Source organism: Perca flavescens, chromosome 24 (genome assembly GCF_004354835.1).
Source record: "Perca flavescens isolate YP-PL-M2 chromosome 24, PFLA_1.0, whole genome shotgun sequence".
Lineage (NCBI taxonomy): Eukaryota > Metazoa > Chordata > Actinopteri > Perciformes > Percidae > Perca > Perca flavescens.
The window spans coordinates 11,562,505-11,697,059 of record NC_041354.1 but is presented as its reverse complement, the minus strand read 5'-3'; the positions used below and the strand labels follow the sequence as shown (position 1 = coordinate 11,697,059).

The 134,555-nt window shown below is 41.9% G+C and overlaps 1 protein-coding gene across 6 annotated transcripts; it reads left to right on the top strand.

The window, feature by feature from the left end:
- The first annotated feature begins 17,703 nt into the window (after positions 1 to 17,703).
- Positions 17,704 to 126,909, top strand: tns1a (tensin 1a). 6 transcript variants are annotated; one of them, XM_028571722.1, is made up of 34 exons: positions 17,704 to 17,780; positions 46,608 to 46,722; positions 51,833 to 51,870; positions 69,147 to 69,185; positions 71,506 to 71,547; positions 76,407 to 76,456; positions 78,030 to 78,201; positions 78,346 to 78,396; positions 78,806 to 78,928; positions 80,729 to 80,793; positions 81,619 to 81,702; positions 85,405 to 85,517; positions 85,614 to 85,674; positions 85,784 to 85,859; positions 85,944 to 86,088; positions 86,746 to 86,811; positions 86,979 to 87,104; positions 107,428 to 109,113; positions 110,095 to 110,175; positions 110,776 to 110,939; positions 111,189 to 111,321; positions 114,769 to 114,843; positions 116,421 to 116,502; positions 116,822 to 117,372; positions 117,463 to 117,549; positions 117,855 to 117,983; positions 118,744 to 118,839; positions 118,943 to 119,020; positions 119,683 to 119,754; positions 120,662 to 120,688; positions 121,314 to 121,482; positions 123,234 to 123,302; positions 123,399 to 123,428; positions 123,539 to 126,909. In XM_028571722.1, the coding sequence occupies exons 7-34, from the start codon at positions 78,052 to 78,054 to the stop codon at positions 123,666 to 123,668; spliced, it is 4,719 nt and encodes a 1,572-aa protein (XP_028427523.1). In that variant the 5' UTR covers positions 17,704 to 17,780; positions 46,608 to 46,722; positions 51,833 to 51,870; positions 69,147 to 69,185; positions 71,506 to 71,547; positions 76,407 to 76,456; positions 78,030 to 78,051; the 3' UTR covers positions 123,669 to 126,909. The 6 variants fall into 6 exon arrangements, with proteins under 6 accessions (XP_028427523.1, XP_028427520.1, XP_028427521.1 ...); XM_028571719.1 differs by lacking the exons at positions 17,704 to 17,780; positions 46,608 to 46,722; positions 51,833 to 51,870 and adding an exon at positions 60,147 to 60,586 and having other exon boundaries at positions 85,944 to 86,073; XM_028571720.1 differs by lacking the exons at positions 17,704 to 17,780; positions 46,608 to 46,722; positions 51,833 to 51,870 and adding an exon at positions 60,147 to 60,586 and having other exon boundaries at positions 111,189 to 111,258.
- Positions 126,910 to 134,555: the final 7,646 nt, after the last annotated feature.

The window sequence follows — 134,555 nt, the reverse complement described above, 5'->3', positions numbered from 1 at the left end:
TAATCTGGTAAACTCATAGTACGGTACAAACACAAGTCCCTGAAATCACGGAGATCAAGATGACACTATTAGTTGTTTTTGGCTATTGGTTCGTATATCAGCATGGACACCAATTCGTATGATATCCTACCAAAATGACGGCGACCGTTCACATGACATCTCATTTAAAAAGTAAAAATAAAGATGTGTTTTCTGCATGTCCCTGATTGGGTCTCTGATCCAAGCTCCTACCGTCTCATGGCACGGCTTCCATCTAAACTTCAACGCCGCACTCTTGCTACTGCCGAGCTGGCACAAAAATGGTGGCTTACTGCTGCTGGTTCTCTCCCCTAATGAGCTTGCTGTAACATTTAAACCTTGTTTTGCGCCCCTGGTTCCTGGCATCGGGAAAGAAATACCAGGACAGCCAGTCTGTCAGTGTAAAATCAGACATTAGGCAGATGCCAGCAGCCAACTTGGTCCGCGGAGGACCATGGACCTCTACGATTAAAGATGTCATACATGACTAAGCTGCTGTGCTGCGCTGGCTGGTTAAAGTCAACGGTCCTTTTCACAATAGCTCTCATCAAAAACACAAAACTGCTTATCCATATACATGTTTTCATTTGCACAGCAAATGAGAAAATGTTGGTCGTGCTGAACCAGGGAGATTTTTTTTTTCTTCCTGCAAGCTGAGGGCATTCTGATGCGATTTATCCTGAGTTTAGCTTTTTATGGCGCAGAGCGTTCAATATGCAGTCATGCAGTGTTCTTCAGCCAGTAGCATGTGTAATAGCAGTATACTCTGCACTGATAGTGTTTTAGTTTTGAAACCACAAGGAGGTAAAAGCAATGGCCCTGTTCATCTATGATATGTGTGCCAATTGATCTAAATCTAAATGCCTTTAGGATTTTTGCTTCTTTCTTGTTCCAGCATCACAGTATCTTGTTCCAGTATCACATAAAGTCCAGCAGGACAGGAGGTGTAAACAGGGAGTTACGAACGGAAGGAGGTTTGTGATGAGGCTGAGGCCCTGTGTTCCCCTGGCGACCGGCGGAGCCTGTGTTTTAATGTTCCTCTGTGCGCTGTGATCAGCAGATGCATCAGAGCGATGATGACGCGCTGAGTAGAACAAAATGTTGTGTTTATTGGGCTACCGGCCCGGCTGCTGTGCAGTGCTGGCAGAGAGCAGTAACGGGAGCTGGGGGAGGGAGGTGAGGTGTGTGTGTGTGTATGTTTGCGTGTTTGAGAGAGGTTAAAAGGGGCAGTCCTCAGAGTTGAACTATTAAGATCATTATTCTGTATTTGTGGGGGAACTTTCTATAGAAAGAAATAAACCCATTGTGATGTTATCAGGGCTTGGACACATTTTTAGCTGGTAGGGAGGCTCTAACAAAAGATTTTAGTTGCAGTATTGGAAGTGTAGGATCTGGCAATGTTGTAGTACTCGAGATCTGTGTTGGTCTTAAGACCGGTCTCAGGACCACTTTTTGAAGATTCTTCTCAGAATCAACAGCATTTTTACTTGGTCTCGGATAAAGAGGAGTCTGGATTTTATCACTAAATTGCCTCTGCATTGTCTAATTTTATATGTTAACATCATTACTGTGATTGGATGTAGAACTTCCTGCTTCAAATGCAACCAACAACTAATTTCTAATTTGAAATTTGTTACGGTTAACCCCTCTCCCCACCCCTTAAACAAGCACTCCCAAGAAAGTGAATGCGGGAGACAGGAGAAGCTCTGGCTGTCTGGCTGTGGTCTTGGTCTTGACTCGGTCTCGCCCTGCCTTGGTCTTGGTCTTGTTTCAGTCTCAACCCCACAAAGTCATGGTCTTGACTTGGTCTTGATACACTCTGGTCTTGGTGATGACTTGGTCTTGGTTTTGGTGGTCTACAACACTGGGATCTGGCGTTTTTAAAGCTTTCCCCTCATGATTTTGGCCATTCTGTTTTCATCTGTTTCCCCTAATGGATTAACAACACAAAACTGCTGTAATACCCTTTTAATATCTTCTATAATTAAAAAAGTAAAAATTTAATTGGTGAGACATATATGCTTTTTAGTTTGTTCCGTAAAAAAATCATGGCTGCCATCAGCCAATCAAACTAGTCTGTGTGCTGTTACTATGCACTGTATTATCATGCAGATTTGGAAGCAGATGTATAACATGCTTGTTGCTCTGTGAAGCTGTACGTAGGCAAAGCAGCGTTTTGAGCTAAATGCTAACGTCAGCATGCAGACTTGCATGCAATGACAATGCTAGCGTGCTGGTGTCGAGCAGGTCTAATGTTTACCATGTTCACCACCTTAGGGTAGCGTGTTAGCATGCAGACATTTATTAATTAACAGATGAAGCTAATTAGAATGCCTTTAGTTTGGTGCTGGTGGTCCATCCATCCATCCATCCATCTTCGTCCGCTTATCCGGTGTCGGGTCGCGGGGGGAGCAGCTCCAGCAGGGGACCCCAAACTTCCCTTTCCCGAGCAACATTAACCAGCTCCGACTGGGGGATCCCGAGGCGTCCCAGGCCAGGTTGGAGATATAATCCCTCCACCTAGTCCTGGGTCTTCCCCGAGGCCTCCTCCCAGCTGGACGTGCCTGGAACACCTCCCTAGGGAGGCGCCCAGGGGGCATCCTTACCAGATGCCCGAACCACCTCAACTGGCTCCTTTCGACGCAAAGGAGCAGCGGCTCTACTCCGAGCTCCTCACGGATGACTGAGCTTCTCACCCTATCTCTAAGGGAGACGCCAGCCACCCTCCTGAGGAAACCCATTTCGCCGCTTGTACCCTGGATCTCGTTCTTTCGGTCATGACCCAGCCTTCATGACCATAGGTGAGGGTAGGAACGAAAACTGACCGGTAGATCGAGAGCTTTGCCTTCTGGCTCAGCTCTCTTTTCGTCACAACGGTGCGATAGATTGAATGCAATACCGCACCCGCTGCGCCTATTCTCCGACCAATCTCCCGCTCCATTGTCCCCTCACTCGCGAACAAAACCCCAAGGTACTTGAACTCCTTCACTTGGGGTAAGGACTCATTCCCTACCTGGAGAAGGCATTCCATCGGTTTCCTGCTGAGAACCATGGCCTCCGATTTAGAGGTGCTGATCCTCATCCCAACCGCTTGACACTCGGTTGCGAACCGATCCAGTGAGTGCTGAAGGTCGCAGGCCGATGATGCCATCAGGACCACATCATCTGCAAAGAGCAGCGATGAGATCCCCAGCCCACCAAACTGCAACCCCTCCCCACCCCGACTACGCCTCGATATCCTGTCCATAAATATTACAAACAGGATTGGTGACAAAGCGCAGCCCTGGCGGAGGCCAACCCTCACCTGAAACGAGTCCGACTTACTACCGAGAACCCGGACACAGCTCTCACTTTGGTCATACAGAGATTGGATGGCCCTGAGTAGAAACCCCCCATACTCCCGCAGCACCTCCCACAGTATCTCCCGGGGGACCCGGTCATACGCCTTCTCCAAATCCACAAAACACATGTAGACCGGGTTGGGCATACTCCCAGGCTCCCTCCAGGATCCTTGCGAGAGTGAAGAGCTGGTCCGTTGTTCCACGACCAGGACGGAATCCGCATTGTTCCTCCTCAACCCGAGGTTCGACTATCGGCCGAACCCTCCTTTCCAGCACCTTGGAGTAGACTTTACCAGGGAGGCTGAGAAGTGTGATACCCCTATAATTGGCACACACCCTCTGGTCCCCCCTTTTAAAAAGAGGAACCACCACCCCAGTCTGCCACTCCTTTGGCACCGTCCCAGACTTCCACGCAATGTTGAAGAGGCGTGTCAACCAGGACAACCCCTCCACACCCAGAGCCTTGAGCATTTCTGGACGGATCTCATCAATCCCCGGGGCTTTGCCACTGTGTAGTTGTTTGACTACATCAGTGACTTCCGCCTGGGAAATCGCCGACAATCCCCCGTTATCCTCCAGCTCTGCCTCTAACATAGAGGGCGTATTAGTCGGATTCAGGAGTTCCTCAAAGTGCTCCCTCCACCGCCCTATTACCTCCTCAGTGGAGGTCAACAGTGTCCCATCCTTACTGTACACAGCTTGGATGGTTCCCCTTCCCCTCCTGAGGTGGCGAACAGTTTTCCAGAAACACTTTGGTGCCGACCGAAAGTCCTTCTCCATGTCTTCTCCAAACTTCTCCCACACCCGCTGCTTTGCCTCTTTCACGGCAGAGGCTGCAGCCCTTGGGCCCTTCGGGTTGCAACTGCCTCCGGAGTCCTCCGAGATAACATATCCCGGAAGGACTCCTTCTTCAATCGGACGGCTTCCCTGACCACTGGTGTCCACCACGGTGTTCGTGGGTTACCGCCCCTTGAGGCACCTAAGATCCTAAGACCACAGCTCCTCGCCGCAGCTTCAGCAATGGAAACTTTGAACATTGTCCACTCGGGTTCAATGCCCCCAGCCTCCACAGGGATGCACGAAAAGCTCCGCCCGGAGGTGTGAGTTGAAAGTCTGTCGGACAGGGGCCTCCTCCAGACGCTCCCAATTTACCCCGCACTTCACGCTTGGGCTTACCAGGTCTGTCCAGAGTCTTCCCCACCCCCTGACCCAACTCACCACCAGATGGTGATCGGTTGACAGCTCTGCCCCTCTCTTCACCCGAGTGTCCAAAACATACGGCCTCAGATCAGATGAAACAATTATGAAATCGATCATTGACCTTCGGCCTAGGGTGCTCTGGTACCAGGTACACTTATGAGCATCCCTATGTTCGAACATGGTGTTCATTATAGACAATCCATGACTAGCACAGAAGTCCAACAACAAACAACCACTCTGGTTTAGATCAGGGAGGCCGTTCCTCCCAATCACGCCTCTCAGGTGTCTCCATCATTGCCCACGTGTGCGTTGAAGTCCCCCAGCATAACAATGGAGTCCCCACTGGAGCCCCATGCAGGACTCCAGTCAAGGTCTCAAAGAAGGCCGAATACTCCGAACTCCTGTTTGGTGCATATGCACAAACAACAGTCAGAGTTTTCCCCCACAACCCGCAGGCGTGGGGAGGCGACCCTCTCGTCCCACCGGGTAAACTCCAACACAGCGCGCCAGCCGGGGCTTGTGAGTATCCCCACACCCGCCCGGCGCCTCACACCCTGGGCAACTCCGGAGAAGAAAAGAGTCCAACCCCTATCCAGGAGTATGGTTCCAGAACCGAGACTGTGCGTGAGGTAAGCCCCACCAGATCTAACCGGTAGCGCTCCACCTCCCGCACCAGTTCCGCCCTTCCCCCACAGAGGTGACGTTCCACGCCCCCAGAGCCAGCGCCTGCCGCCCGGGTCTGGTCCGTCCGAGGCCCCTGACCTTCACTGCCACCCATGTGGCATCGCACCCGACCCCAACGGTTCCTCCCACAGGTGGTGGGCCCATGGGCTGGAGAGATGGGAGCCACGTAGCTTGTTCGGGCTGTGCCCGGCCGGGCTCCGTGGCAAACCCGCCACCAGGCGCTGGCCGACGAGCCCCCGCCGTCTGGGCCTGGCTCCAGACGGGGCCCCGGCTTCCTCCGGGCAGGGTCACTCCATCTCTACCTTGCTTCTTCATTGGGGTTTTTGAACCATTCTTTGTCTGGCCCCTCACCTGAGACCACTTTGCCTTGGGAGACCCTACCAGGAGCACAAAGCTCCAGACAACACAGCCCTCAGGTTCACAGAGACACACAAACCTCTCCACCACGATAAGGTGATGGTTCACGGAGAAGGGTGCTGGTGGTGTTCAATGAAAATTCAGGGAATAGCCAAAGTCAGTAGGCTTCCTCCTTTTTTATGGAAATATATCCGATATTTGTTGAGGTATTTCAGCCTGGACCAGAGTAGTTTAATGACCGACTGAAATTGTCATCCCAAAAGCCATGCTGCTGGAGTGATAAAATCTACCTCAGTCTGAATGGATTACAGTGGATTCTTTTTGCGGTGAAAAGTTTTTATTCCTATTTTACAACATATAGTTATTGAACTAGATAAAACTAAAAGCTCATCCTTACTGTGGTCCCTTGGGGCCACCAATGGCTATGGGAAAATTCTAAAGCTCACTGCAGAACAGTATCAAAGCCACTATGGATCTTTTGTTGACCTTCATGATCAAGTAACTTTACAATAGCCTGATTCCTCAGCCAAGAGACTGTAATAAAGCTAATGGAGCAACAGAGAGTGAATAGAAGGGGGGAGGAGACCAGCGATGCACAGTTTCCCTCTCCAATCTTCTTTGTGAGCCTTATAGACTACATGTATGCAACTTCTCATCATCTACGTCTGCCTTTACATGAGCTCTCCCATTTCTCTGTTGCTTTCCCACTCTCTTCTTTCATGTCTGCATAATCTTTTTTATGACTCATTCGTACTCTGCTTTTTAATCGGGATAATTAGGCTTAGACTTCTCCCTTGTTATTCCTTTCCTACAGGTTGGATACCTAAATACTGCAATTATTATTGAAGGGTAATCATCAAAATCATCAAACAATATTTAAAGGTTGTTTTTTTATGACAGTGGTGAAGGTTGAAGATAGGACAGTGAGGTTGGGGTTTATGTTCCATAATGCTTTAGATTGTCCTGAAACAAAGTCAATTGTAGCGACACCTCCAGTAGACAATGAGATGAGAATGCTGCATCATAGGGTCCTGCTCAGCTTTGCATAAGTTCTAACCTGGGTCTTCTCATTGTTTCTAGGTCAATAGTTTGAGAAATGTCCAGAAGGTCTGTCTTTTCAAATGTGCAGACACTTTTTTTTGCAAAAATTTAATTGAGGACAATGGGGGATGTTTTCAAGAAGACACTATCAGCGTATAGATAAGAGCTGAAGTTCACACTGCAACGTAATGTTTCCCAATTTCCATTTCTTTTCATAAGACAATGATCAATAATTTTTAACAGAAACAGAAAAAAATGGCTGACAGATTGGATTTTTTTGAATGATCTTCACCAAAACCGAGACTTAAACATGCAACCAACATCTAGGTTGATTCTTGGACACTCAAATTAAGGTTTATGACTGGATTTATTTAATATAGCTTTAGCATAGCAAATGTTTTTATCAGAAAATATTCCAAAACTGTAAATATGTAGGCATCACTTTCTCTCCTGCCCCTTTCCCCTATGTTCTCTTCTCCCCAGTCAAAGCCTAAAATTATCCTATTTCCCTTTTTCAATTGTTTAAAAAACAGAACTCAGCACTCAATGAAAGGACTTAAGATAGACATGTTTGGCAGTGCAGCAATGCTGAACACTTATGCTGCTCAGCATCCGCAGTAACAGTTAACAGGATTAGGCATGGCTTACATAAACATCTCCCATGGCAACAGTGTACCGGCGCAAGGCAAAGGCAGGGAGAGGAGCCGTCACCGGAAAACATCATCATCGTCATCTGGCTTTGATGTATGATGTTTAAAGTCATGTGTTTCCTGTGCATGCAAAATGTTTCCATCTCAGCATCCTTTAGTCAGATATTGAGCATTAATTCCTACCACCATCAATTCCGGTCACTAAAAAAGTACAAATTAACTCATTTATATTTGATACATTTTGGATATTTTATACAACTTTGTCAAATTTGTATTGTCCCTTTAATGTTTCAAGCCAAAAGACTGCAGCTCAAATGCTCTTTGTGTAGCGTCTGTACAGTCTGTGTGTGTCTTTGTTTGTGTGCGTCAGTGTTTTGCGGCCTGCCAGTGTTGTGACACTTTGCCAGCGATGCCTGAAGTTGTGTCCCGTTGGATATACTAGGCCTTTGGAACGGTTCATTTCCCATAATTCCCTCAGGAGAGACATATTGCTCACTGCCTCTCATGGCTCTGGCTTTGAAGGCGAGTAGAGGTCTCTGCGACTCTTGCTGTTCCTCGAAATGTCTTCACTAATATCTGGTAGGCATTTTCTGTCCACGAAAGAGGTCATATTTACCAGAGCTTTTAAGGGGACAGGGGAGAAATTTGCATTTTGACTTCTTATCTGGCCTGCATTGTTCTGTGCTCAATGTACAACCGATGTAAAAATATAACTGCTGTATGATGGTTGTTCTGACGTTATAATTTGAATTTTAAACATTGATAACTGTCCTCATATAGTTTGTGTGAATCCTTTTAAATCAGTAAAAGGGATCCTGCTATTCAAACTTACATTTACAAAGAGAAAAGTGAGTTCATACTGACACACACTAAGATACATGCACACATGTATACCCTTGTATCCACACAAATGCACATCATTACAGTTTCAGGCTTAAAGGTCCCATGGCATGAAAATTTCACTTTATGAGTTTTTTAACATTAATATGCGTTCCCCCAGCCTGCCTATGGTCCCCCAGTGGCTAGAAATGGCGATACGTGTAAACCGAGACCTGGGTATCCTGCTCTGCCTTTGAGAAAATGAAAGCTCAGATGGGCCGATCTGGAATCTTCTCCTTATGAGGTCATAAGGAGCAAGGTTACCTCCCCTTTCTCTGCTTTGCCCGCCCAGAGAATTTGGCCCACCCATGAGAGAGAGAGACATCATGGCTTTCAAACGAGCAAAGTGGCAGTTGGTCAAGGCCACACCCCCACCCTCTCCCTTGCCCCCCTTCTCTCCTCCTCAATAGCTACAGACACAGAAATGGCACATACTAAGGAAAGCTCATTGTGGGACTGGCTCTAGTGGCTGTAATTCTGTACCAAGGCTGAATTTCGGGAAAGAGACTTCAGATACAGTATTAGGGGACCACTAAGGTCTATATAAAAGAGACTTCAGATACAGTATTAGGGGACCACTAAGGTCTATATAAAAGAGACTTCAGATACAGTATTAGGGGACAACTAAGGTCTATATAAAAGAGACTTCAGATACAGTATTAGGGGACCACTAAGGTCTATATAAAAGAGACTTCAGATACAGTATTAGGGGACCACTAAGGTCTATATAAAAGAGACTTCAGATACAGTATTAGGGGACAACTAAGGTCTATATAAAAGAGACTTCTGATACAGTATTAGGGGACCACTAAGGTCTATATAAAAGAGACTTCAGATACAGTATTAGGGGACAACTAAGGTCTATATAAAAGAGACTTCAGATACAGTATTAGGGGACCACTAAGGTCTATATAAAAGAGACTTCAGATACAGTATTAGGGGACCACTAAGGTCTATATAAAAGAGACTTCAGATACAGTATTAGGGGACAACTAAGGTCTATATAAAAGAGACTTCTGATACAGTATTAGGGGACCACTAAGGTCTATATAAAAGAGACTTCAGATACAGTATAAGGGGACCACTAAGGCCTATATAAAAGCATCCAAAGAGTACCATGTCATGAGACCTTTAAGGGAAGGTTGATCGGCCATCCCAAACCAGTAAAAAAATAAAAAATGTCTCCCACTAATGATGCAAATCGAAGCTTAAAAAATAAGCAAATTTGAATTGTTGACATACAGCAGTTTTGGCACATATTGGAACAGTACCCAGGGACAATAACAAGGAAACAACATGGACCTTTAAGATCTTTTCTCCTTAACTGTTAACCTTTCAACCTCCCTCTTTCCTTGTAATTGTCTCACTTCATCCACATTCAGTCTCTGCTGTTACTTTCACCCGCTCCCTCCTCTCTCCTCTCCATGTGTTGCTGTCTGTCTGCTTTGCTCTCTGTCCTTTCCCATTTGTCCCTCTCCCCCTTCTCTCTGCCTCTCAGCTGAGATAAGGAGATTTAGAAGGAAGGGAACGGCTCCAATGCCTGACAAGTGGGAAGCGTTCTGCCTTTGCTCATTTTTTTTCTGTCCATTCTCCCGAATGTTCGTATTTGCTTGAGAAGCGGGCCTACTTCGGTGTTTGTTTGTTTGTTTGTTTTATTTGGATCCCCATTAGCTTCAGCATCAGCTAAAAAGCTATTCTCCTGGGGTCCTACAATCTATCATGTGACAATACAATTTACAACATCACATTACACACCGTACACACAAGACATTACTTCACATTTCACAACATTTGAAAATACAAATCATATTTTACAGTTAACACAGTAATCACACAAACAAAAATAAATAAAGAAATTAAATGAAAATTACACTACTCCGAATAGATCCATTTCAAAAATAATATGTAACGGAAAAGCCCTATATATCTATATATATATATATCTTTTTTAAATTGATATTAAATATTGAATTCTCTTTGAAGGTAATATATCTTAAGTGATTTTTTTTAAAACCATACTGAGTGTTTTGTTGTTTGATAATATTTGGGAGAGAGTTCCATTTACACATTTCTCTATATCTAACTGAACGTTGAATTGATTTGGTTTTCACTTTAGGTAAAATAAAACTACCTCCTACTGCATGCTTTGTTGGATAATAATGTGCATCAATACTAAAAGATAATTTTGTATATAAAATAAAAGGTGTTTTATTTGTTGTAACATTATATAAAAAAAACATTTGTGAATACACCAATCTATTTTTAACTTTAAACCATGAGAGGTTTTCATGCATTTTATCAACATTATATTTAAACCCACATGAGAGAGCCACACGTGCCGCTTTATTCTGAATCACTTGTAGTTTCTTTATATTATTTGCTGAAGTGCTGGACCAAACCACAGAACAGTAATCAAGGTGTGAAAAAAATAAAGTATAAAGTACTTGTTTAACGGTCTGTGGTGTAAAATGTTTTTTTATCAGACAAAGTGTTGCCCATTTTAGTTACCAGTTTCTGAACATGTCTATCCCAACACAATCTGTTATCAATCATCACTCCCAAAAGTTCTCTTTGCTCCACAAAATGTTGCTCTATACGGAGTTCAAGTTTCGGTTTGGAACGTAAAGAAAAATGAGTTCCAACCACTAAACACATAGTTTTAGATACATTAAGAATTCATTTGTTACTCCTTATCCAGTCCACAACTGACTGTAGCTCTCTCTGTAGTTTTATATTTAAATCACCAATATCAGATCCTGCTAAATATATAGTGGAATCATCAGCAAACATTGAAATGCTTGCTTTATCTAAAACAGATGGAAGATCATTGGTAAAGATTGTGTAGAGGAGTGGCCCAAGACAACTTCCTTGAGGCACGCCATGTTCTACCACCCTTACCTTCGAAAAACTTCCATTAAAATAAACTAGTTGTTTTCTGTCTGTCAAGTAACTTTCCATCCATAGTAATGCAGTTTGTAAAAAAACGTAATATTCCAATTTTTTTAACATTAAGTTGTGGTCAATTATATCAAATGCTGCAGTAAAATCAAGCATTACAACACCTATTATTTTCCTCTCCTCCATATCCTTGAACCAGTCATTAACCATCTGAGTCAGGGCAGTGGCTGTTGAATGTTTTCCTCTATATGCATGCTGAAAATGTGTAATTAAATCATTATTTAAAAAATAAGACTGAATCTGTTCATAAACAATTCTTTCCATTATTTTACCAATAATAGGTAATAAACTTATTGGTCTACTGTTTGATCCAGAAAAAGACATTTTCTTATTTTTGGGTATTGGCACAACTTTACATATTTTCCATGCTTGCAAACATATATTATCCATAAAAGACATATTAATTATATGAGCAACAATAGGAGCAATGATTGAAACTATTGGCTTAAGCAACTTATATTCAAGATACTCAATACCAGGTGGTTTGTTTTTACAATTCATCAGAAGTAATTCCACTCTAGAACTACTAACATTCTTGAATATAAAGCTACATGTTTTACCTTCCATTATATTATTTATAAATGTATTTGTTAAATCTGTTTTGTGTATCTGTGTAGTATTTTTAAGATTAATTATTTTATTTATGAAATAATCGTTAAGATGATTCGCTATATCACTAGGTTTAGTAAGAAATTCACCTTCATTTTCTAAATAAACTGGAATTGATTTATTATTTCCTTTTAATATATTATTCAATGTATTCCATAATTGTTTACTATCATGTTTTATTTCTCTAATTTTCTTAATATAATACAATTTCTTTTTCTTCTTATTTAGCTTAGTTACAAAATTTCTAAATTTACAATATATTTGCCAGTCCGATTTGAGCTTAGATATGATTGCTGCTTGTTTAGCTAGATCTCTCTCTCTTTCATAAGATCTTTTAAATCTTGATCTAACCAGGGGGTGTTGACATTTCGAACAGTAAACCTTTTTATTGGTGCATGATTTTCTACCAATGTCATTAAGGTTTGATCAAAAAGCTGAAATGCTTTCTCTGGATCCTTTTGTAAAAATACCTCTGACCAATCTGCATTTCTGACATCTTCTTCATATTGTAATAGATTAAATCTTCTAAATGACCTTTTCATTATTACTTTTGGACCTGATTTAGGAACTTTTGTTTTCCTTACAATTGCAATAAGATTATGGTCAGTACAACCAATTGGCACAGATAAGCAATTTGTGCAAAGTTCTGGTCTATTTATAAACATGTGATCAATACAGGAAGCGGATTGAGTACCATCCCTTTTTATACATATTCTAGTTGGTTTATTAATTACCTGTAATAGTCCACATGCCGTTACTGTGCTCATTAATTAGATTTTCCTAGGACAGTCAGAATAATTCCAATCTATATTGAAGTCACCCATTAAGTAGGTTTCAAGATTCATACTACTGGCATGATCTAGCATATCGCATATTTTATCCAAGTACTCACTATTAGCATTTGGAGGTCTATAACAGCATCCTATAAGTATTGGCTTAAGATGTTTCAGACTAACTTTTAACCAAAGTACTTCAATACTAGAATACATTAATTCTGTTATCACTTTGACAGGTATATGATGTTGAATATAGATAGCAACTCCTCCTCCATATGCATTCCTATCATTTCTAAAAATGTTATATCCATCTATCATTAAAGTTGCATCATCAAATGTAGAGTCTAAATGAGTTTCAGACACTGCCAATATATGCAAGTTATTTAGCTGCAGTATATCTGTTAAATCAATCAATTTATTCCTGAGACTGCATATATTAATATGGGCAATTTTAAGACCTTTCTTTGGTAGTTTATGTAACATACCAAAGATCAATATCTTTCTTTGGACTCATACTTTTAGATTCTATGTCGGAGCAAAACAATTTACAAAAAATAACTAAATTAAACCACATATATACATTCATACACATAAATTCAAACATACAAATTTATATTGCCACTCTAATTGTCAAGGTTGCAATAATAAGTGAGCTGAGCTCCTCTTGAATTCCATTTCCTTAAGTTCCTGCAAAATATCTTATCTGACATTTTTATAATGCTAACAACTTAGGCAAAAATCAACAGCCCTTAGTGAAACGACACAGCTGCATTTTAGATTTCCACTGTAATCATATTTAATCAACATAAATTGTTTTCCTCGAGTTCCTGAATTTTATTTAGCCATTCAATAATAGATAGATCAACATAATATATAGGCTATAGAATTAATTATACAATATATTATGTCCTCAAGTTTATGTCCATATTCTAATTCCAAACTCCTCGAGATGTATGTCAGGCAATTTTCAGGCATTTTGTCACTATGTAAATGTAATGTCATTGTGTTTAGTTTAGTATTCGCCATATCCATTATGTCCTCATCTCTGGTGTCTATATATTGCTCTTTCTCATTCAAGGCCACAGTGTACTTGCTGTCGAAACAAATTCTAGGTCTGTAGATATGTCCAGACAAAGGATATGTTTGAGGAAAACATGAAACAACACCATGGCTTTCACATTATAGTTGTATAGTGCACAAGGTTGAATCCTTGTATGGTGTCACTAGCATTCATTATCAGACTTCGGCGTTGGTATTGGTATTTCTCACAATATTGGGCCTCTGAAACAAATTATCTGTTCTTGTTAATGTTTACTTCATAGCAACTAAGTATTAGCAAGAACCTATTGCCAAGGATTGTTCATTTTCATCTCTATAGCCCAATAATTCGGCTCCGTATTGGTCCGGACAGATCTTGGCATCTTCCCGCTGCACAGTAATTGCAGGGATTAAAGCATTTTCTTTTGAACGGCTTTAAGCATGTGAAGAAATGTGCTGTTCTGCTCTGCCTGGTCTTATACAATCTGAAATATTCTGTGGTTATACAGAACGCATTCAGTCTCTCCTCTACATTCTCTCCCTTTGGTTTCATGGTTATTTTCTCTCATCTTTGTGCTCGGCACTGCAAATTGCTCCTATCCTGATATCACATTGCCGAGTCTTGCTTTACAGATAAACTGGATTGCAGTTGAACTGTCGCTTTGCCTTACAGTACAACAGAGTCAGTATTTAAATCCATGGCTGTGATTGGTGATAAATGTGTATAATTAGACTAAGTAAGGGCCCGTAGTCTTCCAATCGATTTCTTGGCTCATTTAGGGAATTAAGGGGTCTGCAAATTCCTCAGCACAGCAGACAGGACCAGGGGATTAAATGGAGAATGTCCCGTCTTTCAGGGAGCAAAACTCGCTTTCCTACATGTGCTTACAGTTATTTGTAGAAATCACTGCAAATGAGATGCACACAGGGTGTAAGACCAGCTGCCATAAGTGATCACATTTAGGCAAATTTACTATATATAAATTATCTCTTATCACATGTTTTTTCCTAAGACCATTTGTCATGGTTCAAGATCGTCTTTGTCCTGTGCCACTCAGAATAAATCAATCACAGCTGTAAATATGTCTCTCTGACATTGTTGTTCCCGTACTATTTATTGTTGCCGCCACCTCTGAAGGGAAGAATGTGTGATCTGAACACTGTGTTCACCTTGAGATGTCTTCCCTGGCACTGGTGTGTTTGTTGACCACAAGGGGGTCTTTAACCTACATAGGTAGCTACATTAGTGGGGCTAAAAGCATGCCACAAACCCTACTGGAAAACAGCCAAGTCAGCAGCGGGATGTGAGCAATGAGCTGGGTGTTCGGACATGGATGGGGAGGGGGGGGGGGGGGGGGGGGGGTAGCTTCCCTCAGGGTCTTTCCGAGCTTGTTCCAAATGAAAATAGCCACAATCCTGCTGTTGTGTTCCAGGCACACATCCTGTGATGGCCAGAAGGAGGACAATAGATTTTTATAAATGTCGTTTTTTTAATTTCACACATCAGAAACATTCCAGTGACAAAACGACATTGAAAATGACATTGATAGATTTTTGTTTCCCATTGTTTGCTTTATTGCACATTTATGTCCACTGGGGGGGGGGCAGTGAGGTAACCACGGGCACAGCTTTGTTGCTAACCAAGAGGGGTAATCTCCTTCATAGGCAGCATGGTTTAAAGCGGTTGAAGTGGAATCAAAATAGTATAAATAAGTAGGTCTAGTTGTGAAGAAGCTAGACAAATGTGTCCCATTTGGGTTGGGTTGTATTACAATTTAAAAAGCTTGCGACAGGCTTCTTTTCAGCTTTCTATATTTGTGTGAAAATCTGGCATCACTGATAACTGCATTTCTTCTGATGACCATTATCATCCTACTGTGCTGTCTGTATATTTCAGTTTTTGTCAGGCCCAAAAAGCCAAGCAACATTTCCCACTGCTTACGGCTCGAGAAGGTGAAAGCTGCACGGCGCGGATGATTTAAAGGAACAGAGTGGAGAGTCAGGGGTCGATTCTAATTTGGCCTCGGACTGATTGCGACGATAACGGTGCTGTTGAGTTGCAATACGCTGCTGTCGTCTAGCTGAGACCTGACTACAGCTTATCAGGGGCATTTACATCACTGATTACCTTGCTGCGACTGAACCTAGATCAGCTGTCCTTATCCAGACCTTGGGACAGTAACCACAAGAAACACTTGATAATAACAATAATGTATAAGCACGAAATGTCATCGATAGGGATTTGCGAAGAAAAGTGTCAGTGAGAATGAAAATACAAACAATTTAATAGAATAAAACCAAACAATGATAAAGATTTGTTCCTGTGAACATGTCAAAAAATGTAAGAGAAGTGGAAGCTAATATTGTGATGCCCAATGCTCTTATTACTGAAAAACTGCCGTTTCTACCTGTGGCTCTTGACCAATGAGCAATTTTGCCATTCAAACAATGACATTTGCATAATAAGTGCAATTAAAGGATAACACGGGTTTATTACAACTACTGTCTTAGATATGTAGATTTGTTTCTATTGTTTTTGGTGAGATTGCACTTACTTAATCACTAAAAAGGAAAAGAAACACGAGCAATCAGATGATCAGGCAGAACACTGATTAGCCATGCTTATTTGGAAAAGAAAATCAATGCAAACTAAAATGATTAACCACACTGTCAGTTTTAAACTTCCATCAGTTTACAGACCAAAAGCTTAGTTCATTACACTCACTTTCAGTTCAGCCTCCAAATAAAGAGATTGATAATCTGTTTATTTCCAACCTGACTCCTTTTTAGCATGCTGCATCTTCCCACATCCCAGCAGTGACTTAACTCTCGAAACCACTAAAAACAACTAATTGTATAAATCTGGAACTGTCCTTTAACTACAAAAAAAGAAAAGAAAAATCCAAGTGAGTAGAAATTAATCACGTCGTTGCTCAGGTCCTGAGAGAGTGTAGATCCACTTCCCTGTCAATAATCATCATCACCCCTTCCCTCTTGTCTTTCCTTCTCCCTTGGGGTCGGAGGAAAGGTTGAAAGTCGCTGTGTGTGTATGTGTGTGTTGGGGGGAGGGGAGTAGACATCACTGGATAACTGAGTTTCCCTTGGCAGCAGGCCTCGGTAGTGTCACCGCTCATAGACCTGCACTCTAAGCGCATCCAAGTGCTTCCCTGTCCCTGCGCATGATTTGCTCCTGCTAAAGATGAACCTGTCACCTGGAGCTTTTCCCAAGCAGAGATGGACTCCATACGAGTGTCGTACAAAAGGATGCTTATCTTACCTTTTCCTTAGCGCCATTTATTTGAAGAAATATTAATGATTATGACAATAATTAAGATAATATGTAGCTTCAGATTTAAAAAAAACTGAATTAGTCGGAGATCACCGAAGTACAAGGATCCAGTGCTTCATTGGGAATTACTGATCAAAGCACCTTCACTTAATAGACTGAATCATTGATCACAGGCCATAAGGGTCACCTCTGTCTCTGCAGTGCTTTCTCTTGGATTATATGTGATGAAGAGGGACATTTCTGAAACAACGAGGGGTTTTCATGATTATGTATTATTATGTATTATGTATGGCAACCCCGCGCCCAGGAGTCAGGACTGGCATGCCTGCAGTGTAAGGGCATGTGAGGTTGTACTCTGTGTGCTTATGTACAGCATGTGTTTCAGAGTTTTTGAGATGTGCACTTTCACTGCAGAATATTCAAAATAACTATTTGTCCAGTTTTAAAGTCATTGATGCCAAATTATTGGTTTTGGATCGGTATGTGTCTCAAATGTGTTGGTGTGTGTCTTTTGCATGGGCAATGGAACAAAGGAAGAACACAGAGGTTGTTCTTTTGTAGTAAAGGAAGAGGCTAATGCTAAGAGAAAGAGAAAAGGGCACCAAGGGAGAGACATGTAACAAAAGAGTTCAAATGGATGAGAGGAGAAAGTGAAAAAGGGAATATAAGGGAGAGAAGTGGAAGGCAGATGAGTCTGCATGTTAGTGAATGATGAGGTGTGTGATGGGACCTAATCTGCTGTCTGCTCAGTACAGTGCGCACACTGTGTTCTGAATGCGAATGGGATGCTGGTGCAGAAAACTAAACTCCGCACCTCCTTCTGTTTCTCGTTTCTCTTGCAGCTTGAGCACCAGGCTGTCCAGCTGTCAATCCCAGCCACGACCAGGCGGTCTCCATCGGAGGCTCGTATGACATCAGTGCAAGCCTGCAAACTGTGGCGGTGAGCTACTTTCACTAACTATTTTGATAATGGACTTTTCACACCTTGAATGTCACATTTTTAGTCCGTCTTGTGTCTGTCAATTCGTTCTGAATAATTATCTGCATGCATGAAATGTAATGTAATGTAAAGCTGCATCTGTTTTGCTTGGACTTTGCTAGCAACATCCTAGGGCTGTTACATTATGGACAAAAAAAAATCATAATTAAAATAATTTTGGCCATAATTTTAAATCATGATTATTTAACACGAATACTTATTGACTTTTGGAAAGATGTTGCAATTATTGGACTTACAAAACAGTGAAAAAGTTAAACAAATCAACAGTGAAAACAGTTAGAACTGTGAAATGTCCCTTAATCCATTTCCCAGTTGAACATTTGTTTATCATTCAGAACACAAGACAAAATAAGAGTTTAACTTGCGAAACCTGCTCAAGAACATCTTAAAGGAAACGTTTGACATTTTGGGAAATACACATATTCACTTTCTTGCCTATGGTTAAATGGGAAGATTGATATCACCCTCATGGTTGTATGCTAAGTATGAAGCTAGAGCTAGCAGCCAGCTAACTTAGTTTAGCATAAAGCCTGGAAACAGCAGGAAACAACTAGCCTGGCCAGGGGCGTCGGACAAGGGGGGAAAAAGGGGACTGAGTATCCAGGGCCCTCATGTGAGGAGGGCCCAAAAAGATGCTAGAATGAATAGCTGTGGATGTGGGGAGGGGCCCATAGAAAATGCCTTTCTACAGGGCCCAAAATTTGGTGCTACGCCCCTGAGCCTGGCTCTGTCAGAGGTAACAAAATCCACCTACCAGCGTCTCTAATATATCTGTGTCAGGGCCAGTTGCCAGACATCCAGCAGAGACTCCAGGAAGTTGCTGGTCCCGGCCAAGAAATAGTCTGCTCCATAACCCCCGTAAAATGGTAAATTGACGTTTTTACACTTGTGTTTGTACTGATGAAACAAACAAGATACGTGTTAATTAGTGAGACTTTGAGGTGCTGGTTAGCTGATTTTCTGACCTTTGTACAGAGCCAAGCTAACCGATTCCCTCTTTTCCCAGTCTTTATGCTAAGCTAAGTAAACCAGCTGCCAATGGTATCGATCTTCTCATCTCACTCTTGGCAAGAAAGCGAATGAGCGTATTTCCAAAAATGAAAAACTATTCCTTTAAATACAGTGGGGACATCATTAGCGCTTTCCCTTTTTTTCCCCACTCGTTGTAAAAGTGCCGTACTAAATAGTAGTAGTACCCATTTATTACTGCCGGAATGAAAATGACTTTATAGAACCCATGAACACAAAAAAAGGAAGAATATGTTTATAGTGAAGTCAAACAAAAATCCCTCAACATTTGTGTGTATTTTCATCAAACTGGGAACTAATTTGTCCATCCCTCCCTTTGAATCAACAAGGCGTTTAATAGTATGTATAAAACACTCATAACAATCTTTGTTGTGAGACGCATTAACTCAAATTAAATGTACTCACATTTTGTTTGCATGTGATACACCATTTACATAACCTTGCTCTGGGCAAATGAAAACACTGGAGAAGCGAGCGGGCAGGTGAGGCTTTCCACCCAGAGGAAGGGTCATTACGAGTTTTCGTCGAAACGGAATTGCAACATTAAACATTAAGGGACAGGATTTAATGTCTGACTACGATAGTGAATATTTCAAAGAGAGCATATATTTGGATAGCAGGGAAAATAGCTAACACTTGCTAAATATTGATACTCGTACTGTAGGAAAGTCCCTGTTTTTGTGCACTCGGTGAAAAATGATAGATTCTAAACCTGCTGCAGATGACAGGGGAAAGTCATTGAGGGAGAAGTTTTTTTTTTGGCAGCCTGCACTTTTTCACGGGGTTTCCAGTCAAACGGATAGGCAGTGTGACAGGCCAGTCCATAGAAGTCAGCAGTGATTATGCAAGTTGCTTATGCCTAATGAGAAAGGTCAGCGCATTGCCAAGAGAGTGGGACACAAGCCCAGTCTCACACTGAGATGTACAGCACACACTGCTGTAGAAAACTGTGCAGTACAAAAACATATTCCTCTTTCGCCTGCGTGAAGTAAAATGTCCTCTTTAAAGAGAAATATTACTGATACGAACGAAATACCTTCCCATCTCATGTCATTTTATTTTTCTACAAACTCGTGTAAAATGCCACCTGTTGCATATCTAAAATGTTTTTCAAATGCTATTTATATATATATATATATATATATATATATATTTATATATATATATATATGTGTGTGTGTGTGTGTGTGTTGCACCCCTTGAAAAGTAAAGCAGGGAACCATTTCACTGTAAAAGGAGCAGGTCCACAGGACGTCGTCAATAATGTTGACATAAAGGAAAAAATACACCGTCTGCTTTGCATTTCTGAGCCAATTTGCTTTTTGCTGGCACATTTTTCTTCGTCCTGCAGACAAGTAGCCAAGAATAGACGTGTGATGTTCCATAGATTTTGTTTCTATAGCTGCCAGATCTGGAACGTCAAGGATGTATGTCAGGTTTTGGTGTCGGTCCGTGAGACTCAGACGCTGAGGCATTCTTTCTATGGAGCTGCCATTTTGCATCAACATCATACTGACATCATACGTCAACCATTATAGTACTGGAAGACATTTCTTGTCTTCCTCTAACGATAGCCTTAGTTAACCAGAATTCAACGTGTTGTGCTTTGCATAAAGGATTGTTGATAATAAACTAGATGGCTTGACATATGCCCCATATACTCACTTTGGATTGAAAGCAACAAGATCAAACCCATGTTTGAGGACATTGAAAGGCCTTCTGGTAAATGTAGGAATTTCTCTAAATTAGTGCTGTCAATTTAACACGTTATTAACGGCGTTAGCACAAACCCATTTTAACGGCGTCAATTTTTTTAGCGCGATTAACGTTCTTTTTGCCTAGCAAACTTTGTAGTTTTTTTCACATGCTGTTGCAACAACTAGTAACGTTAGAAAAACTACAACACCACACCGGATCTAGCTAGACCGGAAACACGACAACAGGCACGCCGCACACACTTGTTTGGGCTCGCGAGCCGGCCAAAGAGTAGCAGGCTAACGTTACGCTTTGAGGGGAAGACGAGCGTGAGACGCCGAAATGAATGCCAATAAGATTCTGAATGGTAAGTTTACTTTTAAAAAGTTGCGAAATGGTTCCATTGACAAGACCAAAGTGATCTGTGTGTTTTGTAGTTGTGAACGGAGCTATCATGGCAGCATGTCCAGTCTGAAATACCACTTGATGATGGCCAAGCACACAGCTGATGGGAATTCTCCGCCCCCTCGTCAAAGCCAGGCGACAAAAGCACAAAGCATGCTGATCCACTTTTCCATGTTGATAAGAGCATTAAAATGAGATAATGGGACAAAAAGAAATCAAGGGACATTTAGAATAGATAAAAATGTGCGATTAATTGCGAGTTAACTATGGCATTAATGCGATTAATCGCGATTAAATATTTTAATCGTTTGACAGCACTACTCTAAATGTATTAAATCCAAGGTATGCATACGTTGTCATCCTGATCGGGATTTAAATGTTGGTATATTCTGTACACACAGCATCTATTGCATAAATGTCCTTCCTGGGAGAGGGATTCCTCTTGTTGATCTTCTGGTGGTTTCTCCCATCTTTCCTTGTTAAAGCTTTTGCTATGTGTGTGTGTGTGTGTGTGTGTGTGTGTGTTTGTGTGTGTGGTGGTGGTGGGGGGGGCAGTCCTTATCCAAATCGAGGGTCTAAGAATGCATGCTGTTCCGATTGTAAAGCCCCTTGAGGCAAATTTATGATATTTCGTGGTGGGCTATAGAGAAAATTGACTTGACCAGCTAATCCTGGAGCTTTCAAGCGTATCCCATAGCCTTCCTCCTTAAATGAAAGTTGCTCCGGTGTCACCATCAGACCTCGTTACATGTGATAACAGGTGGTCGTAAATCTTTTCCCGTCTCTGTTCAAAGAGGGTCCATGGTGTCGAATGTAAGCGTCTTCCTTGATCTTTCCCCAGACGTGCTGTCACCAGTCCATGTTTGACAGATGATGTCTGCTTCTGGGCCTCTGGCAGTCTTTTCCCCACGGGCCCTTTCCGTTTGACCAGTTCAGCGTTCATCACAGTTGTTGCAAGCGATGTTGTAATACCAACCCCGGTGGGGTGTTCTGCCTTTTGGGGGTTGTACCAGCAGAGATCTTCAGGTGTTGAATGCTTCTGGTAGGTTCAATACCTACCAGAAGGGCTATTCCATGACCAAAGCCCTCTACTTTTATATTTAGAATTTTAACCAGAGTTATGTGTCCCAAAGGTCCACAGTCCTGAAATGACTGAAATGTCCAAGATCACAGTTGGAAGGGCTGCAATGTTAATGCTTCATTATATAATAGTTGTAACGTTCTTTTATTACTCAAGTGCTTCTGTGTCATTAGCAGCTAGGGGAGGCTCCCTTGCTCAGAATCATCCCAGTACTTTTTTTTTTTTTTTTTTACCTAAATGTCAACTGCTTTTTATATATTTGATGACAATGGATTTTCATTTGTTCATTCGTTCATTCAATAGTTGTTGAGCATGAGCAATGCACAACATCGATTCAATGAATTACATTAATACGCATGTATTCTGAATATCTGCAAAATGCATAAGATGCTTTGTTCTCAAGAAACATTTACTCAGCGAGCCATCGACGCGAGACTCCGTCTCAAACAGGAGCATACGTGAATAGATGATGTACTGTGTGTACATCCTGACATGTGCACTGCATGCAGATTTCATTACATATGATAAGATGAAGAGGAGCTCTGATGGGAGCAGTTCTCTGTCAATAGAAAGATTTGTTGTTGTTGTATTTTTTTTTATTCTAAACACGTTTCCATATAGCCCCCCACCCCACCCACTTCCCCCACCCACCCCTCAGGCTGAGCTAGCGCTGGTTGACAGAACAGCATCCTCTCTACACTTTATCTCCCTCGCTCATTGCTTTGATGTGTTGTGATTGCGTTGGTGTGGCGGTGGTGTGCTGGGTGGGAGGGGTTGGTGGTGGTGGTGGTGGTGGTGGGGTGGAGGGGGGAAGGGGGGGGTTATAGCAGAGAAAAGCGTTCTGCAGTGAAAATGTGCTCCCACTGAAGCGTAGAGAGACTGCAGCACAGTGAACGAGCCTGTGCACCACCTGCAGTCGTGTATGTGTGTGTATGAGAGAGAGAGAGAGAGAGAGAGAGAGAGAGAGAGAGAGAGAGAGAGAGAGAGAGAGAGAGAGAGTGTGGGGGGAAAATAATCACCCAAGACACAATGATTCAACACCCCGCTCCTCTCCTCTTCTGCCATCCTCCATCCTTTCTTTATCTCCTCCCTCCTTCTCTCCCTTCGACCCAATTCTCCACACACACTACAATCATCTCACCCTGTGCCTGCCTTGCATTCGCCTTGCACCGTGACGGCTGCTTGCGTGTCTGTTCGTGTGCGTACATTGCGCATGTTGGTGGTGGTGTGTGTGTGTGTGTGTGTGTGTGTGTGTGTTCGCCAGTATTCTCTGTTCAATATTCTTAAACACTTTCTGCCTCTCCTTCTGCGACTTCTGCTGCCTTCCTTTTTGCCATTCTTGACAACATCTTGACTCCTCCATTCACTCTTTCAGCCCGTTCTGTTGCTCCTCCACCTCTCCCAGCGATCACTACTTGATGCGCACTTTCCTTCATGCGCACATCGCCGCCTTCTCTTCTTCGGCGACACTGGCTTCAACTCTGAAATATAAACACTGAATGAATGCACTCAATGTCACTGTCGTTCTCAGCAGAAACCTACTCTGTTTTCCATCATTCCCCCCCTCTCTTCCAACCGTTATGTTCCCAGTCATTTCTCCTTTTCTCCCCCCCCCTCACTCTTTTGCTCCCCTCCTCCCGCACTGCCTGAGTAAGTGCTGCAGCATCAGTGCATGTGTGTATGTGTGAGAGAGCAGCACAGAACGAGAGAGAGAGAGAGAGAGAGAGAGATGAGTGTGTGTGAGCGGAGTGTGTGAGCGCGAAGCACCGGGGATCCTGAGCCTGGAGGGGAGCAGTGTGACGAGAGGGGGGCTTTTCTGCCTGTGGATGTATGCGCCAGGACAGCGGGTTTTGTTTTGCAGGGGAAGCGTGGATGTGTGTGTGTGTGTGTGTGTGTGTGTGTGAGAGAGAGAGACGGGGAGTGTGGGCATGCCAGCGTGCGTGTGTGTGTATGGGTAACAGTGTCGTCGATCAGCAACGGGCTCTTCGCATTATGCAGCCGACGGTGCTCATCACACTTTGAGGACTGACTCATCTAGACCGGGGGGCTGTGGAGACCAGAAGAGGACGGAAGAGAAAAGAAAGACAGATGGATGCGAGGACAGAAAGACAGTTTTAGGCTCTTGATGCTTTGGGTCCCTCCAGAACGTCCAAAAGGTCTAGTCCGTTTGTGGGACGCCAGTAGCTTCACACCAGCCCCCCCTCTTTGTCCCTCTCAAATTGGAATTGCAGACACATTGCAGACAGGTAGCCAAAATTGCCCCAAAAAAAAAAAAAAAAAACCCAAAAGGAAAATAAATTGACAGTCGTCATCTGACCTGAAGGAAGGTTTTCATTTCATTTCTGCTCCACGGAGTAGGACAAGAGGGTCTTCTGTCTCTGCGCAGTCTTTTATTTTTTTTATTTTTTTACGCTTGACATCGTTTTTTTTTTTTTTTTTTTTTTACGGGGCTGGGGGGGTTACAGAATCCTATCCCAGCGCCGAGGGTGGAGATAAGAGGCTGGCAGACGAGACGGGACAGACGCACGCATGGCTCGCCTCAACTGGTGCCTGGCTGCCGTCATCAGCTGGGGCAAGTTCCTCTTTGCCTGCTTCTTCCCTCTGCGGGGGTCCAAGCGAGACAAGGTAAGCCTTCGCAGAGGGGTGGGGGTGGGGGTGGGGGTGCTTGGGGGGCTGGGGCGGGGGGGAGGGTTTGCTGGGAATGGGGGACTAAGCTGGGATTCAATGGACGAGTTCTGCACATGTCGTCTTTCATGGTCTCACTTCAACCCACGCAGGGGACTTTCTTCTACAATAAATGCCAAACCACATATCTGGAACTCTCATCCTGCATGAAATATACATCGGGATGGGCCCTCAATCATCCCACTCATCCATTACATGCATACTGCCGGTTTTCACCTAAACTACCAATATGACGTAGCTGTGAAAAGGAGCCTGGCGACTGGTCATGGACCATGGTTGTTTTTTTTTTTTGGAAGACAAGTTGGTGTCCCTCTAAGTGCTGATTCAAGGTCAGTGTTCCATCTCCAAGTGGTCTCCAGGCAGCTGCTCCAGATAAAGATGGTGGGGGAACCATGGGGATCAGATTTTGGATATGCTACTTAGAGCCAGGTACCTGCAGCAGCCACCTGGAACAAGTTGCTCCTGGTACATAGGGTCACCTTGCTTTTCGGGAACTGCGGAGATGTAATGCACCATTATTGGGGGTTTTGCGTATTCCCATGAAAGATTCTCCCCATTCATCTCCTGCCATTGCACGTCATGCTGCATTTGTTCGTTTTCGATGAGGCTTGCAAGTCTTTCATCTCTGCGCCATATTCTGACGGTCGTTACGGCACATGTGTATGAGCAACAAAAGGCCAAACGGAGTTCATAGAATGCTTATCAGCTGAACGCACGCTCTGTTTCTTTGTCCGTCCCCCCCCCCCCCAACAATATTTGCCTTTTTTTTTGGCTCTTCTCTTGCAGATAATCACTCATGTGTAACAACTAAACGTTACTATTTCCTCTGACACACACGTACACAACAAAAGTGAGGACACCAGAGGTGATCCTCTGATGAATAGTGATGAGTGGAATCATTTCTGGAGGTGTTTCCCCCCCCCACCCTGCCTTTTTATTATTTATAATGCCATGAGCCTCTCTAATGCAAATTTTTTTTTTTATTATAGCAGTTGTCCTACGGCAGGAAACACTGACCAAATCAGCCTAATGCACTGCACCCTCAGCAGTTTAAAAAAAGAAAAGAATCTGTCCCCTTGTGAGAATATTATTATAAAGTAAAGACCTTTTGGGACTTACATGTTGCCCTCGTATCTTTCGTTTTTTAATCCTCATTGTTGACAAATTTTTTTGAAAACCATGAAAAGCTCCGATCCTGAACGTAGATATATCAGTCAGGGAAACTTGAGTGTTGCAGTGCTGTAACTGCTGAGCTCTCTGCTGTTGCGTATGAGAGCCGTTTGGGCAGCAGTGGTGTTACAAAGTCGGGTGATGATGGGATTTTTTGCCTGTGGTGACGTGCGGTGCTGCAGCCGCCCGTCTCTTCAAGCCCCAACACCCTCCCAGCAGCACCCACACTAGCAGCAAATCCCCCCCTCCTGCCCCCCCACCCCAATGCCGCAGCTCCTTATCTCTACACCCGCGCTCAATCCCGCCAGACTCCCCCTTGTCGCACTCTCTCGTATGTGTGTGTAAATGTGTGTGGAGCTTGTTAGTGCCTTTGCAGACACACACACACACACACACACACACACACACACACACACACACACACACACACACACACACACACACACACACACACTCATTATATATCTCCTCGACCCTATGCAATGAATCCCCTAACCCATTATGTTCATTCAATCGCAGCTTTTGCTCAGCCTGGCCCTCTCAGCGTTGGCATTTTGTTTCTTCTCTTCAATCTAAAAAGAGGAATTTCCTTTTTGTTTGAATTTCTCTCACTAAATGAATGTTTTTGCACCATTTTTCATTCTTGTTGTTATAGAGAGAAGGAAGCTCATACCTGTATCGCATATCTTCAAGTCTTGTACCTACACTGTAAAATGGGACTTGTCACCAGGGATGTAATGTACCCTTGTTAAGGTACGGATTCTGTACACTTAGGCACGGTATACATTTGTACCCTTGTTCCTTATACCTTGGAAGGGACATTTATGTAGCCCCTATAACAATAAAAATGTCATTTGATCACTGCAAAGATCTCATTTTTGTCCTGGTATTCTTATTTTATAAGATCCTTTCAACTTGCTTTCAGCGAACTTGTTTTAAGGTGTTTTCTAAAATCAAGTTTCTTGATTCCAGTGTAGCAACCTGCCTTAATCTGTCTTGTTTCGCAATATAGACACTAATTTCTAGAAAACTCTCAAATATGTTCCTTTTCCTACCAACAATACATTTTTACTTCGACAAAAATGTAAAGAAATCAAGATGCACAGCATATGCCTTCTCCCAGTGCTATGTAGTATGCCAATATATGCTACATGTAGTCTGTTCCACATGTAAGATCATTATCAAAACGTAGGAAATTTCTTTCCCACTCTATGATGAATTGGGGGGTATTTTTTTAATTCTTTTTTTTTTTTATCACAGACGATTGCAACATAAGATTTTGCTGTTTAAGTTCTCACCACTTGTTTACCCAATTAATGCCACAGTTGGCTGATCACCAATGTAGTTTAGTGGCCAGCAGGGCTGCCTTTTAACCACTATAGCGAGTGTTAACGCATTGGACAAATTAATAAATGAGGATTTTTAGGAGACTTTTTGCCGTGTACATGACAACCATTCAGTCTGTTGCTGCTCTGTCGCTCCAGCTGCAGCACTAGAGCCGGTCACGTGACCGACTGGGAGGTGAAAGTGGAGAGGTAAGGCTCTGTGTGTCTTCCCTCCAAGGACTGCTGTGAGGTGTTCAGTTTCCATGGCAACGCCGCTCACACAGTCCCCACATGATAAGGCCGGGTTACAACGGGAGATGGGCTCGGAATATTGTTGGCATGCGTGTGTTTGACTGTGAATGTGTGCTGGTTTTGTAAGAAGGAGATGGGGAGGCAGTGAGTGAGGTGGAGGGCTGATGTGTAAAGGTTTTCTCCATGGTGTGTTACTATGGTGACACTACGGAAGGATAACCCTCTTCTCTCCTCTACTGAATTCCCTCTCATTCTCACATCCTCTCTTCTCTTTTCAATTCATTTCCTTTCTGCTTCTTTCATTGAATCGTCTCTCCTTTCCTCGTGCCTCCTGTCCTCATCTCTTTTCCCCTCCTCTTCTACGTTTTGTTCTGTATCTTTCATTACATTGAATTTTCTCTTGTGTCCTTTCATCTTCTGCCCTCTTCTCTTTCCTTTGTTTTTTTTCCTAATGTAGTTTCCTCTGTTCTTGACTCTTTACTTCTCCTCTCATCTTCTCCTTGTGTCTACTGCCCTTTCCTCCTTTTTCTTTTACTTTCTGTTTCTTTCCTTTATTTCACCGAATTTCCTCTGTCCTCTCATCTCCTTGTTGCTTTTCCTCTCTTTTCCATCGGTTACTTTTCTTACATTTTCTCCTCTGTTCTCCACTCCTCTGTGTTGCTTTCTGTTTCTTTCCTTCATTTTGTCTCTTCTTTCCTCCCGTCTCCTCTTCTATGCTCTCTTCTCCTGTGTATTTTGTAAACCTTGCCTCCCTATTCATTTAACTAATGTCCCCCAGGGTAGTATATCCACATCAGGCAGTACTGCAGACAGGCTAAAAGAGCAGAGGGTGATGGGAAACCTGTCCACTGAATGGCTCCTTATTCTCTCCCTCTAGAATGCCTCTCCAGCATATGCATGAAAACCTCATTCATTGCTTGTTGCATTTATCAAATGCTCCCAACTTACCTTCCACGCTGAGTGATGCCGTCCGACTGTGGCACGTACCGCGCCCAGAGAATTGCAGATTTGTGCCCTAAATGGCTCGCTGTATTCTGGCCCCAGCGTTCAGCATGATGGATGCCTTGTTATTTTAGCATTAAAGCTTTAATGTGATGGATTCTGCAGCGACAGAAGAGGGAGACTGCAGAGTCAATGTGGAATACTTCTCTTTTTTTTTTTTTTCCTTCTCTTCCATCTCAGTTTTTTGTTAAGCAGTAGATCTAGTACAACCAAAATGTTTCAACATCTCAGGTGGGTTTGTGTTGGTGGAGCTGGTGATCAAATAGTACTTTCTTCTGTGCATTTGGCAACGTATAGTATCAAAGTTCCTCCAACCTTTAAATAAGTGCAGGGCTGCTAACGTCATTAGTCTGGGATTACAACTCTATGGGAAAGTGTGTGTGTGTGTGTGTGTGTGTGTGTGTGTGTGTGTGTGCGTGCGTGTGCGCGCGCTTGTGCCTGCCTGCCTGTGTGTTTTCAGTGAGTTCTGGCATGTTGCATTGGGAATAAGGGAATAAGAACCTGACCTCACTGTGCAAAAATGTTGTACTGAGAAAATACACCACTCCCAATAGCAGACCCAAAATCAATGTTTTTTGCAGGTAGTAAATTATCCCTTAAATGGCTATTCTGGCTGCATCCAGACAGAAAAACAACAACTTGAGATGCATGCATGAGCTGTATATGTATATTTATATTGTTACCCATCTGCAGAGACTGTGTCTGAGGGTTGGTTGGAGGCCACTAGAGGCTGCTAGCAACCCAGTTTAGACCAGTTGGCTGCAGGGAGAACGTGGTTGCCATGTCTTAAACACTGTCACCAAATCCATTTTAAAAACTAGATCAGGAGTTAACACGACTTCTACAGCACAACCAGCAGCATTCGCCCCCCCCCCCAATGCATCCACACTGTGCTCCATGCTTATGTTATGTTAATAGACTACGCATAGAGGGAGACACACACAGACACACACACAAACACACACAGATTATGTGTCAGGTTAGCCTATGGATTGAGGTAACTGTTACAGTGGAAGTGATGGAGTGCAGCAGGGATCAATAGAGGGTGTTTTCTGAAAATGAATTGGCTCTTAGCCCTTTATGGATCTGACTGAGGAGTGATGTAATGTGCCCGCACCGCTGATATAATGTTGATTCAGTGCTGTACTGATATAGATGTACATGCACATGCACAGAGCAATCTCTAACACGTGTGTCTGGCTATGTTTGTGGACATGCATGTGAAGTATCTTTTGCATATGCACACATATAGGATTCAAAACACACATATCGTGAGTTTAGAATTATAAGGTTCTATCTCCACTTTTGGTCGAAATTGAGTTTTTGACATAATCTGATCCATTCGGTGTTTAGTAATGCCTGTGTGGTGTTATATTTGTAAAAAAAATATTTTGTTTGTTAGTAATTAATAGTAGATCATACTTACATAACAGTTTCGCCAGCTGGGATGTAAAAACTTTGATGCTCAATATCTCAGAACTACCCGAAACGGAGATAGAACCTTATAATTCTAAACTCACGATATAGGGATATACATGTATGCACGGGAGATTATAAAATGCGTTGTCATCAATTTGACACATACTTTGGTGTAATCTTTATAATGCCATACAGTACAATTAAAGGAGCACTTCACCACATTTTACATTATGTTCAGTTCACTCATCATGAGTGTCTTCTGTGGCTCTGTGGCAAGCTTTATGATGCCTGAGAAAGTAACCCTGATGATGTCATCACGGTTATGTCGTCTTATGGACCATGGAGTTTGAAAGATGTGGGCTTTAGCAGACAAAGAGGTCTTACGAATAAAGCTATTGCGTTGCATTATAGGATGTGTAGGATCCAGTGTTTGAGGAGCTTTACTCATACTACTGACTAAAGGTCAAGATATCTCTGACAGTTTTGGCCTTTCTTTTTGTTATATGTCTCTTGCAAGTGTTCAAACTTTATGGAAGTGTAATTCTGAATTGCTGAAGTACCCCGTTAAGTGTTTCTTACGGACTTTCAGAAGAAGAAGTCAGTTTTCTCGCAAAACATATGGAACAAGGATGTCACCGCTTTTGCTGCAACACGAGTAATGCGCGTGTTGCCATATGGTCATTACTGTGCGCATATGTGCACATGGCCTTTCTTTGAGAGTGTATGAGACTGCATGTGCATCTGTGTAGACATTATCGGTACACCACAGTGATGAGCTCAGCTCTATTTTCTAACTGTTCCCACCAGCTTCTGCAGCATGAGTACCTAGTTAGTTTTTTCATTGTTTGGTCCGGCCACTCAGCTGCGTCACAGCAGCTGTTGAGTCCTGCAGATATTTTGAAGTAAAGAGTGGAGATCTGGAAACAGGACGGGGTTGCCGATGAAAAATTGAAGTGACATTAGCGCAGACATGAGCGAGCACGCTTGCAGGGGGAGAGGTGGAGTGGAAGAGAGGTGAAGTATGCGACGCAAGACGGTGGACGGTGGTCAATAAATAGTGTGTGTGCATGTGCGTGTGTGTGTGTGTGAGGGGTGAAGAGAGAGAAGAGGGAAAGGAGGGGCTAACTAGGATCATTTGAGGAGAGGGGAGTTTTGGGAGGAAGAAAAATAAAGGCCAAGACTCACCTCCCTCCCCCTTTCCTCCATGGAATAAAGTTACCACACTTCAAGAAGGAGAGAAAGGAGGGTGAACAAGAGAAATAGAGAGAGAGAGAGAGAGAGAGAGAGAGAGAGAGAGAGAGGACCTGGAGTGGAAGAGATAGCAAGAGAGGGCGGGCGCTCAGATGCAGGAGACTGACTAAGGCCATCAGAGAGAGAAAAGGAGAGCAGCATTGCCTTCCCCACCCTCTGTGCACCTCGCACGTCTGGCATGGATCTGTGTAGCCCGAGCCTGCGTGGAACCGCCCGCGATTTCTGGGAATACCGTGGATTTTTGCCGTGAGCCTGGAGAGCCCTTCTTTCAGGATGCCCTCCGTCTCTCTGTCTCTGCCCTCCGCTTTGGCAGGGAGGGCTAGGACCTGGGTTTGCCTCTCTTGCATGTTTTGGGTAAGGAATCACAGACAGAGATTTACAAGTAGTGCAGGTGCAAGTGATCAGCAAAAGGTCATCATAGGAAAAGTATGTCGATTTTTTTTTTAAAAGGCAACAGAAAGTGCTGTGTTTTGGATGCAGTCTAAGCGAGCAGACTGTATGGCATGAGAAGCATGAGACTAGGTATAGGTGTAACCAAACCTACTTTGGTTTCATTCATGAATGACCCAATGGTTTCTTTTTTCTGCTCAAATGTGCTAAATGAGCTTCCATGGTGTGTGTCAAGTGGGCGGTTATGTTTATCTGTGAAGTGTAAAGAGGTGAGCAGTTCACGGTCAATGGTGCCTTTTGAAATAACAACACAAGCACCACAACTCTTGTATGTGTTCTATTGTTTGAAATTGGATCATTTCTTTTTTTTTTTTTTAAGGAAGTCTGGTTAAAAGTTTACAGAGTTTACTTCCGGTCGAATGCCTTTTTAACCAAAGTACAAACATCCTTTCATCCTTTGGTCACTAGAGGTCAAGTTGGGATTTGTCGTAGGTGAGAGCACGGCCCGGCCAATCTACAATCATATTTCGACTCCCGTTCCCTTGATCCTTACAGGACTAATCTAGTTGACTGCTCTGTTGCGGCGTGACGTGTGTTCGCATCGGCGCGTTCTTGCGTCGAGCCCACGCGGCCTCGGCACTAGAGCTATTTCTGGTTTCTCCTGTATAATTTAATCCGCTGCCGCTCGCTTCTCCTGCTATCTGGGACTGACTGAGTGTGTCAGAAACAGGGGGCTTTTCCACGCAGCATCTTAGTTACAAAGAAAAAGTCTAGCACGCCAACATGGACATGTGGTTGCGGATGTGTGTGGACTTAGAAGCATGTGAATATGGACACAAGAACAGGTCTTTTTTTTTTTTTCTTGCAGGGGAATGTCAATTTAGTGTTTAAACCTGCAATATATTTTGTTGTAGAGAAACCCTAGACATGTGAAAAAGCTAAATGTGCCTTTTAAGATGCTCTCCAGCCACACAATCATATATTAGTGTGAAAAACTGTGGGCTTTCTTATGTTAACATATTGCAGCTGAACACATTGCCTACCTTTTAATGCTCCTAGCTGCAGTGTAACACCATCTTTATTGGAGAATTAGGTGGATTTATTGCATTTTTGTTGTTGTTGTTGTTGTATAATGTATACACAGTGTGTAATGATCGCACCCAAGTGTTAAATGAGGCATCTGTCCTACTTTTCTGTAGCTTGCAGTGGGGGAGAGGGATCCATTTAGATGCAAGGGGGGAAAGAGGGCAGGGTGGAGGAGAATCTCCCACGCAGTTTACATGCAGAGTGAGACATGGAGTTGTCCAGATGCAAGGCTTCCAATCCTACACAATCACCCTTCAAATGGACGACAATAGGAGATGAGCACTGAAGGAGGGAAAGAGGGGGAAGGACATGAGCGTTGTGAGGTGTGACATCAGCAGAGAGAGGAAGAAGAGTTAACGAGGAGAGGCTGAGTGACGTGCAAGAAGCGGGTTCGAAGAAAGCTCCTCAAATGCATGCTATTAATAATGTATCAGCCCACACGCAGGGAGAGAATATTAGATTTGACAACACTGACAGAAACAGTCGCAAATGCATGCTAGTTCCTACAGCACTGGTCAAATACTCATGTTAGCTCATTACCGCTCTACACTATGCTAAGCAGCTCTGCTCTGAATAACAACAAGCGTTATTTGACACAGCACCGGCAATATGATTTTTGAACATATTCACTGAAGAATTTCCTGCCGGTGTTTACCCAAGTGCAGTCAGGGCGCTCCGTTAAGACCTAGGATTATGTTCATGGTGTTTTGCAGTCTCACAAGTTTGACTACAGACCTCAGATGGTTTCTTATGCCAACTACTCTAGATTTCATATTTGCTGTTAAACAGGGAGGCCAGCATGAAGTAATGCAAGTAACTGGCTTCGTGCAATCATTTTGAACAGTTAAATCATGCAGTTTAGGGCTGCAACTAACGATTATTTTCATAGTCGATTAATCTGTTGATTATTTTCTCGATTATTCGATTAGTTGTTTGGTCTATAAAATGTCAGAAAATGGTGAAAAAATGGGGACTAATGTTTCCCAAAAAGCCCAAGATGACATCCTCTAATTTCTTGTTTTGTCCACAACTCAAAGATATTCAGTTTACTGTCACAGAGGAGAGAAGAAACTAGAACATATTCACATTTAACAAGCTGGAATCAAAGAATTTTTACTTTTGTTTATTACTCAAACCGACTAATCGATTATCAAAATAGTTGGCGATTAATTGAAGAGTTGACAACTAATCAATTAATCTTACATGCAGCAAAAGGGCCAAGAGTCAAACTAGAAACCCAGGCCACTGCGGTAAGGACTGAGCCTTGGTACATGGGGCGCACGCTCAACCAGGTGAGCTACCAGGGTGCCCCCGTCTTGTTTGGATTTTGATCAGGGTTTGGGCCAAACTGCACTAAAAACCCTCAGTAACATACAGTAACCCATATTACTGTATGTTAAAGGTGCACTCCACTGATTTTTAGACATGAACATCAGTTTACTTGCCTTAAGGATTCACAGTGAGTGACAGATGACGTTGTATCATCTGTGGCTCTTGAGGAAGTTAAAGAAAAGGAAGTCTGTGAAAATATCATGAATGTGTTAAAAGAACGGGATACAGTGTTCGAGGCGGAGCCCCGTTCATCCCTGTGAGAGTTGCTCAGTGGCGCATGAAGCCACCACGGAGCAAAAAAAATGACCCGGATGGTCGGCACTACTTCCGCATTGTGCGGCCCATAGAGCAGAGTCACTAGAGACAACCGCCGGCCAAGCCAGCTACTTCCTGTTTAGCGCTCAACTAACTTGAATGAGGATTAAATGATTTCATTATGCGGCTCTTTTTAGACTTTCCAAATGTTATTGGACCTGATGGATCAAATTCCAATGGTGAAACATTTTTGGGGTGTTGTGACGCTCAGAAAAATGTATCCACTGATTTACAGACATGTCTTTCGCTATGTCAATCTATGAGAAAAAGTCTCTTTGGGCCGGAGGGCATCACATGACCCAGGAGTTGCAATTCCAACTCCCACTTTCCAGGCCCCCACTTCCTGGGGGCCTGCAAAATATCCCCTATGATGTCATCAGGGTTATCTTGATTTGGGCTTAGAAATGTTAGCCGAGAGTCTGTATTACTAATTTGGGTTGTGGAGTTGGAAAGACGTGGGCATTTATAAGGCTGGGAGGGTATAATGAAAGATGCTATTAAATTGCATTATGGGACATAGGGGGAGAGGGGAAGATATGCAGGAAACACACACAGGTCAGACTTGAACCCTGGACCTTCTGCGTCGAAGAGTAAACCTCTTTATAAGTGCGCCTGCTCTACCAACTGAGCTAACCCGGCCACTGCCTTGTGAGTTCTTAGCTTTCTTGTAATTTATGTGACACGATAGGACTGCTCACGCACAAAATAATAATAATAAAATGAATAAAGAATACTTTCATGACTCTACAATGATTTTTTTTTAGGCTGCTCAAAAACAACTTCCATTTCATTCTTTGCTGTAGTCCAGTGCTAGGCAGCTGAAAAGCCCTTGACACTTAAGATGTATAGTAGATCCATCATGTCTTCAGTTGTCTAACAGAGTCCCTTATTGACTGAACAGAATTCCCCCGGAGACCTCTTAAAATCAATCAGACTTTGATTGGACCGTTACAGCCTGCCACGCCTCTGTGTGCGTCACCCCTGTACGACTGGGTCTGTATGTGTGTGGCCTGGCGTGTATTAGGAATGTCATTTCTCTCTGCTAATAAGAGCATATATTCTAGGCCTGCCTGGTGATTAGTTCGTGTTGAGTGACGAGATTCTCGAGTAATGAATCAGTCTCGGCATCTCTGTGTGCAGGCCGGGGAGGGCTGATTCCACACAGCATCATAGCAACAGCATCATCTTTATCGGTCTACTTTGAAAGGACAAGGACTACATCTTTAAGAGGAAATTATATTTGAACATGAGGTCATTTTGGATAGTTTGAGTCTGAAATTTAATTTCACAGTAAAATAGATTTTCAATCAGTGGAGTGTTTTTTTGTTGTTGTTTGTGCTGGCATTCTTTTCGTTAAATGATTTACTCAAAAAGAAGCAGCAAGGTATTTGTTTGTCCTAAAACGTACCCACTTTTCTTCTTTTACGAGCAGCGATGCAAATTTCGACTGCAGTAAAAGTGATAGATCTAAAAAGCATTAGAGAACCTCCTTTTGCTTAAGAATAAATCCCAATTATTGAGCTATTGTAGTATTTAAGTAGTGGCCAATACTGTGTAAAGGGTCAAGTAATCTAATGTGGCTTCGTCGTTTTTGGAGGTTGTGACCAACTGCGGTTAGCGCTGTCCAAACTCTATTGCACTATTTTTTAAAGTTATCCATTTGGTTTGGGGAAAACAAAAGACAAAAAAGTTCATTTTTGTCCAGCATGTAATAATAACGGCGATATTTTTTGGTTATGATCATAATGCCCACCTCCAAATGACATGAAACTGCACTCAGTTCTACTTCTGGTCAACGGCCTCCGCAGGGGCCTCATGTGCTGTTCATCTGCCACACGGGCTGACTGTTTGCAGCCAGAGATCCCTCCAACTCTCACTGGAGCTTTCTCCATGCTCTCGTTTTCCAACCAGTGCACGAGTGTATATGCCTGCATGGCGTGCGGTACTGTATCTTCGAGACTCAGACTGTCCTCCGAGAGTGTAGCCTGTCACTCTGGCTAAACAATGCTCTGTGTATCTGTGACCAGGTGATTTATATGCGATGTGACCAGGCGCCTCCCTCCAGGCGCCCAGGCCACCATCAGCCAGCCCCGCGAACCAGCTTCAGCGCTCTTCCCCCCCGGGCGCTGTGCACTACGCTGCCCTCCCACATCTCATACCCGAGTCTGTATCTCAGCCAGTTCAGAAGATCAGTCTGTAGACAAAGTTGTACTCTAGATGGCCATTAAATGTAGAAGCAGTGGAAATAATTGCTGTATCGCAACTAAGGAAATGTCCACACAACCACGCACACCTGCACACATATAGGGAGCACAGGAATGCTTACCTTTCAAAGCTACGTCTCTGTTGTGTTCTTGTTCTTTGTGTTTGTGTGTTTTTTCTCCCTGGGATGGACTCAAGGAGAGAGAGAGAGAAAGAGAGAGAGAGAGAGAGAGAGAGAGAGAGAGAGAGACAGCTCATTAGCAAACATGGCATCCCAAGTTCATTAGCAGCTGGCTAATGATCATAAGCAGCCTAGACTTCATGATCACAACTCATTGATCTTTGTGTCTCCCTGTCTGTACCTGATATTGATCATAACGCGCACTCGCGTAAACAGTCTAACAGCTGCACCCTCACATACACACACACAAACACACATACACACACACACACACACACACACACACACACACACACACACACACACACACACACACACACACACACACAAATGTATGCATCCATAGAACATCACACCCACACATATGCGTGGAGGTAGCCATACTGTACATCAGGGGTTCCTAACCTTTTTTCCTTTTGTATACATTATATATTCTAGTGTATTATCATAATTTGTTTAACATTTATTTTTACCTCAACCTCAAACCAGAAAAAGACTTGCGCACCCCGTGTGATCTTTGCCGCCCCCCTAAAGGGTGCCCGGACTCCAGGTTGGGAACCACTGCTGTAGATTCACAGAGATCTTGCACACACACACACACACACACACACACACACACACAGTTCATCTACTACAATCTGGCAACCGGCCCACAGTGTCAGTCCACTGGGATCGGCTGTATTCAGCGCCATAAATAAAACATCCCGAGCTCATATCTATGTTCTTGTACACTGATCCATACTCCGATGAAGTATGGACGTAGACACTGGAAGACGTGTTGTATCAGTGCCTTAAAATTGTAAATATTCGGATTGATGTGATACAAATTTTTTAGATTCTTTGGATTTGTCCGTGTTTGTGTTTCTAAAGGGGATCCCCTTGCCTCTCCAGGAATGTGTACATTCCAACAATAAAACATACCCTTACCGTATTCTTGTACATTTCAAAGACGGTAACAGCCTGCTCGACATGCTTTATGATTATGGGTGCTTCTGTGCTGCCGATCGCTGATGTACCCACACACCTTCACAGTGAAGAAGGCCCCTGCGGGGTTATAACCAGAATAATGACTATCCCGATATGAGATTTTAATGTCCCAACAGTTATTTTCCCATCTACTGTAAAAATGTTCATAAATGGAGGTGCACGGGAAAACACCTCAATCAACGTGCATTGTTTTATATTTTTCATTCAAGGCTCCTTGACATGACGAATTTTTGGAATCTGTTTCTTCTGCTGGTGAGAGAGAAATGATTCGGCAGTGTAGTTTCGTCTGTACCGTCTTGCAGCCTGATCTTAACCGCCCTGCTAATTCGAGCCGTTTGATATGCCATCTGTGTGTTGAGGTCACAGATTCAACAGACAGTTTAAGAGCAGAGGTTGCCAATGAGAGCAGAGTTTATAGTGAGGTGACGCAGAGTCTCACAAAGTTTCCTTAAAACGTCTGATGAATTCTGTCATTAAAAGGGGCACTCCGCCAATTTTACACATAAAGATCAGTTTACTATTTGGATTACTGCTTCGGTGGTGCCAAAAGTTGTAAAATTGTTTGATTAAATAACCCCAATAATGTCATAGTGATGTCATCAAGGTAGCATCACTAAACATTTGTATTTGAAAGGCCGCCTTACAAACTGGGCTGTGGCGTTTGAAAGATGTGATTGTTGTTGTACCATGCGGGGAGGGAATGAAAAGATGCTATTGAGTTGCATTATGGGAAATGTAGGATCCAGTTTGACTTATACTGTGGACTAAAATTCAGCTGCTTCGATTTTGACAGTTCCTTTTAAAATCGGCCTCCTGAGGGTCCCTCAACTTGGAAGTGCAGTACAAAATCAGTCAGTGTAACGCTTATTTTTCATTTTTTTCCGCCTTGACAAATAAAAAAAATGGATCTTTAAACTGTTTTTTCTGTTTTTATTCAGAGAATCAGAAATTTAGACAATTGCAAAATTGCGTCTGGGCTCCAATTATTCAATACTGCAATGGTATTCTCTCCCTTGTTCCGCCTAGCTACGCCCAGCCTCCCACTCAAAACCATCTATCAGTTTTTAATTTTGGTTCATATGCAGTTAATGACCTGCATATTTCACAAAGTAGAGGAAGAGAATACCATTGCAGTATTGAATAATTGGAGCCCAGACGCAATTTTGTAATTTTCTCAATTTCTGATCCTCTGAATAAAAAAATTGTAAAAACAGGTTAAAGATCCAAGGTGGAAAAAACTGAAAAATTGGATATTTGAACCCATTTTTCTGTTTTTCCAAATGTCCTTATGTGAAAATTGAACTGATAAGCGTTACACTGACCCAAATCGCTGGAGTAATCTTTAAAAAACACAACTTTTTGTGTGTGTGCATTAAATCAAGTATGACACCCCGTAGCATTCTAATCGCATATCATACCATCTAAGTGTCTTCACTCTTGAAACAGCTGGACGTCCACCATAGTCTTTGTGTCTTTATGAAAACTGCTTTCTAGACTAGGAAACATGTAAAATGCTGACACACTCCTACAAGTATTACAAATATCACTCTGGTTCTCATTTTCCTTCTTGTTGTGTTTCTCATTTCTTGTTTTTTCTCGCTCTCCGTCTCACAAAGGCGCCCATTGTGCCTGACAGAATCTCAATTTGGTGGAAATTGAAAGCAGGTGTGGCTCTGCTTTTTCATCTCGGGGGGGTGTGCAGGACTTCTCTTTTCCCTCGGCCTGTTAGTTTCTGTGGGGCCTGTTCCTCACGCTTGACTTCAGTGAGTCATGTCGTCCAACGTTTTAGCTGGTTTTGGCGCTCTTTGTCCTTTTTTTTTTCTTTTTTTTGGTCTGGGTGACTCATTCGCTCCGTCTGTTTACCTCGTCCATCAGCCAGGTAGTCACTCGTTCTAAAAACAAACACCTCACTCACTCAATTTCTTTCTCACATACTATATATCTTACAGTGGACAGCGTTAAGAGGAAAGAGAATAATTACTGCAGCCTCTAAGACCCCTGTGCTGTCAATTTCATCTCAAAAAAGTATTTTCAATAGGAATAAGAGAGGAGCAAAGAGTTCCGATCTTAACCTGATCAACAAGAATTTTCACGTTTTTTTTTTTAAAAGAAGCCCACATTTTTTTGGGCCTCAGAGAAGAACATGTAATTCTTCTGCTAAATATACAAAAAAAAACACTAAATTAACCTTCTGGATTTAATGTCTAAAGGGCAGTAGTTATTTCACTATTGTTCCTTATAGACGGTTGTTGCACATTAGGGGACACTCTCATTGAGCAATTATTGGACTACAGGGTTTGCGTCAAATTACATCATTATGCAAAATTATACTTTACATTTTTATTCCAACATGCCCCTCTTTGTGTTTTTTTCAGTTCAAGAAAAAAGGTAGTGTACTTTTACCTAAAAATTGTCTCACCAATTTAGTCTCTAATGGGTTTTTTAGGTAGGAAGTCAATATTATTCCTGTCAAAGTGGCCACCATAGGAATATAAACTATTTCCCATGAATATTGTCCATCCTAATCTCTTCTGTCTTCTATATTCATAGATGACACATTTATGGGTTTATACGCTTGACTGTCTAAACAAATAACTAAAGTTCATGTACAGGTCTTTAGGTGTACATGCGTGACTGAAGACATGTATGTTTGGTTATAGGTTATACTGTATGTGCCAGGACTAATTTGTGTCCATGCAGAAAGAAAGAGCAGTGCCTGTGAGAGGGTCGTCCCATCTCTCTCTCTTCTCTTCCTTTCACTTCCCTCCTGCTCCCACATCTTGGCTCTAAGTGGGGTCGTGGTCGAGGTAGCGTAGTGATGCTTTTCATTAGCTAAGTGCAACTGGGGGAGAGGAGCACAGGGCCTTGATTTACTGGGCCAACTGTCTATAAGCCTAGACACACACACACACAGACACACACACACACACAGACACACACACACACACACACACAGACTACACACTCACAAAAACACCTACTCTCCTCCTCCTCCATCCCTTGCTCTTAAACCGCTTACTCTATCCCTTTATCCCCCCTTTCTCTCCATCTACATCCATTTCCCTTCCCCTCTCTTTCTCTTTTTCTTGCCATCTCTCTACATAACTCTCCTTTCAATTTTCTCTTCCTGGCCTGCCCCTGGGAGTCTCCTCCTAACACGACACAGATGACAGGGCTTGGGATTTTTCACTTTTCTGTGTTGGCTTGTCTTTTGGATAAATGCTACGTTTTTTTTAGGAGTCAAAAACACAGCTTCCATTAAATAGATCCACGATCCTCAAATGTGACTAATAATCGTGTCTATAATTGTCATTGTCTGAATTTGGCAGCTGAAACGATGGTATTATTTCTGAAAAAAATATCAGGTTGGCTGAGCATTTATGAAGATTTCAGCATGACAGTTGTTTGGTTTTTCGTCATGATGGTCCAGGAGTCTCTTGGTTTTCTTCATTTTGGCGAGACCCTTGGTGATAAATGCCAACCCAGTCTCACGGCAGTTCGTGAAATGGTCACGTTATTTAATCTATTGATTGCGGGTTCACGGGGACGTTTTTGTCAGGGGTTTTTTCCGCGGTGGCCAGCACGAAAATGTAAACTAATGTATTTAAATGGAAAGCATATGTCGTGGTCACAGCACGACTACGGTAGCGAGTAGAATGAAATGCCGAAAATACACGTAAGGGGGTTGGTTGAGGGTGGTGGATGGGTCAAACAATTCAGGACTTTCACCCTGGAAGCCGGGGATCGCGTCCCGCGTGGACACAAATCAATAGATTAAAATAACGTGACCATTTCATGAACTGCTGTGAGACTGTGTTGTAAATGCCCGTTACTTTGGTGTTTGAACTATATGGGCTCTCTGGCTCACCGTATTGTATTTATAAAGATGCTCAACACAGGTCGCATCTTTACATTTTTCTTCTACATGCTTGTATTTATTTAAGAACAATCTTACGTTGGCAGTAGATTTAATCGGAAAGAGTAAGTAGGTTTTCAGAGCATGCAGAAAATGTAAAGGCTTTCACAAACTCTTGAATGAATTCAAACATTTGCGGGGGAAAAAACGTCACAGATGACTTTATCCTGAAGTTCTTTTCTTGGCAGAACGTTTTCTTGATATGAACATCGGGAGGCAACTTGTTTCGTAGCGGATAATAAAATCTGTCATGGATGGTTAAGAAACTGATGGCATTCATTAGTGAACTGGCTTTCTGATTACATGCCTAATTGTGAGCTTTACTAACATCTTTACTCCCTGAAAAAAATAAATAAAATGAGTTTGTGTGTGAGCCGTTATTACAAAAACTAAGTATGATCCCTGTTTTTCTCTTTGTTGATTACTTGCCATTTAAGTTGCCGAGGCTCTTTTCCCTCTCTCTCTGAAAAAAAAAGTTGAATCCCAGATGCTACATGGCAGCCATCCAAGAACCATTTGTTGTGGTGTTACTCACCGTGGGCCTGTATGCCAGGGTGTGCATGCACGTGCATATGTGTGTCCGGTGTGTGTGTGTGTGTGTTTGCAAACTTGTGGTTGTATGTTTTTTTTTTTTTCTTCTGTCTTTTGTTTTTAATCCTATCTCATCCATCATTGTTTGACAGGACACGTTGACCCCAGTTGCCGTGGCAGCCAGGTAACCATGGCTCCTGCCTGTGACACAGCTGGCTGCATCTGATTGGTTTAGCCGGCGGCTTTCTGCCAGGTCATCTTTAACATCAGGGCTAGAGTGGCACCAAGGTGCTTCTACTGCTATTTATAAACCCAGGCAGGCACTGCCAAAGATGTCCATCTTAGCCAGTTAGTTATATGTTAAGTCTGGAAATCTTTTTCTTTTCACTAGGATTAATCCCATATACAGACAGACATAACTTCACTTTGTTGACTTTTACATGTGTGATTTCATGGAGTTTTATATGTATTATAAAATCTAAAATGTATAATGTAGGTTACTTGTATAGAAGAGTCATCAGAAACATTTTTTAACAGTTTCAATAAGGAAATTAAAATATATATATACAGTACATACATATCATTTTCCATTTTATACTCCTCTTTTGTTTTCCTTCTGCACCGTCTCGCATTTGTTCATCTCAGCAGTCGTCCAATAACCATGATGGATATCGGTCAGCTCAGATTCCATCACTTCACTTTAATGAAACTGTGTGTGGGAGAAATGTCTGCGGCCTGTCTATGTTTAAACCTGAGCTGCTGCTCAATATCAACTCATGAAAGAAAGAAAAAATGTCTTCAATGAGATGGACACCAGCCTGGTTGTAAATGATGACTTTTTTTTTTTTTTTTTTTTTTTTTTTTTTTTTTTTTACAGGAATTATCAGTGTAGCATATTGTTTGTATGACGCTACCTGTTGTGACATGCTGTGTTTGTGCTGTGCAGCCAAGGCCAGCTATGATTCCTCCGTGGAGCTTATAGCGAGCGTGTCGCAGTGTGACAAAAGCCATTAAGATTTAGGGAGATAGGGGAGGGAAAACGCTGAGAAGTACACTTTTGTGAACGCTTTGAGCCAAATTGACTGTGGCACACGGAGAGAGAGAGAGAGAGAGAGAGAGAGAGAGAGAGAGAGAGAGAGAGAGAGAAAGAAAGAGAGAAAAAAAGCCAGGGAGCTTCAAAAAGAAAGCAGAAATGAGCTCAAAGACAATGAAGCAATGGATTACACAACTTGGTCTCGTGTTCACCAGTGAGCCACATCCTATATACCTTTGTAGTTGGAGTAGTTCTGGTAGTAGTGTTTTCAATTAGTTGTGGTAGTAGAGGAACTAGTGGTAGTAATAGTAGTACAGCTGGAGTTGTTGCGAGGAGATACACGTGAACGTTCCTGCCATTCTACGCTGAAGAGAAGGGAGTTATGGGTCTTGCAGGCCTACAGAGGGGCTGGCGTGCACAAAATCTCAGCTCGTCCCGCAGCTCGATAGGTCGACCAAACTGATTGGTTGAATCAACTTTCAGCGCGGAATTTTGACGGCGCTGGAAGTAAATTGGCTCCTAGACATTGGGGTTTGATTTATTTCACTTCAGCTTGTGAAAGAGGATCTTACTGAGATTATTTTATTTGGGAAGCGATGCAGCATTTACAAGAATCCCCTCCATTTTTAGCTGGGGATAATACAGAACTGGAATCCCTCTCAGATGATTAATGGGATTGGTCGCATTTGTTTTAATTAATCCTGAAGGGACTCATTCATTCCTCCTTTTTCGAGGCGATAGTTGGAACAAGTTGTCTTTAAAACGCCGTTTTTCAATAAAAAAAACAAAGCACTAAGGTTTACAGGCCAGCAGAGCCCAGCCCAGACTGGCCCAGCTGCACAAATACACAAAGGAAATGACATCATCATTATATTATAACCAAAGGGGGTTGTTCAGACTTGGGTAAAGATTTGGGAAAAGAGAGCTCAGGAGAGGTATATTGCTTATCCAGTAGGGTGTTAGAAGGTGAACAACAAGAAAGAAACTGTCAGAAGAAAAGAGCAGATCTTGAAAGAGCTTCATTTTCTTGTTGGTGTGTATTTTATTTTAGGAATTTGACCTTCAAAATGAAAAAGAATAGTACTAAATTAGCAAACAAATACAATAAAATCGCATTAAAAGCATTTAATCTGCAATGCATCACTCATCCCTAGGGTTGGGTAATGAAGTCAATACTTTCTAATTTCAAATTTGAATTGAATTGATACTTTTTAGGCACCGACCGAATTGCCTCCTTAGTATCGAGTATCGAAAAATGCCTCGCCATTCAATACCAAATTTCCGTACCTAGGTAGCAAATCTCATCAGCGTCGGTGAGCCAATAAGCATGCAGCATGCTTAACGTTGCATGTCTTAACCTTCCACGTTGTAGAGACACGCAGGGAAATCTCTACGTTACGCACAGAGACGGGGCTCACGTAGCAGGAGCTGAAATATAAATAATTGTGCCGTAATTTGTAATTTCTTTTTGATACGTTACGGGGCAATATTAGCATTTATTTGGAGTCGTGTTTGTGTCCACTTTAATGTAAGTCTAATATTCACGTTACTTTTATCTCTGTTTTTGGTCTCCACCAACCCCTGAGAAACATCTGCTATGCAGCATGCTTCTACCAAGATCTAATAACGGTGATTGGCTGTCTTAACGTTCCATGTTGTAGAGACACGCAGGGAAATCTCTATGTTACGTAGTAGGAGCTGAAAAATCAATGATTGTGCCGTAATGTGTAATTTCTTTTTGTTAAAATGGATTTGATAAAAATTGGTATGGAAAAAAGTGTCGTTCAGGAACCAGTATCGAAGTCACGGTACTGGTATCGGTACCAGTATCGAAAATTGTTGAAGAATACCCGGCCCTATTCAGACCTCAAACGAAAAAGATGACCAAAACTATAAGTCTTTTTGCGGGTTTTTTGCCATTTGATGACGCTCTCAAGCATTCAGTGTCAGGTTGAGCTGCTTAAAGGTTAAGGCACCTTCAAAGGGAATTCTAGTGACCCAGTTACAGTATTCTTGGCTGCATTTCGTATGCTCCTGGTTAAACTAATCAAATCAACGCTGAGTAATGTGCAGCTGTTTGGAAGGAAAATTAGATTTCAACATAGCGATGCTTTGAGAGTGTTGGAGATGTCGCTACGCGTCAGGAATAAATCAGTGTAACTCATGGAAGGTCTTTGGGGTTCACCTTTGTTGTTATTCTGCCAGCGAGCAACATGCAATAACCCCACCTTCATCATCGTCGTCAACATCATCATCATTATCATCATCATCATCATCATCATCATCATCATCATCATCATCATCATCATCTGTGTTTCAATAGCTTTGCTTTTAGGGGGACCTTTTATTCCTCGCTGCTCTGCTCAGGTTTTGGTGCAGTTTCTGGAGCTGCTGTGTCCTCAGGCGGCTCTGAGAAATGTTCCAGGAGCCCGAACACACACACACACACACACACACACACACACACACACACCCATCCATACAGTACAGTATGAACACACACACACACACACACACACATATAGACACACATACACACACAGGCGTACATCATTCCTCGAGTTTTTGAGGTTGTTGGCCGCTGTGAGGCTTTTTTTTTTTTCCTCTCTCATCTTCATCATGAATTAGTCATTTAATTAGAAAACTTCAAAGTGAAAACATCCTCTGCTGGTGGGTGGACTATGTCAGTGTGTGTCAGTGTGAGTGCATGCAGATGCAACATTGTGACACAAAATAATTTAGGTTATGAACATGTCTTTTTGGTCTTCGATTATATAAACAAAACCTATTTTATCAAAGAGAAACTGGATTATATAGTAATGTGATGTTTATTATTTTTGCTTTTTGGGGGCTTTTTATCTATGAACTTAGCTCAGAAACAATGCTGCAATTAATGATCATCAATGTATTAAACTGTAAATATGTGTCAGTTTATAATTTTGTCTATAAAATGGCAGAAAATAGTGAAAAGTGGATTATTAAAGTCTATCAGAGCCCGAATTGCATCATTAAATTGCCTGTTTTGTCCAACCAACAATCCATAATTCAAAGATATTCAATTTACAAAGATATAAAACAGAGAAAAGCAAAGAATTCTCCCATTTGTAACGAAGGAGCCAGTGAATATTTGGCATGTTGCTCAATAAATGACTTCAATTATCAGTATTTACCATCATCGTTTTTTAACCAAAAAAAAAAAGTACTTTCACAGTACGAAAGAGAACTATTTTCTTGCATATGAAGAAAGAAATCATCTAAGCCAAAGTAAAAAAAAAAAAATTTAAATTTAAAAAAAGACGAAACACACAAGTGAACCGGTCAACTGAAACCATCAAAGACTGAGATCAAACCCCTCATTGTGCAGCCACAGACGAATATATCAATGCTGAATACCAAATGTGTTTCTATTGGCTGTGGACCTGCTGGCATCAATTCAACCGACTCCCTCCTCATCCCTCTTCCTTCCTCTTCTTCCCACAGCCCGACGAGCTGGAGGGCGTCCACACACACACCTTCAAGCTGAAGCCATTCAAGAAGGCCAAGAGCTGTGATATATGCAAACAGGCCATCACCAAGGAGGGCCTCATCTGCAAAGGTGAGTGTCAGGGGGATGTTCGCTTCAGCTGCGGGTTCCACTTTGAATCTGAGCAGGCGTGGAGATCAGAATGAGGGATTTGTGAGCAGACAGTGGAACGGGATGAGAGAGCGATTCTTTCAGGAAAGATGTTCTCCTGATTCGTGTTCAGGGTGGCTGGCGGTAGCCTCGTGATACCGTCCTGATCTCGCCAGCTCCAGTTTTCCACTCGCAGATCAGTCTGGCATCTTGAGATAGAGAAAATTTGGAGCCGTTCGCCAAACGGCCCTGACCAATCGGTGTTGGTTTTGTGTGGTTTAGGTGTGACGCAACGAGAAGCGACTGTTCAGTCAAAACACGGATGAGATGAGCGTAGCTATCGCGCAAGTTTTATCCGAATTAGAAAGTATTCCTTCATTTTAAGAAAAGCAAAAAAAAACGGCACTGGAGGCTTTTCTCGGAGGAAAAGATGTTTTTGCTCTTCTCCCGACTGGTTTCGGGCAAGAGTTTGATCTGATTGGTTGATTTGGCCCGTCTATCACCAACATAGGTGGTGATAGAGAGATGGTTTATCCAATCAGCTAACCAGTATTTTCGCAAATGGGAAGCAATCCATCTGGCGTAGTCAAGTTAGGTTGGCGGGGCTATCGACTGATTCCAACATACTCTTCTATAAAATGTAAGAAAATAGCAAACATGGGTGCCCGCATAGCTCAGTTGGTAGAGTGGGCGCCCATATGTATAGAGGTTTACTCCTCGATGCAGCAGGCCCGGGTTCGGTTCCGACCTGCAGCCCTTTGCTGCATGTCATCCCCCCCCTCTCTCTCTCTCTCCCCTTTCATGTCTTCATCTGTCCTGTCAAATAAAGGCCTAAATATGCCCCAAAAATAATCTTAAAGAAAAGAAAATAGCAAACGTGTGCATCACATTTCTTAAAACACAAGGTGAAGTCTCAGAAGCTGATTTGTTTTGTCCAGCCAACGACCTAAACTCTGAATACATTCAGTTAACAATGAAATAAAAGGTGGCTAACACTTTACTTGAAGGTATCTACCTACAGTCATGTGAAAAAATTAAAAGATTATTAAAAAATCTTTTGGAAATTGATCTTAATGCCTTAATTAAAAAAATGAGGAAAAATCCGACCTTTAAGGACACCAATTTTATTTGTGAATGAATAATGTATCGTAAATAAATAAAATGTTCTTCCTTAAAATACAGGAGGCATAAGTAAGTACACCCCTATGTTAAATTCCCATAGAGGCAGGCAGATTGTTATTTTTAAAGGCCAGTTATTTCATGGATCCAGGATACTATGCATCCTGATAAAGTTCCCATTGCCTTTGGAATTAAAATAGCCCCACATCATCACATAGCCTTCACCATACCTAGAGATTGGCATGGTTTTATTTCAGTTAGCCTAATAGCTGGTTTGATTTGCATTGAGAGATGATTTTATGGAAAGTACCCCGTGCCATTAACACATGACACAGTCATAACACATGAACCCTAACCATAACTCTAACCCTAACCATAACTTGTCATGACAAAAACCGAATGACACTTACTGAAAGAAGTGTTATGCCATAAACGTTTATGACACATTCATGACAGTGTCATGTCACTCTTATGTAGATACCTTCAAGTAAGGTGTAACTCAATGGTGTCTGGCTGTTGCTGTGTTCTACATCTGCCTGGCTCTGCATCCATCGCCATTGTTTTGCCTGAGTATGTGTTGTTCGAACTCAACTGTGCATATGTACGTATGTACAGCATGCATCCATGTGTCTAATGTTGCAGCTTTGGTTTCTCTCCCTCTCTTCTTCTCTCCCTTTAAGCCCCGGTCTGCCCATCTTCCTCCTCACATGTTTTCCATTCTAATTTTAGAAGAACTGAAGGTTTTTACTGTCACTCCAAGAAAAAGTCCAGGGGAAATTAACGTTGGAGGACTCCCAGGCAGCCTCGCATTTTTCTCTGTTTTTCTCTCTCACACCCTTTCACTCGCTCTCCTTTTTGAACTACAAACACTGCGTCTTTAGCAGAAGCCGAGTTGACACTCAGAAGCCCGGCGGTAGCAGAGCGGGCCCGTACAGGGCTTTGGCTGAGGATTTGCTGTTAAAATTAGCATGGCTGCTGCTGCTGCTGCTGCTGCATTAGCCTAGATAAGAGGGGGGAAAAAAGGAAAGAGGGGTGAGGGGTGGGGGTGTAGAGCGAGGCAGGATAATAAGTGAGAGAAATTGGGGTATAGGGGGATTGGGAGATAGACATGGAAAACAAAGGAAAGAGAGTGCAGAGGGGAGCACAGGAGAATTACTTTCCCTTTCATCCCTCTTTTGTTCATTCATCCTCTATGTTAAAATACAGTAGACTGCAATGAGCTTTCCTTGCCAAATGGTAAAGCTTAAAGTCCTCCAGCTAAAAGCCCAAAACTGCCTCCTGTAGCAGCAACTTTATGTGTGCAAACTTGGTTTAATCAGCAAAACATATATGTATATATATATATATATATATATATATGTTGCAATCCTTTTACTGCACTGTATGTGCACAAGCAAAACACCTGGACACATGTTCATCTGAGCATCCTATCTGCCCTTTACATTTACCAGGAAGTGTTGCTAGGCGCCCCAGTAACACGGCCACATTGCTAGAGGGCTTGTAGCCAGGAGATAAGATGTGACAATAAGACGACGTGCTGTGCACTTTGCCAGATGTTGAGAATGTACATGCTCTAACTGGCTGTGATCGTATTGTTACCTGCACAGTCTTCTGATTTACTGTTTGTGCCCTTAACACCGTAAAAAAAATTGTTTAAGGGGAGATATATATATATATATATATATATATATATATATATATATATATATATACGTTGGCCGGGATAATAGGAAACTCCCATCCAAGCACCAAATTGTTGTTTTTAAACTACTGCTTTTGTACGGATTAAACAATTAATTAGTGAGCATTTAAGGTGCTGATAAGCAGAGCCGTGCTGGCTCTTTTCCCGTTTCAAGTCTTTCTGCTAAGCTAAGCTAACCGGCTGCTGGCTGTGTGCACCTCATATTCAACCGGCATATGTCAGTCCCTCCAGAGAAATGCGATTATGCAATCGCATAATTCAATGCATAATCAGCCAAAGTCCGCACATATGCGGAGGGGGGCGCATTTTTTCAAATACGCCACTCATTTGCCGCATAAATTGCTGATGCGGGGCTTGCAAAAAAGTCACATATATCTTAGCAGAAAGTTGAAAAATGTTCCGTTTACTTCACACAAGAGCAGCCACGTGAACATCATCGAAAGGGTGTTGGGGGAATCACTTTTTTTCCTCTTTTTCATCAAACGGCAGTTTTTGCAAGTTCCCGCAATTTCATTGCATGAAATTGCAAATTTTGAGTACAAAAAAAACTCTTTCTGGAAGGACTGATATGTGAAAGTGGTTATCGACATTCTCATCTACATATCTGCCAGAAAGTGAGAGAGCGTAGTTCCCAAAATGTGAAACCATTCCTTTGAACCTTTCCTTAAATTGATGCGTCCACTTGAACTTTGATCGCCACAGTGTGTGTCAGTCCAATCTGCTGTTTGCTTCACTCCAATACACAATCACCTGCAAAGGGACCAAACATGTCGCATCTATTCACGAGCGCGTCATGTCTGTAACGTATTTACTTGGTCTTTGCATGTGTTCCTTTGCTCTTTTCTGAGATGAAGCACTCGACTTGTACCTCCTGTGGATAAGTGGTACTCATTAGCAGTGTATAAAACCACATGATGATAATGATTGCCCCTGGTGCCTGCATGGAAATTTGTAAGCCAACTTATAATGAAACATCAGCAGTTATTTGCACAAACAGATAAGAAGCGAAGAATTCCGCTGTGATCAAGTACACTTTTAAGAATTTAAAAATGCACTTTTATTCTGGAAACCTGGGATTCATCTAGCATGCGCACCGATGTTTATCAGTGGTTTCTTTCTTTCTGCTTAACTTTATAATGTCATAATTTAAATTCATTTATACAGTATGCGGCATTTCTAAAACATGATTTGGATCACATCTAGGCTAGGCTTTTCATTTACATGACAGGCGATGACAGCTGGTTATTCCTAGAAGATGAGGCAATGAAATAATAATAGGAGAGAGCTGCCCGTCTAATTGGATGGACAAATATTCACTTTCACTCTTACCGTCTCCAAATAATTACCAATCAGTGCTCCACACACAAAATGACCAAGTAATCCATTTATCACCAATACACAGGTTTACCTTAATTGACCAAAATGTGTTTTTCTAACAGTCCGCTTCTCCGGGAGACCACCCAGAACATTTGTGCACGGCGTTGTCGCTTGTGCTCACACATCAGAAACACTCACACCACCTGGGGACCACCTAGGTTGACAGCAAGGCCCACAGGTGTGTGTGTGTGTGTAGAGGGGGGGGTCAAGGGGTTGTACCTTCCCAGACATCAAAACATGGCCGTTTGCATGCCTGGACTTTGACATAATCTCACTCCGTCTCTGTTTCTGACAATGAGATCAACATTTAACTCATCCAATTCACACTTAAACGCATTTTAGGAAGCATCCAGTAGTTTTGGCGTCTTTACCTGCTTCATATAGCTTATTATATTACCATTTTAACACCTCCATCTAAAGGACTTATGTCAAGGCGTGAATCAAAAAGAGGAATAGGCTACTGAAATACAAAGAAATGACTGGATGGATGTTTTCTTTATGTGGCCACTTGGGGGCAGCACCGCAGCATGTTAGCGTCAGGATGAGAGCTGACCTTGTTTCCTCTCCAGTACATTCAGCAGTAAACGCAGATGCTCTTCAGCAAAAGGCCGAAAGCACGGCATTTACAGTTCCGCTGAAGAGCACCATACCTGCTGCTTTTATTCTTTGATCTATTTAGAAAGAAACATCACTTTCCATCGAAAGTGACTGTGTGTTCTTTTCTTTCTAAAATGGGTGTTTACTCCTACTTGTGCATTGATCCGATGTGGAGATTGTGTGTATCCTTACTGTTTAGTGACATCGTTTTTTTTTTTCTTCACCTACGCCTGCTCTTGTCTGTTAAAATTACAAAACCTAACTTTGTCTTTTTTCTTTTCTTTTCTTTTTTTGCAGCGTGCCGGTTGTCCTGCCACAGAAAATGTGAAGTGAAGGTAAGACACTAAACATCTCTTACACCTTATTATTACTGAGTTATTACTTGATATCCATACTCATGTACACACACACGCAAACGTGTGCCCATCAACACTTTTATGCATGCAATACATATTTAAACATCACACTTATATTCATGCAAACACATGTTTTCTACACATTCAGACTGACACGCACACATTTAAACATGCTGTAGATAAAACCTGACTTAGAATTGTTTTATTGTTATTGAAATTATATAACAAAAGCAACATAAATAGTTGGAATTTAAAGCAACTCTGTTATAGTTCACAAGAGTTCATATTCTTAGTATTGCCTAGAAACATATACGATCACACAAGCAGTTTCAGACTTGTAATAAACGCTGCACTCTCATGCAGTTTAATGAGGCCACTGCACTGGCACAACGGGGTTGCAGACGCAGAAGGATCGGACCAAGGAAACGCAGATTCCTTCAGCAATGACGTTGAAATTGGATCGACTTTTGCCACAACTGAATCTGATATTATCCAGCAACGCACTGCATTGGTCAATTAAATACAGTACTTGCAAGCGCACATTCCTGCTAGATTACTATGCGACTTGTGGCCAGGTTGGCTCAGTTGGTAGAGCAGGCGCACATGTGGAGGTTTCCTCCTCGACGCAGCGGCCGCGGGTTCAGCTTCCGACCTGCGGCCCTTTGCTGCATGTCATTCCCCCTATCTCTCTCTCCATTTTCATGTCTTCATCCGTCCTGTGGAAATAAAATGCCCCAAAACTTAAACTCCGTAAGATTCGGTCACATTAAATTTCCATCCAACCCATTCACTTCTATTGAAAGCCGCACCAGCAGATGACTTCAAGCAGCCGCTTACTTTTTTGTTGCATCCTGCAGATGGTTACGGTGGACTTGCAGGTCAAAGTTTGTTGCAAAATAATTGTCCTTTTGAATTCCAAAGCTGTAAAATTCTTTCTTATAGTAGGATAAACCCCCTGAGCAGTGGTTTGGCATCTAACAAGCCTTCAAACTCATGGTTTTATTACTAAGAAACCATCGTTTCTGAATCATATGCCCTTTATTATATGTCTTGTTTTGGCCCATTTAGTCCTCCCCATACGTTTGCATCACCTAATACATTTTATAATTCACATTCACACATTTTCTTTGTGAATAAAAAAAGCACAGGAGAATTACGCGTCCTGAACGAAATGTTGTTTGAGATGAAAATCCTAAAAACAGAAGAATAAGTAAAACCGCTGTGCATCGGTGCTTCCTTGCGTCGAATCACTTATTCTACAGTTCTACCTCTTTGAGTCACCCTCCCCATATTTGATCCCAATCTGCAATGGAAAAGGGAAGAATGCATGGGGAGAGTAAATCAGAAAGGAAGGAAGGGAGGAATGAATGACAGAGAGAAGGGAGGAAAAAAGGGCGGACGGGAGGAGCGTAACAAGGCTATTCTTAGTGGTTTGAGTTGTGACTGGTGGAGAGAAATGTTGAAATGTTCTCTTCTCTTTTCCCTCCAGTCTGCCCCGATTCTTACCTCCTCTCTCATTTCCCCAAAAACATCCCCTAAACCATTGCTCAACCCAAATATTACTGTAGGAACAAAAGCTGTGTGTTCCCAAAACATCTGAGGAAAAATCTCCCAAATACCTCTACAACTAGGCAAAGTCATTTGTGGTGGCAATCGGGGGAATAATCAGAATAGCCAGAGTCATGAGTCATTCATTTTGGTGGTGACAGACATTGGACAGGAAATGGTTTGAAGGAGGAGAAGAAGAGCTCTGTGTGTGTGTGTGTGTGTGTGTGTGTGTGTGTGTGTGTGTGTGTGTGTGTGTGTGTGTGTGTGTGTGTGTGTGTGTTTTCTTGTTTAACTATATTCGTGGGGTCCAACAACTGGGAGTCCAGTATACTTGTGGGGTCCCGACAGCTTTGTGGGGCCAAAATGCTGGACCACACAACTTTAAAGGGCTGTTTGAGGGTTAATACTTGGTTTTAGGATTAGGGTTAGAATTAGGTTATGGTTAGGGTTAGGGTTAGGCATTTAGATGTGATGGTTAAGGTTAGGGTAAGGGGCTAGGGAATGCATTATGTCAATGACGGGTCCCCACAAAGATAGTGCCACAAACCTGTGTGTGTGTGTGTGTGTATATGTGTGTATTTATGTGTGTGTGTGTGTGTGTGTGTGTGTGTGTGTGTCTGAGAAGAGAACATGCCATAAAGAACTAATAGTGCTGTGGAAGGAAATGTTTTGAATTTGGTAATTTGGTTAAAAATTAGTGCTTTGGCACGATTTCACTAATCCGTATTTGCTAATGTGCTAATCCCTAAATGGGTTTACTTGGGACCAAACATTTGTTTTGGCTTTATTCAGTGGAATGACCCTCGAATAAAAATGAACAGGACACAGTTTGGCAGTTGCGGTCATTGTTTCAGGCCGGAAAAGTACGGAAAAGTAAAGTCACTGTGCAAATACAAGTGTGGTTTAGGCAGACGGCAAAGCTTTCTTCAGCTGACTCCACGCTGACCTTGGATAGTAAATTTGTCATGAAGCACAATGAGGTTGTCGCCAGCGGTTTGCAGTTCACCAGAAGTGAAGATAACTGCTGCGCAGCATTTACTTCAGCTTATGTGTTTATTATTTCAAGCTGCCACAACTTCCCTTTTTATGCTGTATAGTAACCGCAACATTGAAATACCGTTGTTTGAATGCTTTAATGGTAGTGTTGTTACATTTTATGCAGCATCTCTGTGTTTTTATGGCATTTTAATGAGGCCGTTCTAATTTTAATGAGTGTGTTATAAAGGCAAGTGTTCTTAACATATGATGTGAGACAGTATATGTTTAATTTATTAAGTGTCCGATCTATACCCACAATAACTTAATGAATATGTATTCAATTATATATACGTTTTGTTTAAAAAAAAAGTTTGGTTTAAAATAGTTTTCAATAATTATGCATGGGCATGTACTGTTTGTTAGAGTATTGTAGTTTTAACAACCTCGACATAGAGTTAACATTCTTCAATAACACATAAATGACACGTGCATTTGATTCTACTCATTTTAAAATGTCATAATCTATTTTGTTTGCATGTGGAATGTTTCTTAAGAGCACTAAGTGGCAATTACTGACCTCTGTTGGTGACCAAAGAAATTGCAACAACATGTAAAAGTCTCTGGCATTTCAAGGTGGCTGCACTGTAATTGACATCGAGACATATCTAGTATGGGACTAGTATGTCACCCTACTAAATATTGTAATAACACAGCTACTTTTTTCATTTGCTCAATTATTTTGAGGACATAAATGTCCAAAAGGAACACGTGGAAAGTGAGTTTCTAAAGCGGATAAACAGTGTGATTTTCATTTCACTTGGGCATTAAAATAATCAAGACTTATTACACCTTTAAAGTCCATAAACATTTCGCCAAAGTCCCTGTAATCTGGATGCCAGTGGAACGACTAGTGATGAGTTTCTCAATCGCTGAAAATCTGTAACTACATGCGGTTCGATCATTAACTTTTAAAGCTTATGAAAATGTCTTTGCAGAACATCCAAAAGACAGATGTCCACTAATGTGCCTTGATAAAGAATGGCTAACCGTCTCTGGCTACCATTCTCTGTTTTTCTTTCTGTCCAACCACAACCGTCTCCGTGTGGACGTCTGTTATTGGAGCTTGGCATTCCTCGGCGACAGATGCGTTCTCGTCCCGCGGCGTATACAAGGAGGCAGACATGTTGACCTCAATGTAGACGTTATGGTTGTCGATGGTGAGGTGGAGGCTTGTCGGGACAGGGGTGCTGTGGCTGGGATGCGGCCCAAACTCTGGCTGGACACCCAAGTTGTGGGCTGGAGACATATGCTCTCTGTCAGACGGTGTGGTGTGTTGGGTCCTCATACCTGACTCAAGCTGTGGATTCTGTGTTCTAAGTCATGCTGGGGAACTTTGGTGAAATAAATCAGATCAACAAGACTTGAATTGAAACTTCACAAAGGCAGAAACCAGTTGTTGTGGACGGCATGTATGCCTATATTTCATAAATGTTTCCTACTGTTTTCACGGGATAACTCCTTCAGGGCCACAAGTAGATCAATGCACTCCACTGTCACGATTCAGGGATCAATTTTGGCACCATTGCCACAAAAATAGGCAAACAGATCCACCAAATATTTCAGGGGAATGTGCGTGTGCAAGTATATGTGTGTGTTTTCTTGTGTAGACAGGATAGCGCAGCGTCTGTAAGCTTCCTGCTCTCTCTCACCCTCCATGGAAACAAGCCCTCATTATTCCGTATGATTTATCCCTGCCATGTCTTGGAGGAGTCTCATGGAATGCTGCTGCAGTGGTTTTTTGGTGTTCGATGGGCTGGTGGGTTGGAAGTCACAGGCGAGGTTTTGGCAGGGAAAGATAGGGCCGGAGAGGAACGATGGGAAGGGGTTGGACAAGGAGTGTGAATATTCCACATGTAAACAACAGTGCTGGAGGGTGCTTTTGTCATTCCTTGGCTGCATTTTATAAAATGCTGTTTACATGTTTGTGTTTTTTTATAAGAGAGCAATGTGGTCCTGTCTGACGTGCCATATGTGTCTCTGCTGCAATTCCACCTCAGCCGCAAGACACATTTGTTTGGAAAACTCTGGAGTACTTCTGTCATGCAAGATAGATTCAAGTGAGGGGAAATTTGACATTGCAGTTTAGATATTTCTGTTTCATTTAGCCTTGAAGGTTCAAGTTTCAAGATTAAAGCATTGAAAAATGGGGGTCAGCCCTATGTTCCCACAGCCCAATGGTCCCACAGCCCTATGTTCCCACGGCCCAATGGTCCCACAGCCCTATGTTCCCACGGCCCAATGGTCCCACAGCCCTATGTTCCAACATTTCTATTCTTTTTCTTAAAATTAGGCCCAATGGTCCCACAGCCCAATGGTCCCACAGCCCTATGTTCCCACATCACGATAGTCCCACAGCCCTATGTTCCCACAGCCCAATGGTCCCACAGCCCTATGTTCCCACATCACGATAGTCCCACAGCCCTATGTTCCCACATCCCAATGGTCCCACAGCCCTATGTTCCAACAGTTCTAAGTTTTTTCTTAAAATTAGGCCCTATGTTCCCACATTTCTAGGACATTAGGGTTAGCATGGGTTAGGCGAACATAAGGCCTAATTTTGGAAAAGATTCTTCGAAATGTGGGAACTGTGGGAACATAGGGCCTAATTTTTTTTTTAAATCTTAGAAATGTGGGAACGTAGGGCTGTGGGAACATATGACCTAATTTTCAGTGAAAAAAAAAAATCTTAGAAATGTGGGAACATATTGAGCCTAGTTAGGTTGGGCACCGCACACCAACAAACTGAAGGGAGAGTTCGGTTGATGTCATGGCTTGCTTGCTAATCAAAACTACCAAACTACTACAGAAAGGTGTGAAAAGTAGGTGTGGAATTAAAAAAATAAAGCAAATAAAGAATTCATACTATACACTCGAGACCAGTTTTATTCTGTCAAGGTCAACGGGCACAGTCTGGACCAGGCAGCGAATTGTTGACATTTAACCCAGATTCTTCTCAGGGTTTAGAGACCAGGTATATCTGCTGCCAGCCTGTCACAGCACTCAGTGTTTTCAACACGTTTTTTTTGTTCAGCGAGTTCATTTAAAAAAATCTCAAGACTTGTTTACTTATCGCTGTTGTCAGCTGGAGCCAAACAAAGTGCTCTCGTAATCAGGCTTTTCCATTTCCTGTAGTGGTAGATGTTCACAGATCTTGGAGCAGCACCAGGGGTGAAACAGTAGGACGAGGAAGTGAGTCACGGTCGCAGTCCAAGAATAAAATAACAGAGGGTGTGAGACACATTCAAATCCAATCCTGTTGACACGTTTATACTTCAATCTGAGTCAGGTAGCAAGCAGTTACTTGTTTGTGCATACTATTCTTCCACCTCAATTCAATTCAATTGTATTTATAGTATCAATTCATAACAAGAGTTATCGCAAGACACTTCACAGATAGAGTAGGTCTAGACCACACTATAATTTACAAAGACCCAACAATTCCAGTAATTCCCTCTAATGCATTCATAGTAATCTTTCCATTCCTTACTGTCAACCGGTGGGAGGTCAAGGCAGTTGGTTATTTTAACTTATTTTTTTTTATCTTAAAAATTAAAGGAAAACCCATGCCTTAATCAATGGTGATTTTTTTTTTTTTATCACTAACTAATAACAGTTTACAATTACAAAAATTGTAGAAATAAAATGACTCTGTTAATACCTCAATTGACAGGTTTTCTCCAAACCTCATTCTAAGAAAGTTACATTCTTGTCTTAAAGCTGTGAAGCAGATTTGGCAACCCAGTCACACGCTGAATGTCTATTTTTAGCAGATTCAATAGTTCCTTTGTCATGCAAAATAAAAAAATCCAGGGTATATTATTGCCGCAAGGAGACTCAGATGGTCCTGTTTTATCTTTAGTAGCCCAAAATCCCTTTCTGTCAAGCTGAGCTCACACGCAGCTTACATAACACGAGCAGTGATGTGAAGGAAACAGCTAAGCATTTTAGAAGAAGGAAGAATGCTCTGTCAGACTTCAGGCTGATACAAAAATCAGACGTTTACTGCTACATTTGTTTGTCTCTTGAGTCATGCACATTCCAAGCCTGACTTGAGCTAAGCTGGGCTTCCTCCAGTGCAGAATGTTGAGGTCAAGTGTTTTAAGGTCTAGCTTTTTAAATCCACATCCTAACATGTGTGTGGATGTGTGAAAACTGGGAGAGGCCTTTAATTAGAGCTCTGGCAAATGACATGCTCTATAAAATGCAACCCAGAAGCTCTTTAATATTTCAGGAGGCACGGGTGCAACCCCATTTTACCACCTACTGTAAATACTCGGGGGTACATGTGTAAACCATGTGCACGTGTGTTTGTGTGGACATCAAAACTTGAAAAGCATACGGGTCATCAAAAGGCTAAAGAAGTCACGTTTGCTATTTGCCCATGAACAGGCTTCCACCACTTTCTTTTCAGCGTTGTTTTACAGGCTTTTTTTTTCTTCCTTTTGAGGTTCTCCCATTTTTTTTAATTTATTTTTAATTTGCTTTATCTTCCAAAGGAAGAAAGTGTATGGAGCAAGACCAAAAACACAGTAAGACGTGCATAGAAGCAGGGATGAGGAGCGTTCAAGAATGTTGGCACGGAAAAGAGAGTAACTGTCCAAGCATGAAAGTGAAAAAGGTAGAACAGGAGGGAGCGAGAGTCAGGGAGAGAGAAAATGATGAGACACACACACACACACACACACACACACACACACACACACACACACACACACACACACATACATACACACACACATTCACGGGAGCCAAGCCTCCCCATTCCTCAGCAGCCGTTCACAGAGGCAAGTCTGTTTCCCCGGCGCAGTCACGTCACATCAAAGAGCCATCACAGCACGTCTCCATAGTGACGCCCTTCAGCGGTATGGAGGCAGCGCGGTAGTCGGGAGATAGAGCTGGCAGACAAACTCTTTGCTAGCTGATGACTGATGGCCCAATTTACCTCAGTGCTCGTCTGGAGGTTAAGAGCTAAGTTCACCCCCTCCTGAGTGCTTAAAACCCCAACACTGGCAAATATTTTCCTCCCAAGTATTTTCTTTTTTTTTAGGGATTTGTTGGTAGTCTGTTGATCTCAGGTTTTTGCTCTGGGAGTAAATGTGCATGTACGTGCATCCTTATAGATACTGTATTAGTAGCTGCTGTTTGACATCAAATTTGACAATAGCCTAAGAGGATTGTATGTCAACCTGCACTCCTTGGTATTAAACTGTATTAAGAATCATATAGCTATTCCTATTTTCGAGCACTTATTTTGTAAAGCGGTATGCTCAGAATACTTCTTAGATAAGTTAAGATAGAACTTTATTCATCTGAAAAGAACATCTTTGTGCTTTTAGATTATTGGTTTACCTGGCAAAATTAATACAAATATAATCATGGTATATACTTTTTATAAATATGTTCAAATAAAATGTAGGCTACATACACACTAAAATGGAAAAAAAAAAACATTTGAATTAAGAGAGATTTTCTGCAGAAACAAGAACAGAAATGTTATTCTTTTCTCTCTCCGTCCCATTCTCCCTCTCACTCCCTCTGTCAAGCATGTGTCAACAGCTACAGAGAAGGCTATAAGGTAAAGGAGGGAGGAGAGAAAGACAGAGAGAGAGAGAGAGAGAGAGAGAGAGAGAGAGGCAAATAGACAGACAGAGTGGGTTAGCAGAGGGAGGGATACAGAGGGATACAGTTACTGTCTGCCCCCGGACAGCTTTTGCTCTCTCGTTTTGGGTACCGGAATCATGAGGAGCCCCAAGCCACTTTCTTGGCCTTATAAAGCGTGTTTCAAAATTTCTTGGCAGTTGACAGGAGAAACCAAAGCCAGCAGTACAAAGAGTGTATCCTGGTCCAGTCCAGAGGCTGCACAGACATCTACATGCACGCGCACATATACACAGAACTGAGTTCGGTAGCTCTCTGGCACGCGTTCGGGATTACTGCTGTTGTTTTGAGCAAGAGGGGTGGAGGAGGAGGAGGAGGAAAGTGTCTGTATTTGGTACTCCCTCTCTTGCCCGCTTTCTCTCCTCGAGGGGGGTCTGAAGGCAAGGAAAATGCAGAGGTAGAAACCAGGGAGAAAGGAGAGAGCATAAGAAAAAGTGGCACCGGTGTCAAGGTAAGACATCTGAAAGAGTACATTTTCAGATGGTTCATTCCATCTGTAGTTTGCATGGTTTACCTGTTGAATATGTTTTCTAATTGTGTGGTTCTTTGCATTCTTTCATCGCTTGAATGAGCTGAATTTGGAGAGCTTTTAGTGCATAAATAGGCTGTTGGTGCATGAGATTTGAAGCTACGCGACAGTTTTGGTTGTCATTTCAAACTTTACCCTGCATGTTATGGATGTAGGCTAAGTCTGCCACACACTCGTGGGAAAGCTGCTCCCATGGGAACGGGACAGACAGAGTTCATTCGAGTTGCCGTTTGAGGCTCAGGAGCCTCTCCCGAAACCCCACAAGAAGTGATTTGTGGCGGCCGAGCCGGAGAGAGAGGAGACCCGGAGCAAGTGGTCAACACAGCAGGCAGAACACGTGTTTTCTCCCCCCCCCAGCGTAACCCACGTGTGCTTTGGCATCACAGGAGATAAAGTAGAGCAGTCGGTGAAGTAGAATGTTTACAGGGAATGTCTTTTTGCTTTCTTTGCACTCTCTTCATCTTCCTCTCTGACACCTTCGAGAGAGGATGCAGACTGACGATGGCGATCGCTCACCTTTGGCCTTGAGCTAACACGCGGATGGCAGTTAAACATGAGTGGACAAGAGGTCGCGAGGCTTGTATGTCCTGTCTCCCACTTAAAGAGTCAAAACAACAGGGAGGAATGCAGTTTTATTACGGTGCCAAAATTACTACGACGACATTATTACATACTTAACCGATGCTCTTGCCCTTGGCATCACACTTTTCAAAAAATCTTGTCTGGTCATAAGTCTCGAGGGAAAATGTTCTACCACTTTCTACCACTTTTCTTCACCTTGCCCAGAAACCCTCTTCAACTGCCCGAAAGAGCCCTAACTCACGTCTCCCTCGTGTCTCATAACATGAAGATGTTCTCTAAGAGTGATGCTTGTAGAACGGCTGCTTTCCCTGTAGATCTATCCCTCTTGAACTATTCGTCTCTTCCATCTGTCTCCCCTGTCCCTTAATAACATACCTAGCTTCCCTCAGGGCAGTTCATCTTTTGACACCATCAGACGCGTGAAGCCTCGGCAGCCTTAAGAGAAATGTTTTACCATAAATCGCAGAAAAATCATCTTGAAAGGCTCAAAGGTAGATGACTTTGATTGCCAAATAGAAATTCCTCTCGCATGTTTGTGCAGACATGTTATGCTTCGTCACGCATCATCGCATTTGTTTTTCAGATTGACGTTTAAGATATTCTACTGTCAGCTTTACGAGAAAGAACCCACGAACACAAAGTTTGGCTGGTGAACTGTAAAAAAAACAAAAAAACAGCAAGATCCTCCAGCTGCGTCAGCTCCAAAGTATGTGTCGGGAAGTGTTATAAAAGCAGTAGTGACCAGGGAGTATGGCATTTAACATGCAACCACACAAGAGGCCAAGGCTGAATTAGCAGAGGCTCAGCCTACACACTAACTTATTTCTGTCAATAAGTGACAGGCTGGCCAAGAACAATGAAAGGCCACTTTAGATTCAAAGGAAATTTCGATACAAAGTGTTTTCAGATGAACACGTGCATAAATTGAGGCCTTTTATAGAAGTAATTGCAGCAAAAGAGCGTTCAGAAATACTTTTGAGCATCTTAAACCCATGTTTTATTGCACTTTTCTTTGTGTGTGCCATTGATTTGGGCTCGGCTTCTTTAATTTTGCTTCAGTGTGCTATTAGCGGTATGATGAGAGAAAGCATTCCGTGGCCACCTCTAATTAACCAGGAACAAACGCTGTCCGGAACTGACCCATCAGCACCGTCAGGCACAGTAATGATGAAAACATGCTTGTTTTTTTCTTAACTTCCATAGAAGCCTGGCCTTTGAAGTGTTACAAAATTGCACGTGTTTTTATTGCAAACTGTTTCCCGCAAGGAGAAAACCCACTCAAGGTGATTTTTATTTATTTTTTTCGTTTTTAACCTGGGCCAAATGTTCAAATGTTCTCCCACGATTGAAATGACCTAACATTTCTGATATGCGGTCATTGCATAAAACCCCACGTCGGGCTCTCAGATTTGGAGGTTTTCAACCTGCGTCCAAAGTGAGCCACAATTGCACATCTGATATTCATCATTTTCTTGTTTAATGGGGTATTTTGTCGTCTGTAGCTCGCAGTGATTTGGTTGTAACCGTACAAGGGGTGAAGCAGCCAAGCCAGATCCCGCTCACCACTCACTGTGGCTCGACCATGACCAAAGAGCTGCTTCCTCAGTGATCCATGGTTTTTTTGGCCTCTTTCGCGTCCACTTGATGAAGTTCCTTTGGGCCTCCATTCCGACATCGGCATGTCGGTTTCGAGGTGAAATAATGTCAGGACAAAATATTTGAAATAAGAAGGCAATCCACTACGATGTAGCTCATTGTAAATAACCTCCTGTATACTGTGGTATATTTTGTCTGAACCGTTTAGGGTAGAAGCAAATGCTCTGTGCCTTTCGGCCGATGGTTATGCTTATTTATGGTGTGTTAACCATGTGGTAGTGATTTTGTTCTCATGTGAAAAAAAAATAGATCTCCTTCTTATGGTATCCTCAATATTTAGATAGGGGATTCTTCACAAGAAGACTGGGAACTTGTTGCTTTGCAGCTTTCACAGCGCAGAGAAAAGAAATCAAATCAAAGGTTGTTGTTTTTTCGTCCAGTCACGGTCTTGTCATTCGTTCGACCATCACAGGATGGTTTTCATGCTGTGGGAAGACCTTGTTTGTGTTGCGCTACTGGCTGTTGATGGACGCCAGTGGAAACAGCTGGCAGGCAGTGTGTTCTACTTTACAAAAACAATTATTTAGACTTCATCAGTACACACGTGCTCTTTTCCATCCTGTTTGGGTGAAATAGCAATTTGACCTTTGTGGGCCAGCCCAGACTGAAAAGCATGTTTCACAATGTTTGATTCCAAATTTAGATATCCACCCATTAGATTAGACCCTTGTGGATTCTCTGTTTTTAAAGGATATTGAATCATCCACCGTCTTATGAATGATGGACATAGCGGTAAAACTTTCCCACGCAGTACAATTTTATTGGCAGCATTCTATATGAGCCATTTATTTTGCCATTATTTTTTACTACAACTTGATTTAACTCTCTTTTTAAATTCTACATCAGATATTATTCAGCCACTGACAATATCACTTGACACTGCAAGTGTACTCTTGCCAGCGATACACTGTCAACCAGTTGAACATGGTGCGTTACTCACTTGACATTATGTCAAAATGTCAAAGAGGGAAAAGGAACACGGTCTTCACCATCACAGCGGATTTATTAGCCTTCCAAGTTAAACAGAAACCCAGCCGATGTATAAATCTCTCTAAAGGGGCTGTTTGAGCTTCAGTCCTTATTTGGCCCCCGTTTGGAAAGTGAAGAATTTACTTTCACAGGCAAACTGCCATCAGTGCGGCAGTGGCTCTTGTGTGGGCAGGAGGAGTGCTTGAGGAATTCTGTGTGTGGTTGGACCAATGGCAGGCTCATTTATTGGAGCCAATGAGATGATTTATGCACAGTGGCAAACATGCTTTCTCCCATCAGTTAGTAGTAGATAAACTAAGATCAGACTGATTATTATTATATTATTAAGTCAGAGGGGTAAAGGGGCGTACATCTGTGGAAATACTGCAGCTTTCCCAAGTTGAGAGCATCAAAAAGGAACCAAAAAATGGACAAAAAAAACCCTCATCTTCACTTCTAATAATTGCTTAAGTAAGAAAAAAAAAAAACTTCCCATCAATCCCATCTGCAAACATTTGCTTTCTCACCTTTTTTATGTGTCAGAATGCACAAAACTATAACAATAAATGCACTGACAGTGCAAGCTTATTGCCATTATTGTTTGACGAGGTGCAAAAGAAGAATGCAAAGGTTGCTGAGCAAGCCGGTCTTATTCCTCCTCGGTTATCTGAGGATGCTTGTTCCAGCCTGTTTGAAGTGTGAAGAGAAAAGAGTTCATCACTATGCTGCTTGAACTGCAGCACGTTTACTCATTATACAACGATTCAACTCAGTGGACCGGGCTCGGGAGTCCCGCTTTGATATTCTGCACTCTTCATTTCCATATAAACCCACTTGAGTACTTGAGCAGCAGCACTTTTGCTGAAGTCATTAAAGCTCTCTCTGATCCACACTCTCATTGTGTAAGGGGTGGTGGGGGGGGGGGGGGGGGGGGGGGGATCAAGACAGAAGAGGAAAGCGCCGTGAAGCTGTCGAGACTCACCTGAGACATTTGACCTTTGCTGCGGCTAATTCAACAACGTCCCGCCTCAGCTCAACCCTGTTTGCCCCCCTAATGAGGCCTCTTGGCTGGGTTGAAATTGCAAAGAGCCCCCGGTGGCTTGCTTGACTCCTTGTTCTAGTTCAGTGGCTTCCCAGACGCCCCTCGTGACTCGATGAGATTATAAGCTACAAGCTGTTTTAAAAGCCTAAACTCTCTTTGACTCTCTTTCTCTCGACGTTGGGAGAGTTCTCTTTGTGGTCTGCTGGTCCCGTGGCTGGGAATTGATTGGGGAGGCTCATTCAGAGGCCAAAGAAAAGGTCAACACATTCAGCATTCATCGTTTTAAAATGTTCAGTTGCAAGGCATTTCCCTGCTATGGTGCATATGCTGAGGAAAAGATGCACAGATAAAGACAGATAACACAGACAAAGAGACATTTTTTATTTGTGAGATGGCACAGAATGTGCAGTTTCACAAACAGTTACAGACAGATGAAATTCAGGTGTTAGCCTGGCCCGATGCCGAAGTGTGTGGCAGGGCCTCTCGGAGATTCATACGCTTTTATCCGTCTGAGCTGGGGAGAAAAAAACCACTTGAAGCCTGTATTAGTCTGGCTTCCAGCTGCACCCACCATATATGGATGAAGTCAGGGTAGCTGTTGTTCTCTCGCTCTGTTGCATGGTGATGTGGCGAGGATTTTAAGTTGAACCGAGACTCGTCGGAATGTAAAATTGCGTTATTATGAAGTCTGCATTTTCTCTCTGTCTGCTGTTCCGGCTGTCTCGTGACTGCCTCGCTTAATATGTGATATGATAACAATATTTGCAAGCAATGTACGTGTCTGATTTCTTGAAACCCATTTTTTTTTTTTTTTTTTTATTTCTACATGCCCAAATATGTTCCTAAAGAAAGAATTTAGCATTTGGGAGCTCACCAATAAATAGTGTTTTTGTCTGGTTGTAAACATACAGTAGCAACTGAAACGTAAAGTCATCACTATACCCTTCTGACCTTTAGATCAATACTGGAGGGAGTCATCGTCAGGACATTTGCAGGCGTAGGCTACATTACAGTGCACAGAACAGCACCTCCTGTCAGCTGTAAATAAAGGCAGATGCTCTCGCTACGAGGCCCCGGGGGCCACCGGGGCCGCCAACACTGATATTTAAATGTCAGCCACGGCCCGAATGTAGTGCAGGCACTGTAAAGAGCAAGCATAAGCCAACTCGCTTTTGGCTTCTGGTACTAGCAAGTTCATCTTCTGTTGGCTTTGCATCGCAGGACTGTTGTATTGGACTGCAGGACTCAGGGCACGTTTAGGCCGACAAAAAAGTGTTCGCCGCAGGGTTATGCGGCGGCGGGAGTGTTACTGAAATGGCCCATTTTGCGTGACGTCCTCTGAAGACGAAAGACGCACCGGCGCGTCCAAACGATGTTTGACAAAACTCCTACTCAAAAAGCGATGTTACAAAATTGCATGTGTCCATCACTATACGGAAAGTTTGTTCGATATGAAACACATGGGGATCGGTTATATGCAATTACCCTAAAAAGGTGAATTTACAAAGAAGAAATGTGAAAATGCCCTCACACGTCAGAGAGTTAAACCCCCAGCCCCCCAATGCAGCACAAGTAGACTTTGTATTTCACAATTATTGTTCTCCGTCAGATCGTTTATAGATCTCGACATTTCCGACCGCGCTCGAAGGCAGCTTCACTTCGTGCGTGAGGTCGTGTTGCGTTTCTCCAAAAGTTGAATCTGCCTCAACTTTATTCCAGTATTGGGAAAAAGGGAAGAAAAACAAATATTTGAATCCCAAATTTGAAAATCAAATATCTACCTAACAAACGAGTATCCAAATAGTCAAATATTAGCTGAGCGTATTTCTTTTGCAAAACAATCCCGGTCATGCATTCATCGTTGGAAACTGCATTTTCTCTTCCTTTATTTTCATTTGTATCCACTTCCCTGTAGCACCTGCAGCAGCGACAGTTGTAACTCATTCACTTTATTAACCCAGGGATTCAAAAATGATGCCCTCCAAGTTGGGTTTCTCAAAATGGAATGGCTACTCTCACATGTATACACGTGCATCCACAAGGACAAGGTCCAACTAATGTTGGCCTTTTATTGAATACTGAATATAAACCCGTCATCTTGACCGCTGATGGGTTGAGCCACATACATTGGTTTGGCAAATCTATTCATTTTTTTTTTACTGATGGCTTGCAAATGTTGGCTTATAAAGTCATATTTTATGGTATTAAAAATGGCACCTAATGGCTGATTTTAAGGTATCAAATCAAATTGCAGTGTTTTTTTAGTGGAGCACATGACCGTATCAGCACTAACTGGTGGACTGATGCCATCACATTGCACATCAGCATGCACTGGGTGGGATCTACTCCGTTGCGATGCTATCTGACTACTGTATTCTGATACACTTGATGATAGCATTGCAAAGTCAACGAGTCTTTTGTTTTCCCAGAGCAAACTAATTACAGCGGCTTCCTTCCTGCCTGCGTCTGTTGTCTTCTGATAGCGCGCTCTCATCTCACCGCCCGTAAACATCCGTCAACTCACAACAACGTTGCGACAGTGGCCGCTGCACGCACTCACTCAACCGTGCACTCCCACATACGTGTTTATCTGTATGCACACAAAAGTAAATATAATCAGATGGAAGTCACTCAGCTTGCCCGGGAGGGCCTGTTTATGCATCGTAATCAGTGATTTGTGGTGCACTGGGTAATGCAGACTATTAAGGAGCCACACTTGCCTGCCACGGATACTATGAGTAAACTGTTTTGAGTACCGAAATGGCCTGCTATTTAAAGATGCTACATGCAGTGTTGCAACATCAGGAAATCCATACCGCTCTCATTTTGAGATGATAGTATAATTAGGGAGACAAGTGATACTGTTGCTAAGAAGGCCTGGCAACAGACACTGGCCCTTCACTCTGCGTTATATACCGTAGTACTGGTGTGCCACCCAGTTGCTTTTGTTGAGGAACCTACTGTTGTTTTACTATTCTTTAACATGCACCCAGCTAGACATAATAATATAAAAAGTCACTACAGTATATGGCATTTTATCAGTGAGCTGTAATCAAACAGCAGTAACTGGGAGTCATTATCAACTGATGGAGCATTTGAAACGTTATTACATCCGCAGGTTTACTGCAATAAAAAACTACTGGCAGTCCCAATTGTGGTTAAAAGGCTGTTTAATGAAAATATTATTTTGGCAAACTGTAAATACCTTATGCAAAGTGCTATTTGCAAGGATATTGGACTATGAAGTTATAGCCCTGGTTGCTGGGAGTAAAACAAACCAGAGCTGAAACAATGAATTCATCTGCGACTGTTTTGATTCATCGATCAAACATCTGAAGTTATTTTCGAGCCAAAATACATAAATACATAAACACGTGATGGTTTTAGCTTGTCTTGAATGATGCTAAACAGAGCATCTTTGGGTTTTAGATTGTTCGGACAAAATAAGGCACTTGAGGACGTCATTTTTCATAATTCTCTGACATTTTATAGACAAAGCAATTATTCGAATAATCAAGAAATAAACAGCCTTGAAACACACAAACTAACCAAAATCATTTGGATTTGTAGTGATTTTGGTTATATATATATATAGCAGGTGGAAGACTAAAGTCAGTTTATGGTACCCTTTTCTCAATCACCTACGGACGTCACACAGATCATGAAAGCCAGCTGACAGTCAAGCTATGATTGGTCAGTGTCCAACGTGTATCCGCCTTGTCTCTCGGCCAAGTAGCAGCAAGAATGTACGACTCTGTAATCACCTAATCTGACACCACGGCCATCTGGAAAGGCAAAAAAAATGATGTGGAGTCCGATCCTCATCAATATGTGTTGCCCGGTCTGACATGTGTTCAAGGTGCATGTTGAGTCACAGAGCAGATCAGGACAGCACCGGTGTCCTACTCGTCGTCGTCATTTTTTTTTTCTTCTGACTTTTACAGGAAGCATTCTCTCTTAATGTGAACTCAGATTTTGCCTGGAATGGCCCTGACATGTTTCCCACAAGTCAAAAGGGCCTTTATTTATGAGGCAGTGGTGTTTTAAAAAAAAAAACACAGTCCTGCAGAAATGAGAAGATGCTACTGAGTTTCTGTCTCTCTGTCGTTTTCTTGAATTATTCCTTATTTCTGCTTGTCATCTACTGTACTTTAAAGGGCAGATATTACAATGTTCTTCTGCAGATTTTTAAGCTTTTCTGTACTCATGTTTTCTCTGTTTCTCCATTTACAGGTCACCACATCATGTCAAACAACTACCAACAATGAGCTGGTGAGTGTAACATGTGCGTGTGTGTGTGTGTTTGTTTGTGCAGTATGTGTGTGAATTTGTGCACACATGAGACTTATCTTTAAAGAGGTTGTTGACCTGAAATCCCCCTCATAATGCAATGATGCTTCCTGGAATTGTGGCAGAACCACACACAGGGCGCACTGTGAGGTTGTTGCTTAAGGTCAAAGTTCTGAAGCTATAACCATGGATGTTTCCTCCTTTTCCTCTAAAGGAAAATCCCGTCCGTACGCCTCAAACGAGACACCCTCTGTGTCCTGTTTGTCGTGCTGTAGAAGTGATAGGAATTTGACAGTTATGACGAGTGACAGTGACGCTGTGTCACGGAGCAGCAGTTTCTTTAAGCTTGTGAAAAGGTGACAATGTGGCATTGTGTTGAAAATAAATGATGGCCCTCTTCTCACACTATTGCTCGCACTAGATCCTAAGAAGTATCTGAAATGACTGATTTGGTGTGAGACGTACTATACATACTATAAGAGAGAGAGAGCAGAAGAGGACAGATACTGAGCTGCAGTCAAAGTGATTATTCTCCTTTCCTCTAAGGCACATGTGTCAAACTCAAAGCCCGCCGGCCAAATCCGGCCCCTTGTAGATTTAGATCCGGCCCATATATCAATTTGGGTTCACAATACATTTTGGCCCACCCAGTTAAAACCAAAAACACAGGAAAGTGTTTTTTAAACTGCAATTACGTGACATTCAGAGCAGAATATGGCAGATTTGCTGACTCTGAGACTCACAAACTCTTTTGATGACTTTCGTAGGGCTTCGTGTCAAGGAAAATGCGACAAACAGCGTACAAAAATGTCGGAAAAAGCAACAAATTTACCAAAAGGTGACAAATGTCTGGCAAAGCCACAAAAATGTCGGAAAAAACAACAAAAATAAGGAAAAAAGCTATCAAAATGTAAAAAAAAAAAGTGCAGTAACAAAAGCACGTAAATAAACTCTACATGTCCGGCCCCTGGTGTGATTCTCTTTCTCCATTGTGGCCCCTAGTGAAAATGAGTTTGACACCCCTGCTCTAAGTCCTTTACAAGACAAAATGGGATTCCCGCACTGCATCGCTGAGGCCTTAGTCCTTTTCACTTTAATGCCCTTGAAAGTTTTCACTCACTTGGAACAAAGAATGCATGCTCAGCAAATGGCATGATTAGAAAAACCAGCAAGGGATTGCAATTTGATCGTTTTGCTGATGTGTGGTCAATGAAGTCAAATAAAAAGTGGCACAGTCAGTCCCGTTTTATATTTTCAAGATTAACCACCAATGACATGACCAAATTAGGAACACTCCAAGCAAAAGTAACTACTTTTCACTTATTTACTTTGGACGCTGGCCCTGTTAAATAACTGCAGCAGCTTGTTAAACAGTGCCCAGGTTTGTTTATAGAGCTCACATCAGCCTAAGACGATGTACTTAACTCAGTTAAGAGATTTTCCTCAACACATGGATCACTGTCAAAGTGTGTATATGTGTGTTTGTGTGTGTGCCTGTGCACATCTGTCTCTGTCACATACTTTCTTTCCGCTTCCACATAGCCTGACCAGATTATCATTATTTTTATGTTTTATCTTACTTTTACGTATTGACAATCTGGCCTGTCCTGCTATGAAATTCAGCTGTCGTCACCTTGCATTTTTTTCTTTTTAAAACCAGCACCAAAACTAAAAGCCATTTGGACAATTTCCCCGCTGAACTTCCCGAATAGACTTTGCTATAAATAGAATACCAATTTAGTTGATAGTAGTTCATGGGATGTTGCTGAAAGCACTGGAAGTCAACCTTGAGTCAATCTACGATTTCCAAGTCAAGCATGAACCTTCAATCCATAACAATTCAATATTTTACACATCAAATAATTGTGAAAAATATTCCAAAAGGGGCATTCGCCGAAACAAAATCATACCCTGGACATTAAGTTTGTCCACACAGTATCTTTCTTTTTGAGAACCATAATGGTTCTTCATTGTCTAGTTAAGTTGAGCCAAGGCAGTCCAAGACAAGGACTCCCTTCATCGTATGCATGTATGTCGGGCAAAGTGTACATAGATCAAAGAGACGGAAAGAGAGTATGTTGTTGAAGGTTAATTGAATGACTGTGTGTCTGGTGTATCACTGACAGCCAGACATGGAGATGGAGAGTCCTATAAAAGATAGTCTCTCTCTCCCTCTCTCTCTCTCTCTCTCTCTCTCTCTCTCTCTCTTTCCCATCCTTTCTCTCACTATATTGTTTCTTCCTCGGTGTGAAAGAAACAAAGACTAACCCACTGACTCTGTCTGTCTCGCTTTTCTCTCCAGCCTCCCACTCCTCAGCTGCCGTTAAAGCATGTAGATACACCGGTGAGTAACACCTCCTCTTTATTAGTGTTAATGCTGAGTAGACATGCTTTAAAAGCTGTTCATTCATAAATGCTGTTATTGCTGTGCAGCAAAGTGCTGGAATAACAATCCTCATGTATGTGTGGCTACCCTTTCACACATACAGGGGTGTCATTTTCTGTGTACTTTTCTGTGATCTTTCTTGTACAATATACAGTATGGAGTCTGGAGTGTGGCACTGGAATAATTATAGACTTTTTTCTGTGTCTGATTATATTCAATTGATACATGATACATTTATTATAATTGATTATATTTAAGGCTGTCAAGCTCTGGCCCAACAAGCAAATGCCACCACCTGTTTCCTGCACACTGCAGAAGGTGGCAGCACCATGCAATACATACCAGCGAGCCAATCAGAGCTCCTGTTGCTGCTGTGTGGGTTGGACTTCCTTTAATCTCAGGTATCACACAGTTTACATGGCTTTAACTTTAGATGACCCGTCTTTAAATTGAAGCAACCGTGAATTGGAATCTGTTAATTGCAAAGAAGGAGACATGGAGAGAAATGAAATATGGAATATGATAGGCAGACACGGTAAATCATATCACTAAAAGAACATTTTTTTAAGTATTTAAATATTGGGTAAATACCTTACAATATGGGAAAAAGCTGCCGTGACGTCTGCCAGTTTACTGCAAATTGTGTCTCGTCTGTGCCAGAAATGGCTGCCAAGGCCTGGCACCGAGACTAGGCATGCATGTTTAGCTTGACATTGCTAAACCGTGAAGGGTGTGTGCACGGGCAGTGGGTTTCCAAGAAGGCAAGATTCCAGAAAAATAAGAGAGGAGAGAACCATTGGTAGTAAAGCAGAAAGAAAACAGATCATTCAAGCAAGTAGTCAAAAAAGGCAAAGACATTGTTGGCTTGTTTGAAATGTTTTTTAGATTAAAAGGGGGGCTCCTTTTCATGAAACCAGCAGCAACATTTCATGCAAAAGACAAAAGCAGCGCATCCCTTTTTATTCTCCTCTCTCTTTGGTGAGTCACGATAATAAGTCAACGTTTGCGTCAGACGCCGCCTCAATGTTTAGATCGGCAGCAGGAGTCGCGGCGGTGATTCACAGTGAGATTATAAACACAGATTGGTCTGTGTGTACACCGGTCTGCGTGGAGATTAATTCTCAGTCCGTGACTTCAAGACAGAGAAAGAGAAAGGAAGAAAATGGGAGTGAGAAAATGAGTCTGACAAGCAGGGAATGGAGGACATCTGAATGATGTCTTTTTAATTGAATGTAGACGTTTCTATGCATGTTTTGGCTGCCATAAGCAGCTGTGAATCCAATCTATCTATGGCTACTGCTGACTACAATTAAACAAAACGTCCTGGGCCACCTGTCAAGTGCACAAGGAGTCAGTTCTTCATAGTCAGAATATACTATTTTGTAATTTGTGTAACTGTTAACCATCAACAGGAAACAGATGCTGTTTTCCTTGCAACGAGAGGTGTAATATTGTGTGCGTGCTCTTTAATAAAATGCAAAAACATCAAAACAGTGGATTAAGGGTTGACACAAGTAGCAACGCGCTCATTGCAACAGCAAGCAACAGGGTTTATGAGGAATGCTCGCACTAAAAATAGCAAGACAGGCTACTAATTGTCTTGACCATGCTCTTGTTTTTTTATCTGTAATTATAGAAAGCTGTCATAAACAATTTGACAATGACATATTGGTGTTTTGAGAGTAAAGGGTATAGACATAGCCCCTTTAAACAAGACATTTTGGTCGCGATCCTGATTCGTCATCCATGTGTTGTGGTTGTTACGTCTTAGCAAAGCCTTGTGTTGTCCCGTCATATTAGATTGCTTTTATTTAAAGTTTAATAGAAAATCTATACTTTCTGGCTGGACTTCAAAAGAAACTTTTTATATATATATATATATATATATATATATATATATATATATATATATATATATCGTCTTGGAATCCCTGCTTTTTGCCTTGATACTCAAGTGCATAGTGTACGAACAGAAGGGGGCCAAGTGCATATGGAATGTTTTATTTGGTTAATCCATATAGGACACATCCATTATGATTTTTGGTCAGAACGCCCCATCGTTACCATAACTTGGTCAGTCCGAGGCCAGTCTGGGTCATCCAAGTGCAATATGGGGATTTTTTTTTTATTTATTTTTTTTAAATCAGTTTGTGGCTCAGAAGAGGATTGAGAGTGAGACGCTTTAAATAAAAATAAAAATATCTGTCTTATATTAAGATAGAACAGAAAAAAACATATTTTTTTCCATATTCTATGCTTTGGTAACACTTCAGTCACCACATTATTAAGGGTAATTAAGGTCAAACACATACAGTACACAAGCACATGGGAAAAAAGGGAGTCAAGACAAGGGAAGCGGGGGGGAGTCATAATGAGAGATGAGAAGGCCGAGGGAGGAGTAGTACCAGAGAACACAAAGTGGGCGTGAGGGGGAGAGAAAGCAGGATAAAGTGGGGAGAAGACAGTCCAGAGGGAAAGGAGAGAAGGAAGCTGCATCATGATATATTACGTAATCACTGATGAAGTTTGGCACAAACAGAGCAGAAGTCTACGGCATCTTCTTCTACCATGAGGAACTGGAGCTTGCTGTGACGAGCTGAACAGCCAAAGTTTTTATTTTATTTTATGATGAAAAATTAGAGAAGTGGTTCCCATACCTACAACCATGCCTCTGGGCAGCTCCATTCGAAGGCGTTTTGCACTACTGCGTTCATCCTGGAGGTGGAGCACTGGGTATCTGTTCCGCAAGGTAGGCCACTCCCAGGAAGTCCAAAATGCGGCAAAAACATTTTTAGGTTGTTTTTGTTTTTGTGTGTGAAAAGTCTTATCTCCTGCTTAAAAATTTATGATTTTTTAAGTGGACAAACATCTTTCACAAGGTCCATTAGTAGCTGTTCTGGAGCTTTTGATCATATCCCATGGTCTTCCTTGGCATATTGATTTGTGATTTCTTTTGGTTTTTAATGAAATAAATGCGATCAACAACAACAAATGTGCAACAAATTCCTATTGTTTGAGCTTATATATATATATATATATATATATATATATATATATATATATATATATATATATACTGTATTTTTTATATTTTTTTCTAATTGCCAACAAATCTGACTAAAACAAAAACAAAAAACCATTAGTCTATTCCATATAGCATAAAATCTGTATTTAATACTCAAAGTAGCAAACAAGTAGCGAATTTGTGAGGGACTATTTTCAGCCGTGGATGAGGATTTTGTTTTGACAATGAGAACCAGCCTTTAACTGGGTGGAAAGTGCCTTCAAATGGACAGATAGTGTACTCCACTTTACATGCTGCATTGACTTTCTAGAGGCGTTCGTGCACCCGTGTTGCTACAAGACAACAGATTGTGCCTATGATGTGAAATGTACTGGCTTAACACCCCCCCCAAAGCCCCATGCGAACAGGCTGTTTAATGTTTTGCAAACACCAGCGGCCGTGGTCCGCCTAGCATCTGGTTCCTGTCAAATCACGGAGAATTATGCTTCCCATTTTGGCTCTTGGGGGGGTAGGGGGGTGGGATTAGCTTCATCTGTGAGAAGCCGCCCGGCAGCAATACGGAGAGCTTTGGGCTGTGTGTTTAACCTCGCGCCATGATTAGAGACCCCTTCTTGCCAATATCTCTGTTTAACCACTTGACCATGCAAAGCTTGATCGCTCACTCTTTCTGACGTTGTGGGGGGGGGGGGAGGGAGGGAGTGGAGGATGTCACAGAGGATGTCTGTGAAGATAAATCCAGCTGTCATTCTATCGTTTTGGAAGGCTTCATCTTCTCGGTGGCAGCTGACTCATACAGACAAGCTCTCCTTTTGGGCCGATGAACAGTAAGAGGAAGAGCCAACCCTAGCATCTATTATGCAGCGATTCCTCGACAGTGCAGCATATTTAGGAACATTTTCCCTCTGCAGTCCTGTCCCAGTAAAACAGCCTGACTTCCACTCTCTTTTCTCAGTAAATAACTAGATGCAGGACAATTAAAGTGCGTGCTGAAATCCTGACTCCTGGAACGCATACTGGACGTATTTTTGTGTCTCCTTCCCCTCCTTAATCCTTAATATTTTTTTTTTTTTACTGCACTTCTTGTTCTTCTTCTGTTAACGTTTGTTCTCCTGCTTATTCTCCTTTCCTTTTACCTTTCCTCCATCTCTTTCTCCTTCTTTTCCATCTACCGTTTGTCCTCTATGTAGTCACTTTCTCATTCTCCTCTTCATCGTCCTCTTTTCTTCCTTTCACCTCTTTTCCTCCTGCTTCTTCTCCTTTCCCTATCCCTCTCCTCCTTTTTCCTTTTCTTTCCCATCTTCCATTCTTCTTTTCCTCTTCATCATCCTCATCTTTTGTACTTGTTCTAGTGCATCTTCTCAATCATTTACTTCTTTTTCTTCACCATCTTCCATTCTTCTTCCTTTTCTCCTTTCCGCTGTCCTCTTGCCTTAACTCTATTTTTTTAAAGTTGTGTTTTTCTTTGCTTTATTCTCGTTCTTATCCTTCTTCCTCCTCTACTTCTGCTGCTTCTCCTACTCTTATTATTCTTCTTTGCCTCCTTGGCATTCTCTATTTGTTCCTCACCCTCTTCTTTCCTCTCTCTTTCTATCTTTCAGTTTTGCTTCTGTGATCTGACTTTTCCCTAATAGGTTGCGTCATATTATAATTCAATAACATCCTCATCATTACCAGACAGAGTTTGCTTATGATTCATTTTCTCTCTCCCTCCCTCTCTCCCCCATCCTCTGCATATATGTGTGGTGTGTATTGTGTGTTTTTGAATGTGTGCGTGTGTGCGTGCGTTCTCCAGGGATCTACAAGGTCCTGCAAGAGTGTGGAGATAAGGCGAAAGCAGTCAGGGTAAGACACAGCATTGCTATATGATTGTATACAGATGCGCATATGTACACACTTCATCAGGAAAAATAGCAGTAGGAATGGTGAAGGTATACGGCATAATTGTAGAGTAGATTACGTGTATTTTCCCTCCAGCATTACCCGTTCAACCAAAAAGTATGTATGCATCTTTGTTCTGTTTTAAAACCTACTTTGAATCTACAACATCTTGAAGAGTTTTGTTCAGAAATGTAAAAAAAAAAAAGAAGCCTAACTCCTAATAAATTCCGCAACTTGGTGAAGTTGTAAGTCCCTTAAATCCCTTGTGATCCTCAGCTCGACTTTATTTTATGAGGAACATCAAAAAAGGATTGTTTGTGCTGGATATTTCTCCTTTCTTCTAGGAATGTAAATTATCATTCCACCTCTGTTATTCTTCAGGCATGGCTGTTTCTAATGCGGGGCTTTACTGTATGCTCACTGGCCAATAAACCTGATCACTGTTTGGCCCGGTGAAATAGACTGCATAATATCAGCAGAGGTCATGTCAACACTCGTGAAGGATTGTGAATCTTATCATTTCCAAGAAATATAAGAGTGAGCTGCTGGAGTTTAGATTTCATCGAGTGGATGTTTGGGATGAACTCTGTCGTTAGTCCCCGAGAGAAATCGGAGAGTTCTATAAATGTTTTCAGAGCAGCTGTAACAAAAAAAAAAGAAAAAAAAGAAAGAAAAGATTCCTCGTAAAGATGATAATCACTAAACATGTGAATGCAGTTATGAGTGAACAAACCTTAAAGGTCCCATGACATGGTGCTCTTTGGATGCTTTTTTATAGACCTTAGTGGTCCCCTAATACTGTATCTGAAGTCTCTTTTATATAGGCCTTAGTGGTCCCCTAATACTGTATCTGAAGTCTCTTTTACATAGACCTTAGTGGTCCCCTAATACTGTATCTGAAGTCTCTTTTATAGAGACCTTAGTGGTCCCCTAATACTGTATCTGAAGTCTCTTTTATATAGACCTTAGTGGTCCCCTAATACTGTATCTGAAGTCTCTTTTATATAGACCTTAGTGGTCCCCTTAGTGGTCCCCTAATACTGTATCTGAAGTCTCTTTTATATAGACCTTAGTGGTCCCCTAATACTGTATCTGAAGTCTTTTTTATATAGACCTTAGTGGTCCCCTAATACTGTTGGGGGTGTGGCCTTGACCATCTGCCACTTTGCTTGTTTTCAAAGCCATGATGTCTCTCTCTTTCTCATGGGTGGGCCAACTTCTCTGGGCGGGCAAAGCAGAGAAAGGGGAGGTAACCTTGCTCCTTATGACCTCATAAGGAGAAGATTCCAGATCGGCCCATCTGAGCTTTCATTTTCTCAAAGGCAGAGCAGGATACCCAGGGCTCGGTTTACACCTATCACCATTTCTAGTCACTGGGGGACCATAGGCAATCTGGGGGAACTCATATTAATGTTAAAAAAAAACATTTTCATGCCATGGGACCTTTAATAGTTGGGGTGGCTGTCCCAAAGTTCAAAAAGCCTTTCGCTCCACACTTAAACGACATAAACACCTCTCACTGCCTCTGCCTCTCCAGGAGTCAGAGTGTGGTTCAGGCCATGGAGGAGAGCTATGAGGTGGACCTGGTCTACATCACGGAGAGGATCATCTCCGTCTGTTTCCCCGCTGCCGCCGAGGAACGCAGCTACACCGCCAACCTCAAAGAGGTGGCGACGATGCTGCGGTCCAAACACGGCGAGCACTATCTGGTAAGCAATGAAACAAATCAAATCGATTTTGGTCCCAATGATACTTGGTCACAAATTTCGACCGATGTGTATTGGCTCTTTGAGGCACGTAGAACGTTGTTTTTGCTTTTAATGTGTTTATATTTGTTCTCTTTCTGATTTCAGATTCTCAACCTGAGCGAGTGGAGGGGTGACTTGTCAAAGTTGAACCCAAAGGTACAAACACCTCAGCAGCTGGATCCTCTTTGTTACACGCATAACACACTATCAAGTGACCTCATGTTTGAGAGGAGTTAAGTTTGAGTTTATTTCATTTATATAGCACAAGTTTGCACCAAAGTGCTTCATAAAGACAAAAACATGTACAAGCATAAAACACACATAGATATAGTGGAATATACACGTACATACACATATATATATATATGCATACATACACATACACACCCACATACATAAAATAGAAGGAAAGAACACAATTCAAATTAAAAGCCAGAGAATAAAAGTGTGTCTTAAGCTGCGTCTTAAAAATATCAACAGATTCAGCCTGTCTAACGGCCTGTGGCTGGCTATTCCAGAGCCGAGGAGCTGCTACAGAAAAACCTCTCCTGTTAATCACCTTTAGGTTCTGGAGTTTGGCTGGCCGGATCACCATGCACCGGCGCTGGACAAGATCTGCAGCATGTGCAAGGCCATCGACACATGGCTCAACGGAGACCCGCGGAACGTAGTGGTTCTGCACAACAAGGTAAAGCGGGGATGACCGGTACACAAAGAAAAGCACCTGTAATTGTGTTGGGCGACACCCTCTTCTCATGCCCAGTTTAAAATGATATTCTTAAAGTGCTCATATTATGCTTTTTGGCTTTTTCCCTTTCCTTAATTGTGTCATATATCTTTTTTTGTGTGTGCATGTAATAGGTTTACAAAGGGAAAAAGCCCAAAGTCCACCCAAAAGGGAGTTACCATCTCCAACAGAAAATACGTTTCAAAAACTGCTCCAAACAGCTCTACTGTGGTCAAGCCTTTACTTCAGAGACAAACGCTTTGCGTCACTTTGCATCACTTTGTAACACACGTTATAATACTCGCCTAGCTGCTATTGTAGCACGCCCTCAAACCAAGTTAGTCAGAGCAGAGGCCTGAAGAGTTCAGATAGTTGTATCGCCATGTCCAGGAGACAGTCCAGAATTAAAATGATTTAGTTAACATTTAAATATCTCTGAAACGTCTTGCTCCAGTCTAGGTTGCAAGGCTGGTTCGGGTTGATCTGCCTGTGTTTCGGGACCAGACTCGGGTTCCAACATGTACGGCTGAGCCAAAGCCATAGGTTACTGGCTGAAGTGGGGTTGTTTTCGATCACACCAGCGAGCTTGTCAGGACCCGCCTTACTCTGCTTCTGACTGGCTAGTAGTCCTTACCTAGGTACTGTGCATGTACGACTCCCAACAAAGATGGAACAGAAGTGCGATGCCTCACTCTTTAGCTAAAACGGAGAGCTCAACACACAGGGTGAAAAGAGGAGCTGCAGCAATGTGCAGTTTGACAAAAATATGGTGTTTTTTTAAAATGAAACCGTGTAAACCTATTCTGGTACAAGCTCTAAATACAATTATAAACATACCTGAAAATGAGCAAATATGAGCACTTTAAAGAAACAGTTTAACATTTTGGAAAATACGATTCTTCACTTTCTTGCTGCAAATTAGATAAGAAGATTGATACCCAATTCAATATGAAGATGGAGCCGGCAGCAAGCAAGTTAGCTTAGCATAAATCCTGGAAACAGGGGGAAACAGCTAGCCTGGCTCCGTCCAAAGATACCAAATCTGTTAACCAGACCCTCCAAAACTCACTTTACTTAATTTGTTTAATCTCTACAAAAACCACAGTGTTAAAACCACAATTATTTGGTTCACAGAGGTTACGTGCTATAATGTTTCTTGGCAGCAGTGATTTCCTGTAGTCTTTGTCACCGAGAGGTCGCAAGAAAACCAGCTGAGACTATAGTGTGGTTCCAAAATATTCTTTTGAATATGAAAAACACATCTATAATATAAAAAACAATGCATGTGTGGCCGCTGACCTTCTAAAATCAACATTCAGCCTTGTAGTTATTCAATTCTTTTAGTTATACAATCCATTCTGTCTTGTTTAAACACACGCTACTATACAATATTTATACATTCTGTCCAGATGAAGCCGAAAAAAAAAGGCAGAACGGAAAACATTTTTTCAGCTTCTCTGCTTTGGAACAGACTTGTTGCTTTTTAGAGTCGGGCCAGTCACTTTAAACAAGCAGAGCGATCAAACATTATTTCATTTTATTTATGCTTCCAGCTTTCGGATTTTTAAATAGAATTCATGCAGCTTGCTGACCACTCCATCACATCAGAGGATTTAATAGTTCCTTTGTTTTTTATGATTAATATCAAGTGTTTTATTTATTTTTTTGTTCATCCCTTTGAAATAATCCCTGTTCCAAATAAGCTTTGCAATTGTACATCTTGAAACTTGAAGTCATGTTGTCTCTGTTTCTGTGTCACAGGGGAACCGAGGTCGAACAGGGGTGGTGGTGGCTGCGTACATGCACTACAGCAGCATATCCGCAAGGTATCAAACATGTCGCAATCAGTAGACACATCCATCAACTTCAGATTCGGTATTACGTTATTATTGGCTGCAGGTGAAAGGTCCTGTAGGTCAGATTGCGAAGATCCAGGACTTAGCCAAAAAATTTGAACATGGACAACTTCTCAGTCCCTTCCCCCCTTTCCGCTAAAGCCCAAAACGGTCTCTTAAGCCCCTCCCCCACAAGGGAGAATGAATGCATTTGCATGAGCAGTGATTGACACGCAGTTAGACACACTGATTGGTGCATCTGAACAGGGAGCTGTGGATTTTCTTTTTATAAATTACCAGCTTCATGTAGTTCTACTGGAACATAGGGTCAGTTTCAGCAAATATGACAGAAAGTTAGTTTTATAAGGCTTACCTTCTGCACCTTTAAACGAAGAGATTGATCAGTAGAGGTGAAGAATGTACCCTGCCAATATTTAAAAAGTGTTGCAAGGTTTTATAGGAGCACCAATCAATCACAGCTAGCCCTCCAGGTTTTGGGACTCGAGCAGCCTTGAAAATTAAAAACTGATGTGATTATTATGGCAAAACACTCAAAGCTTGTTTTTCTGGCTCTGTGAGAAGGAAGAGCTCGAAAAAATGTCATCATTCTTTAATGCAACCAGATGTTAATAGATGGGATGGAGCCAGGAGGATTTAAAGCTGCTTAATAAATGATGAAGGCCGGGGGGGTAAGGGGGGGCAAGGGGATGTTCCTAAATCTCAAAACTTGGGAAAAAATGTGCAGGGCTTCCGAAAGAATGCACTCTGCAGTATGACAAATAATAACGATGCCTGTCTAAATTTTGTGTCGTGCAGTGCTGACCAGGCGTTGGACAGGTTTGCCATGAGGCGCTTCTACGAGGACAAAGCACTTCCTGTGGGTCAGCCGTCACAGATAAGGTCAGTTGTTGCCTCACTTCCTGTTTGCTGACACCCGTTTGAAGCTTTATAAAGCCCGGGACACACAGGGCTGAAAATCGCCCGTTGGACAGTCTGGCGAGGTCAGTGACTCAAGTCTTAGAGATTTCGAGATTTCTCGATTAAAATGTTTTCAGAAACAATAGTTCATGTATCAGTACCGCCATTACAGTCTGACTTTGAATTTCCCGGAGAAAACAAACCCATGTGACGCGTTCGTCCAATCGGCTGCCGGTTTTCATTTCTTGGGCAACAATACAGAGTATCGCCGCCTGCTGCTATGGAGGCGTATTGCGTTTCTCAAGTCGGTGTCGCCTCAGTGTGTTCCGAGGCAGTTTTTTTGGACCTCGGGATGCAACCGATCATTTCGACTGGCTTTTCTGCCGAGGGTCGGCCGTCTGGCTGGTGTGTACCGGCTTTAAGTCTGAAGCCCCATGCACAGTTCTTCAACATGCCCCAAAATCTAAAACTTGAGCGGCCTGCCTGACCAGTTACGGTCGCTAAGCTATGATTGGACAACCACTGGGGGTATAACAAACGGTTAATTCAAGAACTGTATAACGAGACAAACTGACAAACTGATCAGTGTCGTTGCCTAACTCCCTCTCTTATATTTTGTTTTAGAAACATTTTAAAGAGGAAATTCTTTTCCCTTTTTGTTCCTGTTTATCTCCAGTTTAGTTTTAATTGGGATAATTGGGAGTAAACGTCATGGCACGGAGAGAAGCCATCTATCTTGTCTGTCTGAGAGATTCCACTGGTGTCTCTGGGGAGGCAGCAGGGCTTGGTAGCAGTGCATTCCTGTCGTCTTAGCATATCAGAGCATATTTTTCTCCACTCGTTCTGAGATAATGGCCTCCTCATGAATAGAGAGCAAAACAGCCGAGTAAATTCCAAGCCACAACAGGTCAAACCAATCAAGAGGGGTTTAAAGGTATCCAAACTATTTGTTATTTTGACTGCAGCTTCCTCTAGGGGGAGTATTTGCTGAGACATCCTCCCTTAACTCATAAATCTGCTGCTGCCATATTATTAGCCTCCCCTCTGCATTATTAGACAGTTAACTGCTCGACCCCCCCCCACCTCAACGTCTCTCTTCTTCACCTGCGGAGAGAGGAATCCTGGTCAGAGTTCTTCTTGGAAAAGATGAGCAGGACAAAGGTTACAGGGAATGAAAGAGGAAACAGCATGGGACTTAGCACCACTTCATTTCAGCTTGTGAATCAGGCAGCAAGCCATTCTCTAACAGGTCTATAGGCTTGCCCTCTGCCCCGCTGCTATTTCCTGCTTCGGATATAATTATCTCTGCCCCTGGAGTCTGCAAGTATTATGGTCTGGAATGTGTGACATTAACAGTAGAGAGTAGGAGATGAGCTCAACCTACTGCTGCTATAAAAGCTTGTAAAAGTTTGGATTTAAAGGCCCAGTGTGTAACGTGTTTAATCATTCATTATCAAAATCTGTGTTGCCCGTTCACAAACACACACACACACACACACACACACACACACACACACACACACACACGCTTGTCCTTTTTCATGAATATTTACCACCACCATCAATTCCAAGTATTCCTTTTGGCCATTCGCATGAACTGGGGGTCAACGCTACATATTCATGAGCCATCTTGAAATACGTTAGCCGGTAAGGGACATACAGGACATACTGCTCCGCCTTTCGCGTTTTCACTGTCACATCATAAACTCACAGGTGCTGCTAATGCTGCTAATGGGTATCTTAGCTTCCCGGGCCCCCGGAAGGACCACACGTATTCAAAATCCAAATTTCAGGAACAGGAGTCTTCTTCTTCGCCCAGAAAAAGAAAAAGGAGATTACAAAGAGCAAGAGACCGGCGTCATCAGAAAAAAGCGTGAACGCTACCGTAGCTGTAATACGTACTTTGAACTGCGTGGTGCGAGAGAGTTGATTGCGATATATGATCTCAACGCTAGATGGGAGTAATTCCTACACATTGGATGTAGCATTTTAGTCTCATTAACTGACTACCACGTTGGTTGTGAAATCTTAAAGCGTACAGCAAAACTGAGCCCTTTCTGAGAGGATAGGCTGCCTCTTATGTGCCAGTCGGTTTTATGTGCATTTTAAAGTTGCTCACAAGAAAACCTGAAGAGAAATTTGAGGAACATAAAATAAGTAATTTCATGACGCAACAACATGTTTCCTGGCATTGTTTTTATGCCACATAAAAGTTAGAATAGTGTCAACTTTTATAATGACTTCTCGACAATGTCACACTTATATGGACAGGATTTCCCCAGAGTCTAAATGCCGGTGGTTGCTTTGAAAGATTGAGCAACAGAATGACAATATTATTAAAAGAACAGCATCCACAGAGTGATCATTGGTCAGATAGATAAGGACTTTGACAGCGTGGGAAATCGGCAGTGATGCGAAAGATTTATTAGCGGCACACTCTGTGACGGAAGGAATATGGTTTCATTTAGAGCAGGACCACTAGCCCGAAAATTCATACAATAAACCATTCCCTAGGCTGTATTTTCTGGTCCGGTTATTATGCATGTGTACAGTTTGTTGACGTTTCAAAAGGTTTTGTGCAACATCATTGATAAAACACTGAACATGATTACTTCTCATATCACACACACACACACACACACACACACACACACACACACACACACACGCAACACTGCTCTCGTGGCATCCCTGTTTAGTCTAATTGAATTTAACAGAGGCGAAACCATCTGGCGACTGACAGCAGAGCAAGGGAAGGGTGGCGGGGGGGCATTTGCATGTGGCGACCCCCACGGTCACGGTCACGTTTGGTACCATCATCGTTATCATCATTAACAACCCCCGACTGGCTTCTGTACACACCAATTCACTCTGACATTTCCCCGCAGTGGATAAAGGTTGTTTTCTAGTCGGAGTGGGATTCCCGTCTGGCTGGGCTGTGGTTAAGGTTGAACCACACAGGATGAGGGTGTTTGGATTTGGTTTCTAATCTAGCTAGAAGGTCCTGACATGCTTAGAGGTGGGATAGCTGTTTAAGACAATGTAGTAGTAGTAGTCATTATTGATAGTGTAGTGCAGTGTTTCTCAAATGGGGGTATGTGTACCCCTAGGGGTACTTTGGAGGACTGCAGGGGGTACGTGAGATATTTAACAAAATGTTTAATAGTTACAAGGCTGTTGTCCAGAACATTGTAACTCTTTATGACTTTTTTTTTTTCCTACCAAAAATGTGACATTTGTGTCGCCTTCTTTGGAACTATTCTTGCCTTCCTTCCTTCTACTGTCATACTATTATTTTTACAAGTTTCTCGTTACTCTTTACAAGTTATGTCACTGATTTTGAAGTTTTTAATACTTTTTTCAACCTATTTTTGCCTTACTTACTTCCTTCCTTCTTTCTACCATTTTTCCAAGGTTTTGTCTTTTTTCACAGTTTTTGTCTCCTTTTCTCTTTTTCAGTTACAAGGATATTGTTTAGTAAACATATAGACTTTTTTTTTTCTACCAAAAATCATTAGCGCTGGTCAGGGGGTAATTCAAAAGGGGTACATTATTGAAAAAAGTTTGCGAACCACTGGTGTAGTGTATAATCAGTAGTATGTAGTGCGGAGTTTGTACACAGCTTGATGTTTTAAACAGTATTCCATGACGTTGGATTCGACGCTTACTTTCCTTTCCCTGCAGGTATGTGCGATACTTCAACGGCCTTCTTTCCGGACACATCAAAATCAACAACAAGCCACTGTTCCTGCATCACGTTATCATGCACGGCATACCTAACTTTGAATCCAAAGGAGGTGAGCTTCTGCCTCTGCCAAATGATCACAAAGAACTGTTTTTTTGCTGGTTTTCTTGGTTTCAATTTACATTCTTTTTTTCTTTCCCCTTCACAGGCTGCCGTCCTTTCCTGAAGATCTACCAGGCCATGCAACCAGTCTATACGTCTGGAATATAGTACGCACAATTTACTTTCCGTTTGGTGTGGTTTGTGTTTGAATCCAGGGCAAAGCTTACCCTATACTGAATCCAGTAACATCAGATGTTCTTATTGTTATTATTACAGCAATGTGCAAGGAGACAGCAACACCAGTATCTGCATCACCATTGAACCCGGCTTGCTTCTAAAGGGAGACATCCTGGTAACTTTTTTATTAGAATACCGACACTACTACTGACTGATACACCAGTGAACGTATTGATGTTTTCTTTCTTACTCAACGCAGCTGAAGTGTTACCACAAGAGGTTCAGAAACTCCACCAGAGATGTGATGTTCAGGGTGCAGTTCCACACCTGCGCAATCCACGACCTCGGGGTGGTGTTTGGGAAAAACGAGCTGGATGAGACCTTCAAAGGTAACGGCTCTCCGGGTGGGTGTGATTTTACACTATACACGTTTTGGTGATCACAAAGTAAATACGAACGTTGCCAATCACAGAACAGTACGTTAAAGCTGATTGTTCTCAGTTGTTGCTGCAGGCGTTTTAAACTGGTTTTCACTGGGATTTTTTGGGGTTTCCAGTAAGAAATAGTTAATATGCCCTGCTGCAAGAGGACACTGTTCCTCATATTTTGTATGGTCATAACCCCTGGTGGTGAAGGCAGCTCACCATTTAATAAGAATAAAATGATGGAAGAAAAGCAACAGGCTGAACCAGAGTTGCTTGAAGTATTTAGAAATTAGAATAAACATAGAAACAGCCGAATGTGAGCAGTCAGCCAGTAGCATTATTGATTTTTTGTATATATGTATGGTTTTCACTTGTTTTTAATACTCTAATACAAATAAATTCACAGATTTTTTTTATTGAGCTAACAACTGAAAACTATGAGCCTTTAATTTGCTAAGCTGAAATTGAAATTCTTGACATCTGATCTGTAATTGGCAATGTTTTTTTTGGAATTTGTTGTATGTTTCACTATAATGCTCCATGCATCATACCTCACCCACATATTGTGTTTGTGTGCATTCACGTTCGTTGTTTTGCAAAAAGAAAATCATTTTTATACTGTGTGTTTCTATACAGATGAAAGGTTCCCAGAATATGGGAAGGTGGAGTTTGTTTTCTCATATGGACCAGAAAAGATCAAAGGTAATCCATTGTTTCTGACTAAGGGGTCTGTGACAATTCCCATTTCTTCTCAATTTACTAGTTTTCTTGGAGTATTTGATTCCCACCTTATAGATATTTCTGGGTTGTTTTTCTGGGTTTAATTTGGTGTGAGGACTCAGTTACCCATCATGCCATGTGTTCCTCAGGCCTGGGCCACCTGGAGAACGGGCCAAGCGTTTCTGTGGACTACAACACCCAGGACCCTCTGATCCGCTGGGACTCGTACGAGAGCTTCAGCCAGCGCTGTGAGGACACTGTGGACGGCGAGCACGGTATGTACACACACACACACACACACACACACACACACACACACACACACACACACACACACACACAGAGTTTGATGGATGGATTGTTTCCACTCATCCACAGTTCCATCCACAGAAACTTCCAGACTCACATGATGGCACAGCTGGTATTGCTGCTTTGGTAGTTTGATTTTCTCCTTAAAAATCTTAGCCGAGGACAAAGAAGTGGATTTAAACCTGACCCCCAATCAATACAGGGCTGGTATCATATCATTTATGAAATCTTTGCAATGGAATTAATATCCTTCTCCATGAGAATCCAAGTCCTTCCTTTGTTTACATTCGGGTTTCATGTAACTTTGTAATTTTCTTTTCATTTAATTTATTTCAATTCTTTATCCATTTGTTTTTCTTCTATTCAAATACAGGCCTATTTTTTGATATATTCCCTTCGAGTGGAGTTACACGCCGTGTTCAGTTTATGCTCTAATATTATAAAATCTGAAAATATGGGTCACTCTGTCAAGGTTTCAATCCAAAAATTATTGTGAAAACGGCAGATACTACGTGATTCTCAATAAAAGAAGAAAAAAAAAGAATCTCACAGGAGGAACTCATATAGTAAAAGGGAAGACACAACGTTACCGTTTACACACTGAATACTAGGAAAAGATCAAATAACAGCAGTATTTTGGTTTCAAACTCAATTTTGAATTTACAAATAAACAATTGCCAAATTCAGTTTTGCCAAGTTCAAATACAAGTTTCGGAGCCACACTTAAAATTCAGCACACATGAACCAAATCCCTTAGTCACTGCCACAGATCAAGATCTCAGGCTCTGATGCACTCTGCTCTCTACTGAGGGGAGAAGAGCCAGTGTCTTTCTACTCCTTACCCACTTCTCCTCCTCTACACCCCTCTTATCTGTGCTGACCGAGCACACCCCCTCACCCTCCTAAACACCAGTCTGTCAATTAGTCCTTTAAATAGCCGCTGCAGAAATAGGGGGGCGTCAGTGGCCCTGCCAGTGGCTGCCCGCTTCCCGAGGGGGTGTGGGGGGGTTGTAACCTGAGACACCCCTAACCTCAAGTCCCACAAGTGCCCAAACCCACTTCCATCCACTTCCAGCTTTTGCTTCTGTACCAGGAGTTTGGAAATTTAAAATTTAGTCACCCTGTATCATGTGCACACCTTCCTACCTATTTAGTCATCCTTAGAAGAAATAAGTGCACAAAATGCCAAATACCTCAATACCTCACATTTATAGTATCATAACATATTTATGTGGCTTTAACCAGTGTTGTAATGTAACAAAGTACAAATACTTTGTACCTGTACTACTCATTTTCACGTATATTTGTACTTTACTTTGTTATTTATATTTCTGGAAACTTTCACTTTGACTCCACTACATATCCTAAATAACATGTACACTTTTACTCCACTACATATCCTAAATAACATGTATACTCCACTACATATCCTAAATAACATGTATACTTTTACTCCACTACATATCCTAAATAACATGTATACTTTTACTCCACTACATATCCTAAATAACATGTATATTTTTACTCCACTACATTTCCCCCTAAGCATTTTCGTTACTTGCAAGAAATGTTTCCGTACTGTTTCTGTTTTTCTCTTTGTTGATGTCAGTGGACTGTTAGGTGTACTGTCTGTGCTGCCAACGTTGCCATCTTGAGTTCAGCTTGCTTCACGTTTTCTGCCTCTGTCTGTTCTTTCACAATGAAGGATGAAATTGTCCGTGAACACCACCTTCCCCTGCCATCTTTATCGGCTCGCTTTCGGGTCTGAACTTTCCGCAAAGCTTGCGCAGAGATCAACTGCGCAACTGGGTTATAGGTTGCCAGGTTGAGGTGACAAACGGGTTGAAAATTGTATATGGTGTTTGGATTGTGTGAATAGGATGCACTTCATACAAGATCTGGCAACTGGTCAACATTTGACAAACATATTGGTCTGATTATTTATAAAGGAGTTTGGGCCATGCATATTACGGGAGATAGGGCTAAAAAACTGGAGAAACCCGGTAAAAACGGGAGTGTTGGCAGCTATGAGGACCACACGTATTCAAAATCCAAATTTCAGGAACAGGAGTCTTCTTCTTCGCCCAGAGAAAGAAAAAGGATATTGAAAAGAGCAAGAGACCCGGCTTTTTGAAGTGTGAAGGCTAACGTAGCTGTAATACGTACTTTGAACTACGTGGTGCGAGAGAGTTGATTGCGATTTATGATCTCAACGCTAGATGGGAGAAATTCCCACACGTTGGACCTTGAAGTACAGTAAATACTAGATACTTTAAGACTTTTACTCTAGTAATATTCTGAAAGGTGACCTTAACTTCTACCAAAGTCATTTTCCGGTAATATGCTTGTACTTTTACTCAAGTACTGCTTTCAAGTACTTTATACAAGACCTGACCATAACTGACAGTCTCAGTGATGATGAGATTCATGATTATTGCAGATTATTGCTGCTAATCTGAGAAAACCGGAGGATGTACTCACACTCAGTTGAGTCACGTCTTGGCAGCCATTGTAGTGCTGCATTCACTTTTTTTTATTTTTTTTTACAGCTTTTCAAAGACCTATTTCATTTTTATGAACATCCCCAGAGAACTGGTGCAATAATTGCTGTGTTGCAAGAAGGTCAGTGGGAAATGCCAGGATTGCAAGTTTGAGCCTAATTGAATGGGCAGCAGGCAGCGTTTCTCAGCACTCAGCAGAAAAAAACCTCTCGGCCAGTTTATTCATTTCTCTAATTGCAGCACTTCACTCTTACGCTTGGACGCGAGAATCTGAATGTTCAGAGGAAGGTTGTGCAGGAACCCAGTGTCTGTTTTTACAAGGGCTGAACAGACAGGGAATGGAGCAGGTCTTGCTTGTTTTTTTTGGAAGGCGCAACAATGAGATGACCCAAAGCCAAAAAAAATTAAAAAAAAGAGATTTAACTGAATTACACTTCGAAAAGTTCCATGAACAGCATTTCAATTTTGACAAAAAAGACTTTGCAGTTCTATTTTTAAGTCGGAAAAAGGAGTAGAAGAGAACGTTAATACACATTTGAGTTGGCAAACCCAGGTCACCACACACACTGATGCCACACGAATGAAATGTGAAATGAAAGAAGTGAATTTTCTTAGTTGTGAAAATCGTATTTTCACCTAATACAGTTAAAAAAACGAAATCAAGCACGTAAGTATTGTTTTTAACAAAATTGTTATCAGCCTAAAAATAAATATATTCTATTGCTATGTTGTTTTTCTCACTTAGATTTTATAAGACCGATCCTTTTTGAGTGAATCTAAATCAAGTGACTGCAAACATTTTATATGCTATTTCAAAAACATAAATGGAGCTGGTATAAATAAACATGTTCAAAACCGCACTCGGAACAACCAGAAACAACCGAACGGGAACGTTGTGTGGAGGTACAGTGCAAGTTTACAGTACAGTTGGTTGGTTCATTTTTGGTTTGGTTCGAACTAACCTTTAGGGAACCAGAAACTAACATTCCCCAACGTTCCCTAAACGTTCTGTGTTAGTGGGGTAACACTGACATGACTAGAAAGGCCAATAGTTAAACGCTGCAGTACAGTGGACACTAATCACTCATCGGGTCTCATTTGGTGAATCCAGACTTGCTTAGTTGTCCGGGTGTTAAACGTGCGTTTCATCCTCAGGCGTTGATGTCCGAATGCAGGTGGGGCCCCAGCTAACTCACCCAGACGCCATTTTTAACAGAGTCCAGCAACCTTGGAAATCCAGTTGAGAGGAGTCAACGAAAGATGGGTGTCCTAAAAGGTCTGCGGGATTAGGCAGCTTAGAGTTGTGTGCATGATGAGCGTGAGGAGAGGCGTCCTTACGTAGCTGTCTTTATCAGAAGGTATTTGTGGCGAGCGTTGCACTTAAGCAGTTGTTAATCGTGGTGGTGTGTAAAAAGTGTGTTAAGGTATTAGGCCAGCTGTTTGTGTTGGTGTTATACAGTATTTTTGAACTATGTTGGCATGCATGTCTGTGTATGCCTGTAAATGTTGTGTTTCTATGTTCTTTTTTTTATTGTTGCAGTTTTTTACGCGGTATGTTAAGTGTGTGTGTGTGTGTGTGTGTGTGTGTGTGTGTGTGCACCTTGTGTTTGTCGGCTTGCCTTTGCTCCACTAATAGCCCTGCGGTGTGGTGGCAGCTGTCGACCCAGGGGGTCAAACCAGTCAGAAGGCCACCGTTAGGGCCACTGAGCAGCCGAAGAGCGACTCCACTGCTACGAGGACATTTTGTTTATGTACGTTTAAAACTAATACTGTACGCTGATGATTGCAATTGCTTCATGCAGCATATTTAGTGTATCAAGTGGATGTGTCATATGTTTCTAATTTTAACAAAAGCCATGAAAAATAAACTGCTCAGCACGACAGCAAATGACCACTAATTGGTTCTAGGAATATAATGATCCTCTGGGTTCTGAAAAATGAGAATAACCACTAAACATATAGTGTCTTGCCACAGGCGAATAATAAGTGTGTGTTCCAGTGTGTGTGTGTGTGTGTGTGTGTGGTGTACAGTACAGTAGGGCAGCAGACCCAGTGACAGCACAGGCTGTCTTCCTTGTTTACCGCCCTCCTCCCATATTTGGCTAGGGCTAAGCCCTGAAACATGTCTGGAATAGCTAGATAGAGACAGACACAGCAACAGAGATAGAGAGACAGGCTCAGAGAGGCAGAGAGAAGCAGAGAAGACAAGACATTTGCAAAGATTTGCCAAAGGTTCAAAGCGAGTGATGTTATTTTTTTTTTCCTTGTTGCTGAAGTTTGAATAAAGGAGAAAGGAAAAAGAAGAAGAGATTAAGGAATGAAGTAAAATTGAGGAGAGACGGAGAGCAGCTAAACAGCATTGATTGGTGAGTAGTACTGTAAGGTCTTGGAATTACCACTAGCAACTTTCTCTACAAATTAGAAATGTCTGTCGAGTTCAAATGACAAATCAGGATGTGAAATCAAATATTATCAAATCATGCTAAAATGAAATGGCAAAATTTGTGTTATTTGGGTTTCTTGGCAAAATATTGCAGGTTTTGCCTCCTAAAACGTCATCTCCTCACTTTTTCGCCCAAACAAATTGACAAGAATACAACTTTTTGTTCATTTGGGCCATAGACACTAGAGTCTGTTTGTCTGTTTATAGCGTTTCCATGTCAACACCGTTGCATCCTGTGTGTTTGGCACCTATATGGTATAAAATGAGTCATGGAGCGAGCAATTTGTGTGTGGAACATTTTATGAGTGAGCTGCAATTTGGGTATACCAAAACTATTAGGGACCTTGGTTGGTAACTTCACGTAAGCTCCAGAGAGCTCGGACTGGGATACAATGCATATAAGATAGTTTTTTTTGAATTCAGTATTTTAAGTTTTCCGAAGGTAAGTTAACCCTCCAGAATATGAGATATCCTTGAAAGAAGGGGCGTCTACAGGTACAAATGATTTAAGTTGACAAAATATTTACTCTACAGATAAGCTTTCAAGCGTTTAAATGGCGTAATTTGCATTGTGGGTTTTTCTTTTAAGGTAAACCACGTAACTGATTTCACGTCGAGCCCTCATTGCCATAAAGACATGTTCACGACTTTGCCACATGCATATATAAACATTTATTATACTGTTTACACTCGGTATCAAACCTAGTACAGTTGCGTTTTAAGGAAAGCTTTAAAAGTGGCCGATAAAATTCTGCAGAAATGGAGAGCTGTCAGGTATTTTAAAAGCACCCTGTGTGTGTCTTGCATGAACACATAATGCTTCTAGTTAGACCTCTTGCTGACAGCACAGTGAGCTACAGCAGCAGGTTCAAATCCCAGCCCTGGAAACCCTGCTGAGCCAGTCCTCATCTCTTAATGCCTCCTTCTCCTACTGTCTGAGTCTGTCTACAGATGTCTACATATGGCTTTCTCTCCGTCTGTCTTTTTCTATTTGCATATTATTATTATTCGATTTTTACGGTGGCCGACAGGGGCAAACGCCCTGCAAATTAAGAAAACACATGCAAATAGACAAAACACAAGCAAATTAAGAAAACAACTTCATTAATTTGACAACACATTTGCAGCATTCAGCAAACGCGCTGCATATACACACTAATATACAGTCTGCCCCCGTCTCAGCCGGGAGGCTGGTGCCGTGCTCGAGCTTCGACTTTTCAAAATAAAAGCTCGCGTTTGGTCGGCTCGTCTTCCTTTGGTGTTTTGGATGTTTTTGAACTAAACAGTACGGCAATCATGCTAATGAATACAATAACTTTTTCAGGGATGTATTACAACACAATGGAGCAAGCAAAGCAGTTTTGTCTTTATGTGCAGGCCGGATTTACAAAATAAGTGACCAATCTGTATTCATATTGTGGAGCAATACGCTCTTGAAATACAAATAAATATAGACTATTTAAAATAGTCCTTGTCTGTTTAGTAAACCAGCCAATTTACCGTGGGATTTATCAAACTGAATAGCCTAAATCCGGCCTGCACATAAACACAAAACTGCTTTGCTTGGTTCATTGTGTTGTAAGTAAGACATCTGCTGAAAAAGTTATTGTATTCATTAGCATGATTGCCGTACTGTTTAGTTCAAAAACATCCAAAACACCAAAGGAAGACGAGCCGACCAAACGCAAGCTTTTATTTTGAAAGGTTGAAGCTCGAGCACGGCACCAGCCTCCCGGCTGAGACGGGAGCAGACTGTATATTACTAATATATTATATTATGTTATTAATAAGGGCATGAGACAGGAGTTCTCTTTTTACTATGCAGCCATACCCGACTCTAATAAAAAGGCAGAAAAGGGGTCATAAATCCAGCTGTTCCCCTTAGCTGCTCCCTCTAGAGGTCTGGAGAACTTCCGTTGTGGAATCTGGATGCAGCGTTTTTCTTTTGCATTTGTTTTCGGGGTTTGTGTGCTTTTCTTTTTGCATCGTTTTTTATTCGCATCGCGTTTATGTATTTGGTTGTGTTGTGTGTATTTGCATCGCGTTTGCTGAATGCTGCGCATGTGTTGTCAAATTAATGAAGTTGTTTTTCTTTTTGCTTTGCTTCTTTTTTCAGGGTTTGCTTTTCTTTCTGCATCGTTTTTTAATTGCAGCGCGTTTGTATATTTGGTTGTGTTGTGTGTATATGCAGCGCGTTTGCTGAATGCTGCACATGTGTTGTCAAATTAATGTAGTTGTTTTCTTAATTTGCTTGTGTTTTGTCTATTTGCATGTGTTTTCTGAAGTTGCAGGGCGTTTGTCCCTGTCGGCCACCGTAGATTTTAATTTAACTCAGCCTCATTTGTAATTTCAGCGTGTCTCTGTTAAAATACAGAAATTACAAAATATGTTTGCCTGAGGTTGACGTACAGCTGCTTTCTAATGACTACTAATGGTTTTGTATTTTAAATTGCACATTTTAACTTTATCCAGAAGCAATCCACATTTGTTATCATTACAGAAATTCCAATTTTTAGAAGAATTTTAGATTGTTACTGTACCTGTACAGCGCTTACAATAGGTAGAAGCTTTATGTCTCTGAGAGTTGAACGTGGCACCCCAAAGCTCTCAAAGAGACAGAGATGACTGACCAAGTCTAGGTAGACAGCAGGCAGATGCAGTTTTATGACAGCTACTGACCCTCATGAGTGAAAGACTGATGGATGGACAGATGCACAGAAAACCAAGCCGCCATTCAGGAGACAGCAAGACGTACAGAGGGAGACATGCAGGCTAACTGCAAGATGCTAACTTGACCCCTTTTGAGAGGAGCGGATGTGGGCAAGGCACACTGGTTAAGTTTAAAGGTGCCCCATGGAATTTTCTTGTTAACAAAGACAAGTTATATTTAGTGTTACTCAGCAAAACACAGTGTGTGTATCCTTGGAGGTTGAATGTTTTTCCCTTCCTCCTTTAATATTTTAAAGGTCCTATGACATGCTGCTTTTTGGATGCTTTTATATAGACCTTAGTGGTCCCCTAATACTGTATCTGAAGTCTCTTTTATATAGACCTTAGTGGTCCCCTAATACTGTATCTGAAGTCTCTTTTATATAGACCTTAGTGGTCCCCTAATACTGTATCTGAAGTCTCTTTTATTTAGACCTTAGTGGTCCCCTAATACTGTATCTGAAGTCTCTTTTATATAGACCTTAGTGGTCCCCTAATACTGTATCTGAAGTCTCTTTTATTTAGACCTTAGTGGTCCCCTAATACTGTATCTGAAGTCTCTTTTATATAGGCCTTAGTGGTCCCCTAATACTGTATCTGAAGTCTCTTTTATATAGACCTTAGTGGTCACCTAATACTGTATCTGAAGTCTCTTTTATATAGACCTTAGTGGTCACCTAATACTGTATCTGAAGTCTCTTTTATATAGACCTTAGTGGTCCCCTAATACTGTATCTGAAGTCTCTTTTATATAGACTATAGTGGTCCCCTAATACTGTATCTGAAGTCTCTTTCCCGAAATTCAGCCTTGGTGCAGAATTACAGCCACTAGAGCCAGTCCCACAATGAGCTTTCCTTAGGATGTGCCATTTTTGTGTCTGTAGCTATTGAGGAGGAGAGAGAGGGGGGGCCTTTACCAACTGCCACTTTGCTTGTTTGAAAGCCATGATATCTCTCTCTCTCTCATGGGTGGGCCAAATTCTCTGGGCAGGCAAAGCAGAGAAAGGGGAGGTAACCTTGCTCCTTATGACCTCATAAGGAGAAGATTCCAGATCGGCCCATCTGAGCTTTCATTTTCTCAAAGGCAGAGCAGGATACCCAGGGCTCGGTTTACACCTATCACCATTTCTAGCCACTGGGGGACCATAGGCAGGATGGGGGAACTCATATTCATGTTAAAAAACCTCATAAAGTGAAATTTTCATGACATGGGACCTTTAAATCTTGCAATGTTTGCATGCATTGTTTGCAGCCTTCTTCACCTTGCCTATGTTGGCACATTGCTACATTTCTTTGCACATTACCACCACTAACTGTGGATCAGTGGAATAGTGCTTCCACTGAGGAAGCACTCATAAAGACCTTTTTAAACTGATAGAAATTAACTGAGAATTTGAAACTCAGTTCAAAAATATACAGTAAATGAGAACATAAATGCATAATATTTCTTCATCAATAATGATTTGAGTTCATTATCACTACTATACCACACAACATTAGCTACTTCTTGTCCCCCATCCGTACAGTGATTCTAACTTCACTTAGACAATATATGTGGCTCATTCAGGTTTAACCAACCAAATCAACCCAGCTAAAAATCCCAATCGGCTGCTGGATCTGACATTTCCTTTCTTGCGAAAAAGAGAAAATAGTCGATAGGAATCAGACGTGGAGTGCAGCTGGTTGTCACTCAGATATACAGACAGTCAGACAGATAGTTTTTTTATGACAGGCGGATGAATGGATGACATCAACCTGAAAGCAATCGTGGCGACAGATACTGATACAGGCACGTCACGTTACCTCAAACTGTGACAGCTGGACGATGACGGGTGATAGATAGGACTGAGAGGCAGACATGGCAAATATAAAACTGCGACAGTTTTCCTTGTGCCAGTCACTGATACACCAACCATGACACCCTTTTCACTGATGGACTGTCACATCATCCCTTGATAGGGTGTAGCTCTTTCTCTATCATGCAACAACCTCAATGCAGCCTAAACGTATTTCTTTTCTGAACTCATGTAAATATCTTGGAGGAAGTAAGTAAAAGGCTGATCTCTCCCCTTAAGAAAACGAAGATTTTACGACCAAACACAGGAATAACTGGCTTAACGAGGATGTTTTTTGTCTCCTCATGTCACACACACACACAGGTCTTTAAAATAAGTCGGTCGGTTGTCAGTCAAACCCAGTCACCCACTGCTGGCATGCAGACTGGACGTCGTCACAGTGATATGAAAGCTTTGGAGGTGAATGTCACATCATGCTGAGAGATACCTAATGGTTCGCTGACAACTCTGTGTGTGTAGATGTTGTTGCATGTACATGCCTGCCACGGCATGTCAGTGTTTATAAATGTACCTGTAACACTCGGCAACTGACTGAAAAGGGGCAATTTAGATCTTTAAAACACACAGCTACAACAAAATAAAGTTACTTTGGTCACACTGGAAAAAAATAAATATCCATCTTAAACTTTTTAATCTTTTCTGGAACTACTGACAGTTTAAAACTTTTTTCGTGAGATTTAAAAAAAAAAAAAAGTTATGTGAGTAATGTAGAGTCAAAGTATAACCAGAAATGAAAATTTTAATTCAATTGTAATAATAGATAGTTTAGGTAACTGAGATTTTTAGCTTTTTCATAAATGCTGAGCAAGAAAAAACATCCTAAAAAGTTCTAAATCCAATACATTTTTAAAATATGTTTCTTTATCTCCTTTCCACTGCTTTTTATAAAGAATTATCTTGATCTTGAATCTGTATAATTTGTTTTAAACTGACTTCTATCTTAGACGGAAAATTATTTGCACCACCACTTTTGTCCAGCTCTTCGAAGTGTAAGTGTAGTATTGTTTCGTTATTTTTTGTTCTCTAATGCACTTTGTCATCTTGGTCCTCTTTCCATCCGCCCAGTTTTACAGCTCTCACACATGCACACCCAGTTTCCTAATAACCCATAGACCTGACAAATCCATTAAGACCATTCTAGCACAGGTCAGCTTCCCACAATAGCTCTTACTCTAGATGTCTGTATGCATGCATATACATTTATAAACATACATGAAATCATACACCATATCCTCTTACCTAAGTGGATAAGACGCCCACCATGGAATCGTTTAATTATTTGTATAAAAGTTAGGTGTGTTTCTATATTTATGTGTTTCTGCTTTGTAAAAATGGGTTTGGTCCTTTTTCTAAGGTCATAATGTCCCCTATAAGAGTGTCAAGCCCATCTTTAAGTTTCCACCGTCCCTGGAAACTTGTAAAGCAGCTAATAAGAGAATCCAAAGAAAGAATCCACCCCTTTAAAAATAGTTGGTGGTGCAAATTGTGGTGCCAGTTCTGTTTGCCCTAGCCTGTATATTAACATGTTTTTGTATTTGACATTTTGCATTTTGCATAAAGTGAATGCTTAATTCTTGGAATATCCAATCTATGATTGTTTGGAACTAGAAGTGTTCCTAGAACAGAACCCTGAGGAACCTCTTCGATAAATCCTTAGTAAATCAACACTTCTTTTGGATGTTAGGTACTTTAGGTAAACTGAATGCAATATGTGAGGGAGGCTAGTATGATCTCCTGAGTTAAATGAAGTTAAAATAAATCACTATAATTGTAAAGCAAATTTAGTTAGTTAAACCTGTACAATCAAAGGATTCTGATGGTTTTAGGAAGCAAAACCATTAACATTGCAACCCTGGCATTTATGATTTTCTTCCAGGAGGGTAATGATTTTGTCTCACTTCTGGCTTCACACTCAGTGCTAAACTAACACAGGTTTATACACCAAAAACCCAGGCATTGATATGTGTGCATGAAACACATTCTGCTACAGCGTCCGGCACCAAAATGACCTACCAGCCATGTGCTCATTGCTTTATAGTAGTGTTGACAAATGTGCCGCCTGAATCACCATGGGGCTGTTAATGTCAAATGTATTAACTATATATATAATCCACATCCCCGCTGGTGCATTTGATACAACAATAACCGTGGTTGTAGCACATTGTCTATTTATAATAAACCATTTGGCCACAGATGTTTAAATGGCTTTTTAATGGCCTTCAAGGCTGCAATGTGGCAGTGAGACACTTAAGCGTACACTTAAGAGAATACAGCCAAGAGGCAGGTGGTGTGTGTGTGTGTGTGTGTGTGTGTGTGTGTGTGTGTACAGCTCTGTATGAGCAATGGCACTTTCACAAGAGAATGGACAGGTGTTTGTGTTTGTGAGAGAAGAAGACAGACAAGTTTAACTAATCATTTTTAAGTCAAAAAATTATTTTTTCTTAGTACTTTATGTACAAATACTTCTTCAGAATCAGGATCAGAATACTTAATTAATCCCCTCAGGGAAATTGTTAATTGAACCTGATTTGAATTTCATTTACTATTTAAATGAGTAGTGGTAAACATGGCTTTGTCCTTTGAAGCAGCGAGAAAGGCATGTTACACTCGTTTACTGCAGTAGGAAACAAGTTGTTAGCTATTTGTGTTAGCCAAGCCTTGGTGACTCAACCGATCTAATTTGGGGTCTGCTGCAGCTATTTGTTTATTTGTTTATTTAAAAGGATCCCCATTAGCCGCCGCCGAGACGACAGCTAGTCTTCCTGGGGTCCAAACAATACATACAAAACGTATGTGAGTAATTACAATCACAATTACTCACAAAAATATCATATATTAATACACATAAAAAATAACAATACAAAAAGTACTGATTAGAATAATAGTAAAATAATACAAAACAACATAGCACGTTATACAACAACTCTCAGCCAATCCAGACAATATTATGATGTTGAAAACAAATATAGTCTTAGTCTTTTTTTAAAACCAGTTTTTCCCTTGATATCCCGAACCCCAACTGGAAGATTGTTCCAAAACACAATTGACCTATAAAACACGGTCCTCTTCATAGAGTCAGATTTAGGTAGGGGTAAAGAAATCTGTCGACTATTCGCCCCTCTTGTGTAATGTGAGTGCATATCTGAATAGTAAATTATATAGTCATAAAGAAATTTTGGAATCCGAGTGTTAATAATTCTATGAAAATATCCTAACATATTAGCAGATAGTCTGTGCTTGACCACCAGCCAAGCAAGACGTTCATGCATTTCTGCAACACTAGTTCTCAAAGAACAACCAAGGACCAGTCTAGCAGCCTTATTTTGAGCCACTTGTAATTTTTTAAATGACTGCATGATGCAGCAGACCATACAACAGAACAATAATCCAAATGACACAAAACCAATGTACAAACAACACGACTAAACAACCGTGAATTTAAAAATTGTGCACATTTACGCATTACTGCAACAGCTCTGCCCATTTTAGCAACAACTTTGCTGATGTGATCAGACCATGACAATGTAGAATCGAGCCAAAGTCCAAGAAGCTTCACCTTTTTTCACTTGCTGTACATTTTGACCATTAACTTGTATATTAATTTTAGGATTGTCAGATAATCTATACTTAGAACCAAATATTATACTCATAGTTTTTGAAAGATTTAGTACAAGCTTATTTGTGTTGATCCAATTATACAATTTGCTAATTTCCCAAGACAGAACCTGATTAAGCTCTGAACATGTAGGGGCTGCATAATAAAGAGTACAATCATCTGCAAACATAGTTAATGATGCCTTACTGAGTATATACGGCATATCATTTGTGAAAATTGAAAATAACAAAGGTCCGAGGCAACTTCCTTGAGGAACACCACAATCCACGGACTTGCTACAAGATAATGCACCATTAAAATAAACTCTTTGCGACCTCTCCGACAAATAGCTCTTAAACCACTTAATTGTTGAGGAAGTAAAACCATAACTAATAAGTTTAGAAATCAAAATGTCATGGTCAATCACATCAAAGGCAGCACTAAAATCCAGTAGTAGTGTACCCACCAGCATTGAGTTATCAATTGATGTAAGCCAGCTATCCGACATTTGTGTCATTGCAGTGCAGGTGGAATGACCATACCTATAAGCATGCTGAAACATAGTGGTCAAATCATTGTTAGTAAAGTAATCTCGCACTTGCTCAAATACAATCTTTTCCAATAATTTACTTAGAATAGGCAAAATACTAATAGGCCTACTATTTGGGCCACAAAAGTTGATTTTGTGTCCTTGGGTAAAGGGATTATCTTACCCTCCTTCCAAAGTTTTGGACACACACCGCTAACCAGACATCTGTTAAAAATGTGACACATTGGTTTAGAGATATGTCCAGCTGCTAACTTCAACAGCCGACTATCCAAGTTGTCTGTACCAACAGACCCTCCAACAGTCAAAGATCTCAACAACATTTCCACCTGCACAACATTAACCTGATGAAATTCTAAACTACACAGTTTATCTTTCATAATACACCTTTCAATTAGCTCATTTGAGTTGGAATCAACAGTGTATTTCATTGTCTCTCTAAAATTAGAAACCTTATTAACAAAATAATCATTAAAATAATTTGCAATCTGTATTGGCTTAGTCAAATAAACTCCATTCAATTCAACAAAAGAAGTACAAGTAGATTTTTTCCCCATGATTTCATTAAGTACATTCCACATTCTCTTACTATCTGTACCACTGTCTTCAATTCTCTTCTGAAAATATTTTTTCTTTTTCACTCTATTCTCCTTGGTCACCTGATTCCTTAAAATACAATAACATTTTCTGTCCTCCAGAGAGTTAGAAAGAACCGCAACCTTTTTAGCCTCTTCCCTTTGAGCCATTATGCTCTTTAACTCAGTATCAACCCAAGGAGCACTTTTGGCTTTAACTGTAAATTTCTTTAATGGGGCATGATTGTTAACAACTTTCATAAAACAATCCATAAATAAATTAAGGGATATATCCACATCATCAATATCACTTATCAAATTCCATTTAATATTATCCAATTCATTTAAAAAACACTCCTCATTAAATACCCTATAAGATCTTTTCATAATAATTTTAGGACAGGCTCTAGGTAGCTTAGTTCTCCTGGAGACAGCAATACAGTTGTGATCACTAAAGCCAACTGTCACAGAAATAGGTGTTGAGCACATATCAGGATTATTAGTGTAAATATGATCAATACATTTTGATATTAAAGATCCTGTATTGTTACTAGAAACTCTTGTTGGTTGATCCATTAGTTGAGATAACCCACAGGTGTCTGTCATGGTTTTAAGCTTATTCTTCAGAGGACAAATCTCAGATAGCCAATCAATATTTAGATCACCCAGCCAGTATATCTCTTTGTTTTCCTCAGTCACCTTGTCTAGCATATTACATAAACCATTTACATACTCTATCCTGGCACTAGGTGGCCTATAACAACAACCAAGAATAATCGGTTTTAAATTTGGAATATGTACCTGTAACCATAACACCTCAACTTCATCAACCATTAAGTCCTGTCTCAGTTTAACAGGGAAATGATCCCGTATATAAATGGCCACACCACCTCCAAACCTGTTTCGATCATTTCTATAAATTGAAAACCCCCCTATATCAACATCTGAATTATCTATGAAGTGATCCAAATGAGTTTCAGAAATCATGAGTAGGTCTATTTTGTTTAGTTGCAAAAATAAAGACAAGTCTTGAATTTTGTTCCTTAAACTACATATATTAATATGTGCAAGTATTAAACCTTTAGGTAGTTTATTTATGCTGGTCATCTTAGTTAAAAGTAAATAAGTCTTATATTATAATCCAATTAAATATCTTGTACCCTAAGTTATTTTATCTTCATCAAGTAGGCTACATACATATAAGTCCTGAACACAGACTCACATACATGTACACAAACATATAAAACTGATCTTTAAAGCCCATTAGACCAATAACTGACTTTGTCCATCCCTTGGGATGATGATCAGTTTATCATACTTCAAACTCGCCTTTATCCCCTCTCTCTGGCAGCTTTAACCTTCGGCCACAACTCTTTCCTCCTCAGTTGCACAGCTTCCGAGAAATCTTCGTTAATGTAGATCTTGGTGCCCTTTAATTTCTTGGCAGAAGAAAGAATCAGCTCTCTGTCCTTAATGCGAAGAAGTTTAACAACAATTTTCCTTGGCCTTCCCCTCTCCTGAAACTGACCAAGTCTCTGGGCACGCTCAATGTCCATATTTATTCCATCTAAGCCCAAGTTTTTTGAGAACATTTCTCGCACCTTTTTCTCTGATTCACACCAATTCTCTCCTTTCTCGTCAGCAATGCCATCGATTAAAATATTTGTTCTCCTGTTCTGATTTTCAATGTAATCCAGCTTGTTGAGCATTGCATCCAATTCCTGCTTGGAGGTAGTAATGTTTGTCTCAAATGCCCTTATCTTTGACTCAATCTCCTTGCATCCCATCTTCTCCTCTTCAAACTTTGATTGGGTTATTCATTGACACCAGAAGAAAGATATTTGTTCTATTCAGATGGACAGATTCTTGCTTGTGTGTGTGTGTGTGTCACTGGATTTAATACTAGACTGGAGGTCTGCTACTCAGATCTGAAGCTCTCTGACATTGATGCTAATTCACCGCAGGTGATGCAGTGTCATATATTTTTGGTATGTCAGAAGTACCTGGATCACTCTGTTCATATTTTAATGCAAGGTCAAAAAAAGACCTACTCAGTATCTGTTATGGAGCTTTTGGTCGTAGCACACAATCCCCCTCAGCAGATGGAGTTTTCCCTGTTGTCATGGAAATATAGATGTTCAAATCTCCAATTTTTGAAGCACTTTAGAGAGTACTCAAACATGTTGGCTTAAACGATTGATCCTCCTTATCTCGGGAAGATCATAGTTATCTGAAATAAATCGCTGGCTCCCTGGAAGGTTAGATTTTTGCAGTCAAGCTGCTCATCTCTTGGTCATCTGAGCTAAAGGACAAACTCTTTCAACTCTAGTCATTTCTGCTGCCATATTGTACAAAATATGCATGTATGTAGCAATGTGTACAGGATTCTCCCAGCATGTATACGCACAAGCCATGAGTGTGGACAAATGTAAGGGTTGTGACCTTGCAACTCTCGTTTTGTAAGTTCTTGTCATACCCAACATTGTTTGGCACTTCTGTTCTTTACTAAATCAAGAGGATTACACCAAACTCACAGTCCTCTTCTCCTCCGTTGGTAAGTGAGCGAAAACAGCGAGGAAGTTATTTAAGGAGGTGAGACTCACTCCGGATACATGCTTTACCTGTGAGTCAGTCACTCTTGTGACATTTCTGTCTGCAATTTCAGAATTGTTTGCTACTAATGGACTAAATAAAGCTAAAGTTGGTTTACCTTGCATGGCAGCTGGATTCTCGAGACATCACAAGATCAAGCAAGAATCTCGGGATCACATATCACACGGAAATCCATCTTGTCGGGCTTCAAATGCATTTGTGTCTGAACAGCGGCGTACCGAACCAATAAGCGTCCGGTGAGGAGCTACTGGCAGCTACGGCCGTGGTTTAGGCATGTATTATATGAAAGTGCCTGCCCTTTTCCAAACCGTTTTCAATGACGGCTCAGATGGTTCTGTGTTGACAAACCATCTGGCACGTCATCTTACATACAGTGGAAACTATTTTAAGAAACATCCCCAACAGTGGGTACCTAATTGAGACACCAAATCAAAAATAAACCAAAATGTTTCCTGGTAACACAACTATAATTATGATGCGGCCTTAACATATTGGGACTCATACTGAAAAAAAATGTTACTTCGTGCATTTTTCGTTTTGTCTGTTCCTTTCTTTCCTCTATGAGCTATCATGACATGTCAAATAACAGTGTCTGCTCCCCTTATTTTACCTCGGGATGAGGTTAACCAACAGCTGGAAAAAGTGTCACCCTGGCAAACATTTCGTTTTTGCCACAGAGCACTCAAAGATCAGCTTTTATGAACTAGAATAAGGGCATTCCCTATTCTGTTAAAGGTCAGGATGAGAGACAGAGAGAGTCAAAGACAGACGGAGCAAAGCTGGTGGAAAATACTTATACAGATAATTTACATCCAAGTTCTTAAAAAGTAATACAATCCAGTTATTAAGGATTTATGCCATGCAAAATTGCATTTTGCAAAAAGATTGTAAAACCTGACCCTGAGTGAGGGGATCCCCTCTGATGACATCACCAGGCATGGGTGCTGCAGTCCTCGGCAAACAGATGGTGTGGGAGTTGTAGTTTATTTGAAACGATGTTGCTTCACGGGCAGCTGGGAGGCGGTGGTAGTGGCGGTGGTAGAGTCCCTCCCCCCGCTGCCGGGAACAGTCACAATTTTTCCCAGAGTGCCAGCTCACCCCTTTCAGCAGCTTCAGTGGTACGGCCCCGCCTCGCTCCAGTAAAGCACACGTTGGGTGATCAGAGGACATGAATCGGAGAGGACAGGGAGAGTAAGAGAAGAAGCCCAGAGGCAGAAAGTTCAGTCACCAAGAGGGTACTGAAGAATAGGACTGTATAGACTGAAATGTTGCTTTCTGATCGCAGTGTAACTGACTGAAGAAGAGGACATATATCATGCTTTATTGAGTATTCTGAGGGTTGACCTACAGTACAGGTAAGGAGGATGTTTCCACTGAGTTTGATGAGTGATTTGAAGAATTTTAGAAAAAGATGTCAATTAATATAACATTATGAAAATCAGATATCCAGATTTGAATGTATGGTGGCAAGAAATAAAGATTAAGCTTTTTTATTTGGTCTTCAAAATAACAAAACATTTTGAAATTTAAATAATACCTTTGTCTCAAAATGTTTCCACAAGGCTTTGGACTAATGTGTAATTCCCCCCAAATTAAACTCCTTGCTATTGACTCTCATAATGTTATTTCCCGTGTTGTCGTTAAAAACGACCACAGGAGCAAACTGTGTTTACAACTTCCTCGCCTGCCCTCTCGTTCTTGTTGCTACTGTGCCTGTGAGTTGTTGTTGACATGGGTTTTGAAATAGCTGTGGTCCAAGTGATTTACCATCTGTCCCCGGGGGTCGCTCAATTTGGAATATCCCACATATGAGCCAGCCGTGGTCGTGTAGCCTATATGTCGTGTATCGCTTTGCAAATGTATACTGGATACGGGAAGCCAGTATTGGTGTGTTACCTTCTTCTTGTAAGCAAGTGTTAACACAGAATGAGCCTGTTGCACGTGTGATTGTTGCGTTTCGTGGAAGCAAGTATAGCGTTTTACAGTTTGAAATAGTGCACATTGTGTGAATTAGAGTACTGTACCTGACCTCTTTTTATGTGTTCACGTGTCACAAATAAGTTTAGTTTTCTTTGTTTCAACATTTTAACTTTTTAAAGTATTTTTGCCCATGGTTGCAATATGACTTTCCAAAAAGGACCTTCAAATAACACATGAGAAGAAATTGCTAATAAGTTTGTACACACTTCTGATACTATAAACAGATGGTGATTTTTTTCCCCATGCTTAATGTTTTTAATTGCTGTTGGAAGTGTTAGGAAGTGTCCAAAAGTTTTAGACTTTTCCTTTCTCTTTGTTTTTTGAAAGACTGCATAGCAACCAGTAGCCTGGGAAAAGCCTGACGAACTCCAGCAGATTTGAGAAGAGCCCATTGAAGCCCATTTCCAATTTTTCCAAATCAAATTTTTCCAAATCGAGGCACCAATCACAACCATTGAGAGCTTTAGACAATGACGATGACGATAGCTTTTTGTTTACATTCAACATAACAGCCACCGAAGCGCCGTTGATGCCGCTGTAGCTGCTACATCACCCGGATTGTTGGTCTGATTGGTTGAAGGACTATCCATTGGTGACACCCCTTTGGAAATGGGCTGTGAATGAAACTTGCCCAGACCCACTCTCAGTTACAACTGAGAGGGTCTGGTGTCAACCAGGCTAGGCACCCAGTGTTATTGTGGTGAAAGTTGTCATAGGTAAAGTAACTCATCATTTCTTTATTTGGAGAACAGCCAAGCCAAAATACTTTGGTGCAGTTTTTTAGTTGAGTTAAAATATTGCCCTGCCCCATTTGCAAAAACTCAATACGCCAAAAACAGATCACATAAATATCCCCATTCCTGTGAAATAATTCAGTAGATACTTTGATTGTGCAACATGTAGGAAATAATGTCAGTCTGACTTTGCCAGCATGTTTCAGCAGCCAGAAATCAACTTGAAGACAGCTCATCCTCTCTCAGTCCAGCTCTAGGGTTTTCTGACTGGCTCGCATACACCAGCTGTTTCAGTGTGTTGGACTGGAGCCGGCATGGTTCACGTCAGACTATGTGGGCCTGCACTGAGGCAATGTAACAGGGGCTTCAGCACTGCAAATTGGCTATTAATAGGGCTGGAGGGGCTATGTTGCTGGTGGCTGAGCTACATGCTCAGGGTCATAAAAGACGGGTGCAGAGGGGGGTCACTGTGCTTGTAATGTGAATGATTCTGTGCCGTGCAAATGTGACTTGATGATTGGAGCCAGTAAAACTTAATTTAACTAGTTTGTTTGTGAAGACAATATGATTGAAGCAGGTTTCAAGCAAGTTTTGTACTCATTGGAGTCATCTACAGTTCAAAAGAGACAAATATGTACCACTTTTTCTGTGTTTTGATTCTGTGTATGGTTGGTATTGCATGAAAACGTGGAATATTTGAATCATATGAGTATACGTCTCTTTATGTCTCTTTCAGATGCTGGTCATACCCAAGGTCCACTTGATGGAAGTCTATATGCCCGGGTCCGCAAGAAAGACTCCCTGGAGGGAGTTGTCACCATCAACGGCCTCCCAGTCCATGAAAACCCCTTGACCAATGCAGAGAATCCGTTACAACACCCCAGCCATCCCCTCCAAACCACTGACCAGACCCTTCCTGTGACAGGCCACGCCGCCCTCCCTGCCGTCGACCACACCCTCTCCGTGAGCAGCGACTCAGGCAACTCTACCGCATCCGTCAAGACTGATCGTACTGATGAACACAGCCAGTCCGTGCAGGGCCCCGTGAACCACAACAACCCAACTGCGACCCACCCACCGCTCAGCCCACAGGAAAAAAGAGAGCTTGACCAGCTTCTGAGTGGCCTAGAAGCACCAACTTACCAACGACAAGACTACCTGTCCACGTCCACCAGTCCAGGAGGAGGTGTCCGGCACCTTGTTCCAGCGCAGGTGCATGTCAACGGGGGCCATACCAGGCTAGTTGGGGCCCCTTCAACAGAGGAGCGTGAAACAGATATTTTAGACGACGAGCTGCCCAACAGTCAAGAGGGTAACAGTGTGGACAGCTTGGGCACGCTCTCATCCCTAGAGGGCCAGGCAACACCGGCTGACCTTTACTACCAATCACCAACCCCTAACAGCAGGCAGAACGACCAACCCTACCTTGAGAGAGTGGTTCTTGGGGAAAAGTTGAGCGAGATGCCCGTGCATGGAATACGTACGCCCACGACGATGCAAGAGAGATCTGTGGACTCTGCATCGCCACAGGGGGGATATAACAACTACCAGAACGGAGGAGGGATGTACCGTTCACAGTCCTTTGGGAATCCGCCAGCCAGCAGCCCTGAGACCAACCCTAAACTGATGCCCAGGGCCCCAGAGAGGAGCACCAGTAGTCGAGAGGCTGTTCAAAGAGGTCTCAACACCTGGCACCAGTATAGTCTCCCAGATGATCCGTTTGGCCCTCCTCTTCAGTCAACCCATAGCTTGCCCCATTTCCCCAATTCAGCCTCACAGCGGGACATTGAGCAGTCCATTGAGGCGCTCAACATGCTAATGCTGGGCCTGGACCCAATCAACTCCCACATGTCCAAGTCCCACAGTGCGCCTCCTGGGGAGAACAGCCTCAATTCCTCCCAGGCGCCCTTCTCACAGACCCTTGCAAGACCCTCATACCAAGCAGACTCTGCCATCCATGGTTTCAACAACTCTGGGTCTGTCAACAACTCCTTTCATCAGCCACTGCAGTCGACTGGGAGAGTCTCAACGTTGCCCAATCAGAGCCCCGTGATGGACTCCCCGGTGTATTCTCCCCAGAGGCCCAACGCCGCCTACCAACACCAAAACACCACCCCGACACACACCCCAGAGCCCTACCTCCAGACACGCCAAGCAGCCCACCACTACCCCACAGATCCCTCCGCTAATTTCAACCAGCAGGTGCCAGTAAAGCCTGTGAACTCTTACCAAGGCAGTGTGGTTTCCCACTCCCCGGACCTGCAGGGATCGTCTCCTTATCCAGGCTACAGTGCCTCCTCCTCTCCCCTCCCTGTACTCACCCCCCAACCTAAGGATATGTCTTCTTCATCCTTGCCCAGAGAACAAGAAACAGAGGAGGAGACGCTTAACTTGGAGGGCCTGGTGGCTCACCGCATCGCCGGTAAGGCTTAGAGTTATTGTCTGAAATGAAGATTGCCACGCAACAATAACGTAACTGTGACAACAAATGCAGACATTATGTTCATTTTGGTTAGTAACGCTAGCTAAAAAACAAGTTTCAGGTCAGGTTAATTTTCCTGCCATCATGAAATGAACGGAAAACAATGGAGGTAATTAAAAAAAGAGAATCTAAAGCAGTACATTATGCTTTGAGAGTATTAAGCTGCAATCTGCTGTTATTGTTTTGTAAATAGGCTAAAATCATGTGTATGGTCCCTAAAATTATACATAGGCAACATGTGTGCATCCAAAATGCTGACACGGCTCACTGGATTGGACACTGTAGTGTATTTAGAGTTTATTTGGTAAAGTTTCAACTTCATCTCAAGGCATCTTTACTCTCAAGCACCATGCAGCATGTAAGCAGTGCAGCTTTCAGCAGTTTCTGTTACAGATTCATCATGGGGTGTCATTCCAGAGGAATGACCTGTAGTCATAAAATTAGCTCTGCAGCTGAAATAAAGCAGAGCTGGTGAGAGTGGAGATGGGATGAGAGTAAGAATAGCCAAAGTGTTCAGAGGCTCCAGCTTCCATGCATTGTCTGCATCCATGGATGTTCCCCGACACCCCCGGTGGAAAGAAGTTGTAAATTCATGCTATTTTAAACAATTTTTTTAAACATCATCATTAACCCTACAGTTAAAAATAATTTCACCTTGCAGCTAAATAAATGAATTGGACTATGAACACGTTTTCATCTCATTTGACAGATATCTTTTCATTTTCTCTTCACTTTCATTAGATCCATTTCTGTTCTGATTTGTCTTCTCCTTTTCTGTTTAATCCATCTCTCTGCTGTATGGACAAACCTTCCCAACATTTGCTTCTTCCACTGCACCTCTCTCACCTTCCTCCTCCTCCACCTTTCTCCTCCGCCTTCCTGCCCTCCATCCACCACCCTGACCTCCCTCCCCGGGAACAGAGTACAACGCTCGTATTCGGGGCATCAGTGAAAGCATGACATCGCAACAATCTGACCGCCATCGCTCCTTTTCCTTCTCTGGTTTGTCCATACCTCACTTTTATTTTCGGACTTTGTTTCCATATTTTTTCCTGCACTTGTAGAATCTTTCTCTGCTTCCCAACCATTTTTTAAGATTCTTTTAAGATCTCTTATGATCACTTTCTTCATGACTTGTCATCAATTCCTGTTTCTGCTTTATTTCTCCTTTTCCACATTTTTATTCCCTTCACTTCTTTACATACTTCTCTCTTTTTTCTTCTCTCTCTCTCTTTCTCTCTGTCTCTCTATCTCTCTATGTCTCTGTCTGTCTGTCTGTCTGTCTGTCTGTCTGTCTGTCTGTCTTGATGAAGGCAGGTTAAGGTTATGTCCCGGGCTTTGCTTTTAACAGTGGAGATTAAACCTAAAAACCAGCTAAACTGAGCTCACAAAACTGAGATTAAAAGAATATTGTTCTATATTTTCCTGCGTAGTTTGCTTTTCCATTTTTGATGGTTTATCTTCTCAAAAACGAATAATCATCCATCTCAGAAACTGCTAAATAATCCCATGCTGTTGCAAATGCAAAATCAAAAGCCTAGTGAGTCAATCACAGATCGTTGACAATTCTACATAATGATTTTTTTTGGGGGGTTGTTTCAGGGGTTCGCTCCAGAGGAATGACCCCAGAAGTGACGCAGGAGATGGGTCGACGTCGGACCACCAGTGAGGGACAGTACCAGAGCAGCCACGATAACATGTCGATGGTGGATTCACCGGACTTCGCCCACAATCTGGCTCTCAACCCCGGAGGAAGACCCAGAGAGGTCAGCATTTAGGTTGAAGTGTGTCAAACCAGATTCAAGTGCAGGTGCAATTTCCATATCATACTGTTCAAGAGACACTTTGAGTTTTGATGTCTGTATTGTAGGATGTTCTCCATTTACAGCCATGCGTTGTGATTTGGAAACATTTTTACATAGACAATTTCACATGACTTAAGTGTGGAAGTTTGGATGTCTAAATTAATGTTCTGGTATCTGTGTGAAAATCTGCTCCCTCTTCATTTCTTCCAGGGTACCATACACAGCTACCGGGAGGCGTATGAGGACGACGATAGGGACAGTCCCATCTTCGGAGGCGGTGGTGAGAATTCCCCCCAGACCCCCAGCTTTCCCGTGTCGCCACAGACTCCCTACTTCAACATGTGTAGGTTCACCCTGCCTGCAGACTGGGGAGGGCACTCTCCAATCCTCTAAACACTGACTTTAAATTCTTTTTTGTCGTTTTATTATTTAAAAAAAAAAAAAAATGTAACTAGTGAAAAGATAAACCAAAGAAAAACCAAAGAAAAACCAAAGAAAAACCAAAGAAAAACCATGAAAAATAAGGAAAGAATTGTATATAGAGATCAACAACAACATTTTATTTTGTTGATTGCATTTGGCTTTTTTATTTAATCTATGTTAAGTTGTACAATGTTCAAACCAAAATATAAAAGTAACAAACTGCTAAAAAAAAAAAAACCTGCAAAGTCAGGACCTGTGAGAGCAAACTACTTAACATAAACAGTCAAAAATAGAGTTTAAGTTTAACTCAAACAAGTGAACTAATAAACCAATAAATACTAACTAATAGTACTGGGAGTTAAACTCTCAGTAGCAAAAGAAATGGAGTCTCTCCTCATAGTCACGAGCCTCCCATACACATTTTTTTTACATCTGCAGCCGCATCACTTACTTCATAAATATACAGCCCATTATGAACTCCAAAATCTACTATATCATTAGTAGGAACCGCCCCTCTCCCAACTCCAGATTTAGTGCCCAGTGTTGAGTCTGTACCGTTGTTACTCTGCGTTCCTCCCATCAACTGTAGGGCCGCACACTTCCGCTTGTTTTTAGGACACGTAGGCTTGCCCTCTTGACCCCAGGCCTTGGAACTCAGCAGCTGCCCGTCCGCCCACAGCCAGCTTCCTGGACAGAAACGCAACTCGATCCAGACGTGTGCCGTGGCGTCATCGTTGTTCAACTCTTTCTGGATGAGCAGCTGTGCGGGATTCCACGCTGGCCAGGTCGCGGTGATGCTTCCTGCGGTAGTTTAAAGCTTCCTCCCAAAGTCTTTCTCTTCCTCACCACGACCACGCTGTAGCAGAAGAAGGGAAATTCATAGCCCAGTATTGAAACGTGCTACATATAGTTATAAAGTAAACCATAGTCTTCATTTGGTCCATTGTCAGGCTGACCCATTGCCCAGAAAAATGTGGACACCGCCCCACCTCCTGACCACTGTCTGCGGAGTTCCTTACCAGGCCTATCCAGATGCACTTATGGGTGCCGTTCGCAAGCCGCCGAAGACGCCCCGCGCCGTGTGTATTTCTGATAGGAGCGAGGTCTGTGTGAAACAGCCGACAGTACATCTGGGCTTCATGTCTGGTCTTTCGCTCCTTAATGTAGACATACCGTACTTGCCAAATGTTGCAGACAAGCTCAGCAGGAGCAGGATGCAAGGGAAGGTTTGATCCATCACTGTCGTGTGTTAAAGAACGAGAGAGAGAGAGTCCTGCAGCACACTGAGCACATAAAGGGGTTTAGGAGATCTATGTATGTGCTGCAGTTAGTGACCCTTTATGTTTTGCATAGGGTGGGCCCTCTCCTTCACTGAACTATTCTGTGTTCAGGGGCGACATGAGAACACACAGCTGCACTACTTACTTCAGTCATGGTTCCATAAAATTATTGCAAACCAATTATTTGTACTAAATTTGTAAAGAATTATACGTTAGAAGGGCAGCACTTTTAAGAAAAAATGTAAGATGCACAGCCAACATGTAAATGGTACTGAACCTTTCACAGCACTCAAACAATTTTTTTATATGCTTCAGGTGTGAAGACTTTACAGCATTCGCTCATGTTTTTCTTTGGAAAGCAAATTTAGAGAGGGCAAATGTAAAGTGAAGTGAAAGGAAATTATATAATTATATTCTTCCTCTGATTCGTCCCCTTATTCTCTTGTCTCCTATTTCATTTTCCTTATCTTCTGTATATTTAAAATGTGTTTACTTAATCAAATATTTAGAAATATGGACAATGGACTGTAGTTAAATAATATTCTATCATAAGTAACATAAGATATCTGTGAATTATTATAGCAATTATACTGCATTATAGTTTTCATTGGTTGTTTTCTTTCTTTTCATCACTGCAGTACAATGTTAATGGCTTATTTGCAACCAGCCAATCAGCATAAGATACACATATTCCTTGTTTCCAGCAGTATTTAGATGCAAACTTTCTTATTATTTCTGACCAGTGTTGCATGACCACTGTATGCAGCCTCGTGTTGTCAGGCATATTGGATTCTCGTAGCACCGACGTTTTCTGTTCATGATTTTGTCTGTCTTTATTTTTGAAATTTTGAAATGGTACTTCAAATATATTACTGATTCCAAAAAAAAACCTTGGAGACATATCTATTAGATTTTCCAGACAGTGAGCAACCCTTTTCAACAGCTTTTTTGGACAGATTGCATTGACCGTGAGGATACTTTTGTAAACCAGCCCTGCCCCCCCCTTCTCCTGCAGTCAGTCCTGAACACACACAGCTGTTGCAGTAAGAATCTGCTCTGTGGCACAGACCTTCATATCTACCCCTCTCCCCCCTCCCCATGCCACCTTAAGTGAGCACTTGAGTCCCGAATCCCTGTCATGCTATTGATGTGGATTCCTTTGTAAGTGGAGGATTAACGAAATGAAGAGTTCATTTCCAAAATGCTGGATGTCCATTACCTGCAATATAAAGGATCTAATCCATAAAAAAAAAATATTATTATTATGGCACATTGTTACTTTGGTAGCAATAACTGAGTGTATTAAGATTCCTTAATGGCTTCAATGGCATCTTTTTTTTGGAAATAACCTTTCAGACTGACTTTCAGTTCTTTCACCACGCATGGCAACATTAATATGACCCCCCATCTTCAACCTCTATCCCGTGTTGTTGACTCATCTGGCCACAATCTAACCTGGACCCGATCATTTTCATGACTTGTGACATACTTGTGATGTGGATGGATGCTCATTGGCTCATTTTCAGCTACAGACTCATAATTAGTTTAGGGTCAGTTGTGCAGTTTTATTTTTAAAAGCACTTTTTCTTTTTAAAGGGCCACAAATAAGAATTTGAAATAAATAATTGATGTTGGATTCATAGGTGATACCTGACACGTGCACGTGAAATAATTCAGGTTCTTAATAGTGTGTACTTGTAATTTGAAAATTGTCTCCTTTAGCAAACATCTGTTGTATTTTATGTATATATATGTTTATACCTCATCTGGCATGTGGAAACATGCAAAATGTCAGCTATGATATCATTCTAGCTTTATTTCTTTGGTCTTATGCGTTTGCAAGAGAGATACATCTATTTAATGGGCCCTCTGACCTTGGACCTTACTATTTTTCATCATAGAATGTTCTTCATGTAGCATTGTATTGATGCTAAAGTGAAGAATTGTGTCTTTTCATTCCTTAAATTGATTGTTTTACGTCCTTGCATGGCCTAAATGTACCATTCTCATCTCACTGTCATCATAGTTGTATATGTTCTATTGTAACATTCCTTTACATTCTTCTTTCTTTCTCTTTTGCCCTGCAGCTCGCTCTCCTCCAGGTTTGACCAAGACTCCTCTGTCAGCGCTGGGACTGAAGCCCCATCACCCAGGCGGATCAGGTCAGTTTACACACATTATACTTTTTTTTTCTCCCCTCTTTATTTGAGTAAATGTCCTGTACATTTTGTCTTGGGTGATCCATTATCTTCCATAACATTGTAAAAGTGCAATGCAGACATATACTCTCATATGTAGATGTCACCCAATTTTCAACTTGTTTGCTGTTGGTTTAAACTTCTTAACAAGCAGATATGTCTCTTGTGGAGATCCCAAAGTTTCCAAAGATGCCCAGTTTTGGTTCAGTGTACGTCAGCGTCGGTAGAGAGTTGGGAGGATATAATATTTCAAACAAAGTGGATTTAAATTAATTAACAACCTTAGAGCAGCTTAAAGGTCCTATGACATGCTGCTCTTTGCATGCTTTTATATAGACCTTAGTGGTCTCCTAATACTCTATCTGAAGTCTCTTTCCCGAAATTCAGCCTTGGTGCAGAATTACAGCCACTAGAGCCAGTCCCACAATGAGCTTTCCTTAGTGTGTGCCATTTCTGTGTCTGTAGCTATTGAGGAGAGAGGGGCGGGGGGGGCAAGGTGGAGGGTGGGGGTGTGGCCTTGACCAACTGCCACTTTGCTTGTTTGCAAGCCATAATGACTCTCTCTCTCTCTCTCTCTCTCTCATGGGTGGGCCAAATTCTCTGGGTGGGCAAAGCAGAGAAAGGGGAGGTAACCTTGCTCCTTATGACCTCATAAGGAGAAGATTCCAGATCGGCCCATCTGAGCTTTCAATTTCTCAAAGGCAGAGCAGGATACCCATATCACCATTTCTAGCCACTGGGGGACCATAGGCAGGCTGGGGGAACGCATATTAATGTTAAAAATCCTCATAAAGTGACATTTTCATGCAATGGGACCTTTTAAAAGGATCAAAACGTAGAATAGTAAATATTCAGAAGCGTTGTGCAGGAGACAGAGCAGAATCACTGCATCATACAACTGCAGCTCTGTAGCTAAGTGAGCCGAAATTGGCTTTAGCACTTAGATTGTTAGTGTCTGCTGCCCTCTGGTGCTCAAAACTGTTATTACTCATGGAAATGCTTCCACTAATTGCTAATAGCCAACACACACCCTCCAGTTCTTGCTTTGCGCTCAAATTTGTCCTCCTTGTCTCCTCCTCTTCCACACATCTTCCTCTTCTTCTCTTGCTTTCTGTCTACTCTATTATTGCTGTCAGACTCTGATTCTAATGATGGAGAGCAAGGTAAGGCATCCGACACCAGCACAGTCTCCTGACTTCGGCACAGTTTTGTTTTTGTTTTTTTAACAATCGAGTTTCACTGCAACCAAATGTTTTCCTTTTCAGTTGTGCATCCCAGCTTTCCTCAGAATGTTTGTTGTATTAAGAATGAAATTTGAATAATGTCCTACTTCTGTCACTCCAACTTTTTGGTTTGGGTCCGACGCCTGATAACTGCATCCCATTTGGTTTTGGACAACAACAAAAAATGTTAAATGACATTAAGTTGAGACTGACTGGTGTGTGTGTGTGTGTGTGTGTGTGTGTGTGTGTGTGTGTGTGTGTGTGTGTGTGTGTGTGTGTGTGTGTGTGTGTGTGTTTTTGATGCTCCGTGATCTTCAGATAATCGCAGTTTTGGGGACTCCAGAGCACAACCGTTCAACGTTCCTCTTTCCTCCAGTAGTCCCATCCACAGCGCTGATGGGTGAGTGGGGGGGGGGAAGAAAAGTCCATTTACTACTCTGTATCGCTTTGGCATGTAGATTTCATTGTGCAACTGCAATAGGGGAGCACCAATAGTCAATCTACATCTCAATAGTTTCTTATGAGCAAAACGAGCTGCCAAGCCTGGACAAAGCCTGTGTCATTTTAGATCAAAGATCTCAGATATTGTATGTAGTCGCCTATTTGATTGATTGGTTGTGATGCTGTTGTAAATGACAGTTAAGGTGTTGACCCTTGATATAAAATACAGATGGAAAAAAAAGAAAAATCTAATTTTCCTTTTTTTCTTTTGTCCGTAGAAGGAGGATTGGTTCTTCAGATGGCGCCCCGCACAGCCCCGTCCCCTCCTACCCCCACAGACCCGCCTCCCCCGAGGGCTCCCAGGTCAACATCATGGGCGTCCACACCGTCCCCGGCAGCCCCAACACCCTCCACCGCACAGTGGCCACCAACACGCCGCCGAGCCCCGCCCTCCAGAGACGCTTGGGTCAAGCCAGCCCCTCGTTGGCCAGACACCCCTCTCCATCCGGCATCCCCTCCAGCCCTCTGATTGGCCGAAACGCTAAAACAGCAGCCGCCGGAGTGCCTCCCAGCCCCCTGATGGGGCGCCGCGCGGCGGCGAGCGGCCACAGCACGCCTGACGAGCTGGGCGCTGCGTCTCGGCAGTGGAGCACCCAGCCGCTCTCCACACCTGCCTTCCCCGTCTCCCCACAGCTGCCCGAGAAGAGGCACATGTCCAGCGGTGACGCCGAGAGGACGGACAACAAGAACCTGACGCCGGCCAGCGGTGGCAGCACGCCAAACCTGTCTGGCACGCACACGCTCCCAGACGTCTCAAAGTCCATATACGGTGAGATGCAGAACCACGTTGGGATGGTTTACCTCGCAGAATGTTTGTGTCCCTCTGGTTCTCATCTCCTTGTCTCTTTGGTCCAAACAGATGGTTATCCAGACATTAAGATGAATGTCAAGTTTGTCCAGGACACTTCAAAGTACTGGTACAAGCCTGACATCACCAGGGAGCAAGGTGAGCGTTATTTATTATAACCCACCGCTGTGAATTTATCGATCGCAGCGGAAGAGAGTAAAATAGCAATGACAGCCGTGCCACACATGAATGTGTGTTCCCCTTCTTCATCTTCTCTGCCCTTCTGTTTATTCCCTCTTTGTCCTCTCGTCCATAAATCAATGCCCCTCATTTTGTTTTCCTCTGGTCATTTCCCTGTCTGCCTCATCCTATTCAATCTCATTCATCCTCCTGCTTCTTCTCCTTCCTCTTCTTATCCCTGTATCCGCCTCCTTGGTCTCCTCCTCCTCTCTCGCTTCTTTCAGCGATCAATCTGTTGAAGGACAGGGAGCCCGGGGCGTTCGTCATAAGGGACAGCCATTCCTTCCGCGGAGCCTACGGCCTGGCCATGAAGGTGGCCTGCCCCCCACCGACCATCCAACAGAACAAAAAAGGTAACGAAATAAACTTTGGCAGCATGAAAGATTTATTTTGAAACAGTATTGGAAAAATATTGCTCCCATCTTAAAGATCCCATGACATGGTGCTCTTTGGATGCTTTTATATAGACCTCAGTGGTCCCCTAATACTGTATCTGAAGTCTCTTTTATATAGACCTTAGTGGTCCCCTAATACTGTATCTGAAGTCTCTTTTATATAGACCTTAGTGGTCCCCTAATACTGTATCTGAAGTCTCTTTTATATAGACCTTAGTGGTCCCCTAATACTGTATCTGAAGCCTTTTTCCCGAAATTCAGCCTTGGTGCAGAATTACAGCCACTAGAGCCAGTCCCACAATGAGCTTTCCTTAGTATGTGCCATTTCTGTGTCTGTAGCGGTTGAGGAGGAGAGAGGGTGGGGGGGGCAAGGTGGAGGGTGGGGGTGCGGCCTTGACCAACTTCCACTTTGCTCGTTTGAAAGCCATGATGTCTCTCTCTCTCACCTGGGTGGGCCAAATTCTCTGGGCGGGCAAAGCAGAGGAAGGGGAGGTAACCTTGCTCCTTATGACCTCATAAGGAGAAGATTCCAGATCGGCCCATCTGAGCTTTCATTTTCTCAAAGGCAGAGCAGGATACCCAGGGCTCGGTTTACACCTATCACCATTTCTAGGCACTGGGGGACCATTGGCAGGCTGGGGGAACGCATATTAATGTTAAAAAACCTCATAAAGTGAAATGTTCATGCCATGGGACCTTTGATATTTATTTCTTCCAGTTGGTGACATGACTAATGAGCTGGTGAGGCACTTCCTGATTGAGACGAGCCCCAAAGGCGTCCGTCTGAAGGGTTGCCCCAACGAGCCCTACTTTGGTGAGGTTATAGCTCTGTTTGTGACTTCTTGTCTCGTAGATCAGCATTTCATTTGACAATCAAAGCGATCCAAATTAAGAGAACGATTCCTCCGTGTTTGTAGGTTGTCTTTCTGCTCTGGTGTATCAACACTCGATGACTCCGCTGGCTCTTCCCTGCAAGCTGATGATCCCCGCCAAAGGTCAGCTTCACCCTCTAGTGCTATGGATGAGTGCCAGTGGCATTAATTGCAATCCATTTCAAAAAGAGAGAAAATTCCACACGCACACTTATTCCCCGCTGCAATTTGGTTCATTTGGTCGGTCAGCGTTTCGGTCACAAGGACCTTTCTCAAGAAACGTAGTGGTAGAGTGACATAGTGCAGACTGCTTAAATACAAATTATGATTGCATGATGATACTGTAGCTGTGTTGGAGGGATAAACGTAAAATACCAACTCCCACCTGATAAGAACAAAACATTTTTTATTTTTTTTTAAGTCAATGATACATACAGTACACAAGACATCATTCAGGTATATAATACATAACTGTTCTTGACTTCCCAAAAACAACGTTTTCTTTTGTTTCTCTGTATCTTGAACAAACTTTTTATTTTAAGTTTAAGATTTTAACACCGCGCCACGGGAACACAAGCACCACCTTTTTTGTCTTTGTAGATTTCAATAAACATGCGAAAAAAAAAAAAAAACATCAGTGGGCTCCACAATCAGTCCAAATTTTAAACCGCTGCAACCATGTAAACACACCACAAAAAGAGATAAAACAAGTGGTGTGCATGTTGCTTTCTACTCGTGTTAACGATCTTTCCTATTATTCTCTATTCTCATTCGGTCACTCACAGACCCAAATGAAGAGGCGTTGGAGCTGGCCACGCCTACTGATCCAGTTGTTGAACTTCTGAAGCAGGGAGCGGGTAAGATGCTTTTAACAGGTTCATATAGTGTCTCTTTGCCAATTCAGCATCATCATCGCATCAGAAAGCATCCATGAATATCCTTTTCATGGGGTGACAGGGACTTTGTGAATGAGGAAAAAAAAAGAAGAAGGGAATAGTAACGCAGGAGCCAGAATACCGATTAAATGAATTGCCACGTAAACACACAGCTTATTGAGTATTAAGTTGCAACAGATTCTCACTCCCATCTCGTAAAATACAGACGCTGGGTCAGGTGCCTTAGCCGTTGTTATTGACGCGCTAGGTCGGGACTGTTGGCGTCACTTTTCACGCTGTTAGGTTTAGGAAAAGGACTTGGGTGGGCTTACGTTTCCGTGACACGCGGGAAGAACGGGGCGGTTGAGTTTAGGAAATGAAGAACAGGACGGTTTGGTTCAGGAAAACGATAGCTGGACGGTTGGGTTTAGTAAAAGAAGAAAACAACGGTTGGGTTTAGGAAACGTGACACGCGGGACACCATCCCCGGTCTCCTGGGTGAAAGTCCTGTGTTCCACCCATCCACCACCACCAACCAACCTCCCTGTGCGGATTTTTGGGCTTTCATACTACTCGCTACCGTAGTCGCTCCTAGTGCTACGTCATCTTCAAACCCTGTGTAGCTGCTGCTCTCCCCGGTACGTTCTACAAACACGCGCTTTTTGCGTCGCTTCAGACGCTGAAGGCCACTGTCCAAATGTCCGTATTTTACGAGTTCGGAGTGAGAACGGGTTGTAAGTTGACTTTCCAAACCAAAAAAATACATATAATATAAGTTATCTGTGAAAAAAAAAAAGATTTATTGCAATTCTAAACAAATTTTTATGGTTTCTACAAACCTTTCATTAATCCGTTTATATACTCACACATTGTCACCTTTACCTTACAGTTCAGAAGGTTCCTGAGGAAGCCCATGGTAAATACTGCTCTCATGCACTTTGACTGAATGTGAATGTGGTGAAGACTGCTCTCGCAGGAACAGTTAACTCAACGTAAAACAAGCCCTCAAATGAAAGTGAAATGCATGCACACTATATTGAGAATCCCAGTCAATTGCTCATCTAGCTACTACGGAAGAGGATTAGGGCCACTGGTGAAAAATTTATTTAAGTTCTGACTTAATTCTCAGAATTCTGAGTTTAAAGTCAGAATTCTGACTTTAAACTCAGAATTCTGACTTTATTCTCGGAATTCTGACTTTAATCTCAGAATTCAGAAAGTCAGAATTCTGAGATTAAAGTCAGAATTCTGACTTTAAACTCAGAATTCTGACTTTATTCGCAGAATTCTGAGTTTAAAGTCAGAATTCTGAAAATAAAGTCAGAATTCTGAACTCAAATACATTTTTCACCAGTGGCCCTAATCCTCTTCCGTAAGCTACCAGCTGCACAGTGCACAAGACACTTAACTACACGACAGTCTTCATTGTAAGCTTTTTACGAGCACTCCTCGCCGCAACTTCCATCCGCTAACATTGAACCGCATGCCCATTGTTTTCCTCTTTATTCGTTTAACTGGGTCTCTGTCTTGTTTGCCCCCAGCGTGCAATGTTCTCTACATAAACTCGGTGGACATGGAGTCTCTCACTGGCCCTCAGGCCATCGCCAAGGCGATCGGTCAGACGCTGGCGACCAACCCTCTGCCTGCCGCGACCACCGTTCACTTCAAAGTGTCCACGCAAGGCATCACGCTCACCGACAGTCAGAGGAAGTGAGTCCACACGCATGAACCTGATCTCTCTCAACGTTCTCCCACATGTAAACTCTATTAGAAAATAAGAATTTAGGACTAGAGGAAAGTGGCAAAAATATAGCCTGAAAAATTATTAAACCTAGTGCAACGATTACCATGATGGTAAAAACATCAAATCGGAGGAAAAGATTGCTTAAAGAAAAAAAAAAAAAAAAAAAAAGTCTTACTTTGGCGACCCCAAGTGGTTATTTTGAAGAAGACTGAAAAGTATCAGTGACTACGTTTACAAGCTGTCAATATCCGGGTTATGGTCGGGTTAAAGTCACTATTCGGGTTTCTGAAACATTCGGAATAACCCGTTTACATGCGTGAGCAGAGAGAGTTACTCCTGTATGCATGGAATTTGTAATCAATTGGCAATATCCCAATGTAAACGGCGGCGCACGGTTAGCGTCTGGACATACGGACAACCTTAAGACGCAATAACTTTTCGGGTCACCTTCTTATAAATCTCACTATCTCGGTACTTTCTGTCGTCAACAAAAGACATTATATTTATGGTTTTCACCACACTAATAAAGAAATTGGTTTCCTCCTCGCTCCAAAAGTGTGGTGCTGTACTTCGTCTCGCAATGTTTACCTCTACTTCTTGTTTACTTCCGGTATACTGCGTGCAGGTTTTACATATATATTATAGTATATAATTATTATTATAACTATGTTTTCTGGCACATACAAGAAGTTCCTCTACTCAAAAGACCAAGATTCCTTGCGAATGGAACATGCGCAGAACACAAATCAATGTTCCTTTTGATGGGGATATGCCGATACACGTTTACATGACCAAAATTTCGGGTTAGAAAAGGGGTAACCCAGGTAGCATATTCGGGTTTTTAAAAATCGGAATATGAGCATATTCGGGTTTTTGCCGGTGTTTACATGGCCGTGCGCGACCGGGTTATTGCTAATATTCCGGTTTTGAATGGGTTATTGGCTGCATGTAAACGTAGTCAGTGTGCATTTAGTCTCACGTTGCCGGACCTTCCTCCGCGCTGCGGAGGAGGGTCTGGCTAGTCCACACAGCATTCCAGGATTTGAGAAAAACTTGGTTGACCTGGGTGCCCTCGGGGCAGGTGGGGGTCTGTGGGGGGTAGGAGGGGACGGGGCTGTGCGGGGTGCCATCTGAAGACCCAATCCTCCTACGAAAAAAATAAAAATAAAAAAGCAAACCAATCAGCACCTCTGCAAAATAGCCTCAGGAAGGAACTTGTTTTGGTGGAACGTGTGTAAGTTCAAAGGTTGTTTTAGTTGTGCGACAGACAACTCAGATTGGACAGATAGTCTAGCTAGCTGTCTGGATTTACCCTGCAGAGATCTGAGAAGCAGTTAACCAGAGTCCTCACAAATCCACCTGAGTTTAGAACGCCAACACAAAGAAAGCGGAAGGTGACGGACATACGGGCCGATTGAAGGACATCCGGTGGAATTTACGGAGGCAACGGAGCAATCCCGAAACGGGGAACGTCGTGGACATAGACTAATGTGCACTTAGATTGTCTCAACAAAACTGCATGCCATCAGAGTAACTGAAAACATGGTTCTACCACGTGAAAATCGTAGACACGGTGACTTTAATAGATGCAGAAAGACGCTAATAAACACTTATGATAACATGTGTGTGTGTGTGTGTGTGTGTGTGTGTGTGTGTGTGTGTGTGTGTGTGTGTGTGTGTGTGTGTGTGTTTGTGTTCTTTGTTTCTCTTGCTGCAGACTTTTCTTCAGACGACACTATCCCATCAACACGGTAACCTACTGTGACATTGATCCCCAGGACAGAAAGTAAGAAACGTCAAGACCTGTTTTCTTCTCCCGATATCAGCAACTGAAAACTACTTCTTGTTTCCTTAAAAATAAATTCTGGTTTTCCTCCCATAGGTGGGGCAAGGAAGGCGGTGGCTCAGTGAAGTAGGTTTAAATACTTTATAGTTAGAAATCATTTGATTTTTTTTCCGGTTATCGTGTTGCCAGAACACAGACATACACTAACTGCGATGTGTTCTTCTCAATCCGACCAGGCTTTTTGGATTCGTGGCGAGGAAACAAGGAAGCACAACAGACAATGTCAGCCACCTGTTCGCTGAGCTGGACCCAGATCAGCCCGCCTCCGCCATCGTCAGCTTTGCCTCCAAAATGATGAAGCGGTGAAACCCCTGATGTCCAAATGGCAGCGGCCGTTTTGAAATCTTCCTTCGTCATTGGTGTCTTTTTTTTTCGCCAGGACTCGATGACGTCCTTTTTTTTTTTCTGTTTCCTGTTGGTTTTTTTTCGTTTCCCTTCTCTCTCTCTCTTTTTTTTCTCTCTGCCTTGCTGGTTTGTCTTGACTTTGGTCTTTTTTTTTTTGGAAGAGTCTCTATTTAAAAGGATTCGGCGTGGATCCAGAGTGGCGCTAGAGGATGTGCGGTGTGGAGCTGTGAACGTGACAAACGTAAAGGCAATTTGAAGGGAGAAAATGTACTAGCAGGGGGAACCTGTGGAAGAACATGCAAGCTAAAAGACTAAAGGAACAACGCGAAGTTCAGTCGAGGAACACGTACTGTAAGGACTCGTATGTTTCAGGGTTTTCCGTTTTCCGTTTGTCGTTTTTTTTTTTTTGTCGATTGATTTACCAAAGGTAGTTGCAATACAAGTGCAAGAATGATGTAGCTAGTAAGCCATTATTATTATTTCCTCTTTTTAAAAGATGAAGTGTTGCTCCAGAAAAAAAAAAAAAAAAAAAAAAAAAATACGGTTTCTTCTTGAACTTGTCTTCAGGAAAAAAGTTGGCCTTGATGGCTTTTAGCAAAACAGTGTCTGAAGACCTTATGCATGTTAGCTTGATCTTTAAGCTTGGTTCTTCTACCTTCCACAAAAAAAAAAAAATAATCATTGTGAAATCCTTAGAGTGGTCATTTCCGGGTCTGTTGTGTGTTGGAAAGGGCTCTGCAGTGAAACGTCGACTGATCTAAACTGCGCATAGCAAACCAGACTTTAAAAAAAAAAACTACAAGAAACAACGCCACGCTAAGGTCACTGCACTTTGTGTCAGCGAACACTTGCATCACCTCGGCCTCCGGTGGTCCAAGCCTGATCTCTCTTTTTCTCTCTCAAACATATTGGATTCCTGGAATCAGCAAAGCTCCTGATCGCATGGCAGACAGGAGAGAGGAAGACTGTTCGCTGTCCACGAGATGGCGCCACTCATTCAGGCTTGGACCCAAAGTCACAGACTTGCTCATCACCAACTGCTAGCAGTAGTGGATCACGTTCATAGACGCTGCCACTGAAACACACTGGAAATCACCAGGGACTGGCCCCCAAATGACCTGGACCTATGCACTGTTCTTTATGCATGTTGTTGTCCCGAATTGCACCCACCCTCATAGCTACATTCAACATCACTGAAAACATTCTATGCTGTGTGCTAAAAATGACTTTAAAACCTTTTAGACAAGTACACTGAGGTTGTATGACTTGTCAAAAGACTGCATGAAATAGACAACATTTTTGTACTCTTCTATGAGTCCCGAAAAGAAGTAGACAACCCATTGTTGAAGTAGTCACATGATGGTGAGATGCTATATTTTTACTTATTCTTTTCTTTATTTTTGGTCCATTTGAGCCAGGGTTACCTTTCACTGTATCAAGGACAGTCCAGTCTTTGTTTTTCCTTCCACAGTGTCTTTAAAATTAAAATTTAGATACCTTTTAGGGCAAAGAAGAAGAAGAAAAAGAAGAAAACAAAAAAAACAAGGAGTTTCCACACTGTGCGCAAATGCCTGCTTGTTGAACACATGCTCAACCATTCACAATAAGCTAAGGAAAATTGATATTGATATAAATGTACATACGTAGATATACTACTTTGAAAGGTGACATAGCGAAAAAGTATTTATTTTTGTTGCTTTGGTCCCTCATGATTACTCATATATACATATATTGTACAGTCTAGATAAAGAAGATTACCTAATGGGTTGAGAAAAAAACAAAAGATATACTTATTTTGGCTAATGATTTCAAGGTTTGACGATTTTGAAATGTGTTTGAATATATGGTGTACATTACTTTGTACATGTATATGTTTGTTTTTCGCCTCGTCATGTTTTTTCTTTCTTTTTTGCGTTGTCTCAGAACGAGGTAGGGCATGAATGAGATAGAAGCGTCTGATTTGCATGGACAGAAGCATTTTGAGCGCGTTTCAACAGCAGAAACGCGCTCATAGAAGCAAATGCGTTGTAGCTGATCTTAAGATCTTTTAGAAAAGGGAAGCACGAAAAAAGTTCGGAAGCCAACCTCAAATGCAATATGAAAACAGCTGTATGCACCCCATAGTTAACAAGTATAATTTTGCCAAAGATTCAAACAATTTACATCTATGCCGACTGGCTGCATGTTGCTCTTTTACGTTCAACTGCTACTCAGTTTCCATTTTTTTTTTGTGTGTGTGTGCGCGTGTTCCACACTTCACACACCTCGCTCAGCTTTAGCAGCAAATGTAAGAAAGTTCAACCCCGCCAGGACACACAGAAATGTGTGTGTTATATTGGTCGTATACAGTTAAGTAGCGCAGGGGCCCTTGGGTTTACACAGCGAGACATTCAGCTGCAGATGACGAAAGCATGGAATTGGTTTTTACTGGTGTCTCAAACGCACCAAAAATGTGTCCACCTCCATCGGCTGTTCAAGAGAGGAAAAAAAGGTCTACTGTGCCCCAGTTGGAAGTGTGTACACTAAAGCACTTACATTCACAATACCGAAAGAAAATTCCATATGGGTGTCACTGCTGGAGGTAAATGAAGTTGGACGTGTCTCACCGTGATGCTAAAGCTCCATAGCTGCAGCTTTCGTCAGACTGCCAAAGGTGTCTTCTCTGGGCCCTCTCGAAAGTCACTGATTTATTTATTCTTATTTATTCTTTTCTTATTTTTCCTGATATGTTTAAAAAAAAAAAAAAGAACTTGTTACATTGTCGCATCATCACATTTTTTGCAGTTTTTAACGGTCAACGAATGGGAGGAATGTAGCCTACGGTGGCGCTTGATTGAGAGCAAAGAGGTAACTTAAATGCACTTGAATTGAGCTTTGTGCCATTTGTATTAATTTGGAAGAAAAAGAAAAACGGGAAAAAAAAGAAATGTTCTCTACGTTAAAAAAACTAAACAAAGTTCAATTGCATTTTACCTGTTGGCTTTGAGTCAAGAGTTAACCTTGTTTCAGTGAAAAAAGAAGTGATTTCTGTGACCCCCCCCCTACCCCTGTGTACAGATGGGACTTGTATGAATGTACAAAAGGGTCTCAGATTTTGTTTGCGCTTATCATTTACATTATATTGTCATGGCTTACCTGTTCCTATGGAGAGGAAAAAAGAAAAAAAACATTAAAGCAATACAAATCAGTTACATTAAAGCTATGTGGGTGTTCCTTTGGTTTTTGTGACTCGATAAATGGGTTTTTATAACAATCTTGAATCATGATTTTACTGCCAAAAGTATGCTAGATTAGATTTCCTTCTACCCTTACTCAGACCTCAATGCTTCTTATTTTTAGCTTCTCTGTCAGGTGTGCCGAAATCACCTCGTTAGGTTTAATGTGTGACGCCTTGGGGGAAGTTTATTTCAAGAGCTGCTGTCTCTCAACGCGCTGCGCTCATGTTGACTGTCCTGTGATATTCAGATATGTAGAATGTGGCAAATGATAAAAGCAAGATTTTGGCCCACGGTCACACAAGCAAAACCCCTTGTTCGAAATCCAAACCTTGTTCTCATATGAAACAACTTTGCACCGAAGGCACATGTGACTGTCGGTTTACCCCGCTTGCCTTTTGAAGTGAATTTATTCATTTTTAAAGTGAAAGACAAATGTTTCTCATCTTGCAGCTGTTCTTGCAGGTGTTTATTTAGTAATGGAAATGCTGTTGACGTACTGTATCAGCGATCCGTCGTTGAAAATGTAATGTTTGGCCTGTGCACCAATGGGAAAAACATGCAGATTTAAAAAAGAAAAAAAAATTAAGGCCTTTAAGCCTCTCAAGGCTACAGACACAGACTGTATAAAACAGGCTACAGATCAGTTTATCTATTTCTCTTTTTTTATTCTAGAGAGTTTGTTCATGGTGGAACGTGTAGAGTCTCACAAAATGATCTAAAATGTTTGGGGTTTCCAACTTTTTTTGTGGGCATTACATGTCATTTTTTTTTTCCCCTACTAATGTTTTTTTTTTATTTTCTATTTATTTTGTTCTTTTTTTCAGATATTTATTAGTTATCCATTTAATTTACCATTTGAGTAACTTACTGATTTGGTAGTTGATAACAAAATGAGTTTCAACCACAACCAGAAAATGAAATACCCTTTAATCATACAAGCACAAACAAATTGATAACAGGTGTGTGAGTGTGTGGGGGGGGTGTGTGGGTGTGTCTGTGGCCGAGCCACTGATTAAGCCACCTGGGGAAATTCAGAGTCAACAAGGCAGCTCTCCAAGCAGTAGTCTGTTTGTGTGTTTGGCGTTTGATTCCAAGTTTAAGCCCCCCGAGACCGACGAGAGTCCGAGGCATGAGAGACGGACATAAGCAGTAAAGAAATAGAATCAAAACTCTGTGAGGTTCTCACGGCTGCAGACAGTGTTCAAACTCCCAAATATGCATGACACACTTCCCCCCCCTCCCCTCCCCCTGACAAATCACATCAAACTGTCGTTCCCTGCTTCGCCGTGGCATATTATGAGCTGTCAGGGAGGTACTGTACACCCTCACCAAGTGCATCATGGCTCTCTTGGCTCGGTTGTGGCTTAGTTCCTACTGCATATACAGGACATTCCCACTCAAAACAGACAGATCTCAAGTTAACAGGCTGGGGATGGAAGGCAAGTGATTTGATTTGATTCGACACCTTTATTTGAACATGGAAATCCCATAGACAGAAAAGTTCTCTTTTACAAGAGATCCCCTGTGCACAGAATAGGTATTTTTTTTTTATTTCAATAACATGAAACTGAGAGAAAACAAAGCTAACTCGAAAAATAGCATCAGTCAAGGCAATAAAAACACAGCGAAAGTTCAAATGTCAGATCAGAGGCATGGCGGTTAGCGTCCACCCTGATACCGGGTGGCTTGGTGTGCGATCGGCAGCCAATTCACCGAATTAAAAATCAGGACCATATGCCTCTGTGCTTTGAAAACGTCCTCGGTGGAGGATGGCTGGGAGGTAAGCCGCTGGGTTGGAATGACATCCTGTCTAAAGTTTGGTGCGCTGAAGGTGTTTTACACCAAAGAACATGCGGCAAGGAGTATCAAAAGTTTGTGGCCTGTGATCTGAAATAGACTTGACGAAGCACTTTCCTCGTCAGCTAAAGCAAGCATTTCTCCAGAGTCTTCGGTTCCAACAGATCTGAGCGATAAAACCTTCCAATTTTAAAGGTCCCATGACATGGTGCTCTTTGGATGCTTTTATATAGGCCTTAGTGGTCCCCTAATACTGTATCTGAAGTCTCTTTTATATGGCCTTAGTGGTCCCATAATACTGTATCTGAAGTCTCTTTTATATGGCCTTAGTGGTCCCCTAATACTGTATCTGAAGTCTCTTTTATATACACCTTAGTGGTCCCCTAATACTGTATCTGAAGTCTCTTTTATATAGACCTTAGTGGTCCCCTAATACTGTATCTGAAGTCTCTTTTATATAGACCTTAGTGGTCCCCTAATACTGTCTCTGAAGTCTCTTTTATATAGACCTTAGTGGTCCCCTAATACTGTATCTGAAGTCTCTTTTATATAGGCCTTAGTGGTCCCCTAATACTGTATCTGAAGTCTCTTTTATATAGGCCTTAGTGGTCCCCTAATACTGTATCTGAAGTCTCTTTTATATAGACCTTAGTGGTCCCCTAATACTGTATCTGAAGTCTCTTTTATATAGACCTTAGTGGTCCCCTAATACTGTATCTGAAGTCTCTTTTATATAGACCTTAGTGGTCCCCTAATACTGTATCTGAAGTCTCTTTTATATAGACCTTAGTGGTCCCCTAATACTGTATCTGAAGTCTCTTTCCCGGAATTCAGCCTTGGTGCAGAATTACAGCCAGTAGAGTCAGTCCCACAATGAGCTTTCCTTAGGATGTGCCATTTCTGTGTCTGTAGCTATTGAGGAGGAGAGGGGGGGGCTTGACCAACTGCCACTTTGCTCGTTTGAAAGCCATGATGTCTCGCTCTCTCTCTCATGGGTGGGCCAAATTCTCTGGGTGGGCAAAGCAGAGAAAGGGGAGGTAACCTTGCTCCTTATGACCTCATAAGGAGAAGATTCCAGATTGGCCCATCTGAGCTTTCATTTTCTCAAAGGCAGAGCAGGATACCCAGGGCTCGGTTTACACCTATCACCATTTCCAGCCACTGGGGGACCATAGGCAGGCTGGGGGAACGCATATTAATGTTAAAAAACCTCAAAGTGAAATTTTCATGCCATGGGATCTTTAAGGAGTGAAACAGCAATGGACAGGCAGGGGAGCAAGTCATTAGGATACATAATCCGGGAACCATGAATGTTGGTACAAAATGCTGCCAATCCATCGGGTAGATATCAAGATATTTTCAGAGAAGGTTTAGAACAGAGACGCCCCATAATGCATAGATATTATCATACCCCTGTGAGAACATAGAATGAAATTGATGATGTTGGAAGGGTAAAACAGAGATAGGAACTTTTCTTCACTGTGTATGGGAATGTGCATTAGTGAGTCAATTCTGTGTCAAAGTTGTGGACTTCCTGAGTAACTGGTCAGGTTCAGTTATTCCCCTGACTCCTGCCATATGTTTATTAGGGGACAGATCACAAAATATATATATATATATATATATATATATATATATATCAAAAAGAACTTTTTCTGACATTATGGTGGGCTTGAGTTATTTTAAGACACTGGAAAACTGCTCTATCTCCTAATCTGAAAGACTGGACTAATGGACTGGACTTCACAAACTGTTGGCTAACAAGGAGGATGGGATGACCTCCTGGGATCTTTTTTGGACCTACACAAGCGCTAATGAAAACTCAACCTAAGAAATCAGAGACTAAATACAGCATAGCTTCTTTGTCCTTCCGTGGACTGGATTTCCCCCTCATACTTCTTATTTATTTTTCAAGTTTTATTTTTCCTCCGCGACATGTCATATGTTTATTCCAAGATTTCGAAATTTCGAATGTATCACCAACCCTGTATAATCTGCTATTAAGAATTCAATAAATATTTAAATGTGAAAAAGAACAGAGACACCCCAACTCAGAGTAATTCCCTGTATCTGTGTGACATGGGTTTTGCAACTGCCATGGCTCTTCAGGAGACTACCAGCAGGTCCTGAGTTCATTGATTCCAATGGGAGTCGTGAACGTGAACACAGAGTATGACCAATTCTTTTGCCCCATAGTTACCAAAGTAAACATTGGAAGCATCTTTCTGACATTCGGAGGAGAAAATTAACTTCGTTGGAGACCTGTTTCTGTCCATTGCATTCTCATGAACGGAACAGGCTGTTGTGTCTCAGCAACAAACTCTCGCGAGATCTGACACCACAGGATGAAGACTAAAGTCAACTAACGTTCGCAAACATCACAAACATTGCAATGCTAACTACGGGCGGGGCTCTCAAGCGCATTTCAACCAATTAACACGCTCACACGCCACACCTTGTATTTCTCTTGCTGACGAAGGCACAGCCTCATTTGATGCTTCTATGGCGCACTGCACGCATCAGTTTAGAATTGCCAGCATCACAAAACCAGGGTTATTTTAGAAAGGGTCGCCATTTAGGCAAAGGTAATATACTACCACTATCAGTGGTTGCTTAAGACTTTCTCCCTTGACGGACAGAGTCGTAAAACTATATGTGAGCACCACTGCTGCAGAATTATGAGCGCGATGCTAACTGATTCACACGATCGTTATTATCCTCTCGTGTTTCAACGTAAAAATTCACAAATAGAAGACTGTAGAGCGGATCTACGCGCAGCACAAGAGACCAAGGTAGGCTACGTGTTAAATATGAAATCCAAAAGACTAGTGGTGATGTTAGCTGAATTTCTTTCAACATTGTAGGTTATTTTAATAATAAAAACACTTGGAATTGTTACGATTTAGTGACATAGATGCCCAGGTTTAAGTTCTGCAATCCACTATGTGTAAAGTAGCCTATGTACTTTGAGCACTGCTCAGCAGACTCGTTTGGGGCCGAATTTTATTTTTTATTTTTGATGAATTTGTATTTTATCTACATAAAACAAACAAATGATTTGATGTGGATGCATTTATCTGTGATTTATCACATTTACCAATTGTTATCATTTCTATCGCTAGTCCATTATGAACTGCTAGCAAAACACTAGAGAGAATTAGACGTTGCAAGTCAGTGGGCGGGCTATAATAAGGTCTAATGATTCTTATTACAAAAGTTCTGATCAGTCAGGAATAGGTGTGTTTTAAAATATAAATAGCTATTTATAGCTATTGTGCGTGGGCACACACAAGAAGCCCAATTCTCCTTTACAATAATTCACAACATTTACAATCAGGGAGGCAAACTCATTAAAATATGCAATCATAAAGATCAATGTATATGGTGGAATGGTGGCATTTAAATGTGAATTATTTGGGGGGCATTTCCCCAGCCATTTTGAGGATAGTAAAAGTAAATTCAGATTTTCTTTCCCTTAGAAGTGATATCAGTGTTGAAACTACAAACACCCCTTTTCCCCCACTTTCATGCAACATATGGCAAAACATGAACCAAAGTGCGCAGTTGAAATGTGTATAGTCTGTGAGAGGCATCTCACCCAGGTATGACCTCCCTACACACACACACACTCTGTTGTTTTGGAAAAACTTGACCCCTGCACATGCAGATGCCACTGACCTGGGAAATAAGGGAACATTCCCACTCTGCTCTTATCAAATGGAAAAATCAACCTGCTTGTTTTGGTTTGCACTCCACCTCCTCCATGTTGTTTTTTTTTTTCCTCCCAAAGAGGAATTTTTGTTTTCTTTATAGAAAACAAATTGCATAAGAGTGATAGGTTTAATCTTCTGTAGCTGCTTACAAAAGAACAGCAACAGGTGCTTATTGCAAGTGACGCTAAATACATAATTGCCTTTTTGCTGACCCCAAACATTCATGACATGATGATATTGTCAGGCAGGTGATGAATCTTTTAGGACACATGTGTCAAACTCAAATCCGGCCCCTTGTAGATTTAGATCCGGCCCCGTATATCAATTTGGTTCACAATACATTTTGACCCAACTAGTCAAAACCAAAAACACAGGAAAGTGTTTTTTAAACTGCAATTACGTTGCAGATTTGCCAACTCTGAGACTCAGAAATTCCCCCAGAAGGAACTCTTTTGATGACTTTTGTAGGGCTTCGTGTCAAGAAAAATGTGACAAAAAGCAACAAATTTACCAAAAGTGACAAATGTCTGGCAAAGCCACAAAAACGTCGGAAAAAACAACAAAAATGAGGAAAAAAGCTATCAAAATGTTAAAAAAAGTGACATGCAGTAACAAAAGCACGTCAGTAAACTCTACATGTCCGGCCCCTGGTGTGATTCTCTTTCTCCTTTGTGGCCCCTAGTGAAAATGAGTTTGACACCCCTGTTTTAGGAAATGATTCATAGCTCATCAGTGATCTTCTCTTTTTCAAGTGTAGGTTCTGCCAGTGGTAATCTTCTCAGGAGAAGCTCTGATTTAGCCCACTTACTGCCGAAAACACTCCTAACCCCTGTCATACCAGCAGTTTGAATGATTCACAGAGGAATTCCTTAAGATAAAAGTGCAGGCTAATTAGGGGTGAAACCGTACACTGGGCTTCTCTTCACATCCACATGCTGGTCAGAAAGAGGTCGGCAGGCGCTCAGCTCTGAAACAGGCCAGCTGTTCTCCCGCCAAAGTTGCAGAACAGGCCCTGCTAGACTCTCGCCGCGTCTGTGCAACAGCTCACTGACTCCCTTTTAACTTCACGCTCGTGTGAAATCTCTCCGGAACAACGATCGTGCATCAGAGCGCTAATCAGTGCTCATTATCTGCCACACTGACGTAGGCTACATATTTAGAGTCGTGTGAGGATTCAAATCCAATTCAGCTTTTATAGGGTCAACTTTCTGAGACTGAGTGGAGACTGTGAGGCATCTCAGTCAAGCATATACTTAGATTTGGAAGGAAACAAGCCGGTTTCTTCCGCAAGTATCAGAAGGATGGATGTTTCCTCTTGTCTCTGCCACAAAAAATATATGCAGACGTCGTGCTGATTTTGTGGTTTTAGAGACACATTTGAGTTTTGACGAGGCATACTGCATTTTATGATTGGCGAAGTGAATTTTGACAGAATTTTGACAGAACATTTCGACAGACTAGGGTTAGCATAAAGACTAAGTGCAGCACCCTCACAGCTGGGTGGATTTTACTGCCTTTGCACAGAACCAGTTGTTTCCCCCTATTTCAAGTGTTTGTGCTAAGCTAAGCTAACTGGCTACAGCTTTAGATTTAGCGTACAGACACAAGTATTAGCACATTATATTTGATAGAAAACCAGCCCATCCTCACCCAGAAATTCTAATTCTAATTAATCGATTATGCAAGCAGCTCATAAAGACTATAAACATTTCTTGTTAGGCAGTGACCATTCGTGGCTTTAGTAATTATCGCGAGAGCATACCCTGAACTAAGATGACGAAGTATATGAGATATATATCAGAAGTGGGCTGATGTGATCCACTTTCTTGGTCTTAGTTAGTTCTGAATCAGCTGCGGCTGTCTGATTGTTTTTTTAGGGAGACCTGTAAAGACACCATTACAATAGTCGAGTCTACTGAAGATAAAAGCATGAACAAGTTTTCCAAATCCTGCTGAGACGTAAGTCCCTTAACCCTCGATATATTGTTAAGGTGATAATAGGCTGACTTTGTAATTGTCTTAATGTGGCTGTTGAAATTCAGGTCTGAATCCACACCAAGATTTTTGGCTCTGTCCGTTGTTTATAACATTGTCAATTGAAGCCGAGTGCTCACTTTTAA

What these genes read in the sequence shown, in the direction of transcription:
- tns1a (XM_028571717.1), top strand. Translation starts at nt 60,350, where the DNA reads ATGCACGCGCACATATACACAGAACTGAGTTCGGTAGCTCTCTGGCAC. An exon ending in CCCCAACGAGCCCTACTTTG is followed by an intron (nt 118,840 to 118,942) that starts GTGAGGTTATAG and finishes CCGTGTTTGTAG; the next exon opens with GTTGTCTTTCTGCTCTGGTG. An exon ending in GCTGATGATCCCCGCCAAAG is followed by an intron (nt 119,021 to 119,682) that starts GTCAGCTTCACC and finishes GGTCACTCACAG; the next exon opens with ACCCAAATGAAGAGGCGTTG.